Genomic DNA, 122,990 nt, shown 5'->3' with positions numbered 1-122,990 from the left:
GGGGGGCAGTAGGGATAACACTGTTGGCACAAGGAACTCTTGATGCCTCTTAGCTAATGCTTAATGTTTGGGACAGTAGTACATTGTGCTTAGATGCTGTTGAAGTCGTTAAGTTGAATTTCTTCGCCCAAGTCTGACTTGATGTGCAGTTGCTCGCCTTTTTGCTGTGTCGTCTCCACACATATCGCCTCCCCGCACACCTCCATTCCTCTGCAGCCATAAACAAACTGCACATGTAGTCACAAATTCCCTCAGCTGTGAGAAATAAAGACTTTGCAGCTGCATCACAAATCTCCCTACCAGCCACATCTGGAGCCATCACAAGGGCCCAGAGTGTCTGAAAACAGTATTTTAGAGGTATTTGTAAAATAATATTATATGGGCGTAGATTGATTAAGGAATGTAAAACCATAATACTGTGAGGCAGGACACTGATTCAAGACCTACTCCCTCCACAGTAATATGAAATGAAGCTTGAGGAGGCCAGCGTAGTTACAACTTGCCTGCAGGATAATTTGCCAAAGCTGTGATCAAATAACTTTGAAACTACAGCAAAGATAACAAAGCATCTCTTGTTGTATTTCTGCAGTTATAGTGAAAACTTCATTGACGCACCACTTTGTCACGTAAATGATTTAATTGGACAGAACCGGCCTTCGGTTTGTCTTCACAGTGTTCTTGTGTGCAACACTTGTGAGTGCTAGCTCCTGTCTGCCATCCTCTAAACACTACATCAGCGTTAACACATGAGAACTGGAGACTGTAGCCTGAGGCTCACTGAAGAGTTACCTTTGGGGATCTGCGGTGTGCAATGAAAAGCTTTTGCATGAACTCTAGGTCGTTATTAGGGATGCACCGATCTGAGTTTTTCAGTCGTGACACCGATGCCTGGGATTTGGCCCGTACCAAGCACCAATCAGATACCACTGGTTACTTAATAAACTATATGCTTCACTGCATGGAGGAGACTGGGATCATTCTTTTATGTGTACAGCTTGACTTCAACGTCATCTTCCTAACTTTGTAAAACAAAGTGCAGGAAATGCATACATAGATATAAATGTATAGAATAATTATTTATTAAAAATAATGGTGTCTGATACTAGGCCCATTGTCACGATACCTCATGCAGCTATTTCAGTCAGCATCAGACCAATATCGGTATCCGTGCATCTAGTTGTTATCAATCTAGTTGTTATCAATCAGAGCTGATTCTTGGTACCCAGGGCCAGTAATGCAGCAACACGGACTCAATCCCTAACTGGCTTCCCACCTATAAACACTGCCAGCTGTGTTCGATATAGGTGTTTATCCACTGCTCCAGACTGATGAGGACCTCAGTGGCTAATTACTGATTTCAGCTTTAATGCTAACACGCCACTACTGCTGTGCCACCGTGAGCACTGCACTGTAGCTACTTGGTTAGCTAGAGTGCCAGCCAGATATACCAACCACAAGGACAGTGATAGTTACATGGCAAGCTCCCAGACCCTGAGGACCTCCACCACTGCTGCCAGAGGTGATGTAAGGTCACCTGAAAACCCACTTTCCTGTTAAAATTTAGTCGTTAAGGTGTGCAGTGGAAAAAAAAAAAGTAATGGAAAGACGGAGCGGTTGAAGTCTCAGAAGTCCATGTCCCAGCCAGACAGCTCATCAGGAGGACTGTCCTCATCTGGAGGGTAGCTGTCAAAATAGCTGTGATCTGTCGGCCCTGTAAGCTGTTGTGGAAGAGAAGACAATGAAGGAGGAAAGAGTGAGACACCGATTCCGTAAGATAGAAGAAGACAGTAGTGGAAGAGCATTGTTGGAGCACCTAAATTCAAAATTTTACTTTTCAAGGTCAGTTCTTGTGGTGCTCATTCTCGCTATTATGAGGAAGTTTGTGTTCAGCTGAAATCCTCTGCTGAGAAGCCTTGAGGAGCGCTAGAAATCAGCGCGGCTACATCTGCTGCCCTTGTTGACACGTGCACCGCAGACGTTAGCAGCGATGACGCAACAGGACTTTTCCCCCTTCCTTTCCACACGTGTTCATTTTAAACCCAGTAATATATGCACAGATAAAAAACGTTGAGTGGTAAAGCTGCACACGCCAAGACAGAACAATGCAAAATTTAAAAGCTCAGTAAGATAATTTCATCGTGTAGTTTAATGGTTTAAATTCACATCCACATAGCGTGGTGCTGTTTTTCACGGCAACTTCTGTCATTTCTGCAAGTAATAAAAGTAAAAACTCAATCCAATCCGCTTTTCTGTCATTTGCTTTTTATTAGAACTTTCAAAGACTCCTAGTTTTACAACCCCATTTCGAAAAAAAAGCTGGGATGCTGAATAAAATGTAAATAGAAACAGAATGTGAAGATTTGCACTGAAGCCCCAGATTTAATTGAAGATAGCACAAAGACAACATATCAAATGTTGAAACTGAGAAATTTCATTGTTTTTGATAATGATATCCTCATTTGGAATTTGATACCAGCAACATATTCCAAAGAAAGTTGAGACGGGGTCATGTTCACCGCTCTGCTGCATCACCTCTTCTTTGAACAACACAAGTGGAATGTTTTCCCAGTCCCGCCTGATGTACGGTTTCAGCTGCTCAACAGTTCGGGGTCTTTGTCGTATTTTACGTGTCTTAATGTGCCAAACAGCTTCAATGGGTGACGAGTCTGGACTGCAGGCAGGTCAGTTGAGCAGCCGGACTCTTTCACTCTGGAGCCCTGCCGTTGGCAGACATGCACAATGTGGTTTCTCATCGTCTTGCTGGAATAAGCATGCTCCAAAGTGGAAATTAATGGAGCCTTCACGAATGTGCAAGATACCCATGAAATGTGCACTTAGACCCCTCAATACCATCACTGACACTGGCTTTTGAACTGTGTTCACAGACGATGGTCTCTGGAAGTGTTCCTGAGCCCACGCAGTGACGTCCACTACAGAATCCTGTCTGTTTTCAATGCAGTGCCGTCTGGTGGCCTGAAGATCACGACCATCCAATACTGGTTTTCGACCTTGTCCCTCGCGTACAAAGATGTCTTCAGATTCTGTGACTCCTTTAATGTACTGTAGACAATGAAATCCCCAAATTCTTAGCAGTTTTATGTGGAGAAACATTATTTTTTGAAATTGTTGCAATATTTGCCAGCGCAGTCTGTCCCTGAGTGGCGGCCCCCTCCCCATCTTTAGTTCAGAAAGACTCAGGCTCTTTTTATACCCAGTCATGTGACTAACCTGTTGATAGTTAACCTAATTAACTCCACCAGCGGTTTTCTTTAAGACTTTCACAACAACTTCTCCATTCTTTTGTTGCCAACGTCCCAACTATTTTTAAAACCTGATGCTTGCAAATCTTCACATTCTGTTTCTAGTCATGTTTTATCCCAACTTTTTTTGGAAACAGGGTTGGACAAGTTTGGATAAATATTTATACTCACTTCTCTTTTCAGTGGAGATGGTAAAGTTCTCGCCTTCAGTCCCTCCCAGTTGAAGCCGTTAAACCACCTTCGGACGCATTATAGAGAGCAGATATAAACATGGCTGTAATTCAATCTGTATCTCTTTCTGTCTGTTAAATAGTATGTGTTCAACTCACAAACACATAAGAGACAAATGTTTAAAATCAAAGTTTGATACCAGTGCTTCCCCTGACCCATAGATAGTGTGACTGATTCTGTTTGCCCTGAACTTGAGTATGAAGAATGTATTCAGTCTAATAATGTGATAAGCCTTTTGAATATGCCTTGCATCCCACTGCTTTTGAACAGCGTGTTCAGTGATTATCTAATTGTGAGGTCATAAACCCCTGGCTCACATTCATAATGTTCAATCAGTGCTAATTTGCACGGCTAATCTTCCCACTGAGATCAGCAGCAAAATGAGTCACTTCCTTCTTACCTGTGCTTCTTGATATCAGTTATTCCATTTTTGAGGTTGCCCAGTCGCTCTGAGGGATTTCGCCTGTAAAGTAGGATGAGGGTGGGAAATTACTGCTTCAGCGCAAAGAAACCTGGCTTCTTTTTCTCTGCAGTCTCGCTCACTTTGATCAAATACTGGACATTCATGTTTACATTGTTCATGTAAATTCCATGTGCTGTAAGGACACTGCCTCCTCTTGTCCATGTGTGTAATTGAACTTAACACAAGAAATTTGGTGGCTGAGGATTTCATAGCTCTAATGTGCGATCGTGTACCTGCATAGCTTGCGTATGAGGTCCTCAGGTCTCTTGCTGACCTTCTTGGGGAAGTCCATCTTCTCAATGCCTTTCAAGATGAAAGTGTACGTCATCATCTGGTCACTCCCTGAGAACGGAGGACTGCGGAGTGGAGGAGACAAAAAGGGCAGAGACTTCATTCAGTCGAGCCTTTGATTTGGCTGAGGTCTGCTGGAGTTTTTCAGCAGTACTCCATTCAAGCCAGGAAACAATAATTACTGTAAATCAGCAGCGGGAGATTGAAGTGATAACTAGATGGAGGATGATTATCGGTGCTGCAGTCCAACAAAGCCTGGCTACAGACTGGAAGCACCGGTGACCACATGCGCTGACCTGCCAGTAAGGAGCTCAAACACCAGGATGCCCAGAGACCAGAAGTCCACGCTGAAGTTGTGGCCTTTGTTGAGGATGATCTCAGGGGCCACATACTCTGGTGTCCCGCAGAAGGTCCAGGTCTTTTGGCCACATCTGATCTTCTTGGCAAAGCCGAAGTCAACCTGGGAAGGCAGAGCTGATCAGTTAACTCAATGGGGAACTTTTAGGGCTTTCCCAGAAAAATAAAGCTAACTCTAATGAGCCTGTTTTCTTACTCAGTAACACTGAGGTGCTTCTTGGCTCTCTTTAGATCTGGTATTACCCCCTGAGAAGTACATAGTTTCCTCTCCATAACTTTAGTACAATGAGCATTACAGTTTGTGTATGTTAAAAAAGCTGGTCAATAAAATACATAAAGGCTCAAGAGAGAACTGTTGAGCCTTGAAGCTGCAGAGTTCCTTATCAACTAATTGCACAGTGCAAATTTATGACTAGAGCAGAAACACAGTAGTCATCCACAGGGGGGGTCTAAGAACATCCTGCCAGTTGTGGTTGCAGTTGCTTCATGTTTTCAAGACAGAAAATGTTGGATCTCCGGCAGCACGCTCACCAGTTTGATGTATCCCTCAGTATCCAGCATGAGATTCTCAGGCTTCAGGTCTCTGTAGAGGACGCCCTTGCGATGGAGGTAATCGAAAGCTTCTGTGACGCATCCGACGCAGAATTTGGCAGTGGGCTCGTCAAAGCTCCCCCTAAAGACAAGAGTGAGACAGGAAACTTTTTGCTGATAAGTGGGGTCAGATCCTACGCTGCTCAGGAGCGTAGGGTGAGACACCTGAACCCACTTGGAGGCAGCCATTAATCAAAGAATCATGACAGTTTGGCCTGAGATTCTTTATTGCAGGACGGGATAAGTTCCTAGTAATACACTTTACACAGCATGGTCTCTCCTACCTGTCCCTGAGCAGGCTCCAGATCTCTCCACCCAGACAGGCCTCCAGCAGCATGTACACATACTTGTTATCCTTAAACGTGCGATACAGTCTGGAGTAAGAGAAGCACAGACGTGTTCAGCTTCAAAGTAAAAGGTTTGATGTAAACACAACACTGGCCACGCTGTTCTATCATCTCTGCATTTGTCCTGTTTTTCATCTATATTTGTACCATTATTTAGGCTTCAGTTAGAACCAGAAGTGCTCCTGTCTGGTCTAAGATTATGCTATTTTCCTGGTTGTAAAATATTAAGGGGGCAGGACTTTTAGTCGAGGGCATTTACATTTAATAATCACTTGCTTGAACATTGCACATAAGCTTTCATTAGGTAAACTCCAGCATTACTCAGGCTTGATTCCCTGCTATTAAATATTAAACTACACACAAAAAAAGCAGCAGGGAGAGAACTAATGATGCAAAAAGGACCGTAAACAGTAAGCAGGGAGCTTAAAGAAATGAATGCAGCCCCAGTGGCTATTACTACAATGCACTGCAGTGAACTATAATATATGTAAAGACATTACTGCACAAATTATAGCTTCATTTGCAAACTAATGTGATTTTAAGTTATTGACTCTTGTGCTAATGTTTTCAGAGTAAACTGTTAATAGCATCCCAGGAGTAAGTACAGGCTCACACTCAAAGACACTGATGTTAACCACACTGTCGTAGTCTTAAATCTTAGATCACCTTACATCAGTCTTGAAAACAGATTAGAAATATGAAGAGATAATAGTTCAAACATATGAAAAGGGTCACAAAGATAGTGTGAAGAGGAGGTCAGCAGGAGGAGGGTTTCGCGAGGTGAAGAATGGCTTTAATATCTGACTCTGTTCCACTGCATACACTAAAATTGGATCATGGCAGTCTCACAAAAGGCAAAGAAAAGCCACTGCTGCGATATTTCATAACAAATAACTACATTTTCCGAGCAGACATCTCAATATCCCCTGCCATTCTACCCCGCTGAGAAGAAGTAATCTGCTCGAGGCCTCAACTGTGATCTCATCAAAAACTAATAAGCGCTGCACTGTTTTCCCAGACTAATGGAGCAGAGCTTCATCATGTAGGATAAAAAATGGAAATGGCTTTGGAGGCCGAGCAGGAGGACTGACTTGACGACGAAAGGCGAGCGAGCCTCCGCCAGGATCTTCCTCTCCGAGTGGATGTGCTCCTCCTGCCTGTTGTCCACGACGTGCTTCTTCTTGATGACCTTTAGAGCGAAGGTGATGTCCTTGTCCTGCACCTTCACCTGCAGGTGCAAATAACAGTGTGGGATTCTTCACTTGTCATGGCAGGAAATGCACAGCTATAATTAATAACATTTTGCAGGTCTGTTTTTAAAGCACGTTAAAACAGGTGTTGCTCGCTGTAATAATTTGTCCCTCATCGCTTACATTAAAATCGCCTCGGGAGGGGATTTTCTGATGGCCTTGATCAAAAGGAGGAATGATTACAGCAAATAAAACCTGTTTCAGTGTTCGTGTGGACACCTGACTATTGTTTTTAGACTAAAATTGTGACTATTCTTTAATAAAGGCTTCAGGGCCATGGGGCTCTGCATGGTCACTGGGATACAGTGCAGCAGCTGACTGGGACACTTGAGTGGCCCTCATTGTATTTTTGCTACCTTTGCTAAAAATGATAATGCCTTTTTTCATTAGTTTAATTGAGAGCATTTCATTTTTGAAATGTTATTTTGCAGTCTAAATGAGTACTCAGGTTCGTGGATTCAGGTCTCACCAGTTCTACTCGTCCAAAGCCACCGACCCCGAGCGTAGCGATGACCTCAAGGTGGTCGAAGGGCCTGGACGGAGGGAACACTGACACCATGTCCTTCAGCTGGATGACATCTGCCGATAGTGGCTGGCTCTGGTGGCGCGACACAGACTTCCTGGATGGTGGGAGAGGCTTGATTTTAACCAACCAATGGGCTGGGTTTAAAACGATGAGAAACGCAGGTATGTTGTGTTTATAGGGCTGCTGTGTTCTGCCCCGAGCTCAGAGCGCTGCGCCTACCTGGCATGTCTCTTCTTGTCATCACGATCAAGTGTTGCCACGTAGCCTTGGAGGTACTTCTGCAGCTCATTGAAGGTGCCCACTGTCTGATCAAATGTCCTAGAAAAACAAGACCCGCACGTCAGCAGTGCAACCACTGGAATGTTGGCTGAGAGGCTTCACAACCCCAGCCTTGATTAAACAGAGGTGCCCCGCTGAGATAAAGAAGTACGTTAGAGGGGGAAATCAGGGGAAGAGAGAGGGTTTAGCCAACACTGTTGACAGCAGCTGACAGATACCAAAATACCCCATTGTGTGTTTCCTGAGGGAGATCCCATTGTGGACATACTGGAGCTAACACGTGTGTTACCTGATAGCCTTGCGTTACAGAGGGAACAATATTTTGTGGGTGTTCGCTGTTAAAACGTCAGAAGGCTCACTCTCTGTCGATGACGAGGCACTCCACCCCGTTCTCCTCCGCGATGATGTTCGCTGACCGGACGTCGTCACTGGAAGAGACACAGACACACGTACATCACGCACGCAAAAAACCCGTCTGACTCCTCCCGCTGCTGCCATCATGATTTTAGGATTAGGGCGGCGTTTTGCATTCAATGTGAGCTAAAGCTGTCAATCAGAGTACAGCAGATTACATATGATGAGATTAAAGGTTATTCCAGAGGAAATTAAGTTGCACAATTTCTCCTTTTGCAGATTTTGAAAGGTTGCACACTCACCAGAGGCTTCTTCCAGCCCTGCTCCTTCCTCTCATTATTTTCAATATGGAAAGCAGGCACTGAACCTTTGGCTCTTACAGGTGCTCCTTTCCTGTCAGTGTTCTTTGTGGAGTCTTTTTAAATTTGTGATTTTGGGCGGTATAAATAGAAATGGCTTGACATGTGTGGGCTATTCAAACAGCAACTCCAGACGCAGGAGTGAAATAACGATGTGTGATGTTTGCTTTTACCTTATGAGTGCTTTCTCTCCAAAGTAGTCTCCCTTCTGCAGCGTGTTGATGGTCTGCGGCACCTTGTGGGCCTCGGTGGTCTGGGTCACCTTCACCTGCACGACACAGTTAGCTGGATCTTTAAAGCGTATTTCACTTCCTCCCCACGCTGCTGTCCAGCCGCTTTTACAGGCGCTTTCAGTTTTCTCCAAATATTTTTCCATGCATTATAAAAACGCAAAAAATAAAGAAAGACATGATTTGTCCTGAGTGATTAAGTGGTGTTGATGCTCTTTATGTCTTGACCTGTGGTCAGAATGGACAGAGTTTGGATTCTGCTCGTGCGTCTTTAAACTGCTGCCTGTAGAGAAGCACGGTTCAACCAAACTGCTCCGGCAGCCTGGATGTTGTGAAACTTCCTCTTCATTTGTGAGGCTTTAAAAACCAGTGGCCCACCCCGGTTGAGGTCAAGCATCCCACTCGTGGCACCGTCCTGCCGGAGAAATGCCGCGATGACATCATGGCCGCTAAGTGTCCCGTTTGACCTCAATGACCTTCACTTCTGTTTTTCCTGGTGGCAGGCGCTCTCAGAGTTTAACCCCCCCTCCCCGGTCAGGGGGTACGAAGGGGTGGGGGGTGGTAGAGCCATTTCCTGTATTAGCCCCCTTCCTCCCAAACAACATGTGTCTCTCTCTGGTTTGGTTAGCTTAGCGCTGAGGAGCTGCTGTCTCACATCGGCTCATAATGGCATTTTGAAAGTCCCCTGTGGACAGCTCTGGCCCCTCTCCATCTCCCCTCGCTCCCCGGTGTCAGGTTGCTGACTTATCAGACAGACGGGCGGGTGAGTCATTGTCCAGCACCTCCCAGACTCACATACCGTTTGACCAACATCTTGTTTTGTTGGAGTATTAGTAAAGTAAAATAATTGTTCTTGTTTGTATTTTCGCTTGTCATGATAACCTTGAAGCATGATTTCAGGCACAGGGTCAGATATACAACGATGACCATCAACTATTATACAAGTGCCGAAAAGAATGAATTGTTCAAAGTTGCCACCAGGAAATTGCTCTCCATTGATCTGCACATGCAGACATGCCTGCTAGATTCACTGTTGTATGCAGTTTTGTTTGCTTCAGCCAAACTGAAGGGAAATGAGGAGGCAGAGAGAGACCCAGACTTCTGCTAATTCTGTAGTCATTCAACACTCACGCTGACTGATGAGAAAAGCCTGCAGGAGCAGCATGCCCATCAGTGCAGCAGAGACGTCACACGGCATTGTCTGACCGAGGCAGAAGAGGATTTATTTCATTGTTTTAAGGACAGGATTGAGGCCTGCGTTTCTGGCTCTGATGAGTTTCATTGTTGCAGTCTAAAAACGTCTCAGAAGCCTCTGCAGAGCAGCCCGTGTGTGACGTCTCATCATGACCGAGGGGAGGAACGGCGAAAAACGATTTAAAAAGACTCATTTTAAAAATGAGCTGAACTTTGCTGTAAGTCAAAAATATTTTCCTGTGACATTATTGACTCTCCACAAAGTAAAGTTTCCTCCCCGAACACATCTATTTTTAATCATTTGATTGTACAGTTATTGTTGTTTAGCTGGACGAGCAGCGTGGCTCTAGAGACAGAAACATCATCCATCTCTTTGACCTTCCCGCGTTTGTAAACATTATACCTGCTAAACATCAGCTTGTTAGCGCTGTCAGTGTGAGCGATGTTAGCAGTTAGCATCATAGAGCCATATGCGGCGGTATGGCAGCTCCTGGCGTGACTGTAGATGCTTACCTAAATTAAAAACCTAACTTAGGTTTTTTTGTGTGTGTGCAAAGGCAGTAATATATCTTATTTTAGACAATGAATGACTGGAGACCCTGTTTCACAAAGATAATCCAAACAGCTACTAACACTTTTGGCAAAAATGAAACTTAAATCAGTACAAACTATTAGGAAATTGGCCAAATGATAAGTTTTGGTTGGTTGGTTAGAAGTCACTTTTTAAGCCAAATGCTGAATGATGGAAAATGCTTGTCTGTCTGTATGTTTTTAATCCTCTTTCTTAGAGACAGATGAAGTTTTTCACTCAGTAGGAATGATGACATCTTTGGTTGGTCTCAGATTTACAGGATTGAACAACAGGACATTGCTCACGAGCTACACGATGTGTTCGTGTGCGCGTGTTTCTCCTGCTTGTTCACGTCACCTGTGACAGTGCGTACGACGCGTTACCTTTCCCTGTGCGATGATGTAGAAGGTGCTGCCCTCCTCTCCCTCCCGGATGACGTACTCTCCTTTGTCATAGTATTCCTGGTGGGGAAGGGGGAGAGGGAGGGTGAGGACAACAGTCAGAGCTGAGGCATTACATTGATTTAACCATCGACCCGGCTGGTCTGATTCCTGGTAGCTGGTCCCCTGCGGGATGAGAGCTGGAGTTCAGCCATCAATGATGTTCTGTTATTCAGAGCTTCTCAACCTGCTGATTAGGTGGGGATTTGGGGGCTCATGGGAGTAATGTAACATGAAGTATGGGTCAACAGTATGTGCTAATTATGATGCTTTTAATGTCTGTCAGGAGGGCCTTTCGTGATCATGGTAATAGCATGAATTTGTCAGGGTGAGTATTTGTGTTCTGACACCATGCTGCCACTGTTACCTCTCTTATCACCGGATTTTTTTTTTTTTTTTTTTAATAATCCCCTTAATTTAATTTAAGAAATGTCAAAAACTGAGACACATGGCCATACATTAATAGAGACACGGCTTCAAATTGCTAAGCAAGAGTCTAAAATGCCAGAATATTCCATTCATCCGGACATGAAGCTGAGAAAAGCAAGCAAACGCTGAGCAGCAAGCAGCAAATGCTTAACACGATCATTTACTGCAACCACTGAAAGAATGAACTGCCATGGATTTATTTTCCATGCGTTCAAAATCATTTAACTACTTGATCGATCAACTGATTGATCAGCACAGAAATACGGTTTCTGCACAGTCGTCTTCCTGCTGTAGGCATTGTCAGGGAAGATGTAGCCTACGCAAACACCTGCTAACAGCATTTCACGGAGCAGACGGGCTCAGATTACAGCAGTTTTAAATTTCAGGCCATTTCAATATCAGCTTGCCTTTATGTACGTTAACAATCGACCTGTAATATCGTCATCCTAACAGTCCGTCTGTCCGTCTGTACACAGCATGTACTGCATGTACTGTGCTGGGACAGGGACCCCTCCTCTGTCGCTCCTCCTGAGGGTTTTTTGGGGCGTATTTCCTTCAATAAATCAAGGGTCTAAGGATAGACGATAAGCTGATTGTCATATTGCATTATATCACGAAAACTGACTTGGCTTAACGTGCAGATCTAAAGAGAAATCTCACTGTTTATCCCCTCACACATCACGAACACACTCAACCCTCAAGCAGAGAGAACAGCTCTTCCAATCCATTGCCACATGACAGCCTGACTTACCTTCCCAGCAGAGATGTCACCTCGGACTCTCTCACACATGGATTGACCTCTCTCTTTTAATTACGTGAACACACACTTGCGGCCTCTCTTTCTTTGGCGCATCGATTTAGCAAACAAACACCTGCATCAGAGGCGTCCGCTTATACTGTCTGTTAACGCTGCATTGAAAAGTCGGATCCATAGCCTCTTATTTTTGTGTCAGGTCACCTGTCAGGAAAGAAAGTTTGTGCTCAAATCATCGTCCATTTGTTTCAGAGTCAAGTGGTAGCATAGCCTGAAGCCTTAGTATTGTTGCTATGGTTGCTTGCAGATTAATATCCCCTTCACGCTGTTTTAAAATCATCTTTTGATCTTGAGGTGTCTTGATTTGATTATAACGGACATGTGTCAGCTGATCAGAAACAAAGAGTTCCTCTGGCCGTGGTGGAAGCTCTCGCACTCGGTTGGAATGTCAGCCATTTACATTCAGACACACTGCAGAAGTGCATAAGTAAGATCACACTTGACTGAGAAAAGTTTGTTTCAGTGTTTGGCTGAGCTTTACGAGCTTCATAAAAGTGGACGACACTTATGAAACACTGAGGCGCAGTATGTTCTGAGACAGACTCCTCCGCTTCATGCTGTCAGTCACTCTCTGCTTAACGAACCCAACGCAGCAGGCGACCGCAGCGCTGAGGCCGGGCTGCTGAATCAGCGGGCTGCCAGAGCGCCTGCCATTTTAAAGCTTTTAGGCGAAGAAGGGGAAGTGCAAAGAGTGAAGGTGACCGGGATGAAATGTTCGCCGGGACGGGTGCCAGGTTCCCGCCGCTGAGACAACGGCCGTAATCCGTTTGGCTATAGAGGGCGAAAAGTGAACAAACAAATCAGGGCAACCACGCATAAACATTCCCTGGTGTTTACTGTCAAAACTCTTGACACGAGTGGCATTTTCCTTGAGCGTCCGAGCTTGTTTACGTCCCGTTTACGCTTCAGGAGAGCCTAGTTTAACACCCGCCCGTGACAGCGGAGACAACATGCCAGGGTTTTGTTTATAAAGACTGTCTGGATGATGCAGTGACTGTGCAGAGGATCGACAGCATTGAATTGTTTCTCGGGTTTGTTATACTCGGCTCCCGAGCTTGAATCCTAAGCTTGACCCAAACAATTACCTTTTCAGGAGAGAAAGAGGACATTTTCACTATACAGCTTGAAACACGTCTCTTCATGAGATACTTCCAAGTGCCCTGACCCCCAACAATCACATACATACAACCCTCCTGTCTTATCGTACCATCAGCGTGCTCTAATGTGGTTTGCTCATGTCGGTGTCAGAGAAAGCCATTAATGCTCTGCTGTGAGTGCACGGGTTTGGCTGCAGTCGTCCTATTTTTGGAGACTGTCAATCGACCAGTCACAGCACATATTCAACTGCATGTCTCTCTCTGCTTCCAGTGACAGGGACGCTAAAACAAGAGGAAGGACTAAACCTATTTTTAAGACCACCCCAGTCTTCAGCAGCCCCCAGGTGGACTGGTCGTCCTGCGCAGCTCCTTGAAAGCATCGCGCTGCATCATCAAGGAGCCGTTGAAGTATCAGTCGTGACATGCATGAATGATTTAAAAAGGGGTAAAAAAAATATGACAGTTGTTGCTTTCAGCTGCCCCCTTTTTGCAGAGAAGTGACATTTATGGACAGAGAGTGAAGAAACCTTGTTAAGAAGAGGTTGTAAGAGTGATTTTTAAAAAAAAAATCTAATTACAAAATGGTAGAATTTATATATATGTACAACATGCTCCATATTTTTTACTTGTGGCCCGTGTAGCAGAGTGAAAAAGCATTTATAAGACCAAAGAAATAACAGTAAATGTTTGTTATTAAAGGAATAGTCGGACAGTAACTTTCTGGTGTCTCTGCTGGTTGCTTTTACACTTTGGCTTTTGCACAGATGAAAAAAAGCGAGATATAACATGTTCGGTTCTGGTGGGCGGATTTTGTTTCCGTTTGACAGAGCGAGGCTAGCTGGTTTCCAGTCTCTGTGCTAAGCTAAGCTAACTGGCTGCTAACATGTGCAGAGTGGTGTCGATCTTGGAACTGTCTGACAGTTAGATGATAAGCGTGTTTCCCAACATGGCAAACTTTTGCTTTAAAATGACCTAAATATTTATTACTGTTTTTCTGCCAGTTGGGTGCACAAAGGCCCTGTTTCCCTAAATTTAACCACACCAGAAACACTCACAGTAGTAACAACATCCACCCTCCAGCACCTATAAAGGTCACTATGTAACAGCTTCCATCTTGTTTTCTTTAATCCTAACGATAAAAACAGATGACAATTAACCGTTTTACGGAGGGTAACGTGTATGTATGTGCTGGACCATTGAACATTAATTACATCAAACAGATGTAGCCGTAACTACTCGCTCTCATTAATCATCTTTATCATCTGTCACAACTGGTGATATTCTGAGCATCCTCCTCATTTTAGCAAACAATTCTCCTAAAGCAAATAAGATATGCAGTGTTTAATCCCTCTCTTGAGACAAAAATAATTTTGTAGCCGCACTATGTTGCCAGATCAAATTTTCAGGCTTAGTAAAGGGGTCACAAAGCCACACGGGAAGAATGCTACAACGTTAGCTTGTTAGATTAGCTGAGCTCCCAAGTTCTGACTGTCAGTGTTGTGTGATGACATTTATTCTATGAGTTATTTCATGCCAGGAACGTGAGTGAATGAAAAGATGAGTTATTTTCATTTCTCGCTTGTGTTTTGACTTTCAACAGAGCTCCTTCCCTGCCATCGAGGCATTCCAGCTCTGATTGCAATACGCAGATCAGAGCGGAAACCTGAGAGACAGTCCTGCAAACGAGGTACTCGGATGGGTGGACCCCCCTCATGCACACGCACACGCACACACACACACACACACAGAGACATACTATACTGGCAAAAACACACACACCAGAACACACCGAATTCCATTCCCCCACTGTTTGACAAGAAGCTTCAATATTATCTGGCGGATTCTCCACGAACATCTGCACCACTATTAAGTTACAGCAGCCCCCCCGAGAGGCAACAGAATCGGCACCATCAGAAAGGCCTGAATAAGGAATTTCTCCCATAGTGGAAAGAAGTGGGACGAGCAGCGACTGCGAGGAACGTCCTTGAAGTTTTCATTGTGCAAAGACGCTGAGAGAGGCTGTTTTCCACCCGAAGCTGACGAGCTCCGCTCCGTGTTCTCCGTCACCGCTGAAATACAATGCTTTGCGGAGCAGAGCTGGAGTGAGCCTCTCTCCTGCATGTTTCAACATACACTCTTACGCACACATTCACTTTTACGCACTTGTGTGTTCTCACACCAAAAGGCTGTCACTCGCACATCTTTAAGAAATCACTCGTCCCCCATTTGAATAAACACTTTCTGGGGCCTTGGTCAAATAATTACGGTAACAATATACAGCGCCCGGCGATGACAGGAATAATATCGGCTCTGTTCATCAACAAGGTAATTTGTGAGGTCTTGCCGACTGGAGGTAGGTAGAATACGCTGACACGCAGTAATGGTATATGGCCAAATGGTAATGATATTTTGACAGCAGCTATCTGCAACGCTGGGACTCCCATGAGCTGCCAGAGGGTTGTGCAATACCGAGGCAATACAATGAACAGTCTAATTGTCCCTCCAGTAGAAATATAGATAGTTTGACAGAATAACTTACCACCTCGAGGCAGTCCACTATTTTGCTGAGCTTGTCTTCTGGTAGATTAGCCAAGAGTGAAACACTGACAGGAAAGACAAAACACAGATGATGAACATTGATTTCTGCATGCACGTTATAATACAAATAACTATGCACACGCTGCCAGGGAACCTACATGTAGAACTACACTTCCTGTGTCATTATAATCAGGTGATACACCAGGACAATGCAACTGACAAACTGCATGATCTTGACTTGATGTCAAAGGTAGGTTTTCAATGACAGTTCACACATCAACAGTTAACTTGATATAACTGTTTAACTGTTGTTCTCTGCTGCTCAACTCTCAAGCTTTTAGCCTCTATCAGTCTCTTTCAGCTGCTTGGTTTTGTTCTTAGCTTGCAGCTTAGACAGGCCCGCAGTGGGCTACCTGCCCACTGAACAGCTAATAAATTAGGCCTCCGATGTTGTATCACGGATCTGCAGCTATGACGTTGGTTTGGGATCTTTCTGCCCCCTAGTGGTCCACAATTGCTTAATGCAGCTTTAAATGTTCTGTTGGTGTAACTGTCTTTTTGATTTGATGAGAAAAACTACCTTGTCTATCCATGAGACAAAGTGTGTTTATTAAAATTGCCTTTAATTAATTTTTAGATAAAATCCTTAATATTGTTATTGTATCCAACAGAACCATCAGGTCCTAATTACCTGGCCTATTTTCTGTTTTTGGCCTATTTAGCTAACATTCAGGAATTTGACCTTTACTATTTCTTTTAAATATAGGCTAGCAGCTGGTTACCATTAGATAGTTTAATGTGGATGTTCACTGACCATATTTCTACCATGTCCCATTAGGTAACGTGAGGCTAGCTTTGTGGCTACGGACCAAAGGGGCTAACCTTCGGAGAAAGTTGCGGTATTGCTCATGTCGCGTCTCAGCCGTCCTCCTCATGATGTTCTGAAACACCTCCCGGTCCAAAGCCCACGTCCTCACTTTGTTCACCGCTGGAAAAGCAACATCACCTCCATCAGAAAGTGGGACACGGTCCAGATTTTGACCTTTCAACGAACTAGTTAACCTGATTAGTAGATATCAAAGGAGCCACAGCTGTTTCCAATAGCAGAGACTTGTAGACTGATAACTACGGTGGAATAGTAAATGTCTTTTCTCCTCCCTTAGCTTTCTTCCCATTTTCTTCCTTGATTAAATCCCTCTATCTCTGCAAAGACATTGCGTATTGTTTTTCTGTGTCAGATGGACAAAGGAGGCGAGAAAAACACCATAATCTGTCCTCTGTCTGTGGTGGTGAGTCACATCAAATCTACAGAAACTCTGAGACGAGTGTCCGTTGGCACAGGGAGGAAGTAGCAGTGAAAGTTTGACATGAACCTGTAGCATAGAAGGAGTTCCCCTTCATCCGCCTCATCTGTTAGTGTGTAAAACCCACTGAGAGAGACTTGTCAAACTGTCACGGTTTTCCAGTTCACCCTGAATATCGAGGTCAACTCAGTGTCCCTCCCCCAACGGCCACCGGTCAATTACTTGGTAAAACATACAAACCTGAACAAAGAGCACTCACATAGCATATGGTATGTGCTTCCCAAATACCAAGGAGGTGAAAACCGATCAGAATGCAAAGCTGTGTATATCGTGTAAAGCCTTTGTCAACACACCTGAGCAAAAGCTTGTTTACTTCAATCTAATGACCTATCTGATTCTCCTGCTCTCGCTGTCAGACCATTATCAGCTTTGAGAAGTCACTGCCACTCAGATGAAGGTCAGAGAAGTGTCAGATTACGGTCAGGAGTGCATTGGAGGGGCATAGGAGAATATGATGTGAAAGAGTAAGGGGCAGGATGGGGCCCTCAGGCACAGTCATGTCTGCAGGTGTTAATTAACCCTTATGTTAAAATGTATATAATCCACAACATTTACATATCCAGGAATATTAATTCTTATCCTCTCTGTCTTAACATCATTATAAATTTGTATTTTTGTAGTTTGTGCTCGTGTTTTCTCTCCAGAAGGAGCCACTAGTGCAGCAACTAGCACGAGAACCCCTCCCTGGCTTCCTGCGCCTCTCTGATAATTCATTTTTACATGCTGCTGTTCATTTCTTCTGTTGAGTTATTTGCAAAGGGTTGTGGGTCGCCCTAAAGCACAGCAAAAACTGAGGCCGAAGCACCAAACCTTGGATGTTACACCTCACCGCTGCACTCAGCGTTCAGTTGCAGCTTTAGCTCTTTAGATAGATATTTGTCAACATCCTGGTTATTAGGAGACATAATTGACAGGGATCTTTGTCTTGTCTTTTATATTTCCCCTGCACTTTCCTGCTACCTGAAACGACTTGGTGACATAATCCTTATGTGTGGAAAGCCTAACTCCAGGAAGCGAAGTTGAACTGGGACACCACTACACTCCATGTGAATGCACAGTCTGAGGAGGGAGGGGAATGGGACACAGCATCAGACGTTTGTTACGTGACGTTTGATCGCGTCTGCCACAAGGTCACAGTGTCAGTCCCTGCAGCGGTCAGCGCGTCCTGGACGCACCGACTGACTGCTCAGTCGCGTTCAGGCAGCCTAAAGAATCGCTTCAGCCTGATGCAGGAAATGCAAAAGTACAGTCTGATCAGGAGAAGTTCTGAGGTAGTTTGTCTGTATAAATAAAGTCTTTACCTCGCACCGATGCAGTCCGCGTGCAGTTGTACAGAATGGCTAATTCTCCAAACGTGGTCCACACCGTTATCGATGTGAGCAGTTTGTTATGTTGAAACACATCCAGCTTCCCATCTGCAAATATGAAACAAGGACAATCAATAGTTTTTTTTAAACCCACATGAAAAGACACAGAGACAGACAATGTGCTACAGGCAGAATCAAATGACATTTAAGTTTCATTCAATTCAATTTACACAGGACAAGGGGTTAGGTTACTCATCAGGCTCCTTTGGCTAGAGCATCACAACATCCGTCTTTGCTTTTCATGACTTTGGGTATATGGCACCTGTTACAGAGACTCAGTAGAAATACTTAAAGCACATACAGAACTGCAGGCTTCATTTCCTGCATTAATTCTGGGATGTATCACAAATGGCAATAATAATAATGCCTCTTGGGTCCCAGATAAAACATATGCTGTTGGTTTAAAAAAAAGAGAAGAATGTCTTTGCTAGATCCTTTATATAAGAGAAGGAAACGACAAAATACCCCTGTCCCCTCATCCTGTCCTCCTTCCTAACATCTGCACCTACTGTTAGAGCGACGTTAGACATAACATTTATTTTTAGGCTCTTGGTCCATCAGTGACCCTGAAATAAAACCATTCGCCGCACAAATTACGACTCGAATTAAAGCGTTCATTAATGAGATTACGATCACTGGCTCCTGATGTCTCTGTGACTATTTCAAGGGCTGTCATTAGAGAATAATCATTAATCATGAGCAGTTTTAATACTAATAATAGTAATTATTCCCATCACAAAAGCAAAATCTGTGTTGGATTCAGATTCGGTCAATGCAGTCAGGATTCTGTTGTATCATTTGTCTCAAAGATTCATTTTTTTACAATCATTTTAATATGAATATGTTTGGTCACATGTGAACACATCTGACTGGGTCCAGATTATATTTGTTACAGTGACCCTACTGGAGAGACTCCATCACTGTACCGACCTACTGCATTTTCCTCTCCAGTGAGAAATCACTGTAACACCAGACAGCAGAACAAATACTCTGACATTTTGTCTGTGAATGGCTAATTTCACCACCAGCCATGCTGGCTGATGACCAACCACTGTGCCGTGTGGTCATCCAAGAAACTATGTTGCCTGGTATTTGAGAGAGTTGTCAGTGGCATTTGTAACCTACCAGTATGAACCAAAAAACTACCAACCAACCATTATTATAATTTATTCAGCAAATAAAGAAGTAAACAGGTGAAAGAATAAGGAAGTCAGTAAATACGTGAAAAGCAATATGTAAATATTTGAAAACTAAACACAGAGTGAGGTAAGTTTCCATGTACTTCATGAGTGTGTCTGAGTGACTATATGAATACAAAATTAACTTTTCACTCTCCTGCCAAGAGCTGATAATCCAGAGGAATTTCTACTGTATACACCTGCCAAGAATGCATCTCACCGGCCAAAACAATCACACTCCACGTTTTTCAAAGAATAACGTCAGGTTAGTTAACCTTTAAGCTGCTACGAAGGTTTGCAAAAGTTTAGATGCCATTAATCTGTGTAGAGCAGTGGAACCAATCAAAAGGCCGCTTGATGCAGAGCGGCTGTTTCCCTGTGTTTTGATTGGCTGTGTTTGGAGGCTGTACAGTAGCCAGTGAGGGCAGAGGTTGAGAACATACAGAAAGACCAAAACAGTCACAGAAGCATCTCAAACAGCTGCATGACAGAGCGGCAGGTGTCTCAGCTTCTCCTGCCAAACGTTCTGTTCATTTCAGACGCTCTGACCCGCAGTCAGCACAATTTAACTTAAAATCGAGTCAAACGTAAGATAATACACAGATTGGGAAGCATACAAACGGGCTGTGTCTTCATGTACTGCTCCTCATCTGGCTTGTCATTTCCATCAGATCATAGATGTTCATCCACATCATCACACCGGCTGTAATATTCTCCCTTTGTGTGTTAAATCCATCCTTGGCATGACCACAGTGATTCATCACAGGTCAAAGGATGAGATCTGGCGGTGAGATTTGGGTTTGATTGATTGAACTAAGATGCAGATTTATGCGTTTCCATCCATCCACACATCCAGATAAGCAGTATGTGGTGCCATTAAACCAGTGTCGTGAAAAAAACACTACTCAAACCTCAAATAGTGGAGAAAAAAAATCACAAAACACAATAAGATATGACATTTCTGTTTTCTTCTTGTGTTAAGTGAGGAAGGCTCCAGCCTCCTCATCACTCCACACAGACCTGATGTTTCTCACCTCTTCAGTGGACATTTAAGTCGCATGGCGCTTTTTCTTTTTGTCGATGTACCATGGTTTTTATCCACCTCCCATAACCGTTAAACCTTTTTTTTTTATCATATTTTGCCTTTTTGTTTTTTTTTGAATTGTCCACTCAGGATTTGTTGATGCACAGTTTCAGCTGCATCGAATGGAAACCCCTACGTGGGCTCTACATTTTTGATGTTTTCTATGTGGCTGTTGTGCGAATAGTAAAGAGGACTGTGTCGTTAAAAGTTAAATGGATGCATTTGCAGTCTTAGAGCACAGATGGCAGAAGAGCAACAAATCAGTGGAGGAAAATGGTCAAATGTGCCCAGAGCCTAAAGGCACTCGTCATTCCCCAGGATTTTCTACACGATGGTGCTTGTTTTGTCCCGATGGAGCAGAGGTGGCAAATGGAGAGCTGATGGTCTGCAGCTTTTCATTCCAACCAAAGACTCCACTCCCACTGATGAACACTCAGCGAGCAGAGAGGAAGAGCTCATCAGTGAAACACCTGCTGAGGTTACACACCGTCGGCTCCCTCACTGAACACAGTGAACCATTTTTTACCCGGCTTTAGAACATCACACGCTGCTACTGCTTCTCATTGGACATTACATATCATGTGATGTTGGACCAGTATTGGGGTCCGTTTGAAAACGTCATGACGTCTAGGAAAGATGTGAAGGACAATTCATAAGGAGGACAAGCACAAAGAGAATCTGACTAAAATTGCACTGGACTACATATTGATGACTACATATTGATACTCTCTTATATGAAACGTGTGTATCCTCACTGCGCTGCATTATCAAACTGTGATGAACTGGTCGTGGGTCACATCTCTCGCCCGGTCCTCTTCGTCTCCTTGCAGCTGTCATGCATTATCTCTGTGTTGCTGACTGTGTAGCTACTGTGACTGCAGTATGTTGGTGTTCAAATCTGCTGTCTGCTGACGTGTAAAACCTTCTGAAATGTATGAAAATTATTTTAGAATTTATGCAACACGCATAACGTGTTAAGCCTACAAATCTGCTAGTCTGCTGGTACATCTCATCATTCTTAAAGGTGCGTAGGGTTTAGTGGCCTCTAGTGGCGAGGTTGCAGAATGCAACCAGCGAAAAGTGTAAAAGGCGCACTTTAGAGCCGGTGTTTGGTTTGTCCATTCTGCGCTGCCGTAGAAACGTGGTGGCGCAACAGGGTGGACAAAAGCAGAACAATGCTTATTTTCAGGTGATAATACACTAATGAAAACATAACTAAGAACATTATATTCCACTTCTGCGAATAGATCCCCCTAAATCCTACACAGTGGACCTTGAAATTTAAAACCTTAAAAACACCATCTGCCTAAAACCGTCTCATATCCCTTTTTCTTGAAAGACTGTGTTGTGGATAATAACCTGATTATGAGCCTGTGCATATAATATCCTAAGAACCACAACACCCTGAAATGTTGACTTGATTGTGCTTTGACGTTGTTATGGCCGTTACAGGCTGTGGCTGTGTCATATGACATTTTGATTGTTTGTTGTTCTGAACAGCCAAATGGTGGCTTTAAATGCTGCTGACGCAAGGAACTGTGTGACGTCATTACCTCCTTTCCTTTTGTAAAGGGACGCCCAGTGTGATCTATCCTAAAGGAGATATGAGCGGAAGCACTGGAGCAGCTTTCCTTAGCGCTTTGAGAATTAAAACAGCTCCAATCATGGCCGCCACTTAGATTCTTCCGGGTCATCCCACTCAGTTAACATCCTTCCTGAGCGAAAAAAGACTATTGAACCGCGACCCTATTCTTCAGTAATCTGGGATGTATCAGGCACTGCAGGAAGTGGACAGAAAAACTCATTTCCTCACTCATTTCCTGACTAAGAAGATGATCAAACAGGCCTGGACCTACCTGCCAGGACGAACAGATGGTTCCCAGGCTCTCCCTGCTTGATGACGTACTCTCCCTGCTGGTAGGTGCGCTCATACATACACTCCACCATGTCTTTGATCTGCTGCAGCTCCAGCCTCTTCAGGTACTGGTTCTTGTTCAGGGCGTCTGTCAGCAGCTTCTTCACACTGTTCACACACACACACACACACACAACAGCGGGGGACTTAGAAATGTGACTTCTGTTGTGAAAAGCAGTGGCGCTCTTGAACGTTGCTGTGGGTGTTGGTGTTTCCATCTCGTTTGACTTTTCTTCATACACCACTACATTTAACTTCAGATTTAGCTACTTGCTATTTTGGAGGTTCAGATTTTGCGTCAACTTCAAACATTTTGATAATCAAATAATCAATAATGCAAAATCGACAAAGAATTACCTGTCTCCTGCCTGTTTTCTTGGACTTGCATGTTCAGTAAATGGAAGATCTTTGGATTTTGTGCTGCTGGTCGACCACAACAGACAATCCACATACACCAACCTGTACTCTGGAATGTTATGATGGACATTTTTCACTATTTTCTGATATTTTCAACCATTGATCAGTTAATCAAGAAAACAACCAACCGATTAATTTATGATAAAAGCAATTGTTTATTGCAGCACTCCTTCTTTGCTTTCTTTCTTTTTCTTCCCTTCTGTTCTCCCATCCTTCCTACGTTCCCTTTTTTCCTCTTTTCATGTCAGTCACTCTTTTTTACTTTTCTCTTACTTTTTTCTTTGTATCTTGGTTTTTTGTCTTTCTTTACTTGTTTATTCCTTTATGTTTTTCCTTCCTTCTTTCATTCTCTTCTTTCTTTCATTTTCTTTTCCTTTCAGTCTCCTTCTTTCTTTTTACTTCCTTTCCTATTTGCTTCCTCCTTCCCTCGTTATTTATTTCTTTCCTTCTTTTCTGGCTTCACACCTAATTTTCCTTTCCCTTCCTTCTTTCCTTCGTGTCCTTCTTCAACTGATCTTAAAACATCAAAATCACCAAAACTGGGTGCGTGTTTTTCATACTACAGCCAAACGGCCTTTTACACTATGAATACTTCAACTTTGTACTTTTGATCCCGGAGCAGGTTTAAATTATAGTGCTTGTTTACATTTTCTGAGTTAAAACTAATTTAAAACGTATGTTTCCAGTACAGTTTTAACACTTCTTCAGTGAAGGATGATTTTAAGCACTTCTCCCACCACTCACTGCAGCTATGTGGTACGTTGCTGAGCCCGCTGAGCCACCAGGACGCCCACATCTACATTACTCACTTTTTAGCCTGCCTGAAAAATATTTTGTCTCCTGCGAAAAGATGACTATTCGCAGCCTCTGGGCTCCTTCCGACAATGAATCAAGTGAAACAGCGAAGACATAAAATCATCACGAGCTGTCAAACTTCCCCGTGGTGCATTTTAACAGCTGCAGCGAGAAGAAGACATCGCTTCCTTTGGGGAGTTGTAAACCGCAAAGGTTAAGAGTCACGGCTGGGTGCAAACTATAGATCATGAGACCCGGTCGCTGCTCGGAGAGGCGAGTGGTGGGTGGTTTTGGGTGGTCTGTTTATCCACCTTATCGTGTGTAATAAATTAGCACTTTGGGCTCCATAAAACGAGAGCAGATGACATCCAGTCCTTTATTTTTCAAGCCACATCCCTTCCTCCCACCTGGATGTTGCTCCGGCCGAGTCTGCACCATGCCGCGGCGCCATTCACATGATGAGGATTCAGTTTCAGAGGGCCAGTCTGCATGAGGGTACCGGCCCGCCTCATTTACATCCGTTTTTGTTATATAACGCATGCTGGGCTTATTAGCAGCATATGTTTTAAACATGAGGATGAGGATGAGAGAGGGAGAAGAACACTTACTGTGACAAAAGCCAATTTGGCTTTCATGTTGGAAAATCTAACAGGACTGACTGCTGTCAGTAAATAACCCTTCGTGTTGTCTCTTGCCTCGCTGAGCTTAAGTGCATCGGAAAGGATTTGGCATGACAGGGGGTCACACATTTGGATATGATCGTTAGTAGTTTTTACAATGTGTTACAGTGTTTTTTTAATTGTTTTAATGCCAGCATACTGCAAAATTATGGTATTGTGCAAAATATAAGGTTCAGCATAATTACATTGAATAATTTAAGTGATGTATGTGCATATATACCAATCATAGATCAAAACATTGCTAAATTTGGCTGAATTATAAGAGCCAAAAAAGACTAAAAAGAGCCTGAATTCCCATCACCAGCTCCTCTTTCTTAAGGAGTTGCAAAGCAGAATTGAGTGAAGGAGAATGAAATGAGCAGGAAATGTTCAAGGGATAGGCTGACATTTTGGGACATAATCTTATTTAGTTTCTGGTGGAGAGTTGGACGGCGAGGATCAATACCACTCCCATGTCTGTTGGTTAGCTACGCAGCCACAGCGAACAGAAACGAGGGGAAACAGCTAGCCTGGCTCTGTCGATCTGAAGCTGGCTGATTAACACGTTATTACTCATTTATTTTGTCCATACAAAAACCCAAGTGTGAAAATGACAGTTCGCTCTTTTACACAGGGTTACGTGTCAGACTTCCTGGAATCACCACTGGTTGCCGGGCAACCGCTGAGCCAGGAAATAGACGGATGTGAAAGTGGTATCAAGTACAGTGTATCTCAAAATGTCCAGTTTCCTGATTTTTGCCAGCTTCTTAGTGCAATCTCTAAGTTTTCCACTTTGAATATCACTCACTTTTACCAGCGTGGTATCTGCAGGTCTGTCTGATTACACTAATTAGACATGTGAGTGAAAATCACCATGCATCCTCGCTATCGTGTGCAAGCTTAATACTGAGCCTCTTACTTCCCCAGGACAGAGTGCTCTGACGGATTGAAATCTTTGAGCATCCTTTGTCAGTCTAAACGCTCCTTAATCTCCTTTTTTGAGGCTTGAAGCCTTAACGTCCCCATGAGGCGGCATTTAGAGATCAACTTGCTTCCTTAATTTGATCTAGTTCCTGTCAGGGTGGGACATGCTGTTAGTATAAATCAATAAAATAGCAGCTGGGAGAAAGGTAATTGTTTTTCATGGAAGGGGTGGAGCCTCTTTTCATTGAAAGAAATTTTATGCCAGTTTATACCCGCTGGAACGGGGATAGTCAGTCATCAGTCAATAATCAATCATTTAGGTAACACCATTGTGTGCATTTTTGCCATTGGTTGTAAATAAGGCTATAATAATGAAAAAGCCATTTATTGTTTCATGAGAGTGGCAAACCTACACTACATGACCAAAAATATGCGGACACCCAAGGATTACGCCAATGTTAACATGGGATATCTTATACCAAATTCCAACACTGTTGTCGGGTGATAAGGTCTATAGTCGTCGTCGACATTCTGGTTCCTTCCAACAGTGCTGGATGGGGTTGAGGTCTGTGCAGGCCAGAGCAAACTGTGAAACCCATTTCCTAATGGAGCTGCATGTTGAAACAGGAAAGGGCCAAACACAAACTGTTGTCACAAAGCTGGAAGCAGACTCATGTCAGTAGGTGACATTTAGATTTCATTTCATGGGAACTGCAGAGTCAAGACCAAACAATAGAGAAAGAGTTGTCCACATACTTTTGGCCACATAGTGTATATCACTTTTTTTGAGCCAGTAAATGAAAACCTCATGTTTTTTTCCATGTCTTTGTCAGTCCTGGCAGTGACCAGCAGCTGAAAGGTCTGGGCCTGAATAGAGTCGTTCTTTACGACGTCTTTTTTGCACATCATCGCACTGGAACCAGTAAAATCTGCAGCTGCCGCTTGCCTCCGCAGCTCTCCTCGGCTGGGCCGAGATGGGCTGAGCCTGAGGGCATCATGAACCTTTTAACTGCCTTCTGTCTGGCCTCATTTTCATCCTGCTTTTGTGTCTTTGAACCTCCCTGACACCAAACCTCTCACCTTGCATCCTTCGGTACCCGGGCCTTCTCGAACGAGAACTTTGGCAGGCCGCTGGAGTCGTAGGTCCTGGATGTGGGCTCGGCCGACACCCCGGCTTTGGCCCCTTTCCTCCTGTTGAGGGTTTCCTTGATGCGAACGCTGAGGTTGGGGCTGCTCTTGCCGCTGGTTTTGATGGAGGGGGGCCTCGATGGCAGACCTGCAGAGGCTCCGCTCTGGTTCCTCATCACGTCCTGCAGCTTGTTGAGCTGGATGCACTTGTTCTGCAGCTCCTCGCTCAGCTCGGCCAGCGCTCGCGTCTGTTTGGCCAGCTGCTCCTGCAGACCTTTGATCTGCTGCTCTTTGGCACAAAGCTCCTCATCCCTCCTCTTGCCTTCTCGCTCCAGCTCGTCCACTCGGGCCCTCAGGGAGTCCAGGGACGAGTTCTTGAAGCCGCCGGCGTTTTCTTTGTGGGCTCGGCTGTTGGAAGCCACAGCGGCGGAGCCGTCCGTGTGTTTGTAACGCTTCGATTTCATCGAGCCGTTCCCCATCTTATCACCTGAGGAGACAGCGGAGATTCAAAGTCAATATTTGCTGAAGTGACTGAAACGTTATCATGGAGAAGTGAGCTTTTCCGACAGCACGGTGACATTTAGCATAGACGGATCTGTTTGAGGAAGCTGGGAGTGAGGTTTCAAACAAAAGAGCTGACGCTGTGAGGGGAGAAAACCGGAGAAAGATGGAAAGAGAGAGGAGAGAGAGCAGATCAGTGTATAATGGTCAATGAGTGTGTCCTCTCCATTCATTATTCAGAAGGCAGGAAGTATTACATTACATCAACAGTCACTCCCTGTCTGCCAGCAGCAGAGGAAATGCTGCTCAGGAAGCTTCGAAAGAGAAGAAAATGCGTCAGAATCAAAACTTTACCAAACCATTCGACTCCGAAGTGAACTTCTCGGCCGTGTTTCTCTCCAAGAGTGTATATGGGAGAAAAACATGCAAGAACAATCCTTGTTGTTGTTCTGGACTGTCGCCCACTCACACATACACACATACAGCACACTTCATTCATGACATTCCTGCTGGATACAGTGAGTGGATGTCAGATCAGGCTGTTATTCTCCAAACTGAATGACTGCCATCATCTGTAAACCTGCTAAACAACTTCTCTTCTCCTTTGTTTTAAAGATTCAACTCTGACACACACTGACGGGCTTATAACAGAGCGCCAGCCACAGATTTACTGACATGCAGCTGAGGCATAATTTCTTCTTTCTTTTATATATTAGTTAATTTAAACACAAGATACAAGATACTTTTATTCGTAATTAAAAACCACTTCAGCTTAAATCCACTCACTAAGAGGACGGTGCACCTGCCACTCGCCCTGCCTCGTCATTCTCCCCCACAGAGTGACAAATGAGTGCGCGTTCAGCTCAGGGTGGATCTCACCTGATGAGTTTCCAGAGCCTTCAAACGAGCCTCGAGGACGATTTAAAAGGAGAAAGGTCGTGTTTGCACATTCGAGCATCCGTGGAGAAAGCGTCCATCCGGCAGCCTGTCCGCATCCTCTCCTCCCTCTGTCCGCCTCTCGCGCTCTCTTTCCTCCCCCGGCTGAGCGCGTTACTGCGTCCGCGCGCGCGCGCGGCAAGCGGTCTGATTGACAGGTGAGGTGTGAGCGACGTTGACCCCTTTTTTGACATTTATAGAGGAATTATGCACTTATGTGTTAGGGTGACGCCAACTCAGGTTTCGCTGTAATAAAGAGGCTAAAATAAGCGAAATTTAGTTACAATTAATTAAAATTCTTTGGTTAATCTTTATTTTTCCAGGAAAAACAGATATGTGATTAAGCAAATCATGAATAGCAAGTGCAATCATCATAAATACAACCTCAATATCACCTTTAAACGACCCAAGAGCTGTATGAAATTATAGAAATAACTACAACCCATCCCATATAGAGTAATATTTGTTTCAAGACAAAACACAACTGGCATGTTAGAGCAGCAAACAGAGACATTGTGTCAAAACGACACGTGCAAGATGGCGCGTGATAGGATGCAGAAACGCACATATGGATGTGATGTGTCTATGGTTTCTCAGGAGAGGAGATGGGCATTTGTTTGCATGTTTACTGTGTGTGTGTGTGTGTGTGTGTGTGTGTGTGTGTGTGTTTGTGTGTGTGTGTGTGTGCACGAGGCAGATACGGATTCCATTTTGAAGCATTTCTGCAGCAGTGATGTGAATTCACAAAGAGAGCTGATTTGATATCAGGCAGAAGGAGCAGCAAACATAAAAGCTCTTTCTCTGCTCACACATTCAAACATGTAGGTTGTTGCAGAGAAGAAGTGATATCTGAGATGGCATCAACGGCCCCACTTAGCCATGAATCACGCCTCAGGCCTGTAGTTTAAATAACAGTTTGGACAAAAAGAAGCGTCTAAATGGAAAATAAAATGGATGAATAAATAAAAACAAACACGTTCTTCATCTTATAGAAGAAAAGTTAACTTGAGAAGAAATGAAACACAACCTTGTTCAAGTCAACACACTCGATAGTTTTGCTGCTGCTACAGCCTGACTTGGTCTGGGGTGAGCAGTCGCTTATACCAGCTAATATTAGCTAAGGTTAACCTTCAGACGTCACTGTTTGGCTGACTTGACTGAGTCAGTTCACTCACTTCACGACTCGTCTGTACCTCTGCCGCTGTTAGGCCCTGTTTTACGATTACGGTTGTTTTCACCTTCTGAGTCTGTCTGTGTGTGTCATCATGGCAAAATGTGGTCCTGGAGACACCTATTATGGGGTTTTGAATACTTTCAAAACCACATAATAGGATAGTTGGGATCAAAATGAAGGCTGAGTGCAAAGTTGGGTGTGATCTGAGTGTGTGTGCGCGTGCGTGCATGCGTGTGTGTGTGTGTGTGGTATGACAACAGTTTAGTGAAGAAGACACGACAACTTGCTATCAAACACAAGAACTCAACTACATTAGTTATGCAGCGTGTTGGATTCAAGACGATGTGAAGCAATCTCAAATATAATATACAAATATAATATGTACAAAATTCGTAGCAATATCTCAGGGCAGGACAGCAAGTAAGTACCAATGCATGGAGATGTGTATAATGTAATGCACTTAGAATAAGTGCAATGAAGTGTGTAAAAACAGAGGCCAAAGACAGGCAGGTAAACACACATTTCCAGTGGGATCAAACTAGAATGTGCTGTATGCTCAGGTTCCTTTATTACCAGCTGTGATAGCTGCAGAGCAGTGAGAATGAGCCTATAGAGTAGTGCTGTGGGCCAGAAAGCAATGTGGTCATTGCTAAAATAAAAATATTCATCAGAGCAGCTGCAAAGAAATTAAAGAGATGGTACAAGATGGAGAGCTGCAGGCTTTCACATTCAGAAATGATTAATTGGTTTTCCCAGTGTGTTTGTCTGTGACGCCGGCAGAAGCAGCCTGGGCTGCAGCACATTTTATTGACAGGCGCAGAACAATAATGGCAGGTGGCCAAAGCTGATTCATCTGCAGCGCTCAGACCACAGCGAAAATCTAAAATGTAGAATCCAGGTCAGTGACTCCCAACCTGGTCCTGAGAGGACATCTGAGAGGCAGGCAAATCAGGAGGACACGTTTTAAATGAGACAACCTGTTCACACTAAAGGCATTTAACTGACTCTGAATTCATGACTATTCAGAGCTTCAGGGCACTCTGGCAGAATGCATGTTTAGAGTGGAAGAATTGACTGTTTTGGCTGCTCGGTGGCTCAGATTTTAACCTTTCCACCCTGCAGCCAGAGAGTCAGGGTTTAAACATGCCAGTCAGCTGTTTGCAGTTTGCACATTCTCCTTGTGTTTATACCTGATCCCTCTTTTTTTTTTTTTTTTTTACAATCTTACAGGACATCTTAGCTTGTTTGGGTTTTTTCGCTATGCAGATATTTGAACACTGTGGTCTTACATATTATTTGATGTTTGCATGCCATTCAATGACACATCATTTTTAGTGCCGCACAGAAACAGCAGTGTTTGAGACACCACTTTTTACACTTTATGGTGTTTCTACACTCTCAACTGTTCTGTTCTGTTTTGTGTTATCTATGTTGAACATGATGGATTCAGGGAAATACAGGATTAATGTTGAGTGGCATCCAGTGAGACAGTGACTTGTCATCCTGTGTCTAAGATCACATCATGAGACTGTAATTCAGCAGCAAAGCTCATCAGTTGCATTGACTTGATTTGGTCACTTGGTGGAGCCAAATATGTATTTTTGTCTTCTGCCACCAGGCAGACGATTCACCTCAGACATGAGCAGGAAACACGATCACACCAGTCCTCACACGTTGATCATAAAGTTTTTGTTTTGTCTTACACCAGTATTTTGTCCCTCCATATATTGCTGATTTACATTCAAGAAAGTTCTGTCAGGGATTTTAAGAGAAAGTTAATCCATGTTTAAGATTTCAGTCCACACCAGATCCCAATTTTCAGTGCACCTTACAGACTGTCAGCTCCCACCATCAGCTGCTTTTTGCTATGCTTTGTTTCTTTTCATGCAGCCCGCAAACAGTGCTAATTGCAGTGTTGAATAATTTGAGACACGACTTTGAATTTGCCACAGTTGAGAGCAGAATTGATAAGGAATTTCACAGATTGTGACTAAAGTGTAACTCTAAGTTGGAATGATAACATCATCCTGGACAGAGGGTCAGACCTTTTCACTGTGTTAGATGTTCCGAATGCTGAGCTGGTTTGGACTTGCAGAGAATAGTGGATCCAACAACACGCGCTGTTTAGTTCACTTTACCGTGATCCACCCTCTTCACAACAATGTGTTCTCCATCTGTCAGATAAATATTCATATGTGTACACTGAGAATCGGAAAAGTATTTCACATTTCACCCTTTTGTGCAGTTTGATCTGTAGCATGTGATCACAATCATCTGAAATATACTTATGGGAAACTAAATCTAGATCTAGACTCAATGATAATTCATTTGAAAGCCTTGTTCTTAATCTTTCAAACCGAACCTTGAAAACATCACAGACAGTTTTATTTGTCAAAGTGTACCACCCTCCTGGTCCAGGGTTAGTCCTTAAAAAAAAAATTATTATTGTAGGTGACTTTAATGTTCATGTGGACGTTGATAATGATAGTACTGCATTTATCTCATTATTAGATTCAATTAACATATTATTCATATGTTCATACATCACATACATAAATATATCACATAGGCATACACCATGCCATATGTACTTCGTATACCTATAAATCTATTACAGCTGTCAAAACTCTCACTCTCTGTCTCTCTCTCTCACCCAACCGGTCGAAGCAGATGGTAGTCCACCCAGAGCCTGGTTCTGCTCGAGGTTTCTGCCTCCTAAAAGGGAAGTTTTTCCTCGTCAGTGCTTGCTCATGAGGGAATTGTTGGGTCTCTGTAGGTAAAGAGTTTGGTCTGTACCTGCTCTATATGTAAAGTGTCCTGAGACAACTTCGGTTGTGATTTGGCGCTATATAAATAAAATTGAATTGAATTAAAGTGCATTTGACTGAATGATCAGTAGAAATAATCACATTTGTGATGACAGTTATTTAGTCATTGGTGTGATATTCGGTGTTAGAAAGCTTAATTTCATTCCCTCAACACACCGTTCCCACAGGACAAGAATAAACCTCCAGGCCCAAAGCAGTTAACACACAGAGTCGTCACTCAGGATTTTTCAACATTATTTTATTAACTCTCTTTTAAACACTAATAATTCATTTATAAACTGTTCCTCTATTCCATTTTAACAGTCCAAATACAAATGGATGAACACAGGGAGGGAAAAAAGAAACACAGTATGTACACAATAAACCACAACAGCACTCAGTGTTGAGGGAGGAGCAGTCAAGGCAAAGCACACATCAGTCAAAAATATTTAACGTCATACTCTGAGCTCGTGCCTTGAAAAATAAGTGTCTCATACAAACTTGTATTAAAAAAATAACAGTTAAACCAATATCTGAGTACTACTTAAGTATCATATGTACCTAGTACAAAATTAAATAACAATAAAATAATAGTAAATATTGGCATGAGGACATAATGTGACTACACAAATAGATTTATAAATAGAAACAAATATGGAGGAAACAGTACTTTTCAATAATATGAAAAATAAAAACATATAAAGGATATTATTCAGCATGTGTAGGGTTTAAACAGAAATCCTCAGTTCACATTATTCAACCACACAAAATCCATTCACTGTTCTAACTGAACCACCAGGGGGCAGCACAACCACACTCATCTTCTATGAGAGCAGGAACAAAAGGGGAAAGCATGAAGAGTCAGCCCACAGCCTGGCTTATCTGAGCAGTACAGGGCTATTTTAACACTGATTATCAGGAACAACAGGAAACACACTATCATCACATCTTCCATTTAAGGTCACCGCTAAAGGCCTCAGTATGCTTCAGATGAAGCACTCATCAGCGCATCCAAACGCATCTTCAACCACAGTTCCTACGTCACAGAGGTGTGGGCGGAGGGGGGCTCGGATGCTGGTCAACCATGCGAGAAACATTTTGGTTGATGCTTACCGACGCCTTAGTTCGTTTGAAGCGTACTGAGGCTTTAAGTGTGTCAAAGATAAATGATCAGGAAGTGTTGCTTCCTGCTGAAGAAAATCACAAAAGTCTATACAACACAAACAAAAGAACTACATCATGTTACATCGTCTTTAAACTGCAGCCAGCGCGTTTTTTTCCTTACACGGCACAATGAACAAAACCTCCAGAAACATGAAGTGAGAGACACTCTGGTATCGTACAAAAGGAGGGAGACGAAACAAAACTACAAGTGATGGCTAGCTTAACGACAGCGTTGCGGGAAAGGTTTGAGTTCTCCGTACAAACGACGCTGGCTTATGGAACCAGCGAGAGTAGTTTCTGTTGCGTTAGCCAACCAGCAGCTAACTTTGCAGCTTCAGTGGAAAATAAGTTGTCGGGGGGGGGGGGGGGGGGGCACAAACAACCCCAACGACCCCATCAGCGCTCACAGAGGGTTTATAAGCCGAAACGCTTCGGACAAGAAAAAGCGACTTGGCTTTTACTTTGAGGGTTTGTAGCATTTCTCTTTTTTCTATTTTAAAAGACTACAAAGTCATACAAAGAGAAAAAAAACAGCTGTTCTGAAATATACAGCACAAAGAGCCAGAGGGTAAGGAAAAGCAGAGCTTAATAGAAATCTGAAGCTGCGGGGAACACAAAAGATCCTCGCCAGCCAGAGTAGAGATTGTCGCTTCCCTTCTGAACACGGGGATACTTTGTTCGGACAGCAGCGCGGCGGGGCGCGGCTCGCTGGTCGGGTTTGTCATCATTCTGGTTCCTTCAGTTTTGAAGTTTAGACCCTGCTCAGCAGAGTGGATCTGTGGGGAGGAGACACAAACAGCTGTTAACATCACGAGATAAGCCTGAGACTAAGGCGGCGCGTACCTCCACCTCTGCTCCATCACAACCCTCTGAATGTGTCATTTCAACAAAGGAAGTTATTTTGATTTGTTTTTATGTTGTCTTCACACTGCAAGACTTGGTACACTGTAAAAAATGTTAAGGGAACTTACTCAAGTTCTGAGTTTTAAGCTCAATTTAAAGAAGAACTAAAGAAAATGTTCTGAATATCTTATCTTATATGTGAATCTGCACTGATTCATGAGAAAATTTGTCTAAAAAGTTGAAGAAATGTAAAATTTCAAGGCAACTCACTTTGATAGTTCTTAGATTTTTGAGCAAAACTATGAACTTTTGCCCACAAAAAATCTTTAAATGAATAATGCTGATTATTTACTTTTTATTCTTTAGGATTATTCTGTTGTTAGGCTGGTTTGCTGTAAATCTTGAATCAAAATACATCACTTTTCCTGCCCAGCAATATTAAATAAAGACCAGATTTTTGTCAAATCTGGTACAGGTATCAAGTGTGATTTCAAAGAGCAGAACCTGAGTGGCAGCAACAGTTTGTATTCAGTGGATTTCTCGGGTTGATGTGTGTGCAGAGAGCCGAGCGGCACGATCTGCTGACGCGGCTCGGCTACAATAAAGTGACAGATCGCGTCGCAGCGGAGGCAAAGCTCAGGGGAATGCAGAGAGGGTTGGCAGGCGATCAGGAAACGTGACCACACACACACACACACACACAAACAGCGGAGTGTTAACCCAACGCTCACTGGGCTCTGGCTCCAAAACCTGCTCTCACCTCTGACCCCTGCCAGCAGATCTGGTTCATGCGTCTACTTGGGTTGAGGGTGGTTGGCGTGTGTGTGTGTGTGTGTGTGTGTGTGTGTGTGGAGTCAGTTTTTGGCAACCTGCTGCATGACAGTCAGCTCCGAATCATGTGTTCAATGTCCATAAATACTGGCATTATTTCTCACATGTATGTCTCATGTATTTCTAGTTTCCATGTCTTTCTTCCTTCCTCATGAGATTTCCGTGTGTTTCTAAGAAACTTCAGAAAATCTGTTTGGGAGGTAAATTTGTGGGGAAACTGGGTTTGGCTGTTAGAATTGAATCTGTATGAAGATGAAAAATGCATTTAGGTGCTAAAATATGTGGACCTGTCACGCAGCTGGACTGTATTCTTGTTCTTGAAGTCACTATGTCCACATTAATGCAAATAATCCAAATAAAGACTGTAGTGGTTTTATTTATCGGCCAAATGTGTTGCTCATCATCTGCACTTGCAGTGATATCTGCACAGTCTGCATCTTCTCTATGTGCCTGTAACCCCACACAACTCCTCACAAACTGGCTGTTTGCACAGCTTAAAACCATATTTAGTATTCTTTCATTCCCTTCAATTAAAAACCTTGAATGAAGCGATGTACCAGACAGACCTCATGATTGCTGGATGACCCGTTTTGTCACTGCGGTAAAATGTCCCAAGCTCAGTTTGTGTCAATTAAACTTGAACGTGTGATGCTGAAGCAAGAGGAAATATCCCTCTGTCAGCTCTCTGGAGCTTTCTTCAAGCAATTAGAGCCGACTGAACAAAGACTATTTCCTCTCATCCGTCTTCTCACATACACACACGTCCAGAGTGCTGTGTGATACGGGGGTATGGTGTGTGTGTGTGTGTCTGTGTGTGTGTGTGTGATATAATTGTGTGAAAATGACTGATGTCCTTTGCAGGCGTCTATGCAAGCGATGGCGTGACAAAGAAGAATGATGAGCACCTGTGTGTGTGTGAGCGTGTGTGTGTGTGTGTGTGTTTAATGCATTTATTGAATAGCGTGGAGGTCAGCATCAGCGTGTGACCTACATCCCTCTGGGTCTGCCTGGTCAGGGGGGAGGCAGGAGGGGACGTGGGATGACAGCAGTGATTGAAAGAGGGTGAGTGTGTGTGTGTTTGTGTGAGGAGGGAGACGGGGGGGGGGGGGGGGGGGGGTTCATACACACCTCAGAGACTTCCATCTGTCCTTCTCCATGTTGTTCTCAGGACCTTCACTCTCGTATGATGCCAGATACAACGCTGCAACGAGGGAGTCAGAGAAACATCATTAGCTTTTCTGATCACATCCACCGTGAAAAAGTGAGCTTAGTTAAAACTGCTCTCATGGTTTTTTTTAGCTCTTGTAGAATTTACTTCAGTTCTCTTAAAAGTGCCGTCTTCGTTTCTATTCCTGCAGTAAAATAAGTCTGTTACTCCTCTTTCACTCTTCCTCAGGTTGTTATTTTTGCTTCCTGTGGTTCGGATTTTGCACGTTTTCAATGGTAAAAATTTGAATCTAAAAATGTCACTTTTTTTCTTGCAATAGTCTAAGCCCAGTTCAAATCAACCTGCAGCCCCGTGCACTCTCTGATTCTCTGTTTGTACGCGACAGGTTGACCGAAGGATGTTCGCTGTCACCAACAGATGATGGCGTTGGCTGCAGAAGAGCTGATTGGTCAGTTCGGTCGGTGCACTTCAGCGACAGGAGGATTTCACAGACCTCCTGTCTCTCTGATAAGACGGTGATAAGAGCTGGAGCCAGTGGCACGCGACTTTGATGTGGATTAAAGGGGAACTATCGGCGCTGCTCGAGTATGGCAGGTGATAACGAGGTGTGTGTGGATTTGAGGCTTAGCGGGAAAAGAAAGCGATTCTGCTCTGTCTGGTCTGCTGTATTTTATCAAGACCATGAAGCAGCTCAGTGCAGGCCTGAGTTTTCTGCCTTTGTCATTATAATTTTGTATGAAGCAACATGATTTCTTTAAGAATCAGGTTAATAATTTTTTATTTGATGAGTCTGTGCTGCTTTCAATGTAAATGCAACATATTATTCAGATTGCTCCAAATGATGCAGGTTGAAAAAATAAAAGTTTAACTTTGGGAAATACGCTTCCCAAAGTTTCCCAAATTTGCTTTCTTGCAAAGCGGTTACGACGCTACCTGCACCTGCCAATTAGCCTAGCTCACCATGAAGACTGGAAGCACGTTGAAAGTAGCTCATCATTTTCATATTTTAAACAAATCATAACATGTGAATTAATGATTTTTAGAGGTGATGGTAGACACATTTTTAACATTGGAAAGAGTCATGCTAACCTTTCCCCCTTGCTCCCACTGTTTATGATAAGCTCAGCCACTTTGAGCGACAACGTTAGCGTGATGTTTCGAATACAGACATTAGCTTGCTTTCAAACTGAACATCTAACCCTCAGCCAAAACGTGATTATGAAACCAAAATATGAAACCATTCAACAATCTGACTGATGATGATCTCCTTCCTGGATAAACATACCATCCTCAGTGAAGGCTGGAGCGGTCAGCAGGTACTGCAGGATCTTGCGATCCTTCTCAAATGGGCACTCCACTTTCTTCCAGGTCATGAACTCGCTCACTTGTTTGGCGAGCTCCCAGAATTTCTGGATTGAAACCGAAAACAGACGATACAGGTTAATAATCAGAAGGACTCAGCGTGTTTATGGGTCTGTTCTACACAGCATACGCCCAGCTGACTTGACTATTACGCATTTACTCAATGCTCCAATTATGACTGTCACACTGCCTTTGAGCAAGGCGTATAACCCTGTCGGGCTCCACTGAACCTGCCCAGTAACATATTACACAACTCGTTACAGTGTTAATGTGTTCAAATGTACTGTAGAAATGTCATAACAGGGCAGGACAGAAAAAGCAATCAGCACAGTTTCCCAGGATAGAACAGATCCTTAAAATAGGGTCTGATTCAGCGTAGCTGTGACCAAAGACCAGTGGAAATACTTATGAGCCTCTGGTCAGTGGTCAATGTGTTGTTTCCATGGAAACACAACTGAACTTGACACACTCAGGTCTGACTTCTTCATTTTCTAACACTCTTTAGGGAAGTGGAAATAAATAACACCAAATCCGTCGCCATGCGTTGTAAACAGTGACGTCGTCTGACGCAGAGAGGAAACTCCCTCTGGGGAATTCAAAACTCAGTTTACCTCAAAGTTGATGTGCCCGTTCTGCAGCCTGTTGGCGCATCCTTCGTTGAGGAAGTAGATGTCTTTTATGAGCAGGCTGAAGAAAGGGATGACAATCTGCAAGACAACAGACAGAGAAAGGGTTTTCATTTCACCGAGAAGATGTGCAGGGGGATTTCCACATGACTCCCAGGTGTGTGGACTTAAACATCATAAACATCCATTCAAAGGAAGAGGATACAATAGACAAAGATGATCTCTTCTAATGTTCATTTCCTGGAAAAACAGTCCCTCTTCTGTTCTGATCATTAACACATTTCCATCAAAAGAAACCCACTCACTTTCCTTTGTCACGGGCCTGTAGCAGCATGAAGAAAATACAACCTTTAATGACATAAAAAAAACTACCCTGGATAAATTTCTCCAACCAAAACTGGAGAAGTGAAACTAGAGTTTCCAGAGAAGAATTCCCCTTTAAAGTCCCATAAATAATTCATCACCACCCTCATACAATGATTCAGGTCACTGCGTGTCTGGGCACTAACATGGATGTTGATGGAGAGCGAGGCGAGGGAGAAGCACCAGACTACATTCAGATAACGGTACATTTTACACTGGTTAGGTTTTTCTCTCTTCTCTGCCGCGGACTCAACCATCAGGAGATCAAACTGGCAGGCTGGTTAAACCTGGCATTTATCAGTTGCTATGGCTGACAAATAAACACCACTTTTGTTACTCTGTGTCGAGAGATCTGGCACAGTGACCTACTGTATAAAAATACCTCTTTCCAGACAGCGCCAACACATCCCGCCCAAGATTATCAAACATTCATGACGGCGGAGCTTTTAAAAAGATGAAGTGCCAGGGGAAAAGCTGCAGGCTGAGCAATTTATTAACTGCACATTTTTTGTTGCGTTCTGCGATATTTAGCCCGAGTCATTCTGACTGTGTCAGAGGCTGCACAAACCGCACACCCTCTCCTTATTAGTTGTTGTAGTAAGCCAGTAAATCTGTCTAAAGTGTTCCTCTTCAGCTCTGTTCTCGGCTGACCTGCATTGTACGTTTGTTTGTGTGAGAACACCTCCACACCATCCTTCAACACAATCTGGGTGCAGCTGATAGCTAGTCGAGATGTCAGTGAAGTCAGAGAGTCTGCACATGGTGTTCTCCATAGAGGCAGGATGTTTACAAGGACCTGCGTGTATGTACCATCTGAAGACTGTCGTCATGTGCGCACACACGTCTCTACACACATGTTCTGCTTTTAGAGGAAAAGTGCCCAACAGGAGCAGAGAGGAAGTCGTATTCACAGCTGGACACATCTGGGACGTTGAGGGTCTGGAGCCAGAGGGACGCCAGGTCTGGATTTGTGGCAAAAATTAGATCTACTGAAGAGGATGTGTCTATTAGAGGCTTGAAGTCTATTCACTTGTATGATGGTTATCATCATCAATAGATGTTTGTAAGAGCTGATCAAAGTTATTGGTCTTATTGGGGTGGGTTGCAGTTTCATTTTTGAATTTCAGCACTGTTGAGATTTTTTTTTATCTTTCACTAACTTTCATTTAATCTTTCTCTGTCAAGCTGCATGATTAATCAACACATTTCCTGTTGATCAACTAATAAGCAACAATTTTGATTCCTAATTTCAGTAATTTCTCAAGCACTCGCACAAAAAAAACACTGGTTGCCGCCTCTCAAATATAAGGATCTCAAAACAAGTCATTTGAAGACTTCGCCTGGGGCTCTGGTGACCTTGTGATGAGCATTTTTCAATATTTTATAACAAATGGTGAATCTAAGAAATAACCAAGATTAACATGAAATTAATGAAGAAAGGAAATATTCATTAGCTGCAGGTATAATTCTCAGGAATTGTGTTTTTATTCCTGATACTCTCATTTGCTCCTTTTCCTGGTTTTATTCTTGGTGACCATAATCTTTCTAACTTCTTAATTTGTTTTTAATTCATCGTCCAGTGCAGTACTCTGATCAAAGAGCAACACAGACACATGATGCGGTGTAACGGGGTGTAAACTGGAATATTTACTACATTCCTCTTATGAGAATATCTTTGCGAGCTGTTGCTTAACAACCAAACATGTGACACAGCAGGTCTGCCTGAGATCAGCTGTTTGGCATTTTGCTTATAACCGTTGGATCATTTCATCATTTCTCTGCACTCACAGCAAAGAACAAACAAACTATAGCGAAACAGGATGGCAATGAAGCATGAATGTTGGCTCTGTTGCGCCTCTGACAAAGTCAACGGCCCCGTGGATGCCTCGAGGAGATCATAAACAACCCCTCCCCCCATGACAAGAGGCCGCAAGGGCAAGAACATACCAGACTTCTTGGGAACTTTCCGTTTCATGACCCCGACCTCTTGTCCGGGTTTGTTTGCATTTCTGAGCTCCAAAAAAACATCCCTCCCAAACCTCACGGAGCCAGATACAAACTGACGGTACACTCTGTCTCCACGAAACAACACACGTCATTCAACATGTGATGTCCGAGGAGAGGCTAACCGCTAACGCCCGGCAGCCCGCGAGCTCTGTGTCGGTTCAGATTGGGTCAGGGTGGGCAACTCCAGAAGCAGCAGAGAACACTATGTGATCTGGCAGGCTGCCGCGTTTTCTTTCTCCTCCCTCGCTGAGGAGAACATGTTTGACGAAGAGGAAACCGAGACCCTCCTCGTATCTTGACCCACTTTCAACTCGACCTCTGTGTCCCTTCTGGGCTCCGCTGTTATGCAACCCCTGTGCCTCGGCCAAGGCGCCGCGCTCATGTTTACTGCTGCTGATGCTGTAAACACGATGGGAAGGCAGCTCACAGACAAAAACGAGGCCCGGCGAGCGACAGCGCTCTGCCTTGTTGCTCTGCTTTGCCTTCCTTTCCCTCATGTTCGACGCTCACCATCTTGACTTCTTACGTAACTGTAATCAGTTCCGAGGATCTCTGCTGCAGTGTGACTCAGCAACACTCTGTTCAGTGGTCAGGGTGCTTTTCCTGAAACTGAGCCGTCACGTTGTCTTTAGCAAGTCACCGAACCCACCTGACTATTCACTGTATGTATATCAGCCATATGTATGGAACATGAATCAGAGGCTGCGGTGCAGATTGCAGGGGTTTATTTAAATGGCGGCTGCTGGATGTGTCAGTGAAAAAGGCTGTTTGTCGACCTGGACTCCATTAATTGACTTGTCTAGACTTTATTTAAAACTGTAGCTTCATGTCCCTGTGGTGGTAGTGGTCTTGCTAGAATTTCAACCTTTATCGAACAAGCTGCACTTTAAATGTCAGCATGTTAATTTAATTTGCTCTCCTCCAGCACAGACAGGAGCTGAACTACATGCGAGCCCACTGAGAAGCATCATCTTCCACGAGCGCATGCTGCCAGACGTGCCCCTACAGCTCGGCCACATCGGCGTTGTGTCGTACAGCGCGCGCTGCTGTGTCGAGACCTCACCTTCTCTCTGCTGCTGTTGGCCGTGATCGATCTCTGTGTGGCTCCTCTCAGCGCTGTTCTGTAGTTGTAGAAATTGCTGGAAGGATCCATCTGGTGCTACAGAGAGGAAAAAAAACTCAGTGTCAGTTTGGGCAGAAGATAAAAAAAAAACACAAACAAGCACAGACAAGGAGCTGCAAGAGGACAAAAAGCTGTTTCAACATATTTAATCATGCATTTTCATATAGATGGTAGCATCTCATGAAGAGGTCTATTAGCTGGCAGACAAGGATAAGTAACTGTCATTGTCATTTGCTTAGTTTTAGGGGTCATGTTTTGATCAAAAATGCCAAATATTTGCTGGTTTTAGACTCTCCAATGTTTTACACTACTGTTCAAAAAGTACTTTGTGGGTTTTGGACTGTTGGATGGAAGATATCACCTTGGCCTCTGAGTACATTTAATTCAAATCTTTCTCCAAGAAATGATACAAAATGATCAAAGTAATCACTAATTGCAAAAGAAAAGAAAACAGTATGACATTTGTCACTTCCTCAAATTAAATGCCAAATTAACTGACTTCAGCCCCTGTGAGTTTAAAAGTCAAACTGTCAGTGTTGTGAAATAAGCCTGCGAGGTCATATGATCGGGGAATCAGCAGATCGAGACTGAGACCTCGAACAAGCCGAGGAGCACATGCACATCACGGCGAATTATGACTCTGGTACAGAAAGTTCAGCATTCATCTCAAATAAGGCTCACAGGGAAAAAACAGGAGATAAAAGGAAATCATCGAGAGCAAAGAGGTGAGGAGGTGTGTGACTGACAGAGAGAACGACAAAGAGAAGCAGAAAGATGGAGATGAACTCCGGCGAGACGTGACGGGAACCTAAGGAACCGAAAGCTCTCAGATCCCACAGAGGGTCCCAGCCCGACTCCTCTCCACCTCAGATCTCCTCGTTCAAAGGGCCGACTGAAGGCCCGCTGAGCTCAGAGAGCGCCCTCCCTGCAGTATCTGGGCTTTCCTCAGGTACCGCGGGGAGGGGAGGGGGCTGTGTCTGAATTGGATCCAGCAACATCTGGGGCTGCCTGCCGGCTGCAGATTCATCACTTCAACATGTTAGGTGTTCGATCTGCTTGTTTGTTGCCATCTCTGATGTCTTACTCTGGACTTGGCTTGAGGAACAAGTATCTTCAGATTACCGTCACTCTGTTTTCTTCACTTGTTCTTTTTTTTTTTTACCGTTTTAACCATGTGAATTGAACGGTTCTATAGTCTGTTTGCAGTAATCTGCACCTCGCTCCAAACCCAGGTGTTTATCCATATGCGTGAGTCTCCGCTCTCCCACTCAGATCCATGTTGGTGAGAGCTTTCAGCACAACTGTGTTTGTCTGTCTTTGTCATTACACTTGACCCAACAGTTCTTCAACAACGAAGAAGCTCCCCACACGCCCAAGGCACAACAAAGCCACACAGCTGTGGATATGTGTAGGCCCACAGGAAAAGTTGGCTGATTAAAACTGAGGACAAGGCAATGCAGAAAACTGCACCTTTTAGGTGACAAAGGTGTCTTTCTCCTTGCCAGGGGGTTTATATCCATAAATCCTTAACATAATCACCCAAATTTGCACCTTGTGTCTGTTAAGTGCTGCATATCATCCACATTTGTTGCCTTTCATACATGTCTGCGACTCCAAATTTCAAACTTACTTCTAAGATGTCGAACTTGGCCGTTTTGACTTTACTCCAGGTCTTCTTGAGCCGAGACACGGGACTCATGTTCATCCCAGCTGCAAGATGGACACAACAACAAGGACAAAAGACAATGAGAGAGATATCGCACATCCAAGAAAGCACCCAAACGTGATCGCATTAACACATGGCATTTTCCCATTCAGGGAGACAGACACACCCCAACACACACACACACACACCCACCCTTCCTCCCACCGCAGTCATCCTTTAACACCCCCTCCACCTCCCCTTTTCTTTCTTTCTACTGTTGTCTCTTCTGATGCAGCGAGAAAAAAAGGCTGCAGGAACAATGGAGTTAACACACGCCTCGTTTCCCCTCCCAGAGCTCTGCTTCCCATATGGTAATCCTCTGTGTGTGTGTGTGTGTGTGGTGCAGGTTCAGGCATCGAGGGTCACCATCAGAGCAGCACGACGACACAAACAACCCTCGAGTAAACAAAGAACTCCACTGACAGAAACACAAACCCGTAAACCGGCTAAACCTCGTTTTCTTCCTGAACTCACTTCACTTCCCAGGAAACACTTTGAGGTTAACACGACGCTTCGGAGCTGCGGGGCCAAAGCGGACGAAAGTCCGAGCACGGCGGCATGAGACAGTGTGTGTCAGAGCGTGTCTCGCATAGGAAACGGCTCCATCTACACACAAAGACACCAGTGTGTGTGTGTGAGGACAGGTGTTGGCTGTGGTAGTCACTCCGCTGGGACACATACTCGCCTTTATGAGGACAGTAATATATTGTCAATGTCTTCTCCTTTTCAGCACTGACACAATGTCGCAGGAACAAGAGACACTGACGGAGTGTGTAGTCTTCATCTTTAAAGCGTCAGTTCGCCCAAACTACACACAGAAAAACATAATTTCTCACTTCCAGTACTTCTACTGGTCTCTGGCCATGGAAACAATTTTGGTTTTATTTGTCCAAGTTTTGAGATGTGTGTCTCCACTAGAGAAACCAGGTCCAGGTTAAACTCAGTCTAATTTAGACCAGGCTGTTCTTTGTGCATCCGAGTACCAATATGTATAACATTATCTATTATCCTGTCATAGTGTGTAAACTAGGATTTCTGGAGCCCGTTTCACCAAATTTATGGTGCATACATGGAAGTTACAAGTTGCAGCACAAGATCATTTCCCCTCACCCACTTTGACAAATGTCAGTAATCTCTCGCTGCAGGCCTCTCGCACGCCGATGCAAATTTATGTTAAACTGACGAGAGACCATGATTTGTGACGCCGCCACCGTTTGCAGTCTGTGTGCAAGCCATGCTTGCGAGCTGCTTTTGTGACACGGGCCTGAATTGAGTAATAATCTTTTCTATTTTCCGATCAGTTCTGACTGTCCTTGGGTCCCTACTGGATCAGATCTGACTTTAGATACGAAGAAAAACTCAAGAGAAGCGTCTCAAAACCTGAAGCCTGAAACCATCTGCCTGGTTAGATACAGCTAAAGGTGAAAAAAAAATACTTTTCATAATTTGGATGAACTAACTCCTTAATTGCATCGCTAACACCGTGGTGGATCCCTGGAGACGAGGCTGGTGGAGAAGGGATTTGCCTGTGGCGTTCCCTCTCAGGGGAGAAAGACAGAGAACAGCTGGCACTCCAATATCCTCTCACTGCTCTGCTCGGCTTTACCCCCTCATCATCCCCTCCTCCCTCGTGTGCTCACACTCTCTCCGGTCAGTGCTGACCATCTGCCTGGATGGTTTGTTCTGCGTCCTCTTCCAGCTGCCCCCCACCCTCTGCTCTGGACACACGAACCCCCCCTCAGGCCTGTGAGGACGACCAGATGCCCTCTCCTCTAAACACTGGGACATCTCTGGGATCCCCGGAGCCCGTCGGCTGTCTGAGGTGCTTCAGGGCTCTAATTGTGGATTAATTATCCTTCTGTAACCTGGGTGAGTCTGGCCGGACTAATGTCATCTTTATCAAGAAGACGTTTACACACATTCACACCTGGAGGCTGCTCAGTACAACCAGAGTCTAATCTGCTGCCCACTGAGCGGCTCCACTGGCGCTGTCTGGGGTTAAGCGGCAAAGAACTCCTTTTTTAGTTTTCCCGGATTGAACCGGGGATCTTCCAGCCACAAGTCTACTCCTCTACGCTCCAGAGCTCCACAGAAAACACACAAAAACTTGTGTTTCCCTCCTCCGATCGAGATAATTATCTCTCCGTGAACTGCCGCTCCATTCCCTCTGCTGCCGAGCTCCACTGATGTCATTAGGCCGAGGGAAATTACTCAAGTTGGAAATGAACGGGGACAAAGTCATGAGAGGTTACTGCTGCAGGGGGACATTACATCGCTGCACGAAATTCTAACTGAACAACAAATTGTTCATTTACTACGCTGATCTGATTTACTGATGACCGAAAGGAAAAGCTTTGTGCAGGAACGCAGAGGGAACAAGTGTAGCGACAAAATTAGAAAAATGTGACACCCACCATTTACTGATGAATCGGTCGTTTAAGAGTACTTGATCATTTGCGTTTATTACAGACTTAAACTTTGGGTGACAACTTTTCCCCCTGGAAGTCCTGGAAAGAATCAAATGTCATGTCAGAGGAAAGGATAAGGAACTCACATATGATGGCCATGAGGGAGTTGAAGTTGCCGATGTTGAAGCACTCGCGCGCCACGTCGATGAAGAACTCGATGACTCGAGCTCTGTGCTTCTTCTTCACGGGCTGTTGACAAAATAGACATCATTAAGCCCACAGGACTGACTGCACTGTCTGCTCAACACGTTTGTTGGGATTCAGGCAGTTTACTGAACAGTATGAAAGAAGAAAGCTCTAAAGGTTGCTTGTACTTTATGGGACATTTGAGGTTTTATTTGTAAAGTGTGGCTGATTTTTGTTTACTCGGTGACCCTGGAGATCACTGAGCAGACACTGTAGCTTTTATTAACCACCACATGACTAAACACAGACCTGGGGTAACTGTTGCTTAAATACCACTGTGGTGCTGAAACAACTGGTTGATAGATCAATCTAAGACATTAGGTAAGGAAAGATGGCAAACATTCATTGGTTCCTGCTTCTCAAATGTGAAGATTTGCAGCATTTGTCTTTTTAACATCATGTAAATTGAATATATCTTGAATATATTTTGCTAAGGCAAAACATGCAATTTGAATACATCACCATGGTGACATTATTTTTTCCACTCATTTCATGTAACTGGTAGCAAAGCTAAATTTGCCTCCTGCTGGGTGCAGCAGCAGGATTCCAGTGCTGAAATGACCATTTGATTGCCAGTTAATCAACAACAATGTTACTAATCAATTATTCAAGTCACTTAGCCAGAAGTGCCAAAGATTTGTAGTTTAAAGTGCCGTAAATGTGAGAATTTGCTGCTTTTCTCAGCTTTTAAATTAAATGCGTTTTTTGAGCACTGCGGGTGAAGTCGGCCTCGCGTTCCTTACTCACCATGCAGATTTCTGTAGCCACCAGATAACTGAGTCTGTTGAACCATTCAACGTAAGCTTCCAGGTTGCTGGCCTTCTTGTGATCACTGAAGCAACTCTGCAACAACAACAGACTTTCAATTAGCATTTACACTAATTGCAAAGCAAAAAAAATATTGCTGAACTGGAAAAATAAAGCTTATATTTCCCTTTTTTTCCCTTCCTTCAGTCAATGCATCATTGAGCATAAAAAATAAACTCTTGGCTAAGTGGACCTGTGAATCACGCTCAACTTCACTCTGCCTCTATAAGCACAATAGTGGCCGATGTTATTCACATTATGCATGCTGCTCCGTCCTTTGTGTGGATTCCTCTTCATCTAATTCCACACATTCCTTTGGCCTTACGCCACTCACCCCCATGTAGTATTTCCCGCCAGTGGACATGCCGGATTTTAATACGCGCACACACACACCACACACACACACACACACACACACACACACACAGTTATTCCTGTCTTTTCAAAGTGGCTCGTTGGGGGTACAAGGCAGGCTAGCCTGAGGCACAAAGGCAGCCTTAACCCCCCCATCACCTCCCTCCCCAAAAGGGGCTGTTGCCTAGCAGCCAAACGCCAGACAAGAGAACCCATCGCCACACACGCACACGCACACACACACACCCCTTCCCAAAACAAACCCTTGGCAGCAGTGGTTGCTAGGTGATGAGGTGCATGCATGCCCATCCCATCCAGACACTGGGGTGATTTGAGGGAATTGTCAGTGAGGTGTGTGTGAGTGTGTGTTTCTGAAAGTGTGTGTGTGTGTGTATGTATGTATGGGGTGGATATTTGGTCTGCCGCTACAGTCTAGAAATCACCTGCCCTCACAGTGACCTGTGCGACGGCCAGCCTCTGTGTTGTGTAAACTTAACATCCGTCTGGGAGAGAAACTAGGCCGTCTCACCTCTAACCCACACCAGACGGAGACAAATAATGTCTGCACACAGGATTTCAGCCCAAAGAAAGATTGCATAATGGCTGCATGTGCTTCTCTTATTTGGAGCTTTATTCTTACAAAGGAATGCAGACATTACCTTATCGTTGTCCAGAGGGTCTTTCTGGACGAAGGCCTGGACGAATTCTTCAGGTCCGATGTAACTCAGTCTCTCCTGAGAAGGAAGCAAAAGGGAAAATCAACTCCCTGCATCCGTCTTCAGTTTAGAATGTAGACGAATGCTCTGCATCATCTTCAAGGTCAGCACTTGCATTTAAGGAAATATTAAAGGTATTTTATGGTTGTGGCCATGACGGGAATAGTCTAAGTTTTGGAATGAGGAATCAGGAATCGACACAGTCATACTTTTTCTGGTATAATCACTAGCCTCCAGCTGCTAATGTTTAACTATTGATAGATATTGTTATTTAACTGACATCATTGACTCATATTTCTGACTCTGTGGCTCTTCTTTCCTTTTGCTGCTACTTCATTTTAGCATCTACCATTATTCTTCAGTTGTGGCCACAGCGGTTTTAATCAATTGAAAAGTTAATGAGGGCCGATGGTACTTAATGGATCCTTTCCACGGTAGAACGCTATGATGTGACGGGAGCATTTCCATTAAAATGCTGGAAAACTTTTAAGAAAATATTCCATCAGCCTTTATGCTAATACATTCAAGTGGATGTGACTAGATTACATCATTAATTAAGCACCAGTAACTCTGATATATCTTGGGATTTCATTCCTGCTTCACACCAGAGATATCATGTGTGTGCTTTTATAAATGAATGAATGTTTTCTTCTGATCCACATGGTGTTTTATCAGCTGGGATTTCATGTTACAGCGAAGTACACTGCATTTCTTTTTTTGGCTTTTTGGTGAAGATATTTGAAAAACCAGTTTCCATCAGCCTTTATTGCTGAACATTTCTGCTTTCTGTCACCATCTTTCTATGATAGTCACAGCTGGGGAGAGACGACGTGCAGCAAAGGGCTGGAATCAAACCTGGACCACTGAAATAAGCACTGTGCCAACTAGTCCAACTAATGCAAACAGACACACTTTCTATTTTCAGGATTTGTAAGTAAAAATTAGCACAAAAACTTGCATATGGAAATTTACCTTATTGACCTTGGAAGAAACATTTGATAATCAGCTAGTTTTTCAGGTTGACTGATTGTATTTTCAATGGCAAACTAACATGTAATGAATATAAAGCTGTGGTCAAACACCAGCGTTTAAAATCAATGCTGTGGTAGGTCGGACGTGGGAGGAGCCGTGACGTTCGGTTCACCGCGACCACCACACTGATTTCTAATCCATCATACGTGTCAGCTCTCCCCCCTCTCACCCATTCTCCTCTCCAGCATCGATTTGGTCTCACATTCTCTGGCTCATGTGCCGATACGGGTGCGAGTCATCGGCAGGATTTCTGATTGTTCTTTGGAGGGTAACATTTACATCTTAATTTGGTTTGATACGTCACAGCCAATGATTGATATGAGGTAATGATCTAAACTGATTTTTTAAATGAAAATTAGCCCTCTGGGCTAAAATCTGACACACTTGCAGGTTTTCGGTAGATCAACTGGAACTGACCTCGACACAACAATAAAAATAATAGACCAAAATAAAAATGAATACAAAAAGTCCTACAACATCTGGGTTGTTCTCACCAGCTCTATGTGTGTGAGCTGTTGGGCGACAGTAAACGGGTCGTTGCAGATTGACAGCATGTCTCTCTGGATGGCTGCTTGGGGCTTCGCCTTAAGAGCCGTCAGGCGCTCGGCCGCCGTGGAGTTGATCTTAACCAGCGCCTCCTCGTACTGGCTGAGCACCGTCAACCTCCTGATCAGGCCCTGGCTCATCTGGCCGACCGCCTTCCTGTAAACCTGACGGACGGAACGAGGGAAGGACAGCGTGAGGAAAGGGGAGAGGTGGAGAGAGGTGAAAGAAGAAAATCAGTTAGTTTTTATTCTGACATCACTTCTGAATCCAACATATTCTTCAATGAGAGAAGCAATAAACACTCACACTGGTGTGGTTCTGCTGCACCGCAGCACACACTGCAGCGCAAAAGGAAATCTCTTATTGCATTATTTTGTCTTTCAAAAGCGAAAGAGTCTGTGAACGCCCAAGTCTTTACCATGAGCTAGTGCTTTGTTTTCCTGTTCTCTAGCTCAGTACACTTCTGAAACGCGATGGAGACACGACTGTTGGACACAGCTACATCACTATTCCATTAGGTTTGGTCACTGACAGCGTGACAAACACTACAACAGAGATAACAACAAGAGAGCGGAGGGCAATATCCAGTAACAAGCATGCAGCCACTTTGTTTAGTTCAGCTGTAGGCATTTTAGGTTGAACCCTAACCAATCCTCTGTGGCAGAGTGATAACAACCTCAATGGAATTTACAACACACATGTTGACTACATGTCAGCAAGAACTGATGCCAGCTCTCAGCCCAGACCACAGAACGACCCTCAAAATGTGATGCCTGCAGTATTTATTTTGCAGAAAAGCAGCCTTTTGGTCATGCACTGGGAGGGTCACTCACAATGTTATGCAAGCCTCTTCCTGCCGGCCTCATTAAGGCCTCTCAGCTCGACAGGGCAGAAGAGGGAGACTCTTGGCTCCCTGGCCTCAGAGGTCGAGAGGTCGACCCGTTTTGAAACCTCCGCTGGACTCAAAACAGGCCACGGTTAGATAATCTTTCCCTGACTGACACAGTTTAACACAGACGTTGCATAAGAGGGTCTATACAGGGAAGGAGGACATGTGTGTTTGATTTTTGTATGCGGAGGAGACGGTGTGTTATGGTATGAACGTAGAGGATCCTGTTCGTGGCCTCTTTCCATACCACCGGTATGAGCTGCCCAAAAAATTCTGAGGTGATGAGGCCCCCTTTCTCACAACCGCATCTCTCCCTGAGCTTTCTGCCAATTCAGCCTCCAGAATCTGGGTTCTACAAACAAGTCTCCAGTTCGACAGGGTGGGAAGAAACACAGCTAGCCTTATAATGAATGTGGAGGCCCGGTGCCTCGACAGAAATCAAGTGTGAGGAGTCGTTGTGGCGCTCCGGCACTTGGGAAAAATGAGCCGACTCTCATCACTCAGCAGGAAACAGCCAGGGCAGGACCTTTTCTGAAATTCACTTCCCAGGGCGTGACTAATGGATCTGTCTGTTGGTGATGGGGCTGTGATAGGTGTGGTGGCACATGAACAGACACGGTCACATGGCAGCCAATCAGCTGCAGCTCTGCGGATATTGCAGTTTTGGCAAGGGGTGATTGTAAGAGCACAGGACAGAGTAAAGAAAAATGAAGTTGTAAAATAGTAGTGGGAGTCTAGATGGACTAGATGGATCAGAGACAGCCAAACATTTGCTGGTTACAGCTTCTCAGGAAGGCTGCTTTTCATATCATTGTAAATGGAACATCAAAGCAATCTAAAGGCTCCACACTGGTCTCACAGACTGCATGAAGGACTTTTTTACCATTTAGGGATTAATCCAAAAAACATGGAGAGATTAAAAGATATGAAAAATAATCATTATGACGTTGCAGCACGGCATGTAACAACGTCATTTGGACATTGTAATACAGTATCAGTGTAAACACTGTATGCACTAAGCTAATGCTTGACCACAGTCCTGCACAGTTGGACAACAGTGAGACATGCCACCAGTGAAATTCGCTCCAGTTGCCACTTCAAAGTCAGCCATCTGCCGTAGCTTCTGTCCCCACTACGAACAGAGGACGGGCCAGGGTCGGATAAATATAGTCGCAGATCTTGGAGACAACAGCACGGCTGACATTTCCAAGCAGAGCGAGTCACATTTGCTCATCAGAACTATCGGCGCCTCGAATGAGGTGGCCTAGCAGGGGCAAGCTCTTCCCTACGCTGTCGACCCTGGCAGCGATCCTGAGGTGGCAGACGGCCGCTCAGTACAAGTCACCACGACTGAGCGCGTGGTTGGTTCCTGCCACGGTATTACTAGAGGTCCTGCTTTTCTTGGCTGAGTGGGGTTACTTCCTGTGGAGCACCACCTGACCCACACAAAAGGCCTGACTGTTTTTAGCAGGTTAGCCAAGCAGCACTAATGAACAGATAGTAAAAGGTGCATCACGTGGGATTATTATATCTACAAACATCCATGTTGCCAAAGCACAACGGAGAAGAGATACCTCCCAACCACGTAACTGTGGTGCACCAGCACAAGTCCGGGTCTATTTTCGATGCATTCCAGACAAGTCCAAGTCAAGTGTTTGATTGCAAGTCTTTCAGGTTTCTGAATACTATTTTCTGCACATTACTGACTTAAAACATGAAGGAGGAATAACTCATAATCTTTCAGTGTTAATGCAATGAGCATTTAAACTCTAAAAACTGAAGTGCAACAACTGCTCTTCTAGCACTTTAAGTTGTTGTCATTTTTAAAGAAAATCAACAGTTCTTATATTTAACAGAGCTCTGATGTTATTTGAAGGTGGCAGTTGTTCTTCATTTGTCCTAGTTAGCCATTCCATCCTGGAGAACAATAAAGCTTCTTCTCCGAGCAGAGAGCAAATAGTGATTGCGTTCAGGGAAGCGCAGTGGCAACTATCACGAAAAGGTACTGTGCATGCACCACTTGGAAGTTTGTCCAAAAGTCTGCCTTATATCAAGTGTTGCAGGCATCCAAATGGGATATACTGTATAATGTGGGATCTGTTAAATCAACCCAACTTATCATAATAAAGCAAAAATAAAATAAAAACTGCACATTTTGAGGGAAGGCAAGAACTCGGTACCACCAAATGAGGTCAGATCAAGATCACAGCGCTTGTTTTCTTCTCAGCTGCTGCTTCCCTATATATCCAACCACATCCATAATGACAGTCTTACTACAGAGATCAAGGTCCTGGAATGTTCTGAGTGTGGTCTGGACACGACTTTGGCCAGATGTTCGGGACATCTATTCCGGACTCAAACCCTTTCCCAGAGCGCTGTGGTCGACGCTCTGAAGAAGAACCAGCATCTCACTCAGAACTCAAGACCTGCTTATGGTTAGACATTTGTGTTTTGTTTTCAAAACATGATTTTGAGAATCTGTTGCAAACACGACTGCAAATTAGTTCTGATCAAACGTCTGCCGTTGTCATCGGCCTGCTCCCTTGAACAGCTGGACTTCTTCTAAGAGATGTCCTGTAGCGTTTGCGCTACCCGCGGAAGCGAGGAATCATTTTATTATCACGGGTTATCATCTATAGAGATAGAAATAAACGATATCACAGCCTCACTTCCTCAACATTGGCTTGTGGCAATTTGTAAACGCGAGGCACCAAAGCTTCCCCGAGAAGCATTCATTTGACAAACCATTCTTGGTCACGCTGTGCTAATCACGACAACACATGCCCGTGGCTTACATGATACCGCAGCACATCTGCAGGGTATTGTTAAAGGTTGCTTTGTCAACACAGTACGTTCATCCAGGGTTCACAGCCTTCGTGTATTCACTGTTAATGCATGTCTAAATCTGTAAATACAGGGTCAATCAAGGCAGCAGCTTGTTCAGTTAGGTTCCCACGAATTATTAAGGACTGCGCAATTTGTGGTAAAAAACTTGTGGTATTTTTGAGAAGCCATCATTCTATCATTCCGTTACTAACTCATAACGTATCGTATTGCAGTCAGAGGATGTTGTGACATTACCAGACTAAGAGTCCAACAGCAGACTCCAACAAGTTCAGACTCAAGCAGTCACACACGATTGGACGTGCTTTATTTTTTTTAAAAGACTTACAGTATTTAGAAGAGAAATTGAAAGCAAATGTTAAAATCATTGCACAATTTGCCTGAACTGGTTCAACTTACACCCGCCATGGCTACCACAGGTTTGTGTAATGAGAGATTATGAGAAACTCTTGCTTTCACTTCAATTTCACCTCCCAACTGGAGGAGAAACTCAGAACAATTTCCTATAAACAGGTTGTAAAAAAAATGAAGGTAAGTATTTATTACATACGGACGCCTGTGGCTTTCAATTATTCGGCTACACTTAAGAAAAATAGGCACGTGTTGTCTTGTTTTGTTAAACGTAGTGAGCGTGACATCACCTTGAGGGAAAGTACCAGGGAATCTTGGGCTAAACAGCTTTTTGTTGCCTCGAGGCCAGAATTGATTTCAACCATCCAAACATCTTCGGAGGGGTCGTGCTAGTGCCAACTGCAGCCAATCTACTGTGAAATCAAAAGATGTTTGTGTGACTATCAACAGACTGAAAGAGTGTCTATTACTGCTGAACAGTTGAGATGTGTTTTATATCCAGGGATTGAACTGGGGAGCAGATATTGGGAGCTGGAAATGTGTCATGTGAGAAACGTATTGATCTCTAGATTAAATCAGGATCAATACTTTTGCTTGTACTATTGATGAGTCATGCGAAACTGGCATTAAAAGCACTGGGGGTGGGTGGGTTGTGTTTCCTTGTCTTCAATAGTGAAGGGGGGAGGTTTTCCACCAGGACAGATCAGGACTGTCTGGTCCTAACAAGCCCCTGCCACCTCACTGTTAACATCCAGCCCCCAAAACACACACACACACACTAACTGCCAACCACAGCACACCCAAACACATGTGAGCCCATCAGAACATGCACAGAAAGGGCCGTGATTCATGATGACAAACTCAATTATTTGTCCAGACCGAAGAAAACTGAAGTGGGAACATTACCGCTGTTGACAGGGAGGGAAACGAACATGTGATATGTAGCCATTCCAACCCAACTGGAGCAGGAAAAGATGAAAACTGGGAACACTCCCCAAAAACCACTGCATTGAGAAACAACTCCACAGATGGCAGTTTGGCGTCTCTGCTTTCTTATTTCAACATGCTAGTGTTCTTTGAGACTGAACCCCCTTTTTAAGACAAAAAACAGGACAGGAAAACTGTCACGCTCCACAAAAACAGTGCAGAGAACATCAATTTAAAGAAATTGACATTTAGGAAAACTACGCGTATTCACTTTGGTGCAGAGGGTTAGATGAGAGGATTGATTCCGCTCACGTGTGTTAAGTGCAGAGCTAAAGCCAAGAGGTGATTAACTTAGCTGAGCATGGAGACTAGAAACAGGGATAAACAGTTAGCCTGCTGCTCGCCAAGAAACAATTACTGCATGCAACTCCTTCTAAAACCCCAAAATATAATTTTCTGTGTTTGCACAGATTAAACAGACAGGATACGTGTTCATCAGTAAGCTTTAGGGGCGCCAGTAGCAGGATTCTCAAACTTGAGCCGTCTCCCCCAGCTTCCAGCCGTTATGCCGAGGCTACCAGCTCCAGATGCACGAGAGTGATGTCCATAATCCGACTCTCAGCCACGAAACAAATGATCTGAAAAGTCACCATTTTACTGTTCCATTAACTTCTGCTGTTTCCACGAGAGGAAATGCTAACGCTTGTCAAAACAGCATTTCTATACCTAAATGTCCCCCACTGGAGGGTCCGCGTGTGCGACAAAGATAACAGAGGGCAAAGGACAAAAGCAGTTCTACCCCGCTAAAAAAACTTTCATCTAAACAGCGCTGTGGAGGCTACCGACGCGCTAAGCCAGTGACATTCAGCTCTGCAGCAATAGAACAATTCATATGCTGCCTAGGAAGGAGCGCCGCAGAGGCGACAAAAAAGCCACCTAGCCCATGAACAATGGGGCTTTTCTCTCAACCCAGCCAGCCTCAAAACCTGCTTTGTTGCCACCTCCCTCCACTGCTATCAGCAAAAATCTGCCTGTGCCCGTAGCTCTGCTGCATGTGCGGTCTACAAAACAGGCCTCCGCTGCTTGTGATAACACCTGAACTAAACACATTATCTAATCAGCAGGCCAGCCTTTGTCACTGAACTCATTTAGTATGACAAGCTTTTTTTTTGTTGCGCGCGTATGATGAGTGGCAGATCACCAAGGACTGACCTCGTCTCCACTGGCCAGCCGGTGGGTCAGCTCCTTCAGGCTCCGCATCATCCTCTCATCCCTGAAGTCGTACGGGAAGGTCTCCGTCCACTCTGTGAGCAGCTGGAGGATCTTGGGAGCAATCTTCCTGACTCTCATCTGAAAATGCAGGATGAACACATAAGTACCGAGTAAGCAGCATTGACAACCACAACTAGGATGCGTAAATGTCCTGATTTTGTAGTGGAATCACAGCTAAGAGCCCACATTATTCCACTGATCCCTGAAACTTGGAAAGAGAATTTTGATAAATCCGAGATGCAACACATACTTTGTCAGCTTGGGGATCGCCGAGTCGCTGTTGCTCCATACACAGGTGACACACCTTCGACATGAGTTCGTAGGGGTGGATGAAGAGGCGGGAGCTGAGGAGGAAGGTGAAGATGTACGTCCTCTGTGGAGAGGCAAGCAAATATGTTTACTACCAAAAGCTAATCATGAAGACAAATTGACTATTTAAATTTGAGAATGGGCTTTATAATCAATCACAAGGGATAAAAACCTGCTCGGGGGAATGATATCTAAACAAGAATATATATAAAAAGCAAGTTGGCTGAAAGTTTTAATCTCTGGTGCACAGAAAGAAAAGGAGATGCAAGAAAGACAGAAAGACAAAGAGAGAAACAGAAAATGAAAGTGACTTTGGCACTTAACAGGGTCTCAAGGCACCAGAGCTTCTCAGACAGAAAAGAAAGAAGGCTTTACCTCCTTCCTTTGATGAAACTGCAAAGGAGAAGGGAAAATACCACCCGGGATAATAAAAAAAAAGTAACACGCAAAAGAACCGACACTCACGTCTGGGTAATAGTCTACAGTTGGGACCAAGTGGTGAATGAGGGCCTCCAGGGACCCGGACACCAGGTTGTTGTCATGATAAAAGAGGCCGGGGTAGCCCTCCTCCTTGGTCTGGTACAGGTTCTTGTTGTAGCTGCCGGTGTTCAGCTGCCCCGTGAACGGCGGTGTCTGAGGCATGTTGTCCTGCAGAGACAGAGAGGACAAACACAGGAACAGTCAGTCAGAACTTCTTATCCGATAGATATTTCGCCGCAGACGCTGATGCAGGATGGCCAAACAAAATCCAAAATAGCTCCGAGACACAAACACAGACGGCGAAGGTTTTGTTTGGGAAACGGTTTGGACGCGGTCAACACCCTTCCTCCTCTGCTGTCCATTTTAAGCTTTCTGGGTTCGGGTTTAGGTTTTTTTTTTCTAATGTACGAATGGCTGACTGAAAAAGTTGAAAAGCAAACTGTGGTTGAGACACAAAAAGAGAGAAAGGAGGAGGCTCATGAGTCATCTGCCTTACAATGAAAAACACTCGCATAGACTGCTCAGTTTTGACCCCACTGAGCTTCACAGGGAATTGAACCCTTAACCCTGGCAGCATTAGTGCTTTGCTCTACAGAGCCATGGTCAAGTTGTCACAGCCTAATAGTGTGACTCATCTCATAGAGCGCAACTGTTGAAAATAACCAAATTCTTAGAAAACAAAACAGATGAAGGTTACAGATTTCACATTTGGTACTTTCCTATAAATCTTCAGTCGGACAATTCATTCATTCAAAAACACTCCTGACTCACAAAGAGTTGGTGTTTTATAAATCTTACAAAGAGAGTTCTGTGTTTAAACATGCAGATACCAAGAACAAATTACACCAGAAAACGTGTAAGAGCTTATGAGAGAGCCCCGCAGGACTCTGCTCCATCACGTTGCCTGTTTACGTCCACCGCTGCCATGTGTTTGTGCGTGATGCAAAGCCACTGTGTGCGAAACACGCAGAGGAATCGTGATGCTGGGTAGAATATGACAAGTGGGGGAACGTGTGTGGCAGCGGCATGTTAACACTGATCAAAACATTGCCTTGGAAGCACGTCAAACGACTCCTGCAGCACAATCCGCTTCCCGTTGATCAATTTGTACCAAACAATCACAGCTTTGTCGGGAAATCAAACAGATACGGTAACTCGGAGCTATGCAGGGGTGACAGCATGACACAAAAGAAAATGAGCGTTCGGTAATGCTGGGTGTCAAAGTCACTTTTTACACACTGAAAAATATTTTATAAAATATAGGAGAACTGACAAGCATTCAGCGCCTGGTCAGATGTACTTTTTCTTTGATCAGATAATTTCCTATTTGAATTAAAACATTGTCGTGTTGTTTGGGCTGCAAACTTATATGGCTGCTTTTGAAATGAAGACCATCACAGCATCCCGCTCTCAGGTCTGACGCTCTGACTGGTCCTCACAGAGATAGAACACCAAGCTCTCACACACGTTCCTCTGCCAGCCTCCTGACCTCTGAACCTGGCACTCTGGCTCAATCCCATGCCAGGCAGACTTATGGTTCGAGAAGCACAAAGGGCCTTTTCACACTGGGGGTTTGGCGCAGGGTGCAACAACCCCGCCCCCACACACCGTCACAACCCTCCACACCCCCACCCTCCTTGACAATATGCTGCCCCGTGGCTGCCTGCCGAGCCAGGAAGCCTTTAAAGCCGATGCACTGAAATGCTGCCAGGGGCGGATACGGGGGATGCCAGGAGGTATAAACTGCACCTGCCCACACACTGGCACACGGAGTTCAAATAAATTTAAGGTTTCATTGTCCTGTGATGTAATTTTGGTTTGTAGAGGAGGCTTACATAAGAACAAAAAGAAAATCGTGAGGATAAACATCTGCTGATCAGACCAGAGAGAATTTAACAGATATTATTTAATAGCATTTCATGGTCTAAGAGCCTTTTGCAGGAACATGGAGTTTGACTTAGATGCCGAAACAAACCCCGTTTACTCATAAGTTCGCTTAAAGCCCACACAAGGCTACCCATGCATCTACCCTTCCACTCTCACACGCCTGCCGCTCCATAATGCACGCGTGCACACACAGACCATTGCTATTATTCAGCCAGACAGCCGTGGCCATTTCCATGAGAAAGGCGAGTGTGAGGAGTCAGAGCACAGCGGCCCGAGCATCTGCTGCACCATGTGGCTTCCCCACAGAGAGGGAGAGACGGGGAGAGAGGAGGGATATCCTGATAACAGTCAACTGTTTTGCAATATTTGTTTACTCCACTGAGGGTTTCTGCTGAACTTGAGTGCTCTTTTCTGTGCAGCACTGACTCATTTAGTTACAGTCTCTTACATACAAGTGCAACCACAGACATCTAGTGTCCACAAAGCAGCTCTAAAAACACCACTGGGGTTAAGACGGAGAGCGCATCAACAGCAGCAGGTGATCGAGGACTGAGAACATGGCCCATTCACTGTTCCCAGCTGGGATCTAAACCACCACCTCCCTGGTCCCACGCTTGCTTTTCTCGCAGCGAAGGGGGAGCTTGTTTTAGTTGGATGTGGAGCTCAAACAATTAGTCGATCAACATAAAATCAATCAACAATTTGAACTTTTCATTGTTTTAGCAATTGTCCTAACATATCTTTGATTTACTTAATGAAGCAAACATTTGTCGGTTCCAGCTTATCCAAATATAACTACTTTGTCAGTGCTGTTATAAAATGTACTTTGGCATGATTGTGTCATGTTTATTCATTAAGTCATTGCAGGCTGCTCACAACAATATCTGGCCTCACACTACCTGACATAAGCTTTACCTGTTTTAAATACAGAAAGGAGAGCACCGGTATCAAAAAGGGAATCTTTATTGGCTGAAGACCTGAGCTGAGGTGCTGGAGTTTGTATTGGTGCCTGTTTGCTCCCCTAGTGGGATGCAAAGTTCAACATTTCATTTCTGGCACCAGTTATATCAGTCTGTTTAGTTGGCCTGGGACCTTTTTGATGCTAATGCAGATCTTTCGTGTCCAACCTTCACCTACTAGACTGCTGAAATCCACACGGACACATCATCACATGCAGCTCAGATCACAAAGCATGAGGTGAAAGAACTGGGTTTATAAGATCTAACACTGCAACAAGTTGTCACTCTACCCTCTGGTGTTTCTGTAAAGGTGAACAGTCTGGATTAATCTCATGCTGCCAGGGGCATGTGAGCTTCTCTGAAGATAAAAGATGAGTCTCCAATACAAAAAAAAAAACCTTAGATAGAAGACACCATGAGATCAGATGTCTGTGGAGATTCTCATTCGTTCAGGTCGTGGTGCTTTTAAGGACTTGCAAAAGGCAACTGGACTTGCTCGAGGTTTTAGAAGACGACATGAGATCAGATGCTGCACTTTGTCCTCTAATCTCTCTGTCCCTTATATCAGGTCACACATGCAGGTCAGTACAAACAGTTTCCAAGATCGTCTTAACACACATTTGTACTTAATGACTTAATGTTTTGTTGATGCTCTTGCTTGACACTTTGGCCTTTAACAGAGACCTTGTTCTCTGGCCAAAAAAATGCTAATTAGTTTGGTTTTGTGCAGCTAGAGGATACCACCACCATCACCACCACCACCATCACCACCAGTGCACTGAAGCCAAGAGTATCTATTCTCATCTGCTCTGCTCCACACATGCCAGCTGCAGCCTTCACCACAATCCTAGAAACAAAGCGCAGGATGCTTACAAGCAGCGACAACTGACACGCGCTGATTTACATTTGGTTTCCAGGTGTCTGTGTGGTAGTAGTAGTAGTTGTGGGCTTGGGGGTCGAGGGGGACACGTCAAGTCCCCGGGCCTGACAAAAGCAAACTCTTAGCACGCCGCTGTTGGTTTAGCGTGGCTGCTGGCTGGGTGGCAGCTGAAGGTAAACAAACAAAATGCCACAGCTCGCCTCCCCACTTCAGGGGGGTTTGTTTAGGTTGGATGGATGGTTTTAATTATAGCCTTGCCGGGCTTGTGTATGTGTGTGTGTGTGTGTGTGTGTGTAGCCATCTGCCTCAATGTGTAAAAACAAGTCTGGTTTGGACTTAAATTGGATTTAAAAACAGAGGACATTCAAATTTCGGTCTGTTTCTGCTCATTCGTGAGTTAAAAGATCTTATTGTACTCAGCTTAAAAGCATCAAGCTGTAAATTGTTGCTTTTGGGCAAAAACTTCAGCACATCTCTAGGAACTAAGGACATCAATTTTAACAATATCAAAAGCAATTTGAAGTGATTAGAAAACTCAGACCGTTCTTAGTCACCATCTTCAAACAAAGATCCTCTTTAAACGTTCAATCTCAGACCTGTTTTTTATAGTCACGCAGAAACTGTTGCCACTTTTTCACTGACTAAAGACCAAACTGCTGATTATCTCATGGCAGTGACTCTCCCAGAAGACTGCCTGGCTCAAGGGCTGACTCAGTGGTGTCCTGTGGTGGTCTGCAGGGGCTGTTCTCACCTCCTTCCTAGTTTTTACGGGCATTACTGTTAGGCTGATCATGTGCTGTAGCATTTGGAGGTAAAGGGTTGATTTATGGGAAGGGAGAAGGGGAATTTTTAGTTTCAGGCCATGATTTGCTGAAAGGTTATAGAAATGTCAAAATATTTCCCTTTTTCGCCCTGTGGGGAAATTTTGAAATAGAAGGGCAGCAGCTTAAAAAGCACCAAACCTCCTCGGGCAAATGTCACATTAGGAGTAAACCCTGCCGTTTACGTGAAATTACCTTCAGGCTGCAGAGCCATCAGTGCTCGCAGGTAATTCTGTCTCCAAACGCATGGGTGTGGCTGCTCCCCCGGGGAGGAGAATGATGGAGCCCGGTCTCTCACTTGCTCAAAATACAAGCTATCAAAGAGCCGGCGGAGGCCTTCCCGCCCTGCCCGCACTCTTAACGACCGCTCATGATGAGCGCCCATCAGCAGTTCAGAGGCAGTAAAAAAAAAGCCTGAACAGACAGAAAACCATTCCCATGGTCCACGAGACACACACACGCAGCGTTTACTGTTCTCCGATGCCATTCCTGAGACATTTCTAAGATCTTCCTGCAACCGGCGAGGAGCACGCAGGTCAAAGCAGTAAAGCTCTGAGATTTGTGACGTAATAAAACATCCTCTGCAGCCTAAACAGCAATATGCTTGAGAAGTGGCGTCCACAGAAATGAAAGCTGAAGAGACAAAGTAGAACAGTGTTTTGTTTTCGCTTTATTGGGGCTGAAGGAGGCTGTAGCAGTGGGGGAATGCTGTGAGACACTTTGAGAGACCAGCAGTAAATCAACACCCCCCCCTCCAACACACACACACACTGCGTAAACACTGAAAGGCATGAGGAATCCCACTCATCCATGGCTTGAGGAAATGAGGGTGAGAGATAGCCGAGTGGATGAGAGAGAGCGAAGAGGCCACAGTGGAGTAGTGGAAGTAGTCTAAATAAAGACGGCTGGTTGGTAAGGTTGTTTGAAGCTGGTGTGTGGTCAGAAGTACTGAGTAACATTACACCTGCCTGAGAGGGCAGCAATCAAAAGGTGGGATTGGAGTGAACGTTAGAGATGAAATTTAGAGACGCTTAGTGGGGAATAAAGGAGAGAAGCAGATGTGGTGGGGTTAACAACTCTGATCAGTTTTTAACTACTGAGTTGATTCATCAGTTCCTCTATCTGCCAGCGTGGTGCAATGCAATCTACCCACCTACTAGCCCAGTTGGTATTCACACATGCAACAGTGGCAACTAAAGACTATTTTTCATCACTGCTTTAGCACCTAGATTACAAAACCTTCCAGAAAATGCTGCAGACTGAACTGAAAGGACAAATGCTATTTGGACACTTTCCATCACATCTTATAATGGCTCAAAACAGAAGCCTGTTCCTCAGTGCAATGCACCTTCCAGCAGCAGGAGGTTAGTATATAAAATGCAGTAACGTGCAGCTCATCCACACTTTCCCGACTGCATTCACACCAGTGATGAGTGTTGTCCTACCAACAGTGTTCATGCGAGTGGTAATGTTTGCAGCTGTTGCACTGAGTGGTAAAAATCGCAGCTTTCATATAAGATTCTGTCACCTGGCATCATCAGTCCTCGACAGGATCCCCCCTGCAGACTCTAAAACATCCTGCACAGAGGGACGCTGCAGCAGAGGCAACACCTCTGTGGCATCTACTTCTGATGCCTCCCCTGAATCTTTAACAACCGCAGGCAGAGAAGTTGAGGTTGGGATTTACTGGAAACGTCAAACAGACAAATTTCAGCTTGTGTACTGAGGGTTCATTCAAGATGTGTCTGGACTGGGAAAGTCCTGACCTCAAAGATTTCTCGAGAAACACTGATTTTTACAATTTGCAGGTCAGAAGACGTCTGGGCATCAATGTTGACATTTTTGGGGCATCTGTGTTATATATCCATTGATTCACCACATTTCTAAAGACTGTATATCAACTTGTGGTCAGCACCTGCCTCACAGTCATTTAAATGCCATAGAAACAACAGTAACACGTAACCTAGATGACAGAAATATTCAATTTTCAACCAAACTTTGCTGAGAAAGGGCTCCGCAGGGTGGAAACTCATGCAGCTCATGATGGAATTCACCAAATTGGCCTCTTAAAAGACCTTGTGGTCAATTTTAGCCCAGTTTTAATGCTTTGATCTTTTTGACTTGCAGATCAATGAATCAGCTCTGGCCCAGGCTTGAGCGATAGATATAAACACTAAGCAGCAGCACACTGCATCACCGCTTGCATCGAACATCAGGCTCTACAAAGACCCATATTTCATGACAGGAAGCTTCCCACTTTGTCTCCTTTTCTACAAACAAAGACCGCCACAACCACTACTACACAACACCAGAGGTACAGTAGCAATCATGTAATCCACAGCAACAATAACTCATTCGAGTGCTTCCACAGGAGACACCCTCACATTGTCAGCGGCCCGGAGTCGTGCCAAATCACCAATAAACGGATTTAACTTGTCAGCACATTAAGGAAAGCCCGATGCATGCCTGTAATACAGAGCAGTGGCACGGAGAGCCAAGGAGAACAGAGCAGAGTTATTCAGGAGAGATGTGGGATTAACTTCACTGATCCCTCTCTGTCTTGCAGGGGAGGAGAGGGGGAATCCTCTTAGCCAGAAGGTAGTGGGGGTTAAAAATAGCCCGCCATTGACACTGATTTCAAAAATCCTATTATTGGGGTTCATTTTAGGGGTCACTGAGGGGGGAAAAGACAGGATAGACACAGCCTCTCAGCACAGCCAGCCAATCTGGGCATCATTACCCTTGTTTGTTTTGACTCTGGAGGTTAAAGAGACGCGCTGCCAGCGCTCATACAGCAACAAAGGTCCAATTTAAACACCAGAAACTCAAGCTGAAATCTTAATATCTGCGGTCAAGTCAGGAAAAGAGTCACAGAGCATTCAGACAGAGGTCAGGTCATTTACAAACGCTGCCGATCCTGTTTGGCTGGAAATAAAAGTGCGCTCTTTCCGCCACCTGCGCGCATTGTGGACAAACACTGGGTGACCGAGGGGCACAGAAGGCGTAACATTCAATAAAAACGCAACAACAACATCTATCCCCACAACTCATCCGCACAGCTCACCTCAATAAGAAGTAATCCAGGTGCAAACTCTTCTCGTATCCTTTCCCGAAATGCGCGAAACACCCTTTGAGCAGCCGAGACTCTCAGCTGTTACATATGAATAAAGCGAGGCGGTGAAAGCCGGCAGTCGCTCCCTGCTCCGGCCGCTCACTGCAGCATTATTCAGCTGGAAATGGCCGAAAGTAAAGCGTGTATTGTGGGTTTCAGAGCAGCAGCAGCAGCGGCAGGTCTGTTCACTGACGGTGAATCCGCATGAATGACTGACAGCTCCGGCCGTGTCGCTCCGCCGCAGCTTCCTCGAGCGTGTGAGCTCCGGAGCCGCGAGCAGGCTCGAGACACTGTAGCGAGGGCGAGGCGTCAGCCAATCAGAGGGCAGAGTTGAGCCCCTCCACACCCCCTCTTCTCCTCTCTTCAATTTCATTTCTCTTTCTCATCCATGCTCTCGCTTTCTCACCACTCCGACGTGTTTTCCATCGGCTGCTTTCTCATCCTTCCTCTTACAGGTTTCATTTCTCCGTCCAGTGTGCTGTATTTAGGAAAACCAGATGGAGTGTTGCCAGAGCATCAACGCTTAAAAGGAAGATTAAAAACAGAGCATGGAAAGCACACTGACAACTTTTCTAAGATTAGTTTCTGTATGTACTGTATGTGTGTGTTGTATGGGCTTCTTCAAACGTGTTTTTTCTCTTATATTCTTTCACTTTTAGTTATGTTTTAATTTTCTTGACTTTTACCTCATGTTTTTGTATGTAATTTACTGTGAAGCACATTGAGTTTATTTATAATGAAACAAACAAAAATGTCTTGCATTAAAGACAAGACTACAGCCACGCTAGCAACTCTCTCAGGTTGTGCTTATAGGCACAGCGGCGCTAAGTGCTAACGTCAGCATGCGCACAACAGCATGTTTACCATGTTCATCATTTTAGGTTAGCATGTTAACATGCTAACACTTGCTAATTGGGACTAAAAACGCAGCAGGTATGGCAGAGGCTGATGGGAATGGCATTCGTTTGGCAGGTTGCTCGTAAACTGGACAGAGTGAAATTTTGACCTGATGATGGCGCTGCATGGAAAGTCAGGGGTCGCCAAAGTTATTCTAATTCATCCTGAGGGGGGGCGTGAATGTCTGTACTGAGTCTTGTCCCTCAAAAATACAAAAGTCAACCACAGGATATCACTAGAGGAAAAATCAGGTGGTCACCAAAGTCAGCAGGGTTCATCCAATGGGAACCATGAACATCTGTTCCAACTTCCATGTCAATCCAACAACTGATTCAGTTTGGGCCAAAGAGATATTTAGTATATATTAGTGTTGTCTGTTATAACAGTGACCAGCCAACTAGAGGAAAACTGGCTGCAATCTGACATTCACCCATCAACATTTTCAATTTATTCTACCTTTTTCTCTCTCCACCTCCCCATCTTACCCCCTTCCCATTTCACCCCTCCTTTCTCCTCTCTTCATCTCCATCCCTCCCCCCACTCTTTCTCTCCTTTGTATGTCTGCACGCCTCAGTCTCAGCTCGGGTCATGGAAATCGAAGCTTCACAAATGAGAACTGTGTAATTGACATCAGTGAAAAAGCTGTGGTATAAAATGAAAGCTGAACATTATTATGCTCACATTATTTCAAACTTCAGAATGGGGCTGAATTATTAGGGTTTTTAACAAAAATGTGCACAGATTAAATGATATAAACATGCAAACCACAATCAAATTTAAATGTCAACTGTGTTAAATCATTTGATGCACTGTTCTCAGGCAAACCGTTATCTTGGCAGTGTTGCCGTGTTCTACCGGCAGATTTACAGAGGGCCATGGTGTTTGGTGTGTGTGCATTATTAGTTTAGTTCTTTTTATTTATTTAACTTTCTAAATGCAGGTCAATGAAGAATGAATTCTCGCCTACAAAGACACCCAGGAAAGAAGAGAAATTGGGGTTACAAAACCCAAAAAAAATAGAAATTGTTCTTTTGTTGTTTTGTATCTGCAGAAAATAGCAATTTGTAACACAAAAGCCTATTTTTAATTTATTGACAACAACTGTTCTGCTTATCTTTTAACAAGAGAAAACAGAACAAGACCATCGGATGTTTTCTTCTTCTCTAAGACAAACTTCATCATAGCTCACTTACTCTAAACAGCAAAGAAATGTGACTTACACAAAGAAGACATACTGGATGTTTGCTCAGCCGTGGAATCCTTTGTGCTTGGCTGACTTTCTCCACATTTCCAAGCAGAGTAATAAGCCACGGTAAAATAACAGCAAATCACCCCAAATCTCATCAACATCCAGAGGTATTACGTAATCTGGTATTAACGCAGATTTACGTATATGCACTAATCCAGCTTTTCTCTCGCTTAAGTGACTGCACAGAGTTTGACCACAAAGATCAGGATTGCAGTCATTATGTAGGACATGATGGGACACAAACGCAGTGTATGTCGTCAAACAATACACACGGTGGTCAGGTCCGAGCCAGGTTTTCATTTCAAGGGGAAATTTGGGGGAATTCAACTATGTTTCTAATACGCTGCAACAAATGTAATGACAAAAGTTCAACTTTATAATTATAGTTGACCAAGACACAGTACAATTTCATTTGTAAATGGGTCGCAAGGCCTTGAAACAAACATCGTAGTTTTTTCCAATTTGTGTCTTCATCTTCCCGGAGGATGTGGTTGCCCTCACTTTTGGATCAGTTTTCCAAACAATGACCGACACTGAATGTTACAGAGAAGGTTCCAGTTCACAAAGTACTAGCATGAAAGGCAAACACATGAAGAGAAAAAGAGCAAGAAAAGGCCAATAAGGTGTCTTATTGTCAACTAATGACAAGTCCAAAACCAACAATGTGTTAGCCGCTCTCTCAATACTTTGACTTCCTTACCCCCCCTGCATGTGTTCACTCTGAAGGCGAAAACAGCTGACAAATATGTAGTTTCACTTATAGTCAGGGCTCAGCAATTTCATAAGAGCTGGTTACTGTAGTTTTTAGCAAAGCAGGGACATATTACATTCACCGCAGACTATTTTCAGTGGCGGATTAATACACATTTGGTGCTCATTTTGGTGTGCGTTCATTGTAATGAAGGAACATTGCAAAGGTGTGGCTCACTGCTGTGATTTTAATTGTTCTTGGACAACAATGGCACTCTGTGGCGCAGAGGAATAAGATTTATCAGGCTTGGGTTGGACAGATGATACTTGTTCGTGGGATCAATTCAGTGTTGGTTTTGGTCTTTTCGTGGCATTTGTTGATGATTAGAAAAAAATCAGCGTATCACCAGTCGTATCTTTCAAGTATTCCTGTGTCTGGTTTCAAACACGTCTATATGGGAGTACCAGCCTGTCCAGTGTTGATTACAGTCTGGTTTCAGCATTTCTTAAGGTGAAGGAGGTGGGGCTTTTCCAGTTCAGCTCATTCACAACCTGTCCCTTCAGGGCAGCCAGCGTTGAATGGCCGAGTGAAAGATTTGTCTATTCAGGTAACAATCAGCATGGGGCAGCTACAGCCTGGAGGTTTAATAAATAAGATCTGTGTTAGTGTGCAGGAAGAGAAAAAAGAGATATTGTTGTGTAGCTAATTTGATAAAAGGGTTAGAGCTTTAACAGCTAAAATATATGGTAGTGTAAGAAGCTCCACCGTGTCCACGGCTTCATTAACATGCTGTGTGACTGTAGTCATCTGATGTTTACTCTGATGGAGAAAGAGGCTGACTGCATCAGAATTGTGCTAAAGGTCTGTTATGCAAGCAAGACTTGCAGGCAGATGTCCTGGATTTCAAATGTTCCTGCGGGGAAATAAATAAACACTACCTTTATGTTTGTGCTACATTCCCCATATAGCTTCAACACAGTGCAGTGAAGACAGGCGTCAGGAATTTACAGTAAGTTGTTGTGTCCCACTTGTGCAGCCTCTGCAGCAGCCGGGTCACAGCGCCTTGCACATTAACACTTGGACAAACTTCCTGAGCGATGATAAACACCTTTGTTACACTGAGGGAACTAAACTTGTGAGTTTCTGGTTAAAGGGCAGATTACACTTCTAATCACATCTGCACTGACGACAAATCCATAAATACGCCTCACAGTCCAGATATTTACAGCAAATGTGATGCCACAACTGTGACAGATCAACTGTTTGTGCTAAGATCACATTTCATGTGTTAGTATTACTTCTTTATGTAACTGGAACGCATTTGCCTAATATGTGGAGCTAATGGCACAGATGTTTGTTCATGCATTATGTATTACATCACACACATTCAACATATTGTAGAATTACTGCAAAATACATCTGTATGTATCTGTATGAGGTATTTTATATTATTGTAAAAAATGACAATGTATTCAAATAATGCCAAAACATGTTGATTTTGTCCCATTATAAGCTTATTTTTTAAAATGACATTAAAAGTCAAAGTAAGAATCATCAAATCTGTTTCCTCATACGAGCTGTCCCATACAGTTCACCTGCACTACTCCTCAGTTGCAGTGACTTTATAAGCAGCGTCACTTGAATTATTGAGACTTCAGCAATAGTCTCAATAGTCAATACAATTATCAGTGCAGATTAAGACTTTTCTATCAGTGGCACAAGGCCGACAAACAGATTCCAGTGGAAAACAGAAAGTGGGTTGAAAATATCTATTTTTAATATATAGTATAAAAGTGCATGAAACAGTTCTATTACATTTGGTACAGTTACAGGTACTTGACACTTAACAAATCCCCTCACAGACGTACACTTCCACTGTAATTTCCTCCTCAAAGCTGAGCGTGACTGACTGCTGGCTCTCAGTCAACAATCATACAATATTCACAAACTCTTTCATTTTGAGGGTCTTTATCTGCATTTGATTCAATTCAAATTTTACTCCATATCACCGAGGCCTTAACCAAGTCGCCCTGCATGAGACAGTTTGCATTATCAGTGCCCTCATTTGGTTCCACCTGAGCTTGAATATGATTCCACACTTTGGATTAACCACTGGTCAAAAAAAGCCTTGGTGTGAATACATTCTAATCCCTGCCTTTGTTCATGGTATGATTTGTACCACTTGGTGCCTCTGCTACAGTTTGGCTGCCTCTACATTTACACCCGTGTTCTCTGGCTAGACTGGTGAGGAGCTCCAGGACTCTGATCTCGTGCTCCATGCGAGCCTTCTCCCTCCTCTCCTCTCTCTCAGCCATCTCCCTCTGCCGGTGCTCCTCCCTCTGCAGCCACTGGGCCAGGAGCTCCTGATGCCAGCGGGCCTGCTCCTGCCGCTGACTCTCCAGCTGCACCAGCAGGCCCCGGGTCTCCGACACCAGCCGCTGGAAGCAGTCCGACAGGTGCTTCAGGACGGGTTCCAGGCAGGTGGACTCGGGGTGGTGCCGGCTTGGATCTGGGGGTGCAGGGAGTGGAGAGGTAGCGGATTGGGTAAGAGGGGGAGGAGAAGGAGCAGGTGGAGGTGGTACTACATGTGGGGAAGGAGTGCTTGTGCTGTTTTCCACAAGTGTACCTATGACACAGGGTATAAAAAAGCACAGGTAAGAGATTATTACTCACAGAGCAAACTTTGGAGCTGAAACGATTTGTCAGTCAGCTTTGTCATCATTGGCATGTAAAAAAAACAGCTACTTTGTTATCCTATCTGACACCAAATATACAAAAAATTGAGAGACTGCACAAGTGGTTAAAAATGCTTAAAATTATTGATGTGCAAATTTAAAATCCTATGCTGAATGTTTGTGATTCATCAGAAGTGGCAACAAAGCAAAATTATGATACCACAAGAAACTAAAAAAGTGTATATAATCACAGTACATACCACTTTCTTGAGGGGTGCGGTCTCTCAGATGCTGTGGGAATCCTGTATTGCTGAACTCGAACTCATCTGTTGAATCTTCTCCGTCCTCCAACTTGACTTGGGAGTCCAGCTGCCAAGACTGACGGGCTCCTTTCTCCTCTAAAGAGCTCAGACGTTGTCTTCCTGTTGTCCCCGGAGAACCAAAATGGTGTCCACTAATCTCTGAGTTAGAACGTAAATCTGGTGGGACACTTCCTGACCTGTCAGTGGAGTCAAGGTGATGCTCCACCATCCTTTCTGGAGAAACAAAATAGGGCCCTCCCTCCCCTCCTGCTGACCTCCGGCCCAACACAGCATCCATGTCTGCAAAGTACTTAAAAGTGCAAGGCTGCGAGCTGTCGACGCTCCTCTGTAGTTTGGCTCTCACGTAGTTAGCCTTCAGAGTTTTGACCCGAAGACGACACTGGTGTGGACTTCGAGAGAAACCCATTTCGCTCATGCGAGCCGAGAGGTGCTTGAAGACATGGCGGTTGCGAAGGTTTTCTGCAAGACTCTTCTGGACGCGCTCATCACTCCAGGCGCACAGCAGCACCTGAGTCTCCTCCACTGTCCAGTTTACTGAGCGCTCAGCTTCTCGTTTTCCTGCATAGGCATAAACACAGCTAAACACAGCGAGCGACTTCACAGCTGATGCTGGTGGATTAGTGTTATGGTTCATGAACTGACCACTGATTTGATTGCGCAAAGGATCTCTCTTTGTACAAAACTATAGAAGAGGGAACGTAATTAACTGCACATTACACGTAGGTGCAAGGGTCAGAAAACAACAACAATTAAAAAGTAATGCCCACCCACTGATCATAAGGAAGAAAATGAACAAAATGTTTCAAACTACATGGAAATAATCTGCAAAATCTGCACATCTAAAGACTGATATATAAACCTTCCTAAATCCTTAGGAGCTTAATTTTAGAAGTAGCCTCTGAATAACAAGCTGTGCAGGTATTACAGCAGTAAGGATCTAAACTTACTAACCAACTTATCAACAGGCTTCAATAGCATAACTTAGTCCGAGATACTGCTATTTTTGGTTTAGACATGTAATGTCCATCTGGAGCAGAGATGACAACCTCACTTCACTCACGCTTGCTAATCAGACTTAGCTGACACTGGATGTTACCAGTCAGCTAACAGGTGAAAAGTTTAGGGTTAGCCAGCAAGCTAGCCTGATAGCACTGTCCGCCATTCAAAAGAGTCGGGAAGTCATTGCACACGCAGGGCAATTAGCGACGAATGGCTGAACAGTTTAATAACTGAATGAAACCAATCTATTCATCAATTTCTGCTCTGTAACAAATGCAGCTAAGGTTAGCGGCTAACAGTTAGCTGACCTAGCTATATGACTGTTTGTCTCATCCTGAGTCTGTGCTGCTGGTTAAACCACCAACAAAATACGTCGGCTGCTTAAAGGATTCTTACTTTTGGTCGTTGAAACGGAGTTGGTCGAGTTGATCATCGGGGGATTCATTTTGACGGGCTGCAGGAAATGTAAACAATCCTCACACACACCGACACTCCTCTCTTCCGGGTGACGTCGAGTTCAGCGCGTGACGTTGCGCGTCGGGTGTGGCGTTGCGTTACAACATTAGATCATACAGAAAATAAAAACAATGCAGCGTTCCCATTTACCATATATTTGATCTGTACAGATCATTTGTGTCTGTTTCTCCTCTGAGATCATTAAAGTTGTATGTTTTTGTATCTAAGAGGGACACTATGAGTTTATCATCAGATATATATATATTTTTAATATTCAGCATTTTCATATATTATTCATATACAATACTGTGTGTTGTACAGTGTTTAAACAAGAGTACCATGCGCTTTTGTCAATGTTGTGTAACCCTTGAAAGAAATTAAATGGAAATCAGTTTGTTTGGGCAGTTTATGTTCATCTACATATGATGAATTATTAAAAAGCATTAGGAGTCAGAATCCAAATTAGACTTTGCCATTTACAGTGAGTCCACAAGGAACAAGTGTACTGCATTTAAGTTCAAAAACAGGAATGACATACACACAGCAGTGGGGGGGCTGGGCTATGTAAGTGGAGGTTAAGGTATATGTCATATTCTGTATAGTCTACTGCTAAGACTGTGATCAGACAGACATGAATAAATGCAGCCACTTCATTTCAGAGAGACAGCAGTTGGCACAGCGGGGTGTCAACAGAGAGGCCTTAGGCTAAAAAAATAAAAATAAATAATTACTGTCTTGTAAAGCAAAATTTTAACGTTTGCTACCACACTATCTCATGTCATCCTGCAGGCAACATAATGCATAGGGCAATCAAATACATGCGAGTGCAAAGTCTCCACCAACATAGCCACTTGAATTTCTTTACACAGTGCTATTTCAGGTATAAATGCCCACTATAGTCCTGTTTATGTTATTTCTCGTATGAGACTAACGACAAACTGTACTTGGGTCCATCTGAGACAGACTGTAATTCACATATGCATCAAAATGACTTTGAAATGTGGCTTTCTTATAAAAATGCAATTTTCCCTACAACCTGCAACCTTACAAACTTCCCTGCTATTTTCCCTACAAACTGTGGAGAAGATTAGTCCCTGACATCCACAGAATATGCACCACTTAACAGTCACGCCTGTATTTACAGTAGTCCACATGCGATGGCATCACCCAGGATGCATTTTATCTGCTAAGTGTGAACACATCCCCAGAGACCACAAATTCATCCCAACTTTGAATAACAAGAGGGAACCATTCAGAGGAAACAACTCCTAAAGAGGCAGTGAGGTGCTAATAGGTCGTCCTGTGCATTCTCTGGATGTCTGTTGAGAGCATTAAGATCTGTGGTGTCCCTCCTTCTATTTCACTGTTTCACCTCCTCAGCCTTTCATCCACGAACACAGCAATTAGCAGGGGGCTAGGGGGTCCCAAAGTGTTGCTAATGCAGATTCAGTCTGCTCTCCTGCAGTTACATTTGCATTTTGAGCTTCCAGCCATTGTTCTGTTATACAGTGACTTGGAATGAGTTTAATAGTAATCTTAAAAGAGACTGCTGGTGTCATTTACAGTTTGAGCCCATTTTCCTCTGTCTGCATCTCCTTACTGTGTTGCACTGAAGGTTGTATGTAGGCTAATAATTTGTTTTAAAGAGGACTGATTTTTGATAATGCACTTATTTGCTCTCTTACCAAGACTTTCTTTTTGCTGCCTGACCATTTCGTATCTCTGTGTTTAAAACTTGAATATCTATAGCCTAGCTTAGCATTAACTTAGCACAAACCTGGAGGCAAACCTGGTAAACCTGTTTTATCAAAGGTGGTGTCCATCAAATTATGTGTTCCTGCACACTTGGAACTCAAAATCAAGCTGACTGTCAAATGCACTGGTGACTCACTTACCAGCTAACAAGATGGTAACATGTCAATAAGACAGTTTGGGAGTTGGTGCAGGTTTATTTTTTCACTTTTGACAAAGGAAAGCCATTTCCTTTTAAAAAAATATTCTCATTCAAATCACAGTTAGGTTCAGTTCAATGGCAGAAGGGACATTTAATATATATAATATATATATAATATTATACATCTACAGTATTCCTGAAACATTTGAACTTTGCAGGCAGTGTCAAATCCTGCCTAAATGCCGTCCTGAACTACAAAGATGACCTAGATCACAAGATAAAGATGAAACTGCTTTTGACGGTGACATATTTTGAAAGATTATCTCCGAACAGAGACTTTAATTTTGCCCAGGAGTGAGATGACAGATGAACTCACCTCAGCATCAGACAATGAGAACAAAACAGAAACTCTGACCAGTTCAATACTCCTGAATGATCTCAGAGTGAAAAAGTAAGAATTGTGAAGAAAAGGCCATTGGGACTTTTTTAAGAATCCACGAGCTGTGTACAGTATATTTGTGCATGTTGAGGAGGAAGAGTGGAATACAAGAGCACATGAAAAAGTCCTCTTATCATTACAGAAGCTGGGGTCCACTGTAGACTGAAAAGTTCACCAACGGACCATTTCACTTCAGGAACTTTCCGCAGAACTTTGAAGAGGAACTTTCAGCTGCAGGAACCAAGTTTTAGTTTCTTCGTTCAAGGGACACATTTGAGGCTCCCAAAGAGTCCGTGCTGCTGGGGTGGGACTTTCCAATGGCCTGGCACTATCAGGGTGGAGCTAGTAACACTGGATGTTGCACTGTTTGTCGCTGGTATCGGTTGTTAGGACAGGGGAGAGGAATTACTTTCATTGTTATTGACATTTAAATCACCCCCAACTGACCAAGTTCCCATGTATAAACAGCATGTGATGGAAACAGAGGGGGAAGTGAAAAAGTGAGCGACAGAGACAAAGGAAACGTTGCTGAAAAGTTTAACATGGTTATGAACTAAACCACAAAAATAACCAGAATCATTTGGGGACTTTCCTTTCAGCTTCTTTCACTCCGCCTTTGTATCTCTGCATGTATGATTTCCAATAAATCACAGAAAATACATTGACTATGTTGTTGTCATATTGAAACATTGCAGTTCAGACAAAGCTTTGTAATCCATTCTTGGTCTAATTCGCCTCATCTTCACAGCTCTTAAGTTGTAGTGGAAACGGCAATATGAATACACTAATAAGACTTGCAGGTTCTTCATAGGTTCTCGACTACAGTCCCTGGAGCTCCTGAGATCTTGGGACTATTTGTGGTCAGAAAGGCCCAAATAATGGAACAAATGTCAGTCTTGAATATGACTTTTTACCAAGAGTAAGTTATGATTAACTGTTGGGGACATTGTGTACAGCAGGCCTGGAAAAAGTCTAATTTTCTAAGTTTCAGTCTTGGAAATAGCTATAGTCCCTAGAACTGCAGGCTGACATAGAGGTTGTTCTCCACAGCAGAACGTACAGCACTGACTGCTTGGGAGCACACACGCACACACTAACACATACAAATGATGCGGCCGCCACAGCATAGGTAATTACAGAGGAAGAGGGGAGCCGAGACAGTCGACTGGACATCCATCTCATTACTCGTGCATGCCTCCAGGCTTGTTCCCCACTGGCCTGCTGAGGAACATCACACACTCTTCTCTCACACACAAACAAAGGCCGGCAAATCCTTTCCAACACACTCAGGACACACACCTGTACAGCCAGGGTCAAGAGCTTGATGCATCTTTCCTAATAATATCACTACCAACAGTAATTGGCTTATTATAATTATTCATGAAAACTCGTTTAGAGACACTGGCCATGCCGTATGGCTGGGAATTACATCTACGATTTTTGCATATTTTTACAATTTACTGATTAGCTAACCCCTTAGCAACCTACAAAGTGTGAGCCAGAAAAGAATAAAGGGAGGATTCCAGGTGGACACATTAATTTTGTAGTAAGAATTTGGTGCAACAAGGTTCAAACCTCCGAAAGAGCCCACACACCCAAAAGAAAGAGCTCAAAAGGGCTTTTAGTATATGACTGCCATAAATAAATAACTGCAGAGCCTGCACGATCTCCTCTTCTGGATTGTCTTCTTTCGTGTCCTCGAAGGGGAGAGACAGGCTGTAGATTTTCTCCCAGTGTGATTTGTAGCGCAGAAAACCGGGTCAGCGAGCACACAGCAAGGTAAGATGAGGTACAGACGGCTCACACGCCGGAGATGGTTACGTCAGCTAAGGCTGGAGGAGAACTGAGGCATCCCGCTGTGGAAGCTCAGGGTCGCCGCCTGCATGCTGCTCTTTGGCACGGCTCCATTTTCCCTCCTTTCATGTCTCCTGACAACCAGCAGCAGCCGCGTTGTTTAGATCAGTGGTTCGCAAACTTTCACACCAGACACAAACAAAGACTCAACATGGGAGCAGTGCAGCAATTCGTGGAATCCGTGCTTTTTTTCTCTGAGCTCGTGGCCCCCTAAGAATCAGAGTGATGTCAACTGCAGCCCTTGTTGCAAGCACTCCTGCAGACCGACTAACTCTGCAGTAAACAATGAGGATCATTTCACTTTTTTTATCTCAAATATTTATTAGTAATATCCGCATTCCACAAGTCAAATCATCAAGCATCCATTTAGAATAAAAAGACACGCTTGGTGCACAGCGTACCTTGTAAATTCAGCTGCTGCCTGAAAATAGCACCATGTCCTATATTTTTGTGTGTCAGTGCAGTGATGTGACTAGCCAGTCAAGGCGCCTGTTAAAAAAAATGAAAATGAAAATGTTTCTTGTAAAGTTCAAGTGAAATTAAGTATCTGTGGAGATCTTTGAATTTGGAGCTGGTCGTGTCTTTGAGCAACTGACGTCTGTCTACACATAAGATGAGGTGGACAAATATGAAAACATGTCTATGCATGAAATTTGGAGTACAAGTTCCTTTTTCATCTTGCCTTGCCCTTATTTGCAAGCTGTAAATGACTTCGCCCTGCCAGTCTCAACAGATGGAATAGCCCGTGCATGTATATTACTTCCTGAAACATTTTTGTTTTCTTAGCTAGCTGTTAGCTTGTGTGAAACAAATCTGGCGACACACAGTAACTGTCGGCCCTTTGACTTGGTAGCGGAAGTGACGTAGGCAGCAACAAAATCTGTGGTCAGCTGGACACCTTGGAGACGCATGACAGACACAGGTATAAACGGCGATGTATTTCAGTTGTCCACTTGTGACTGGATCACCCAAGACCTGCGTTAATGCCGGGTGTAGGCAGGGTCAAAATGTCTGCTGTGAAAACTGTCCACTAATCCTGTCTCATAGTTTATGCAGAGTTTTACTATCTGACCATCTGTAGCAACAAGACCCACCAATGAGACCCCAGTATTTCTTACATGCAGTGCTATTTTTGGGGCCCACTTTTATTAATCCCACATACATCCCTGATTATCTTGGCCCTTCTGGTGACCAATTAAAAGGTTAATTTCCAACCCTGCAGGGACAAAAGTTCAGTCCACGTTGATGGCTAAATGCTGTGTGCTCTCATTTGCAGATATTTCCTACACAAGAGCAGGAATCTCATGTCTTTGGGGGGTAATCATAAGCTCATCATCGCGCGTTGATATTACAGCAACCCATGCAGAAAATGTTCCGCCTATAGCTGTGATTTGCAGCTGCAAGGCATATGCCTGTGCACCGGGGTGGGATGCTGAACCACAGAATTTCAAAACACACATGGAAGAACCACGGCAGGTCATTTATCAGTCATAAAAGTGGGCTTCAGAGCTGTTGTGATGTGGAGTTGCGAGGCCCTCTGTTTTCAAAGCTTCGCTCCAGTCTCTCAAATGAATTACAGAACTTTTGGTCTCTTGCCCGGATGCCCTCTAATTTGCTTGCATTTTTATAGTAGCCACCAATTTGCAGAGGCCACTTTGACCAACAGTGAACTTATGGCAGAGCATTTGTGCTTCAAAACACTTCATACGAGCACCAGATGCCTGTATGAGAAACGCATCACGTCCACTGTAATATATTCAACAACACAGATCAATTCGAGATGAAGCGCAAGAGACCATCTGGGGAGGTGTGTGGCAAAGGTTCAGAAACTCAATGAGCTCAATTTCCCCAGAACTGCAGTGTGAAGATCCAGTTAAACCACATACAGGACACAGGCATCAGTTTACCTTTCTGTTTATTGCTTCCCACCTCCTGTACGTCTTATTTGAGTCACACTCATCTGCAAATCTGTGTAACTCTTTGGGCATTTCCACCTTGAATTCCTTCTCCCTTTGTTTGCATCGGCAGCAGCTTCGAACAGGAACTGAGGAGCTAAAAGTGGAACAAAGACTTAAGCGACTCCAAAAATACCCCACGTTGTTGCGCATATTTGCCTCTGTCACATTCCACAAAGTTTTTTCTTACCAAAGAAGGTAGGAAACTCTAACGGGAAGGGAACACTACGATCGTTGATATAAATGGTAAACGTCGGGCAGTGCTCTGAGAAACTGCCCACTGTCTGTCCACAAGCCTGAGAGTGAGAGCTGCTGGTTACATCACAGGGTCAGTCAGCGTGACACAGTGTCGTGTAGACGAGGCAGACCAAAGGACTGAACATATAAACAGCTGAATGAATGATTCCCTTGTCGTGCATCCATGCTATTGACTTGCCATGGTGGTCCGCAGCGGGGATAGAACATCCACTGTGGTTAATAATATTTGGAGCATCCTGAATCAAGAACACTGTGACCTGCATTTCACAATGTACCCTCGGCCACTGACCGTAAGACTGAGTTCAGATGAGTAGGCTGTCTTAGATAGCTTTATCAATGTCTGATGAAATTACTGGCAGATAGAACGAAGCAGTGGCAGATAATGCTGTGACTAAGTACATTTTCTCAAGTTCTTTCCTTAATTTTCCATTTAAAGCCACTTTATGCCCGTAGTCCACAGCTATAACATTAAAATGCTTACATATTAATGCATTGGTGAAATTATAGCCACAAAGTAAAACACTATAACACACCATACTACATACATACTGCAATTTCCCAGCTTGGGATAAATAAAGTATATCTATCTATCATACATACATTTTGCATACAGTAGATATATAGATAGATTTATTGTGGTTGGCCTATTGCTGCTTAAACACAACATCTGAATGCTCACACCACTGGAAAAGGTTTGTAGACTTCTACATGAAGGTAGGAACGGCTTCACATCAAGTGGGGTTATCTGTCGGACATAGGGTTGGTGGTTCAATCCCCAACTCCTTCTGTCCACATGCTTAAGTGTTTTTGAGCAAGACAATGAACTCCAACGTGGTTGTGTTTATACTGCTGTTGTGTCGGACCCTTGTGGCCAAGCAGATGTGGAATGTATGATTAGGGTGCTTTGGACAAAGGCTAAATGAACCTTATGACCTGTGGATCACCAAATGAGTGCTTTGGAGGAATCATTCCAGATTTTCTATTGTGTGAACCTCAAACTCCTTGGATTCAGTGCTTTAGATTCCCATATCAGACCCCACCACCTTCTACCTCCCCCTGCCCCCGCTTTTGGATCCCTGGGACTGCGAGGAATGTGTCCCTCCTAAGTCACCAAGGCGACCCCCTTTTGGTGGCCGAGGAATGCCTGGCGTTTCACTGCTCAGACTGTTTTCACAGTGCAAACAAGCGTCCACATTTCTTCTGGTAAACTGATCCCGACCACACAGGAGGCAGCCACCTCTCCCACATCCAAGCCCCCACTACTGTCAATCAACGCTTAATACTCCAAGCACAGCTGATCGAAACCACGTGGAGGAACTGCTGCTTTCAATTGAACCAAGAATGTGCTTATATAAGAGTAAAAACTGGGCCATTTCCATAGCTGTGGGAGTGGTACCCCTATGACTTTGAATGTTGAAGAAGCAGACAGTTGTGCAGATCAAAGATCCAGAAACGAGGGCAAAAGTTAACTGAAAGCATGAAGTAACATGAGGCATTAAACAACACCAGAGCACAATTCTTAACTTTTGCAATGTGCAATCCCTTGAAAACTCTGCCAATATCAACTGAATGATAAACAGTACTAAGAATGATGTCTGTCTTCCTCTCTGAGCCAGTTTTAAATGCATTTCAGTTACTACAAGTTAAAGCATCTATCCACAGAATAAAAATGAGATAGCACATTGACATAGTTAAATTCAAATGTTAAATCATCTTAAAACACCATCTGAATACTCTTGTGGCCTCCTGGGAGGTCTGAACCCATGGAATAAGAACCACTGACCTTTCTTTGACCCAACTTCAGTGCTGAATATGAGAAATGAACAAAAATGGGCTCTCTTTGGATATGTCACCTAACACTGCAGTTGAGCTGAAAGCTATGAGGAGGAGGGAATGATAGTAATATTCTGAAGGAAGAAATATATTTCTGGCTGAGATAAGATGAGATGTGGGTTTGAGTCATCCGTGTGTACAGAGTGGTTGTTGGGATTGAGTCCATGATGCCAAAAGTGACCCTCGAACCTTCTGGAGGTGTTATAAGAACAGCAGAATGCTGTTTTTGTTGCATGTCTGATTGGTAATGGGGCTCAAAAGCTCATGTTCTAAGCATACAGTTGCATCAGACTGTATCTCTAAAATAAAATGACAAAGCTTTGTTTGTTCACTGTTAAGTTACCTTTAAATATCTGTTTCCAGCCTCTTCAAACACAGCATACTGTGAAAATTTCACCAAAGCCACAGGATGTTGGTGGTTTGGTGGTAATCAGCCAAACCTGGTGTTCAAACGAGGCTTTATCTCTCTGGATCACTGGCTTATAACTGATTAGTCTCCCCATGCTCCTCCATTTTCCTAACAGTGCTGTCTTAGATCAGATCACAAAAGACCTGGGGAAGTCAGATCTATCTGTAGCTGTCAGGGTGTTTTAGTAAATTACGCTCACAACAAACATGACTTGTACTTGCTCTCAATTACGTCCCTCTGCCTGCCAGTTTCCTTCTCTGCTGCTCCCTCTGTGATCACTGTAACATGCTAACATCAGCATGTGTCTGAATGCTAATTTAACATGCTAAAATTAGCATATACAGAATGCAAATGTAATTTGCCAATTTTAGCACATGTAGAATGCTAATGTGACATGCTAACGCTAGCATGTGTGGATGCTAACGCAACATGCTAAAATTAGCATGTGTCAGAATGCTAATTTAACATGCTAACATTAGCATATGCAGATGTAAATGGCATATGCTAACTTTAGCATATGCAGATGTAAATGGAATATGCTAACTTTAGCATATGCAGAAAGCAAATGTAACATGCTAACTTTAGCATATGCAGAAAGCAAATGTAATATGCTAACTTTAGGATGTGTACAATGCTAATGTAACATGCTGACAGTGGCATATGCAGAATGTAAATGTAACATGCTAACTGACTATTGTTGAAGCAAATCAAACTACAAGGCTTACTGAGAGAAAGCTGATACTTCACTACTTTGACTGCAAAGTGTCTTCATCCGCTGAAACGCTGTTCTCTGCAGCGTTAACTGGAGCAGGATGCAAAGGATAGCTGCTTCAGAATGTCTACCAGACCCACTCCCCTATGTCAAGATTGAAATCCTCCAAATATGCATGCAACAGTTTTGTGTTTTCATGGGTAATGAGACCTATGGGAGCTAACTATTTTCACTCTAGTAGTCTGCAGAAAGACGTAGAAACTGAGTGATTTAAAAATGAGGGCAAGAGGGACAGTCTGTGAACCAAATCTGTTTCCAAGCTCGGCTGTCTGCGTTTCTCCAGCTGTCCTAACCCCCGTCTGGACTCACAGACTGTCCCTCTAAACTGCCATAAACAATGTCTGTCCCACCAACACGCGCTTGTTTGTACAGATCAGCCTCAGATTGTGTTTGTGGAGGAGGTCTGAGACTTGCATTTCAGGTGTTTCGGTTTTGTCTGTGCTTGAATGGCGTCACGCTGAACTAACTGAAGCCTAAACACTCTTTAGCCGAAGCACAAACACTTTTTTTCTGCTCCAATCCTGCTCAGTGTGAATTATCTGTGAGAAATCACTTCACATAGCTGCAGTACAACGCAATCCAGACAGAGAGGATCAGGAAGAAGCAGCAAATAGGCACTTTTAGTTATGAACTCAGTGAAAATGACAATTTCTGTCCGTGTTCTGTCTGTTTATTGAGCTTCTTCTTTAAATCTGGTTCCTCTTAGTTGCAGCAACTGCTTCTCCTGGATTTAAGACATCATATATCATGCTATTTCTATGATATCTGCAGCTCATGAATGTAATATGGCAAAGTTAAACAATAACATCTTAAAGAATGTCATTAATGAGTAGCAGAGACAGGTTAAGTTTTTCTTTGGTGTTGCCACTAAACGTGAATCACTGCAGCAGATTAATTATCATCAATGTTCAAATTCATACAACTTAATTTACAATTCTATAGAAGACCCCAAAGAAACAACAATTCGTAGACTTTTTCCACATGTGATAAAGTCACATTTAAGCACACGAGGTGTTTGAGCATGTTGACATTTTGTGATTTTCACACGTGGTTCGTTTGTAAGGGAAGAAGTAGTTTCCTGTAGTAAAACACCTCCTGCCTCTCCTCGTCTGTGCAGGGATAAGAAACGTTCAGCCCAGTTCCTGATTGCTCTGCCGGTAATAAATGACTGCCAGGCTCATTTTTTCACCTGCCGTCAGCAGTGCTGGAGGAAGCAGGTGCAGCGGCATTAAGAGGAGCGGTGAAGACCCGGCAGCACCGCCAAACAATAATATCATTAACTGCATAAAAACACAGAGGAGCTTGGCTGGAGGAACGGGGGTCGCTGGTCTGGGAACGCTTGTAATTAGCCTGAGCAGCTGGGAGGCTGAGGTGTGTGTGTGTGTGTGTGTTGTCTCCCTTTATGTCGTTTTAACTGATTTGAGTTCAGTTTAATGACGGCTTTACTGGTTTGACACAATGTTAGAATACAATGTCAGAACAGAGGGTGTTGAATTAATTATTCAATGCAGAATAAAATGAATTATTTCTATTCTAAATACAATTCTGTTTTGATACTTGCTCAAACGTGAACATTTTTTAAATCTGCAATTGTGATTATCAGACAATCAGTTTCATTGACCTTTGATTGAATCAAAGAACCTTCACAGCCAGAGCTACAGAAAAAATAAGCCAAAGCAGGTACATAAATATTCAAAGTTTAATTTTATGAACAATAAAAAAAAAGACATGTCACATATCATAAAGCAACATGTCCTTAATTCTCTTTCTGACAACTTTCCAGTCAAATTCTGGTGAAATAAACTATGTGCTAAGGCCATCTTTAAAGATGGTGCCAACAAAAGAACAGCTTGTCAGCGACTTCAGTCTGGAAATATCAGCTTCTATCTAATCCAGGCAACAGTTCAAATGCTTCGCACACATATCTGACTCCCTGTCTGTCTTTGTCTTACTCCGTCTGTGTATCTCTGTGTTTACTTCATGTGTTTGCATTGTGGGGGAAGTGACTTGAGGAAACCAGGGAAACAATGAGGCACCACCAAGACAAACCGCCCCACCCGACTCGGCCCCACCTCCTCCTTTTCCTTTACTTCACCGCTGTCTTCCTCCCTTGACAAGAACAGCAGGGTGAGAGAGCATGCCCCACCATGGATCAATAAGTATCTTTACATGCACAAAAGAATTGGGAGATCCAGGAGCATGTTTACATGCACTGCAATAACCTGACAAATGGGAAATCAGTGTCTCAGCTCTCAAATTTGTTTTCCTATTTTCAAATGTCAGCTGGCTGTGGTTGACTGACATACGGCCTGATCGGTTCACTATTGGTTCGGACTGCGTCCAGAACTAGACCAGAGTACTTAGGCCGATTCACATCATAGTCTTGCATGAATCTGGTAACCAGGTGTGCTGGATTTAGACTGTTGCTCAGCCAAGCTGCAGGAAATGTTACAATACTAATTTTTCTCATGCTTCCAGGATTATAATCAATTTGCCAGCAGCAGAGTTAGGCCAGTCCCAGCTGAGTGTCAGCGCACTCTGCTGTGTCCTGGCACTGGAGTTACCAGACGTGAGCCAGCTCTGGCTGGCCCATATATGGCTGCCAGATGTGGGCAGATCTTGTGGTTGAGGGCTGATGATCAGCCATTAGTTAGCGGTGCTTGGGTTGATTCAGGTCCGTCGTTCACAGCGGGTCATGGGTCATTGTGGCATTAATGTCTGCCATGATTTTAGGGACTGTTTGGTCCAAGCCATTTTGGCGAGCCCCAGAGGCAGAGTCCCACTGGCCCTACAGCCGTGTTGTGCCTCTACAGTGATCGCAGAAGAAAGAAGTGGTGAGAAAACCAAACGAAAAGAAAGAGAAAACAGTAAACTGGAGGAACCGCTAAGTGTGAGAGAAGGCGTTCCAGTTAGAAGAGGGTGACACGAGTTATTTCTTGAAAAATGTGTTTTTGGAAAATGACAGATGATGAGAGTGTTTCTGTTCCATTAGCCAGACCTTCAGTCAGCGCTGACTGAAGGTCAGTCCAGGTATTAGAAGAATGGCTTTTCCAATTTTCTTGTTAAATGAATCTGGAGTCATCCAGTTTATCAGGGAGACAGTTTTTGAAGGCTGCATTTCTCTCTCAGATGGAATGAACGGCATGAAGGCTCCATCATGAAGCTGACCCCGTGCTCTGACCTCTCAGTGCAAAGACCAGCTTTCCACAGTGGATCAATAAGGTCGAGTGATATTTCTGCTCATGGGTAGATGTTTAAATTTTGACTCTGGATTAATAAAATATCACAGAACATCAAACAGCGTGTACCACACATATTTAAAGAACAACCTCTCGAGTGCAGTATATTTTTAGTACTTAGGTGAAACATTTCTGATATGGCTCACCAATTTTATACATCAAGGTCAATTTACTCTTACCAGTCGACCTGTGAAATGTGTTGTATTATGACTTCTGTGGCCCTGCAGGAGCTTTCCCTGATGATGCCTTCAGGCTCAGTGTGGGCTCGGGGTCTGCAAATCTATGGCTGAAAGGCTTCTTCATAAACCAGAGACATGGAGTTTGAAATTAGGCATCAAAACGTTAATTAGTTAGTGAGCTCATCAGGATACTCTCCTGTTCAGACACATCAATGCTCAAGAAAAGCAGCATGCTTATCAGATTTGCCACCTGAGAAAATGTTGATACTGACTCTGGGTTTAAAATTCAAAGCGACTTGAAGCAGGAGACAGGATGTGTTAACTTTAATAAAATTTAACTGACAGTCATATTTACTGTGGTGCCTGCCATTGAAGCATTTTTTTTTGTCCAAAGTCGGGGGGGCTGTCTCTGACCTACTTTACAGAAGTGCAACACTTCAGAGCAACCATTGAAAAAATGTGTAATCATGGTCAGACATTCTTTACATATAAATATTTTTATGGGAAGGAATGAGAAAAAAGTGAGACGACACCCTTCCCTTGTACTGCATCTGCTGATAAATGGCATGATGTAAACTGCAAAACATGTCTCGAGTTATCAGAGGCGTCCCTGATGGAGCCTCCCTTCTCTCTTTGAATCACTAATCTGGTGACGCACAGAAGGAGACGATGGGTAAACACTGACAACCAGGGATTCTCAGCATGGTCACGTCTCCAGTTTGTGTGTGTGTGTGTGTGTGTGTGTGTGTGTGTGTGTGTGTGTGCAGCATAGCAGGCAAGTAAACGCACACAACTAATAAGTCTCAGGGTTGCAATTCCAACACACACTCCAACAAACACGCAAACTCCCATACGTGAATTCACTCTCGCTTGCACACTTCACCACCCACTTGCACTCCTTGGTGGATCTGGGGGGAGAGCTCATGGTCGAGGCTCTTCAGTAAAGTGCCACACTGAGGCTCGAGGATGCCACCGCCAGCTACAGCTGCAGAGGAACACTACTGTCCAAAAAACAAGCGCCCACTAATGTGCCTGAGTCAGTGCTGGACGGATGCACATTCTAAACACCTCCTTTCATCCCACCATCCAGCCTGGAGAGATGGAACCACCCACACGCAGAAAATGGAAGACTGGACAAGATGTCCAAGATTACATAATTTGGAGGCTTTATGTAACAGCAAGGGTGAGCCAGTCAGTTGGAACAGGCCTTTTTAGGGCTCTTTCCTTGCCTACTGTCTCGCTATTTCCTTTTACAAGAGGATGGATGGATGGATGGATGGATGGATGGATGGATGGATGGATGGTGTGCCACTGGCGATGCCCCAGAGCAGTACCTCTGTGACAAAGAATGGCACAGATGGCGGCCCAGGGCTGGCCAGTGTTCAGGGCACCAAATGGCATGCCACAACAGGTCCAGATGGACTCAGGCAGTCAGTTTTATTTTCGCCTGTGAATGGATGGTGGATAAACAGTGAGAAGGCCGGGGAGTAAAGAAGTAATGAGAAAAACAGTGAGGCAGGAGAGCAGAGAGACAACCGCCTGCTTACAATGTGAGAAAAGGGAAAAAACAAAAGATGTGGAGGAAGAGTCTGAAAAAGCAAACAAGGTAAACAAGTTGATCAGGCTAACTGTCAGCCTGCCCACGACTCTCAAAGAAATCCGGCGGCTGCACCTTCATACGGCCACCAAGCTCTCAACTTCAGAGTGGAATCACAAACATGATGCCTGACGCAGAATCACGAGCCCACTCAAAGGAGCATATATGACAACAATATGACAGCTTGTCCGTAAAATGAGAGGATGTGTAGGTAATGAGCTGAGAACTGTGGTGACGTAAGTCAACGTGTTTTATTCTCTACTTTCTTTAAACCCTAAACTAATGCATGAATTGCGTTTTCAGCCTTGTCTCCCCCAAATGCTCATTTAGTAATCTGCATTAGCAAATACTTTCATAAGGACTGTGATGCCATCTGGGTTAGAGGTCTTCACAGACGGCATACGTTTCCAAAATTCAAAAAAAAGGCCAAATACAAAAGGGACCTAAAGACAGTCCAGACCAAGTCCAAAGAGACACGAGAACAATTCATTAGATCTGACAAACAGACTAAATAGAATGAGAACAACAATAGTAAAAGCAGCATGTTAAAGGAAAATTCCAGCATTTTTCAAACTTATTCTCACTGTGGCCATTTTCAATAAAGGTCATGATAACTTTGCACTCCTTCGATGTAGAAAGTAAGTAACTGCTGACCAGGGAGGTGAATGTTCTCTCATGTCAGGAGGCAGTCAGCACGTAAATATTAGAGAAGATCTCTGTATGTGTGAAAAACAAATACGATAATATAGCGGTCAGAGGGGATATTGTTCTGGCAATTGTTCTGGTCTCATTTCCATTTCACTCAGATAAGACCTCTGATAGCTGCTCACAGTTCAAGCCAGTGGCGTTCACAGAGCGTGGGAGGGAAAATTACTCCTTTGAGAAAATGACAGCAAGACCGTCTCGCGCTTATTATGAAATATAATTGTCCGAAGGCTGTGAGTGATTGAGTGTTGTTTCACAGATCAGATGCCTTCGAGGCATGGGGGATAGACAGTTCATTCGGACAGTGCTCAGAAAACATTTTCTCCTGCAGGAAATTACTCCAGAGAAATCCACATTTGTGACAGAAGTCATATACGAATCTGGTGTCCTTAACATTACACCCCACAGGAAAACTCAAATATCCCGCAGCCCTGATCTTAACCTGTGACGACCTTTGAGCATGTGTGTCGAGGTGAATGTGAAATCTGAGGATATTATGGTTTTCGGCAGGAATTCCGAAGGATAACAGCGTGCAGCGAAAATATTGGCTCATTTTTCATCAGAATACCTCTGAGCGGAAAGACTGTGAGGGACATCTGTCCAGTGTTGACATTTGGCGTTGCGCCACCTTTGCAGTTAAAAGGTTACTTTGCTCCATTCATTTGAGGAGGCAAAGCCACTGCTCCCTTATGACCATTCACAAATGACTTCACAGTCCCTGCGAGGAAACACACAGAGCAGCTCAGCCTATTCTTAGATACGCCATTCCCTCGCAATTTGCATGTATCGCTGCAGACTCCCCATAGCAGTCTCTGTCGTATAATTACAAATGTCTACTGTGAGGGCAGCAAATGGTGATGCGCTGCATGACTCTGTGATGCTTAACCAAGAGAAGCTGAAAAAACCCAACATGAGTGGAAAAATATCCACAACCACATCGTGGCTGAAGCACGGTCATCATCAGTCGGTGTCTGAGCTGACTCTTAGTTGATATTCAGTCTTCTGAAGTCACCTTTTGTTTCTGCACAATTATCATTCTCAAATGTAATCCAGTCATTTTGGAAATCGCTTTCACTCCCTGAGGTCAACGTCATGCCTACTGAAAACGACTGACAGCTGGGTTTCTTTCTCAGACATTGATCAGCTGATTGTCCAAATGCTTAAAATGACATGTTTAAGTTTTCATGACTGTCAATGTTTGATGAGTAGCAAAGGCAGAAGCATCACGTTACTATAACTGCTGAGGTGGGTGGAGGGCTGGACAAATCAAATCAATCAAAAGTGCCAGATAGACTGTTTCGCAGTTGGTTTGTGGTCATTTGATTAATCATAAGTGTGTTTGGGAAAACAGAAGACGCAGAAGTACAGCACAATATCACCTGACATGATAAGGGCCTTAAAGTGGATCCTGCTTTATGACCTGAACTCAAGGCCCCACTTTGAAAAAGGTTCCTTGAGTCAAAATCTAGTTTTAATATCTTCAGCTGATCTTATGCAAACATTAAGAACATAATTCAACTTGTTGAATTAACCTGTCAGGTTATCAGGGTGCACAAAGTGTAGCAGAGAGGAGTCGGCGTCCATCCCACGACCAAAGAGCAACATAGAGTCTGTTGGCCATGGAGTCAACAATGATGACACATCTAACGTAAACTGATTAGTTTTGCTTGCCTTTTGTTGCCTAAACTTCACCACACTTTGACCACAGAGGTGGCAGATCAGAAGTGAATGGCATCTTGAGGACTGCATTGTTTACTTCAATGAGCTGAACCTGCTTTCATCCGGTGAGAGTCCTGGAACTGCTCTATGGAGAGAGTTTTCTGGGGATTTTGGCTGCCACATGCTGATCCAAAAGGGAAGCTATAGCTACTACGAAAGGGTAAAATCACAAGATATGCTTTTCATATGCAGCTGCTCCAGATTTGAGTCTTGAAGGTATCACTCTCACTTCCGTGTGCTGGATTCTGGAGAAGCTTGAACATGTTCAGAAAATAGACCACATGCAGTAAGCTATGAATTATTAAGCTGCAGCAGTATTCCTTGCTGATGAGGGATAACTAGGGCAAATTCCAGCACTGAGACTGGGGACTGCTGGGGGTTTTAAGGTGGAATGTGTAGTCTGTCTCAGCGGAACGCACTGTACTGCAGCATAATGTACCCGACTGCACTGTAATGTGCCGCCTCCTCTTCCTCTGCATCCTGTTTGAACCCTGTTCAATGTGTGTGTGTGGGGGGGGTCTTCCCAGGCCATGTGAGTCTGTGATGTTATGTTTTGTCCGTACAGAGTGAAAAGGAAGCCTCGCCTGCATAACAACTCACTGACAACGATAATGTTCCATATTCACATATATTACAAGTACATTTACACGCACACACAGGTTTTTGATGCAGGTGGTTTTAAATGCCAAACAAGAAAAACTTTCAAAATATGAAGATTTTGCCTCAGAAACCCATGCATGAAAATATAAATGGACCATTCAAAGATTTAGGCCATGTTTCTGATATTGACACTGCATGAGAAAATGTATCTATTACTGGGCTTCAGAATTTAATCAGAAATATGTGAACGAGGATGCAGAAGCTTAATTTGATGGAAGACTTTGGTGCTTTAGAGTCTTATAAATAGCAGCCAGTAGAGAATTAACCTAGAGGCCTTGACACTGGTGGTGCTGGGGTGGAGGAGGGGTGAGGCTGCGAAGTGGCAGACTTCAGGGTGAGGAGGGAGATGAAACAGGTAAACTACTTTAAATTTTCTTCAGATAAGATTATCACTGGATGTTAGAGAAGCTCACAAACAGATCCCAGAAGAAAAAACAGAATCATAACTGGCGTCCTTATTGAATTACTGAATCACACTGTCAAAAAAAAAAACACTCTCAGGTAAATAGCTGGACTGTTCATCATGTCAAAAAACAGGATAGGTGAGTTCAACTAAGCTCTGTTGAAACCAGCTCTAACCAGCTCTAAGAACAGATGTGCTGTTTAAAGTAGAACCGATACGATTTACTGCTCAATGCATCGACACCACACGTAATGTGTGAACACGCATATGAAGACTAAACCCTGCACAGAGGAGCGGCAGCCAAAAATCAACACACCTGCAAATACCATCAGCCACCCAGTAATTGGGCTTTGTGCAAAACAACTTCATGCTTTGTTTGCTCTTCTATTTTCTGCTCTTTGTAGGGAAGATTTTGTTCACGCCAAAATGCACGCTGAAATTTGCCAGTTTAGTGTTTTCCTCGCTTACAACAAAAACACACACACACACCTCGTTGAACATGGCAGCACACTGGCCCACACCCAACGTGCCGAGCAGCAAGCGCCGCCATAAAAAGTTCCACTTTAAAACCAGGCTCACCACAGATGTACCGTTGTTTTCAACCAACAAAAGACTCTGTGGGAGGCAACGGCAAGCTGTGACAAGCAGTTTAAAAAATCAACACGAATGCAAAAGCACAAAGGATGAGTTAAAAGCAATTTGCATCATTTTCGAGGCTGGTGGAGGAGGACATGAACTGTCAAAGCACACATTTTCTTTACTTATGGGAGCAGAAAATAGGAGGTACGCATGTTGCTTTCGTGTATACCGTACCACACACATACATAATATATATGAATGAGGATGTGAGATCACACAATTAATTGTGCATCAGTAACACTGATACGTTGAGCTACAGCTTTTCAGTACTCTTTCTCACCGAAAATGCATACGTGATTTTTAATGAATGATTTTGTTTCTTCTGATCCTACAAACTATAACCACCCAGGACAGTGACACGACCCCTCTCTGGTCCAGACCCAAGGACTTTGTTGGTCTTCACTGCAGTACAAGAAGCAGAATCAATACAATGTCAAGGTGGAGTCAACAAATGTAAATACTTTCTTTCTAATATCTTTTTTTAATTTCTGGAACTTCCCCTTTGGGCACAAGTTGGAAATGCTCATAAAAGGAGTTGAATGGAACCATGTTTAGACCACTGAACTGGGCCTGATAAGCAAGCTGTAAAACAAACAAACAAAAAGCTGTAGATGAAAACCATCAAACAAGGAAATCATCTACTTGGAAAAGCCTGAACAGAGGAAATAAAACTCACAAAGTGCTGTGCACATACAGACTTTATGAGTGATGAATGTTTTTGCCTGGTTTTATCACATCAACAACAATTTAACAGGACTGTGGTTTCACTTGTGGATCATTTTCAGACATATTTCCCTCTAAACTAAACGAAATGAACGTTCATCTGGGCACAATGCATAGACACATCAAGTGTTATCGTGACAGAACGTTAACAGGGTTGCTGGGAAAGCGAGGAGATGTTCTCTGCAGTAGGTTAATCCCTGAAGTTATATAATCGTCAGCTGGAGCACAAAGAAAGACTGGAGAGGATGATCCTTGTGGATTAGTCCCCACCCAAAGATCACAATCTGTCTCTCCACATAAGGAACTGTGTGTTTGTGTGTGTGTGTTAGACAAGGTTTTACTGTAAGTAAATGAACCTAAATCAAGAGGTGGGAGCACAGTGAAGACAACCATTCACCCCATTTGTCAGAGTGAACTTCCAGGTTGATTATCCCATCCAAGGAAAGCCCAGTCAATACGTGTGCCCTTGTGGGGAAAGTTTGTCTGAAGTTGTGTCAAAGAGAACAAACATCTCATGAAAGGGAGCAAAGAGAGGTCGCTGTACAGTCTGAGAGGGACTGACGTGCCCATCAATTGTGTTGTTGTTCTCCCCGGCTGTTTTAATCTGCTCTAGGCTGCAGAGGCAGGCGCTGCTCAGACATGATGATGCATCGTTGTCGTGGAGAACCTCGCGCTTCCCATTCATTATCAAGTCTCCATATGATGCTGTTTGGCAAATAATCCTCCATGATGGTTTTCTCCCATGTATGAGCGGATTCTTTCCTCTTGGAATCACAAGTCAGTGGTTAGACGTTATATAAACTGTGTCATGCTGCATATGCAGAGACAAAGCCTTTGTGTTGCAGATACGCTTTCCCTGAAGGGTTTTAGGGCATAAACAAACCACGTCCTAAAGAGAAGTGAGCAACAGTAAACGCAACAAAAGCTGAACTCTCTGGAGATATAGAACCAATATGATTTACTGCTCAATGCAGTGACACCACACATTACGTTTGAACACATATAAGAAGTCTAACATATACACATATACATATATATATTATCCTCCACTGTTGAACTGAGCAGTCTAGATGTCTAAGATGACTAAATCTAACCTCACTGGTCAATGGTTGACTGGCAGTACAAAGAGACTGTGTGAAGCCGTTCTTTAAAAGATTTCTACTGTAAGGTTTCAACGATCTGTAAGAGTTTCATTTGGTGCGACAGCAGAGAGAAAAGACAGCAAGCTACTGTAACATCAGTGAATAAACAAGCCTTAGAAAATATGACTTTCCCTTTAAGGAGAAATAGCAGAGAAGTAGACAGCATGCAAATCAGCTAATCTACTCCTCTGCTCTTCTTTGAAAATACATTTAGAGACCAGTTACAACATCACACAGCAGTACCTACAAAAACACTGGACTCATGCTGAACAATGTGTCACAACAGGCCCGTGTACTCTGGTCTGATAGTGGGTGCCGACACTGGCTCATAGTGAGCCCCGACAGCTTTGAAGATGTAAACTAAATGCCATGTTGGTTCCTGCATTCCGACACTTGCAGGTTTTTGAACTGACTTGCAATTTGCCCATAAAGATTTGGAACTTGACTGACTGACTTGACACTTGACTCAGGTCACAGCTGTTCATCCCTGACAAAATGAACAATGAACTCACTGCTGCACTGTCACCAAGACTGTAAAGGAAGGAAGTCTGATCATTTCACAGGAAGCACGATGAACCACTATTTTTTTTTTGTTTGGAAAGAAGATGTAATAAAACTGCAGTTTCTTCACTCCTCCAACATGATGGAATATGACACTCGCACCCATTGGATACCAGTCTCCAGAGATGCAGCGACAGGCCTGTAACTGACAATCTGTATTCTAGTTTTTGCCGTATTTGTCATATTTTTCTCTCTCTGCTCATCTTCTTCACTCACCAGGGAATCATATCCTGACAATCCCCCCTGTAGAAAGCCAGGGGATACTCCTGCTTCTCTGCGGGGAGAATAATTAACCTCATCTTCTTCTCCTTCATACCCTCTCTCATGCCTGTGGCAATGTGTGCAAATGAGCTGCTTTCTACCTTATATGACTGGGATCCTCTGCTAGAAAGCTTATCCGTGCCTCGGCTGCATAACGAAGAGTTCAGCTTTTGTTCTGTGAGGGAGTCACACGCCGACGCGCCCCAGTTTTCCGGCCTCCTCAATGTCATTCTCAAAGAAAACCAATAACTCTTAGAAGTAATCAGACAGTGAAAGTAGCCAGGAAGTTGGAGGAGACAGGGATGGCTGATCAAACGCTGACTGAGGAGATCTCGCATAAATACAGAACAGAGATCCACTATATGTGTTTTTAAATATGGCAACTAACAGTGTAACTTGATTCATTTTCATGATGTTTTCTTGGAAAAATGAAGATGACATGGGATCGAACTGATGTTTTTCCTTATCAGCTAAACAGAAAACCGCAGCTGTAATGGGACCGCACGCACATGAGCATGCTGCAGTCAACAAAAATTCTGACAATTAGTACTCACTGAAGTCCTTTCATTTCGTGTCTAAAACGACAAGGCAAATGAAACAAAGTACTGACAACAAAAAGGTGAAATCTCTGTTCATTATGCCCTGACAAGTAAAGATGAGATGAAATTGCTGGCTCTGTTCAGGTGGACAACCTAAGTTATATCACAGCAGCCATCTCAGAGCATTGCTTGTTTGCCTTTTCCACCATGCGAATCTCTTTCTTTTCCTGCTCGGTGCATGTCATGAAGATATGCACGGAAAAAAACACAAGCACTTATAAAAGACACCTGAAGACACACCATCCTGCAATGTCTGCTTAATGTTGATTTTTTTTCCCCCCATGCATTTCACTATTTCAGCAGCAAGTCAGAAAACCTTCACAGACAGTCAGAACGAGGTTATGGTGATGCTGTGCATTTCACTTGGATCAGATTAGGATCGTGTACAGTAGCAGATCTCCTGGCACATGTATTTTAAACTACTGTAAGATTATTAAAAAACAGTCTCAGACCTAGAAGACTGATGCTGTACAGCCTTTGCACACTCCACAACAGGTTTAACGAATTTGCATCTGCCCAAAACCACTGCTGACACCAATTAGTTTGCACATTTTACATTTTAAATAAACTCAGACTCAGTTAAACTCAATTAATTTTCCCTTTGTTGAGTCAGATTCTTTGATATCAGAAGTTAGGCATGTTAATTTAGCAAAAAGGCCATCTAGAAAAAGCTTTGCAGGATCCACATTTCCACCCTCATCCTTGATCCAGACTGAATCTTATGTATAGTAAACATCACACACGGTGCAGGCTGATCCTCGTGCAGGGCAGCAGCTGTGGTCAGCCCTTCAAAAGCAGCATCGTGGAATGATTGTGCTTAAACCCGACAGCAGGAGGTTCAAATGTGGCCTTTGCAGATCAAACGGCTACCATCGCCTCTGGGCATTAAAGGCCAGGCACACTGAACCATGGCATTTTGAGCTCACACAGTAAGGCATGAATATGTAGCTGTGAGTTCGTAATAAAGAAGTACTCGACTTCCAAAGCCGGAAAAATAAAACGGGATGAGGGTTGTAGAAGGGGCACTGGTAGCCTAAAGTTAGAGAGGCAGACTGGTGACTGGAAGGTCTGACCTGCCAAAAAAAATCTAACTGGGGAGAGAAAATTATGAAATTGTCATCCCTCCCTCAGCACTGCTGTTAAGTTGCCCTTGAGCAAGGTACAAAATCCTCTACTGGCCTACTGCAGCTTTGGTAATTGTACTCAGCAGTTTCCAGCTGTGAGTGCAGTAGGAAACGTTTAATATGAGGATGGATGTTGAAGAAAAAGCAAATGTGCTCATGCAACTTTCTGTGGCCAAGTATGATTTTAAAGACACGATCATTCCATAAAAGTAAAGCTCTGTTCTTCATCGCTGACGGATAAAACGCTACACAGATGTAACCTAAAGCCAGTTTCTGAGACGATTCCAAATGCTGTGCTGTGATTTTCCTGTTAGAAATCATGTTGTTGTGCAGTTTGTTCACATCCGCTGGAGCTTCACCACAAGCAAGAGTCACCCATTGATTGTTTGGCACCATTTTTTATTCCTGGCACAGGGCACAACGTTTCCTCACGCGGGACTTCCATCGGCTTGCTTGGCTCAGCTTGCCCTTGCCCTCTCATAATATACTTTAATTCCATGTGCAGTTTTGAGTAAAGACAAGTTAAGCTGGTGGGCTCAACTCACAGAGAATATACACACATTTGTTCACAACTCCAGCTCCGTTTCTCATAAATCTTTAATAGATAATAATAATAATTATAATAATGAACAGCGATCTTTAATCATCCTGCTCTGACCTCTTCTAGTTCCTCTCATTGCATTACTACGCTCACTATCAGAAATAATCTTCACATCCTGGATCAAACACTATCTGAAGATGGGAGGAGCAGGTTTCTGAGGTTCTCAGGAGGAAGTGCCCGAGGCTGCGGGTCAACCATGGCTTCCATCAAACGCCCGTTACATAACAAATGTCTTGAACCTGCACAGCCTGACCCACAACTGTTTATGTAACCCTTTTTTCCAGGCCAGAGTTATGAAGCAGCACTTCACATCTAGGTGACATGTTTGCATTTCAGAGGGGGTCAGTGCACGATGGATGGTTGTAGGGCAGATATCAGTCTCACTGTTTAGTTCCACAGTGAGGAGTGCGCAGTGCTCAGCTCAGCAGTCTAATGTCGCACACTTTCAGTCTGAGTCTGTTCTTCAAAACACTTCTCTGACATCCTGGACTTCTTGTCTTGGAGTTGACCCACATTGGACCTCAACTTTGTTGCAGCAAGAGGATAATTTTGGTGTCTTTACCTTCAACCGACCTTCCAAATACGAGCTCAGAGATATGGTATGTACTCAAGGTGCATTATCACAGTTTAATGTAAATCTAAAATTCTTATCGGTGCTTGCAACTGAGCAAGTTAAGATCATTGGCCGATTCTTTATTTCACATAACACAGACTATTAAAACTTTAGAGGCTGAATGTAAGTCTTTGCAGTACAAGACAGTGAAAGAGATGTGGACCCAGAGCAAAGATAGAAAACATACAGTACCTGCTGCAAACTCTTAATAAAAACACTCAGGCTGAAGGGCCACAGACACTTTGGTATCAGAAGGCAGGTTTTGCTTTATTCATGAATGTATTACTCATCCTGTGGGATCAAAGCGCAGTCTGACAATGGTGGTGTCAGCACAGGGCTTAGAGGCTGTCAGTCAGGACTGAAGGCTGGAAGGTCACCCATTTAAATCCCTGACCAGCTCCAACCAGGGAGGGGAGGGGCAGTGAATCATTCTCACTGTCATTAACTATTGCTGTGCTGGTGCCTCTGAGCAGGGCATTTCATCAACTGCTCCGGTGGCCAACTGCGAAATCAGTAAGTATTCAAAGCACAGTGTGCTTGTGCCATAGACTATACAAACCATCGACATCAGCCACAGGTTTCTCTAAAGCCACTGTGGCGGTACCTGACTCCACCAAACTCACGGCTAATCCAACAATTGGCAAAGAGGTGGAGCTGCCATGGACTGAATGAATCCTGGTTGCTGAAACCTAGCAGTTACCGTTGGGTTTCGCACCTCTGACTGGCTTATTCTCCATAGCAATGGCGCCTGAGGCTCCTGGGTGTTGTAGTGTTTAGACCCATGGCAAAAGGAAAGGCCAACAATGATTTCTCAGAAACAAGGCTGAAATAATTAAAACCGGTGAGCATAACATAAACATATAGGGCCATGATATTAACTGAGAGAGTCCTGTGTTTCTGTTTAGCAAATTAAGGTTTAATAAAAATATTAAATGAGAAAACAGAATGAGGACATTTAACATTGAGGATAAGAGCAGCTGTCTACGACTGACGGCTTTGTCTCGACTCCAGACCAAACCAAACCTCTCTTGTTTTCTCGCGCTGCAGTTCATGCTATAACCAGTGAAATGTCACTTTTCTCATTTAAAATGTGTGAGAATGGCCGACGTTATTGACGACCTGACAAAAAGAAAAACTGAGTTGCTGAGTTGATGTTCGTCTCATTTCTGTCTGACTATTCTGTAATGTCTCACCTTTCTGGATGGACCCCAGGTGTTTATGCTTCTCCCCGCCACCTAATTGGTCAATTATCATCATTGTGTGGTGGGTTGCAGACACACACACACAAATACAAACCCCTCCATTATTCATTCTGCTGTGGAGGCAGACAGTGCACTTTTCTTGCCACAGTCCACCTCAGGGAGTTATTAGAGGTTTGGGAAATGACTGAATCCCTTCCTGCTCTATCCGTGCTTTTGCCTCTGCCTCAATTTCTCTCACACACTCATATATAAGAACACAAAATCCATTAGGAATAAAGAGAAGAGGAGTGTGGGTCACGACAGGGAAAAGGTCCTTATTTCACAGAAGAAACAATTAAGGGTAAACCTATAGTGTGTGTCTTAATCAAAAGAAAACATACTCCATTTAGCCATCAAAATAAAGTCTGCAAAGAAGAAGCTACTTATAACACACACACACACACACACACACACACACACACACACACACATACTGCAGGGAAGACATTTCCTGAATCTATTCCAGTGAATAACTTCAGTTAGTTCTGCTATTGTTGACTTTTGTTTATGAAATTATTGAGGACATTCTGGCAGACGAGGGTCAGGGCTGTTGTCAGACAGAGATGAACCTCAAAGCAGTTTCTGCTGTTTACTCAAGAAGATAAGTTTATATCTAACTGTAAGGACAGACATCCTTGGGAAAAGTTCTTCACCGGCTGAATATTTCTAGCGACACTCCATGTCCTCCTTGAATGGAAAGATTTTTGCCTCTATGGTGCTCAAGGCAAGGCAGACAACTGGCCTGGGGTCCTAGTCCCTCCTGGGGTCCAAGCACTCCAGGTTCACTGTACAGCACTCAGTACTGGCAATTTAATTGATGACAGTTGCTTTGGTCATAATGTGTGTATAAACGTCAAAGATTGGGACCTTAAGGTGACTGGCACCCCCAAAATCCCTAAATAGACTTAAATAGACCAAATCTCTTGTTAAGAACCACTGTGTCCATACACATTTACACATACAGTACTTCACCAGACTCCACTTTCACTGATGCAGCTGATGCATTGGATGCCGGTGTAATCCTGAGGCCAAAGTACCACTATCAGAGGTATGTAAGCATCCACTGGCATGTAAGCTTCAGCTGCTGCCAAATGCTCTGCATGGTCACGTCTGAAATAGTGATGGTGATGATGTCTTTTCCTTCTGATACCAACAGACCAGTTAGAGCAGAATATGTTGAACAAACCCATTTCAATGTTTGTATTTGTATACTGTGCAGCACTTGAGGGGATTCGAATAAAATTGTTGTTTTATACTGAACACTAACATGGAGCCTCTCAGGAGCATACCGGAAAGTATCTGGTGTCAGGCACTATCAAACATTTGAGTGTTTATTATATACAGAATAGCGAGTGAATGAAAGAGGGAGTGATCTCAGACTTCTTGAATGTCTCCAGAGGACAAAGTTAGCCTTCATTTACTAATCGCACACATGATAACAAAAAAAAAAAAAAAGCAGTCATAGTTTGTTAGCGAAACAAGTTGGCAACTAAATATCATTTGCATGTTGAATTTAAATCAAAGCTCATCATCTTTGGTGAAATGTTCTCAGCTTCTGAAATCTATGACCATTCAGTCATTTGTCCCGGTTTAGTAAAGACAAAGTTGCTGGTTGTGGTTCCTCTGAAACCACTACTGCGCCCCTTTTTCATCACAAACAGATGATGGTAAACTGTCAACAAGATGAAAAAGAAATGAAGCGCCAGTTAAAGAGATTAGTATCATCAGCGGACCTCTCTACCCAAAATAAGATCAATTATTCCAAACAACTGCTGCTCCCAGGTGACACAAATCCAGTGTGGATGTAGCTATAAACACATTTCATCTGGTAATATCATTCTCTGAACTCCAGTGCCAAGTTTTTATGATAACAAGGGAGCTCGTTAGTGATTAATATTCAACTTGCATTAACATCTTAGGTCCTGCAGCTGCTGTTCATGTGTCTTTTAAACATGTCTTTGATGAGCAGTTTGCTTGATCAACCCTGTTCGATCATGAAACTCAGGTGGGAGTCGTGTAAAAGTTCACAAGTTCATCTTCAATGTGTTCTCACAGGCCTGACTTCGCTTCATCTCCGTGGCTTCCACTCTTTTAACTCACAGCCAAAGCATTAAGCTCCTTTGAGTGATCGCTGTGAGAAGGACTACATCAGTTCCTGCCCGGTGTTAAGCCACAGGACTGTTGGACGGAGAGCTGTCTTTTATGCAGCCGAAGATGTGCGGTTTCCCTCCACAGCCGCAAATAAATAACATTTTCCTGCTCTGAAATATTCAAACAAATAGCAGAGTTCAGCTGGAGGTCATATGAATACTGATGAGCTGGATGCCAAAAACATCTGGATCAGCATGAACGAGTTATCAGCGGCTACAAAGAAGTATGTGCAGTAAGAGAGGACATACAGCCCCCACACAACTGTCTAAATAAATGACATGCATGGTCCATTACAATTAAATCAAATAAATAAACCCAATTTTGGAGGAAACATTAAATTCCCTCTTTTCCTGTGTTGTCTTCCCATGAAACTGGTCACAGGTTGTTTGCCAGTGGCTGCAAGAATGACTCAAACACAACCTGCCAGCTCTGCTAGCTGAGGTTAGCTGGTTAAAGAAAAAGACAGGATGGATAACCACTCACAAAGCTGTGTGCTGCATACTGAGCTAGCAGCAGATGGGAATTAGCTAGATGTCTGCGCAGGAAAAACCTGTGAAAAGGCAAGTCAATGTAAAATGTTAACCCTAATTTCTATTTATCATGTGAAAGACAGTCAAGTTACAGTAGTTTCCATTTACCACTAGTGCTGCGTTCAATAGCAAAACATTGTGGCTTTTATTGTTGAGCAGCCACAGGAAATGAAATGTGTTTGTCATCAAGGAGAGTGTAAGTGAGTGAATCTAAGAAGGCATCTACAAAACAAGACAGCCACAGTGAGCTGAGGAGCTGCAGGCTGAGCACCAGCACACCTCTGACATGTTATCAAGATGAACTCCTACTTTAAATTTGTTGAATAGCACCTGACGACAATCATTATTTTAACACGTCCTGTTAAAGGCCCCTTTTCTTCATATTTGAGCTACAGTTTGTGTCTTGCACCTTAACAAACAGAAAACTAGCTCAGCAGCACCTCCTTCTCATTAACACTCACAGGTTTGCAGATTTGGTTCACAAATGATGTCGCACCCACCGCCCGTTAAACGGCTTGTCAATCAAAACAGAGCGAAAAAGCAACAGTCAACCCGCAGTGACATAATGGATGAACACAAACAATAAACCTGCTAATTACCAACTCATTAATTATCTGGCAGCTTTACAAGGCGGCCCGTTGGATCAGAGAACTGAAAAAAAAATTAGTCTCATTAACGCCTCTGCAAACTACGCCGCACTTGACCTTTTGAAATCACTGGAAGTAGCCCGCTTGGTATTTTTGCAGAGCTGCCACAAAGAAAAAAAAAAAAAAAGAAAAAAACGCTCACACCTCTGGGAGTTGTGAGAAGAACAATTTGGCAGCTGTGAAATCATTATACCAAACAGAGTAAACGTTTCAGGTAATATATGTGCATACCTGTATGTGAGAGACACCAGCGTTCAATGTCAAAATCAAACGTTCATATATAGTCATCATAGAAATATAATGACAGCGCTACCGTTTCAGCCTAAACACAAAAACAACAACGTCTGCAGTGGTAACCTTTGAAATGACTGGAACATAACATCTGCTTTGCATTTTTGGTCAGGTTTGGTCTTCAAAAACGACTTCTTTAACACAGATTGTGCCAGCTGTGCCAGACAGCGCGTGCGTATTGACACAGCCTCATCCTATGTCGTACAATTTAACAAATGACTTAACAAATGTAATCTCACTTACCTGAATAAAAAGGCTTTGCTTGCCACAGGCCAGGATTTATCATGAATAAAACATGAACCAATTCCTCCGCCTCCTTAATATTAAGAGAGAAAATGCCCTCCTTTAAGGCCAATATTATGATCTGTGTCTCCCTGCAGTACAAAGCCAAACTGCCCACTATTTGATGTGAAATCCAATTTGTTTAATAGCTGATGTATGCATAGTGCAGCCTAGAGCACCTTAAATGCATAAATTTAAAACACAGAAATGTTTTCTGAGGCTTAGTGTTTGGACATGATAAGAGGAGCTGTTTTTCTCCTGTTCTCTCCGGGCTTCAGCATCTTTTTGACGGCTTTTGACACTAAAGGACAATTTGGACAGACTGAAATAAAGACATCGCGACTGCAAACCAGTAAAAACTACAACAAAATGATTTTTTCATACACACATACGAATTGATAAGTCTATAAGCTCTCCAATTTTAAATATTATTTGCCACCAACACAGCAGTACTCATAAGACTCAAAAAGTGTTAGCGCTAAAAGCATTTATGTCTCGTGGGTTCAAGGCACCATTTGAAATATGCTTGTCTTTGTTTTCATTTGCATTTTTAATTTTCTTTATTACTTTTTTATTTATCTGTTTATCTACATCAGCGTAATACAGCGACTACATACAAGACATTTTTCTGTGTTAATGATATCTTGATGGCAGCCTTTTTCTTGTTACAAACTTATAATTTTTTACGGAGAAAAAAACATCTTGTTTTACTGAAACAAGACTCTAAAAAGATGTTTGATGTTTAAATCTGTAAAACAATTGTGTAATGATGAGAAATGTTGAAATAACAAGATCAAGTGATATGTTGTTATAGTATAAGAGATTTAATAGAATATAAGGTATAATGTGAAAAGGATCTAGCCAAAAGAGGTTAAAACAAAACATGTTATGAAAAGAAACTGTTCATAAATACATTTTTCGAGGCTCATTCTCTGTACTTCTTGCCCTGTGTTACTATCACTTGTGCCAGGCCTTTAGTATAGATCACTTCAGCAAATACAAACAAACAGGTCCATGTAAAGCCAAAAAACAGCTTACTGCGATTTTCTTGTTTTGCACACATTAATATCACATACAGCCAGGATTCAGATAAAACAGACACAGTTAATGGGACTGCTTTGATTGCATTTCCATTCAAATGAAAGAACAAGGAGGTGAAGCTCGCCCTCTCCTGCCATGAAGGCAGCTGACCAATACAAGAGCGTACGGATCACTGCCTAAACTCGTTACCCTCACTGTTTCAACAAGACCGCTGTGACTTCTCATAATTAGTGTCTGACGCTGCCATCAATTTCAATGATTAGAAAAGAACACAGGTCTGGCATTGCAGCAAATTGTGTACACCCATGATGAGAACGCAGGGCAGACCCTCAGCACAGATAATTGTTTCTTTGTGTCTGGGAGAGTTGGGGGTAAGGAGTGAGTAGCGGTGGACTTTGATCAGAGGCTGACAGCAGACATATAGACACAGAGCAACAAATGTTAATGCACATAAAGGTCTTCAATACTACTATTATTTTATTTGTCTACAGCGTTTGTTGGTGAAAAACAAGTGTACCATGAGCCTTATACTGACTGACACTGGGGTTCATCTACCTACTGGAGCATTAAATCCATCTATTTCAACAACCACCAACACCAAAATCACCTGCATTTAATTTGCGCAAAACATGATAAATCCATGGCATCTCAGACAGCAGCGGGAGCGTTGCAGGCCCACTCCTAGATCTAGTAAAGTGAGCAATCTATTTTTTCAAAAGGCGCCCAGCCCACATAGGCTCATCGGACACTGCCAACATGACAGCAGGAGCAATAACACAATGAGCGCAAGAACAAAGATAGTACACCTCCATACATGTCAACCAATCAAACACACAGGTGACTCTTTCCGTTCTCCTCTGGAATTGAGTAGAAAAGTCAGATTTCCGACGCCGTCTATACACAATGAAACTTCAATGAGACAACCCCCCCTTATTGGGGTTAATCAGCTGAATCTGTTCACTGCAGTCCTGTATGGCATTCCCTCCCCTGACAGGTCGGAAAGTCACTAAGGCAATTTCAATTCCTCTTGGATTACTGGATTTGAAGAGGGGGAGGGGAGGCAGAGGGGTGCAAAACTGAGCATTAGCCAAAGCAGTAACTTGAACCCTCTGTCACACACAAAGTCAGCAGGAGGGCAGGTGAACAACGATCATTCGAGTGTGTGAGTTATTTTGTCAAACTGTTTGGATCATTCCACAGGTAAACAGGTTGGTTGGTAACAGGTGATAGTAGCATGATAAGGTATGAAAGGAGCATCCTCAAAAGGCTCAGTCGTTCACAAGCGAGGATGGAGCGAGGTTCACCACTTTGTGTTGTGTGTTTTTATCTACATTTTAGTTAGTTAAGTTTATTTTTATTAAAATCAAGTAATGTCACATGACCCAGATGAAGGCCATAGGCTGAAACATGTTGGTTACAATATACAGATGTTGTCAGTATTATATAAGTGCTGCTTGAGCGTTGGCGGTTCAATAAAAGAGAGAACAGTAAATGAAGGTCCAGGCTATGCAGCAGTATCATCTTCAGTGATATGTTTATTTCTGTTGAGAGCAAACAGAGTTGCCCTCTCCAAAACTCCAAATGTCCAATCATATTGCAGGCAGCATCTAGACTCTTAACAATTCATGGTTAGAAAATGCCCACGTAACAGTAGGGTTCTGTAAACTGGATGCACATCCAGCTATAGATCACCTAATTGTCTGCCAACTGATTTATTCTAACAAGGTTTTTCTTCACTTAAAAGCTGTGTCTTTGGGTGCACCTTCGTTGGTATCACAGTTTGCCATCTGCAGATGTTCGGCTGAAGATAAAGCTCTAAAGGTCATGAGTCACTGGGTGACTTGGTCTTTGTTTTCAGACCAGGAAGTTAAGAGGAAGGAACTGATGTCGAGGTGTCAAGGCCAAAACATCCACCTCGAGCTTTTCATCAAAGCAACCAAGACGTCAAGTCACGAGACGAACACTCCCAGAGGAAGATCACTCGCTCATCGTTACTGAGCAGCAGGTTGGTGGCAAATGTTTGTGGGGGGATTGATGTTTTTCTGGCTTTTTTCCTTCTTCAGATGTGAAGCACACAAACATGCACAACACACAACTTCATTTTTGAAGTAAAGTTCTTTGGTGTTGAACAGTTGTGTCCCTGCATTGCTGGACACCCGTGGGGAGACAGACAGCTAAGGAGGAACATGGACTAATACCAAAAGTACGTATCAAAAGTTGGATGTTTTTGTGGGTGGATTGGAGGTTCTGTAATCAATGGAAGTGATGTTCATGTGTTCATGTTCGCTGTTTATGACACATTTTGGCACACATTTCAATATGTCCTCCATTAACTAAAAGCTAACAAGTACCATCAATGAGCTGGAATAAATCATCAATGGGAATGAAACTCTCTTTTGAATGCGACAGAGTCACATACAGCTGGACAAACTGACATTTCGAGGAAGAGCTGACACTCTTTTGGCATCAGCAGGCTATCACTCCCTTCATAGAGGGAACAGTCAGCACTTTAAGTAGAGATGAACGCGTGTACATGTAAGGTTGTGCCTATAAAATGTAGGACAGACGCTTCTTCCCCTTAGTTCAAAGCACAGGCATGTGGAGGAGAATACAGCTTGTCACTGAATACCAGGTATTAAGTCGGCACAGCAGGAACACACAGTCACACACACGTTAAAAAAAGAGTACGAGCTGGGCCTGAGGCCAGTGTTCAGGCCATGACTAATAATCACAAGACCAGCAGGCCTCGAGACCTGCTTGCAAGTAGCTAACCGTTCAGCATAAACACATCCAAACACATCCACCCGATATTCCCGCTGCTATCCAGCCAGCTAATTCCATCCTTGTGGCTCAGGGTTCATCAGTGTGTGTATGTCTGTGTGAAGACACGAGCAGCCTCCCATGGCAAGGTTACATAACATCTGAAGGCATGTGTGTGTGTGTGTGTGTGTGTGTGTGTGTGTGTGTGTGTGTGTGTGTGACACTGTCCAGCCTGATGCTGACAGACGGTTACCAGAGACACACACACACACACACACACACACACACACACACACACAAGGCTCAGGGGCAGCAGCAGGTGGTTGTGCAACGGGTTTGTGGTTGGTCTTGACTTGATGGCAGATTGTCAGAAAACAGAAACAAGACACACAGTCAGAGCTTTCCTGAAGCCGAGCTGAGACCTGCAGCCCAACGGAAAAAATGATTTTGAAGATACCATTTTGACGTAAGCAAAGATCGTGGAGAGGGCACCAAACTGCTGTCCAAAAAAAAAAAAAAAAAAAAAACAATGACAGCATCAGTGGTTTCAGCAAATGCCCCCAAACGCCGTGTTTTAATGTTCACGTGACGACGCCCTCTAGAGGCGTAATATATGACTCTTCTCCAGCTGTAGCAAAGGAGACAGTGAAGTGATGTTGTTTTGGAGCTACGAGGTCCACACAGGGACGGGGACTTTAATAAATGCTGGTTTCCTGTTTACAACCAACAATAATTTCATTCAACCACGATCAATCCCCAACTTTAACCAAATGGCTATTATTGCAACCATCGATGACGAAGGTCTCGTAACCTTAAAGATGTAGTCATTTTAACCCAAACCACGACGTTTCCTCAAATCTAACCACATTGTTTTTGTGGCTAAACCAAACCAAAGCTTAACCACAGTGTGTTGTCCCGTCATACACACAGATTTGTCAACAGTGATTTGCAGCAGTTTTGGGCGGCAAAGGCATCAGATCAAGAAATGTTTCCAGCAAGGCAACTTTTATTTGTATTTGTATAGCAAAGCATATTTCATACATAAAGTTTAAGGTGCCACGTGCAGACAAGTAAAACTGCCAAGCATAACACATTTGTAACACGTCTAGCACACAGCTTTGCCTTGTGAAGCTTAGCTACGTGGACTTTAATTCTGCAGCTGATTAAGATTGTCTTGCTGTCGACTGTTCAGCCGGTGCATCAGCGTCTTATCAGGAAACCAAATCAGTATATGTAACACCTTTCTTTTTAACAACGACTTCATTGAGAACAATGGGCGACACTGTGCCCACTCGCTACGCCGTGGAGCAACTCCGGGGATTCCAGGCAAACCACATGACATCACACCGCATTTCTGAACATTTGCCATTAATATAATGAATTCAGCAGAGCCGTGTGGAGCCGTGTCACTAACACAGCCTGGGTCAGGAGTTTAACTCTCACCGGGGCCACCCCATGTTAAAATGTCAGCACTCGTGGTACTGTATGGTGCTTTGGAATAATCTGTCCTCCAAATGGCACATGTGGGATCTAACAGGATTACATGTTCAGCGCGACTAAAATGTCAGTGACGTGTCAAAAGTGTTTTATTGACAGCTGCCTTCCCATCAAGCTGCTGTCAAGTAGTTTCACAAAATTTCAAACCGAGATGCAGCGTGTTAGAAAATGTGTGTATTTTGTCCACTGTTTCAGGCATGGATTGGTTTCCATGTGTTATATCTACATTTAAAGCTACTTTAACTAAATGTTCATGTTCACAAGGGATAGAAAAAACAACACTGTGTGTAATGTGAAATGGGTCAGTGACAAACCCATAGAGGATGATGACCAATGCTGCAGTTCCCTTCAACTCTTTTAACTGTTTTCAGCTCATTGTTTTGGTTTTAACGTCCACAAATTGGAACATTTAGCAGCGAAAGAGCTAGATGTTTCCCTAAGTAGTTATTGGTGACTAAAACAGAGCTAAAAGGAGATTGAACCCAATGGAATGCTAATGTCGCTCTGTGTGTGCTGCAAGTCTATTGAGGCAAAGTTGCTTCCTGTTGTCGATAAGAATAATCACAAAAATAATCAGTGGTTGCAGCCTAAATCTGTTTAAACTATAAACAAAGTTTCTAATGTTTTTTTTTAATGCAGTATGAAATGGATGGACTCAAATAGGTGCCTGGAATTCAAAAATGGCCAATTTAGCTAAATATTCATGAATTAAATCTACTGTACGTCAAATGCAATTAAGAGACTTTTCAGTTTGACTGGGTTCAGTTCAATCACGCTCTTTCACTGAGGTGTTTATATGAGCTGATGACATTTGAGTGTTTGTATGTTGTGACTTGTTGGTTGATGCAGGTCGAGGTCCAGTATCTGGGGCGGATCACTTTGGCTGACAGTTTCCGTACTGTAATACGCTCAGTGAGCACTGTTGTCTGGATCCTGCTGCCAACGTTGTTACACAGACACAAATGGACGAGGAGGAAAATGCAGTTCTCTGGTTTTGGCCCACGTCCACATTCCCAGCAGTGGGTTGCTGATGTTGGAGGAAGATCAGGCCTCTGAAGGAACAGAGTTGGCTTGGCTTGTGATTTCTCAGAGAAAACCTTTTATATAACCAGCACCCTTATATCAGGCTTATGCAACCACCCTGGATGTTAGAGTTAAATACACATCGTTCATGTGCCACGTATTTACTGTATCATACCTTTTTCAGAATGGTTTGGAGTTATATAATAGATGTTCTGTCTGTGACATGAGCGAAGGGTGAAAAGACCAAATGTTAAAGTGAGCCATGGTTCTGTCTAATTGTCAAGCAAACGTTTGAAATGCTGTAAAAAGGAAAGATGTTTCCATCAACTGGTCTGGAGAGAATAAACTAGGCTACGCAAAGGTTAATGTCGGCAGAGGTGGTTTGTATAGGCTACGTTACACATGGTCATTTCAATCAGTCTTTTCTAATGACATACCTCAAAATGTGCATGAAAATACACTGATGCAAAGACGACTAATGAGTGAGAAAGGGAGCAATGGTATTTTGGCCTCACAATCAGACCAGCAATCCTGTGATTGAAAGGCCCCAAATTCAATTCTCTCTTTTGTTCTCTTTCAACAGACATTGTGTGTGGCTCAACAGACATTTGCTGCAATGTCCTTGAGCAAGACACTGGATCCTGTCTGGTTAATGTAAACCATTTCAGCTATGAGGTTCAACTAAATGGCTGATTTTCAGTACAATCACAATAGACTCATTTCTATTAGTGCTGAAACCATGAGATGATCAGTTGATCAGTTGAAAACTACTAATTTGAAGGAACAGTACAGCAACATGGCAAATACACTTATTAACTCCCTTTTTACAGTTAGATGAAAGGATTGACATCACTTAAATGTCTGCATGTTTAGTATCGCTAATCTCCTGGAGAACGATTAGCTTATCTTAGCATAAAGACTGGAAGCAGCTAGGCACACAGTCTCTGTCCAGATCACTTGCTGGTACTGTATCTCTAAAGTTTATCTATTTGCCCAGCATTTCTGTGCAGCATCTCCACTGGTTGCCTGGCAACCTCACGCTGATGATAAGCTAGCGAAACTCCCTGCATCCAGCTACATCCAGCATTTTACTCACAACTTGGGATTTTTCCATTTCCATTTGTGTAGAGAGTGAGCTTTAGAGGTGTTTGTCAGAGTATTCTGAACGTCACCAGGCCTGAGGTTTCCCCACATTACGAGTCTTTATGCTAAGCTAGGCTAATCGCGCCCTAGTTCTGGCTTCATACTTTATCCATAGATACGAGAGTGGTAAAGATCTTTTCATTCAGCTCTCAGAAAGAAGGCAAATAAATGTTTTTCCCCAAAAGGGAACTGTATGCCAGGAGTACTCTTAACAAATCTCTCAGGCCAATGATTTGGTCTTGATGGCTGCGGACTGGAAACACAGCTCCTAACTGGTTTAATAGGAGACACTCAAACCACTACGAAAACCCACCTTCATTAAAATTCACAGTTTTTGTTTCCTCAGTCGGCATCCTGCCTGCGTTGTCATGGGAAACCCACCCCTATTAATGGTCACAGGCTCCCAATCCAGTGGAAGCCTTCTGATGCTGTTTATTCATCTTTAATTAAAATCAAAGAGCTACACGACTGTCGACAAATGACTGCAATATATTATCTAACATTAAATTACAGCAGCATCACGTTAATGGGAGTTGAGTCAAAGAGACTTATTTGCAGCAGACTCCATATTAGATGTTTTCATGCATCTCGAGTCTCAACACAACATGTAGAAAACCTCTGAGGAAATCTTAACATTAAGGCTTTTTTTTTCTCTTCCTGTTCTACTCTACAAAATGTAGAAAAGGTGCTCATGCTGGTTACACTTCTCAGTTCATTGACAGAGGTTCATGACCAGAGTCAGATGTTGGATTTATCCACTATACAAAGATGAGTACAATGTCCATAAGGATGAAAAAATCAATTAGGATTTAGACACAATTCTGGCTTTATTATTAGATTAATCCCACAAAGCTTTCTGGTGCATGAGAGTTAAGCCGTTTGTGGTGATATCATGGCGGCTGTCTTCTCTCTGTGCCTGTCCCACTGAGAGTGCTATTCTTCAGTATGCATAATGTTAGCATAATCCCCGGCCAGCACCTGACCCCAGATCCACCTGTGTCTTCACACTTTTCAGGCCAACGCAAAATTCAGAGGAAATTTCAGTCAGAGAGGAAGTGAAAACCTCGCCTAACCTCACAGCTCTTCAGGAAAAGGGAAGCGAACCCCGTGTGGATTATCTGTAAGACTTAAACCAGCTAAAGCCTGACATTATCTGGTGCTTCTCAAGAGTTTTAGCCCACGAACCCTAAAAAGTCTGATTTGTGACCCCCAGTGGGTGCACATATCAGAGTGGCATGATGAGTGAAAGGGATTTTGTAGCCTCTTTGTAAGCCACTCCAATGAATATATTTGAGTCATCTGGATTATTTTTTTTACCGCTTCACACAAATGCACCTCAAAATAAAAGAACTTTTCTTCTTAAATAAATGACCTGACGGCTCTTGTAAAATCATCCCAAAATTCCATGACACTCAGGAAAAAAGGACATTTCTCATCAGAAATTATTATTGTGGAATTAAAGTCAATATTTGATCTTGTTTTTTATTTTGTACCAGTAGTCTTTAAATGTAAAAGTGATTTGGTTTAGTGTTTCCAGCTAAATGTTTTCCCTGCAGGTTAGAAAACCCTCAGTATTTAGGGCATAATAGTAGCTCAACACACAAGCTAAACGCACAATTTGAGGGCCAGAGTATGAAAGTAAGGAGTGGAACTTCCCTCAAAGAGTGTTAAATTACACAGTTTGACACGAGACAACAACTGGGGCGAAGTTATTAATGTTTAGTGTTGCTGTGTACGGCTCGTTATTATCAGTGATGTCTCCACACACAGCAAAAACTGGCTCACATTTTCACTTTAGATCAGGTAAGAGACACACAAAGTGCTTATTTTCCATCTGCACTCACGGGCGCTGCCAAGAAGTGGCTGGGGTGGGGGTGGCCACCCTGATACAATTGCTGCCCCCCCACCTCGCAGGATCGTTGTGGAACTCGACATGTCAGCTCTACCTGTATTACTCTATGCACATCTGATAATTGGTGACATAAATTGTAAAATAAGAAAGCAAAGTATATTATTGTGTGATTTCTCAACTCTCAAATTGACATTTTCAACGAGTCCATATTCTGCAACAGCATAATAGAATTCCTGGTACTCAGTTCTGGCTTCTAGGGCCCCACACATCCACCCCGATGACAAATGTCTGTGGGCGCCACTGTGTGTTAACTCACTTCAACTATGTGCCTATTATCCTCATGTCAGTGCAGTTAACACTGACAGACAGATGTACACTTTCTACTGAAAAGCAATTACCAGACTCACGTATTGCTTTAACCCGAGAAGGATCCGTTCTTGATTGATCAGATAATCAGTTTGTTCAATTTGTGTCAAACTTGGATCCTCTCATATTAACAATCTGTACCTGAATGGAGACTGGAGCAGCAGACTTCGCTGCTCCGAGCAGCTGAAAAGCTTGGACACGTTTCATCGGATGCCACCAAACATCCAGTCTGGCTTTGGACCAGGTTTGGCTCTTCACACTCTCAAGGGGTTTAAACAGTCTTTCATGATCAGGCGCTCCACTACACATTGTACCTGTGAATCAACACTGGGCCGCCCACCCACCTGCTGCAGTCCATTACTTAGACCAGACTGTGAAAAGGCAGAGGTATGTATGCAGAGCAGGGAGATCCTGCTTAATGGTCGTAGGACCCAAGAGTGCTTTGGAGACAGAGCATAAAGGGACGCTTTTATTGTTTTCTGATAAATTGGAAATGGACAAATCCATAAATCTGCCAGATTCATTTGATGCCGCAGGGCTAAGTAATTAAATAAGACATGTGCCAGTTGGCACAGGCTCACCACAGACTCCCCTCCTCCGATAGATCTAGCCAGGCAAACAACCGGGCAGCTTAATAATTTCCTTTGTTGCTGGTTAATTGGCTTTCTGTGGCGTCTGCCATTGGCATTTGCATTACACAGCACATCAGAGAGACCGAGGAAGTCTTTGTGCTCCATCAAAACATGGTATCGTCAACAAAGAGACAAGATTTTTGCCATCTGTCATGCCAGGAAATGTTTGAATTGTGGAAAGGACATTATTTTAAAAATGTATTAATATGAACAAAAACTCCACCATATTTAAGGGGTAAATTCTGCTCTGAAAACAATAAAACACTAACGCACACACACAGACACACACACGGACTAATACAGACATCTGTTGCTGCTTTGGGAATTTTTATCCTCAGGAATTTCAGGTTAATTAAAATTCTCATTACTTGCTGGTTTTCAATTAAAACCAACTTCACCCTCACACCCTCAAAACCCAAATGTCCTGACTTTGTGAGCGGCATCGTTCAGTTGTAAGAAGTTCTTACTGAGGTGACTCACCAGTCTGTTGTCAAACAGGGCTCTCTCATTGGTTAACGTCCCAAAAATCGTTGGCTGAAGAGGGAAAGAAAAGAGAAGATTCTGTTACTTTCATGCACGGCCCAAAACAGGGCGAGAAAGAGCGAATCACTGGTACTGATCAGCAATGACTTCAGCCCCTCATATCGAGGATATTGTGTTCATTCTGTGTAAACAGGCAGGGAAATCACAGTTGCTGAATTACCAGGGAAGATTCACTGAGCGCTTTGTTTTTCTCCAAACAGCCACCAAATTAATTAACAGCGATTAAACTTCATGCTGTCATACAGCTACCAGGTTTCTGAAAGGACTGTTCGAGGTTTCTGCTTACGTCCTGGGAAATCCCCCAAAAACGCCCGTTAGGCCAGAGAAGTGATGAGGCTTTGTGGTTGAGGGGGGAATACAGCAAGTCTGAGTGCCTTTAAATGACATAAACAACATACAAATGAGCAACAGCATATGTCTTCATATGGGCCACCATGGTCTTTAACAGATGGCCTGAAGTGCGTTTATACATCTACATCTTAGCAGGTTTTCTGTGGCGAGACACATTTGATTTAGGCAGCGAGGTGGAGGCCGGGTAGAGCAGAGCAAAAAAGCAGCAACCACCCCGAATGACTGTGATGGCCTTGACCACCTGTCAGGCATGTTGTCCAAGATCCTGACTGACAGGCATCCACATATTTTGAGTATTTGAGTTTCCTACCTTTTTCATTCGCATGGTCAGAGTCTTGTGCTCCTTTTAAAAACCACCACCTAGTGCTGATGGCCATGTCCTCTGTACTGTTTCAGGACGTATGGTGTTTACACTGTGTAGTTACACATGTTGGAGTTTTAAGGCACGTTCTGATCATTTGGTTTGATCAAATGTTGCTAAACTTGATCATTTTTAGCTAATAAAGGTATAAAGGTATTTCCTTTACGTCGCATGTCTAGCATCATGTAAGGCGATAACATTTAGTGTCAACATTTATGATAACTTATTTATTTATGTAACTGTTAAATAAGGATATAAGTGGGAAAATTAAATATTTCCATTTGTATATTTACGTCACTGCTACAGTCCTGATATTGGCCTTTTGCTGTAGCTCAATTTATTAAAGACACATGTGTCTGTTATTGAAAGTGGAAACACTATATGACCTGTCCTTGTTGTGACTGGACTTCTTCAACACTACAAAGCCACATTATTGGCCCTCTACTAAACAACAGTCACTCCCGTCTCAGCCGCCTCTGTCGGACACGACTGATCCAACAAGGTAAAACAAATAAATCCTTTGGCACGAAGCAGCGACCGAGCGGAAACCTGCTGAGCCGTGGGCATTGTAGCAAAGTGACGGCACAGGGGAAAATAATGACGCTAATAAAAAATCGAAATTTATTGCAGCGGGACAGGTGCCTTTGCTGAGAGTAATGGTAGTTATCTGCGTTTAATGTGGGCCTGAATGTGGGCGGCACATACAGGCTAATTAAAGTTGAAGTTTGAAATGCAGAAAGAGCCGACGGAGCAGAAATAAGTGCTTCCCTTTGCAAGTCAGACGACGAGCCGACGCTGAACAAAGAGGCGTACAGCAGCCAGATCTCAGGGTGTTCCTCCACACGGCCGAGTAGCCTCTACACGCAGAGGAATAACTGGATTAGAAGAAACAAGGCAGGCTCTCCGAACCAAGCATATAATTAACAGTGTTTGTCCCAGCATTCAGAGGCAAGGAGACGAGGCAGTAAACAAATTTTTCCTTTCTGTTTGCGCTGAGGAATTATGGAGAGCAAACAGAAGTGATTTCACAGACTCTTGATTCGGCTCTCTTGTGATTAGCGTCCACATCTCTTGTTTTACAAATTAATCACAGAGAAAACTGCAGCCACAGAAATGAAAAGGTACATTCCTCTGTTGTTCTTGTTATTCTGTGTTCATCGTGTGCATTTTTTTTGCACACCTTGCACAAAATCCTAACTCCACTTCTCACTGAGCAGGAATAAAAAAGTGAAGACTCAAAGTTTTCAAACCTCCTCTCTCTTTTCCGGCAGAGTGAAAAATAAGTGAAAATGACCATGTGCTACTGTCAGGGTGGGCATTCGCTCAACTTTAATCTCCTCAAGTTGGGCACTGGCAGGGATTTATGGGTAAAAGCCTACAGCTGCATGCTGTTGCATAACTCAGCCCTATTAGCCAACCTGTTTCTCCGTGACACAGAAACAGGAAATCAATGGGAAAGGCCACTTTGATGCTGCCACACTGGATGTTGTATTTATTCTCCTTTTGGCAGCTGTAACATGTGAGTGTGTGCTCCAGTTAGTGTAGGTGTGTGCAAACTTTCGCACATTTGTTTGTGTTCAGTCCCGCCGTAGAAGAAACCTTGATATTTTTACTGAATAACAGAGTCAAACATATGATGCTGAGATAAAAAGGGAAATGATCTCTTCTCAGGAAATGCCATAATAACGTATAGAGGAAATCCTCTTAAGCCATATTAGAAAAGAGGGATTTAACCGATTAAATCCTGGAGGCTGCGAGCCGTTTGCATTATCTAGCCAGAGGATCAAGAGATCAACTCATATTTCACAAATCACAGCCTCCTTTTACTGTACAACACAACCATTATACAGAGCTCTGGCGGACTGGTAGGAATAATTCCCAAAACCAAAAATCACATAATGACCGATATAATTTACAAGCCAGCGAAACTGGTCCACTTTTGGTCTTGATCAGACGCTCTTCCACGTCAGCAGTGGACATTTTGTCTCAGCGTGACCAGTGTAATCTTGGACCTCTTTGACCCACTGCTGTGCCAGCACACCAGCTGTGCCCTAATATCACTTATCCTTATTAGTTATTAATACAGGCTCAGGCTGAGTTCTATGAATGATTTATGGGGGAGTGCAGAGACTAATTGAAACAAAAGAATAGATTGTGGTAAAGGTCATCGGTTCAGTGTGCTTTTTAGAAATTATGAGGCTGTAGCAGTGAGGGCTGTTACAAGACAAGTCACAAGGCTGTTTTTTCAGACTACAGCGACTGGTAGGGCGTCCGTATTCCTATTGTAGTACAACATCTACACTGTCTGCATTCACGGCGTCACATCACATCGGTCTTTCCAGAGCTGCAACATCCTGACTGAGCCCTATCAACCACTGTAGTGTTTTGGTGTTTGATAAGCCTTTAAACCAATAACTGGACTACCTGGACCGTATGTCACTGTCTCACTGACACTTTAAACCACTGCTACCCAGCGTGGAGGTCCTGACCCCCACCAGTGGTCACCAAAAAACAACTAAAGAGCGAATAGAGCAATCGCCAAGAATTAGGGAGAAGAAAACAATTTAATAATGTGTGATTGTTAAGAAATTGTAGTAATAATAAAAAACATAATACAGGCAGAGAATTGTATAAAAGGTTCCTGATTATATCATGAAAGCTCATTGCTGATGTGTACTCACAGGAAAAGATCTGCTCTCCTTGAAATTCATCCAAATTGCTCTTTTTACACAAACTAATAATTGTACAGTTTATTAGTACTGTTATTGCTTTGCATTAAATATAATACAAAACATCCTTAAAATATGACACTTAGTCAGGGGTTGTTAGTTTACTGAGTGATAGAAAGGGATCCTTTAAGAAAAAGGGAAAGTTCCGCCTCTTACAACAGCCATGCTGATGGGTGTCACTGGGTGTGCTCACAGGTGTGCTTTGTTGCACCTGTACAGTGATGCAAATGCATCCTGGAGAACACCTGCGCATCACTGCAGCAAGGTGGGAAGAGCTCACTACTGCAGGTCAGCAAACACAAGAGTCTCACATGGTGTTCAGTTACTCTTTGAAAACTGTTTCCGTTTGAAGCTAATGCGACACAGTGAAGTTTGTCCTGAACTTCATTTCCAAAACAAGTTCAAGGACTGAAAAAATCCTTTAACCTGTTGGTCTCTGGCTTTGTAAGACTCTTACAGGGGATTTGGGTAAGCTGCAATGCTAATGCTAACTTTCGAGCACTAGCTGCTCACATTAGCTTGCACAACTTGCAAACGCAAATCAAGTGTGTTAATAAGACAGTCGTAGCTTGGTAATGTGCTACGATTTGAAAGCCAAACGATAGACTGACTGATAACATGACTGACATGATACTAACCTGATGCTTTTTTCAGAAATAAACTGTTTGCTGTATCTCTGTTTGCTGAATTCACAAGGCTGTGGGTCATGCAAATTATATGTTTTTCCTGGTCATTTCAACACTAGTATTACTGCTGACAACTGCTGACAAAGTGACAGAGACAGAATGAGGAAGGAAGCAATAAACAAGCTCACATCTAGTAAACAACACAAGCTTGAACAGGGACCCCTCAGAGCATCCGCTGTGTCACTCAGCACGTTCCTCCTTCTCAGTCATAAGATAATTGCTTTGGGGACTCGGACCACAAAGCAGTACTACTACCTGTGACCTTTAACCCGTGGCAGCTTACAACCACAAAGCTGCTGATAGAAGAAGACCCCTTGGAGACCTCTGATCGATGACCACACCTGCAAAATTTGTCTTATCTTGATGACAGGGACTGGCCTGAGCTCGAGGCGACCTCGTAAAGTTGGATTTCCATGTTTACAACCAAACGGAGGCCGACGGCCTTCGACCCAACTGACCTCTCCTCTTCATCCTAAATGATTAGTCCTGCAAGGTCAAGTTCTGCTGTGTGGCAACATTTTGTCTGATTAGACGTCTGTGTTTTTCTGCTTTCTCCATTACACCTGCATATAAACCCTGCAGTGTTTATATCACTTGCACAGTTCTAGCAACAACTGCATCAAGGAGATCTTGTAGAACTACACACTGAACTTTAGTCAGAAGGCAGCTGAAACAATGGTTCCATAAAAGTAGCTTAATATTCAACATAATTCAGCCCATAGGTCTAAGCTGCAAGCAACCAAAGCCCCTTGAGTTCTGACTGAATTCTCTAATGCTAGTCTCCTGACCGACTTTCTCCAGCTTTTATCCATTGTTTCTCTCTGCTACGCTGTATGAAATATGAGATTTTCAGTGAGATCATGTTTCTTAATTCTTATATACACTATCTAATAGCAGTGACATGATTGAACCTGAGCTGCATCGCGATCAGCTGCTCCTGCAGATTTCTGATAGATAAAAGAGCTGCCGTGTTCAGACAGGTATAAGAACGTCGGAACGCCGTGCAGCTCAGTACAGATTTAGACAAGTATCTGGAGGACCTTTCACTACAAAGGAACTTCAACTTACGTAACAACAGCCATCTGAGAAAGAAACGGGCAGCCTGTGCCAGCATGGATTAGGTCAAGAGTACACAATGGAAAAAAAAAAAAATCACCGTCTTAAAATCCCCAAATGCAATTTCCTTCAACTTGTCTTGACAATGTTAGGACTGACATTTTTTACAGTGACGTGAAAACCTGAGATGTCCAGTAACTCTATCTGTACAATATGTTGACCGCAGGCCTTGATAGGGTGTCATGTGATGATGTTACAAAACATGGACAAAGTTTATGTAATTTCTGGACAGCTGCCCCTGCCCCAGTTTGAAAGACTTGTGGAGCATATGACTCGCTCCATCATTCGCCATGAAACAGGTCATGAGTGAATCAGGCCACACTGCTGCTGAGTGATCGTGTATTTATAGCCAGTTGTGTTATTTTCATATCGGTCAGAGATTGACTACTGAATGTTTGCTGCCATGCAGGCTGGTTCTCCAAGCCTTTATTCTGATTATTATAAAGTCTAAACTGCAGCAAATTTAAATCGACAGACTTACTAGACACGATTTAATCAAAGTGCAACACAAAATCCATCATGTCTTACTAACCAATCAAAAAAGAACAGATATTTTCTTCATATATTCAAAATCACATTACTGAAATGTTGATTTCATGTCAGTAGTAATTCCATTTTTCCTGTTATTATTTCTGTCTCCAAAGATGAAAAATGACAATCCACTTTAGTGTCAAACAACATGCTTATGCCAGTTCAGATGAAACAGAGGCAACGTTTGATTTATATGCAGCAATGATTATGAATCAAATCAATGGAAGAAATAAGCTGAACTTGCATCATAAAAACAAAACTCTGCTGAAAAACCAGAAAAGGATGCAACAGCTCAAAACAGTGGCCAGGAAAAAAGTGTGTTGCTGACCCGTGCAAAACACAAACTTCTCAGGCTACGTGTTTAATGTTTAAATCACAGTCTAATTAACAAAAGCGTGCCTGGTCTCTCTGCAGCAACTCTAAACGCCCTCAGCGGACGCAGCCTGACACAACTCGCAGCAGAGGATCAGCTCGTTCAGAGGAAACAATCCCAGCAGAAAGTGTTTACCCTGTGCTATGAAATGAAAACAAAGCTGACTACATAATGTTTAAATTGGAAAATAATCTTGTGGGCTTTAATGCAGCAATGGCATGCATGCTGTAGGTCTGGGAGGAAATTAAAATGGAATTAGGCCTCTGCAGAAAGCCTCGCAGGAAGCAGATCTGTCAGTCGCCCAGTGGAGTTACTGACCAGCCCAGATGCCCCATAAACAGCGACCAGTGGAGCCAGAGTGGTGGCTTGTGGAGCTATGAGCCTCATTTTAAAACAAGGTTGATGTTCTTCACAGAGTCCTTTTCTAGCTATCACAGAAACAAGATTTGAATGAATGGCGGTGGTCTAAAGGCGGCCTAACTTGTAGGTTGTAGTGTGTGCAGGTGGGAGGGGAAATAAAAGAACACTTGTGCACATAACGTGCACAACTCCAGACTAACGACAGCATTCCACAAGTTGAGAAGTTTGCATCTTTTTTATCTAGCTGTGACGGGCAGCAAAAGTGTCTCACTCTGGGGTTGAATGTGATGGGGACACGCCCACACAGTTCACCATGACGGGTGAAAGCCCCTGTGTGAAGAAACCATGGCTGAGAGACCTTAAAGATGGACAGACAGTCCCGCTGCAAGTCCCACCAGCTAATTAAAAGAAAACAATAAATCTAGAAACTAGTCTGTCTGTGCAACTTTGAGTTCAGTCACATTAAATTCTGCACACTTTGCAGAGCTACGAGCTCCTGCGGAGACAAACACTGCCGACTACAGTAAGCATCAGTATATACCGGTGTCTGCTTCTGACAAACACTGCAGCCTGAACCAGAGGAGGTGTCTTGTGATATCGATCCAGGACGCTGGTGTGAAAAATGCTCTTTTCCCATGAAATCTTTTCTTTCCCTGCAGACTTGAGGTCTGCGGGTTTCGCATCGGTTTGTCCTCCGCTTGGTTTGTTGTTTATCGCCTGGAGAATCTCCTAACAGCCGTGAAGCCATCACTCTTCAGAGCCGAACAGAAGCAGTTCTGTATCCACTGTCACGGAAAGGTTAAGTCCTAATTATTACATAACGGCTAAAAATTAGAACCTGCACCATTTTGCCTTTTTCAAAACACACACGCTGGGTTAAAATGTGTCCAGCTGACAGCACATGTGTGATTATTTTTTTTCTCGTGTGTTTATAGATCACAAACGAGCGTTTCCCACTTGTGACCCACTAACACACAAACTGCTGAGAGACCATGTGAGACCATTTTGTTGTTGCTTTGTTCCAGGCAGTTTTGTCTGACAGTCTCTTACAGGCATGTGAGAAAGCTACAAAAACATATCGTTCTAAGCATTTCAGCGAAGCACACGTTCACAAAACAGCTCAGTGTAACATTACCCTCATTCCACAATGCAGGAAGCCAACCAAGACCTCTGATCTGATATGATGATCTACATGTCTATAAGTTCTAATTATCAATTATTTTTGTTTTACTTTCTCTACTTTTTATTCATCCATTTAGTTGTATGTATATAGCTAATCTCCATGTTGAGACTTGATGTAATTTGCTTTTGGATATTACCTCCATTCTATCTGCATTTATTACTTCCCTCATCCTTTGCCTGAGGCCTTTAAGTGAAGCACTACAGGTTTCTCTGCATCATCATATTTCTTTCAGTTCAATGATCAGTGTATGGCTTAAGAACTAAAGCTAAGGCCTGCAGTATAACATATCCTACATATGGTATAAATGCAAATGCTGACATTAAAGCGATGCAAAGTCAGTTTCACGCATACAACAAGGCAAAGCCATCTTCTTTGATCTGTCCCTCCAAACAGTCTTTGATAACTGTTATGGCAGACCAATTTATGCAAGATGTGGGAGTTTATAAAAGTTTAAGTATTAAAAACATAATGTTAACAACTTTTGGGTGCATGGCACGTAAAATCTGTATGTTTAAATTGATTCAATCCTCTTAAAAAATACAAGTCATTTTTGGTGAAATCAGTGAAACCTGAACATGGCGAGCCTTATGTATTGCTACCTTGAGTTGTTTTAATTTGAATTAAGTTTGCTGAAAGCCAGCATTGTCATTTTTGTAGAGTGTGTCGTAACTCATTGAAAAGCAGTGAGGCCAGGCTGCATCTATGCACAACGTTTACTTGACACAGGAAAACCAACATAAAAGAATCATCTCCCGCCTCTTTGAGTCGGAGCCCTCCTGGGGTTTCAGCAGAGCTGGGCAGAGGAAAAAAACAAGTCCACGCTTCTCAAATGATCAGCGCAGGGCGTCCTTCCTCCGCTTTGATCCTGGATGAGGTAACTGCGAGCGAACACCTCCGAATCCCTCAATGCCCAGCGACCTCACAGGACCGCTCGGTGAAACACAAGCCACCGGATTACAGACTCATTCAGGTTTGGTCAATACTCACTAGACTGGGAATTAGGGGGGAGTGAGAGATGAAAGATGTGTTTGGCTGCATTCTCAGACAGCCTGTGATCATCTTAGAGACTCAGGAAGCAGAACGAGGGGGAATTAACCCATTCCTGGGCTGAAATGGCCGGATTATTATTTATATGTCGCACAGATCACATGACTAATTTGCTTGGTTAATTGGCTTCACGCTGAGATGCACAGATGTATAGAAAATGGTTTGCAGGGATAATATGATCCTTTTGTGCTAATGACGGTTTTCTGAATTTTGTTATACGATACGATCGTCAGAAAGGATGACATTGAACAAGAAAGGGTAAAAAGAGAGAGAAAGAGGGAGAAAGGGGGCAGTCAGACAGATAGAAGATCAAAGCAGTGGCCCCCAGTGTTTGCTTCTTAGAAGGAAGTGTGTGTGTGTGTGTGTGTGTGTGTGTGTGTGTGTGTGTGTAAATGTGTGTTATACCATCTTCAAAGACGTGCAGCAGTTGCCCACCGTCCCTGCTAACCTTACGAGGACGTGGCCGTGTTTCCATCACTTTTAGGGACATAGGGCATAGACTTACATTCACTTTCTAGAGACTTACCCTAACCTTGATCTATACCTAAACCTAAACTTAACCTTAACCCTAACATTAACTCAAGTCTTCACCTAAAATATAATGACATTATGGGGATGTTTTTTTCCCCATAAGGAAGGTGAGTCCCCACAAGGTGACTGTGTAAACAGGTTTATGTTATATATGTAACATATGTACACACACACACACACACACACATACACACACAGATTTGGGCTAAGTATGATACAATATTTGATACCCAAAGCTTTAAAAAATACAAGTATAAGCACAAGTTTGGACTTTGAAGGAAGGTTGTCTTTAAGTAAATGATGCTATTGGCCATTTAGTGATGACATAAAGTGATAGTGATACATAAACACAGTTCTTCATTGTCCCTGGTAGAGAGCCTGTTCAGCTCCAGCGCTGCATGCTAAAAGGCTTTTTTATCATACATATATTTTATTTTTAACAGCAATTATACACTACCCTCAGCATGTGAATCTTGTATAGAGCACAAACTGTATTCTTCCAATAAAATGAGATACAACTGGCTGCACATTATTATTATGTAGCACTAACAGCAGCAACACTGGGCCCACACAGTCAGCGCTCTCACAGAATGGTATGAACTGCATGAGGTCCAGCTAGGATCTCGGCTAACATTGCTCATAAATAATACCTTGGGTCTTGAGTGCTTTGTCCTGTCGGACAGGACAAATAAACAAATCAGATGAAGTGAAGTGCAGCGAGACCTGCTGTCACCCAGCTGAATTTCATTTCCCTACATGTGTCCATGTAGAGCTGCTGACGATGCAGGACGTCTCTCACCAAAACTGTCCAATCGTTGAGTGGCATGTCAGTCCATGTGACCTTTGTAATTCATTTAATTCAAAATGGAGTTCATTTAATAAGTTGTGACAGTGACCTGAGTTATTTGCTGTTGTTGTGTTAACCCTTTTACAGGTACTTTAATAAACAGACCAAAGCCACTCTATAGTCACTCCCAGAGGTGTGCTCACTGATGCTGTCTGATTAGACTCTATAGGTGCACAGACTGACTTCAAATGTATGAAAATGACGTGTAACGCAGCATTACACCTACATCTGAATGCACGACGTTGGCTGTGTGTGAACCCTCTTTAATGTTGCAGGAACACACTTCCAGTCTGCCCGATCTCAGTTACCATGTGATGTTTTGAGCCAAGTTATCAGCACGCAGTGTTTTGTGTGCAGTGAGCCGACTGTTTTGTACAGTCAGCTGTGTATTTGAGTGTGAACGTGCTGTTCCTTCGGCGCGGAGGACACAGAAACACACAACACAAACAATCAGTCATGTACGGTTTGGAGAGTTTACCCACCCGCTGCTTGGAGGAGGGCCTCAGTCCGAGATGGGGTTGACTCCGACACTGCAGGGAGGGAGGGGGAACAAAACTATTAGGGAGAATACTGAGGACAGAGAGTCATCACAAAGATTTATTATTTCATATTAATTCCTAGACTGAAAAACAGCATTTTACTGTTTCTAAAACACGGTTCTGTCGCTGTTAAACAAATATCAGGGATGTAGTTCACCTGCTTATAGAGCTCCCCCAGAATGTGTTGCATTCAATTTCATACGGGAAAATACAAAAATAAAATCGATTTGTATTTCAGGCAAGTAGTAGTAGTTTGACTTAATATGTAACATGTGAATAAGATTTTCTTTTTTAATGAACCCTCATCAGTTTGGTAGAATTGCAAACCCTGACTGGATGGACTAGAAGATAATTCAGGTTTTACACTTTAGCAACATTTCACTGTATAAAAACTGAAGTTTTTCTGCTTCATGTTCCATTGTTCTTTATTTATTGACTGAATGTCAGGGGATACAGTATTTATGATTGATCAATGATTTGACAGGTTTCTGCCTGACTGATTTCATTCCTGTAGCTTTGTTTTTAATTGTTTATTTTGCGTAAAGCATTTTGTAACACTGGCTTTGAAAAGCGCTGCACAAATGAACGCTATCATTATTTTTCTGTGGACATCGGCGACACTGCAGCTTCACACAGTTTGACACTGGCTTCAGCTTTCATCCATGTTGGTGGCTGCCAGGAGGTTCCCAATAATAATGAGGCCAGACCCTCATTATCGTGACAAGAGATCTAACGGACCCAACAGAAGGAGAGATTTTGATTTTATGATGGAAAGTATCAAGAAGAGAAAATAATACCTGAGAAGAGGAAGGACTTGTCTTACAACAATAGATAATTGAGCTTGATTCCTTTACTCTAAGTTGTTTTGTCGCTTTACCTCCACCTAAATGCTGCAAACGCAAAATGCAAATGGCTGCATTTAAACTGCGAGCATTAAGACGAGCAGAGCCATTAGTGGTATTTAAA

At 43.3% G+C, this 122,990-nt stretch overlaps 3 protein-coding genes across 6 annotated transcripts; all 3 read right to left on the bottom strand.

The window, feature by feature from the left end:
- Window positions 1-1,622: 1,622 nt before the first annotated feature.
- Window positions 1,623-26,931, bottom strand: prkg2 (protein kinase cGMP-dependent 2). 3 transcript variants are annotated; one of them, XM_041937043.1, is made up of 19 exons: window positions 26,875-26,931; window positions 26,405-26,826; window positions 22,471-22,637; window positions 18,287-18,400; window positions 16,504-16,609; window positions 15,623-15,686; window positions 10,687-10,764; window positions 8,482-8,576; window positions 7,955-8,023; window positions 7,536-7,634; window positions 7,260-7,410; window positions 6,632-6,768; window positions 5,478-5,567; window positions 5,134-5,275; window positions 4,542-4,705; window positions 4,188-4,310; window positions 3,892-3,954; window positions 3,432-3,498; window positions 1,623-1,718 (listed from the first exon to the last, which is right to left on the bottom strand). In XM_041937043.1, exons 1-19 carry the CDS (start codon window positions 26,929-26,931, stop codon window positions 1,623-1,625), a joined length of 2,304 nt encoding a protein of 767 aa, XP_041792977.1. The 3 variants fall into 3 exon arrangements, with proteins under 3 accessions (XP_041792977.1, XP_041792978.1, XP_041792976.1); XM_041937044.1 differs by having other exon boundaries at window positions 7,347-7,410; XM_041937042.1 differs by having other exon boundaries at window positions 26,405-26,931.
- A 5,177-nt stretch (window positions 26,932-32,108) lies between these two features.
- rasgef1ba (RasGEF domain family, member 1Ba) lies at window positions 32,109-64,147 on the bottom strand. The gene is made up of 14 exons (XM_041937140.1): window positions 63,855-64,147; window positions 56,229-56,411; window positions 55,705-55,827; window positions 55,395-55,532; window positions 49,120-49,335; window positions 47,537-47,611; window positions 46,464-46,559; window positions 45,617-45,719; window positions 42,988-43,067; window positions 41,298-41,393; window positions 37,850-37,945; window positions 37,162-37,285; window positions 35,837-35,909; window positions 32,109-33,810 (listed from the first exon to the last, which is right to left on the bottom strand). The coding sequence occupies exons 2-14, from the start codon at window positions 56,403-56,405 to the stop codon at window positions 33,786-33,788; spliced, it is 1,422 nt and encodes a 473-aa protein (XP_041793074.1). The 5' UTR covers window positions 56,406-56,411; window positions 63,855-64,147; the 3' UTR covers window positions 32,109-33,785.
- Window positions 64,148-68,501: 4,354 nt separating this feature from the next.
- Window positions 68,502-71,229, bottom strand: LOC121606671 (translation initiation factor IF-2-like). 2 transcript variants are annotated; one of them, XM_041937142.1, is made up of 3 exons: window positions 71,133-71,229; window positions 69,675-70,295; window positions 68,502-69,365 (listed from the first exon to the last, which is right to left on the bottom strand). In XM_041937142.1, the coding sequence occupies exons 1-3, from the start codon at window positions 71,179-71,181 to the stop codon at window positions 68,884-68,886; spliced, it is 1,152 nt and encodes a 383-aa protein (XP_041793076.1). In that variant the 5' UTR covers window positions 71,182-71,229; the 3' UTR covers window positions 68,502-68,883. The 2 variants fall into 2 exon arrangements, with proteins under 2 accessions (XP_041793076.1, XP_041793075.1); XM_041937141.1 differs by having other exon boundaries at window positions 69,675-71,223.
- Between the last annotated feature and the right edge of the window lie 51,761 nt (window positions 71,230-122,990).

The sequence above is a fragment of the Chelmon rostratus genome, chromosome 5, assembly GCF_017976325.1.
Source record: "Chelmon rostratus isolate fCheRos1 chromosome 5, fCheRos1.pri, whole genome shotgun sequence".
In the NCBI taxonomy this organism is placed as follows: Eukaryota; Metazoa; Chordata; class Actinopteri; order Chaetodontiformes; family Chaetodontidae; genus Chelmon; species Chelmon rostratus.
Note: the sequence above shows the minus strand (reverse complement) of the source record. Positions and strands in the feature narration are given on the sequence as shown.

Coding starts and splice junctions, on each gene's coding strand:
- LOC121606671 (XM_041937141.1), bottom strand. CDS start 70,371: ATGAACCATAACACTAATCCACCAGCATCAGCTGTGAAGTCGCTCGCT. Junction 69,366..69,674: donor CCGCACCCCTCAAGAAAGTG/GTATGTACTGTG, acceptor CCTGTGTCATAG/GTACACTTGTGGAAAACAGC.
- rasgef1ba (XM_041937140.1), bottom strand. CDS start 56,405: ATGCCTCAGACACCGCCGTTCACGGGGCAGCTGAACACCGGCAGCTAC. Junction 45,720..46,463: donor TGGCTACAGAAATCTGCATG/GTGAGTAAGGAA, acceptor TTTTGTCAACAG/CCCGTGAAGAAGAAGCACAG. Junction 37,946..41,297: donor CCAACAGCAGCAGAGAGAAG/GTGAGGTCTCGA, acceptor GTTGTCTTGCAG/ATTGTCATCCCTTTCTTCAG.
- prkg2 (XM_041937042.1), bottom strand. CDS start 26,931: ATGGGGAACGGCTCGATGAAATCGAAGCGTTACAAACACACGGACGGC. Junction 22,638..26,404: donor CGGGTACCGAAGGATGCAAG/GTGAGAGGTTTG, acceptor GTGTGTGAACAG/TGTGAAGAAGCTGCTGACAG. Junction 4,706..5,133: donor CTGAGGGATACATCAAACTG/GTGAGCGTGCTG, acceptor CTGCCTTCCCAG/GTTGACTTCGGCTTTGCCAA.